We start from the raw sequence: 144,179 nt of genomic DNA, 5'->3' as shown, positions 1-144,179 counted from the left end.
CAGCCCATACACCAAAAGTCTAACCACTAACTTGAATGGGAATGTAATCACCTATTATATCTTTTCAAGGGATATAATATATCTTTTCAGGGGAGGTGATATTTGGCCCTGAGACCGAACAACATCAGCACAAACTAGGCAATTGCTATACTTCTATCAGGGCCAACACTTTGTGCAGTACCCTAGACAGCAGGTACTTTGGATCGATAGAGTTGTTTGGTAGACAAAGTTTTGCAGCATGTTAGATCCTTGTGGCAAGGGGGGAAAGCACAAATATCAATGTAATACCTTTGATGGCTTCTTATTTACATGGTGGGGTTACCTGTCATTTTTAAACACTTGACCATGAGTTATCTCAATTTCTCAAATACTGCAGTTCCTTTCACCTCCCTCTGTACCCACTTTCATTATCATCTATTTCTTCTATATTCAGTCTTTCCTTCTTCCTTTACTATATTAACTTTACTATATTAACTTACCTACTGTAATAGCCTATTGTCTTTCATCCTTCCATGTACTTTAGGTTGGCAATGCTATGTGGCTTTGTTCTATAGTTATTTTAATAACTTTAATTTTAAAAGCTTGACATCAATGGACTTGGAAGAGTGTAACTCTTCTTAGAATGGGTGTATTAATATTATCTCTATATCATTCTCATTATAGGAGGTCACACACCAATTCATGTTCACCCAATACGGTTTCTGAGGCTGCCTTTTAATCATTTGGCATTCATAGTGATGGCAAGAGCAGTTCCCATTCCCAAATAGGGATGAAACAATATTTTTCAAGATTGACTACAGGATATTGAACAACCACATGCAAAATTAAAAGGCAACTTAAATAGCTTTATTGGTTCATCCCTAGATTATCAACCCCTCCTCACTGTTGTCGTTCGTTCGTTCGTTCGTTCGTTCATTCATTCATTATTATTGGATTTCTATGACTGCCTCTCTCGACACACCATCTCATCTTTAAACCACCCATGGCGCCACGGGCGCCACGGACTATATAATTCGGTAAGGGGGGTAGAGGTGGGATTAGTCCGTGATGAGGAAGGGTCTGGATTGGACCCTTCCTCACGACAGACAATCAGAGGGACCAATCGGCAGGCGTAAAGCGCTTCACGCCTGCCGATTGGCCCCTCCGATTCCCAGCTCCAGGAACTGTGAGCCGCGCGCAGCACGGCTCGCAGTTCCTCCCGGCCTGACGCGGCGAGAGGCGCTTCGCGCCTCTCGCCGCGTCAGGGCGCCGACCCAGGGAGCCCGCGCGACTGCCGGGGGTTCCCTGCCTGGCGCGCTGACACGGTGAGAGGCGCGAAGCGCCTCTCGCTGCGTCAGCCCGCCGCCAGCGAAACGAGCTCGCCGCCGCCGACCAGCCCGCCGCCGACCAGCCCACCGCCGCCTCCGACCAGCCCGCCGCCGCCGCCGACTGAGGTAGGACCTAGCGCCCGCTGCATTCCCCTGCAGCGGGCTTGATTACTAGTAGAATCATAGAATCATAGAATCATAGAGTTGGAAGGGGCCATGCAGGCCATCTATTCCAACCCCCTGCTCAATGCAGGATTAGCCCAAAGCATCCTAAAGCATCCAAGAAAAATGCGTATCCAATCTTTGCTTGAAGACTGCCAGTGAGGGGGCACTCACCACCTCCTTAGGCAGCCTATTCCACTGCTGAACTACTCTGACTGTGAATTTTTTCCCCCTGATATCTAGCCTATATCATTGTATTTTTAGTTTACACCCATTACTGCGTGTCCTCTCCTCTGTAGCCAACGGAAACAGCATCCTGCCCTCCTCCAAGTGACAACAATTCAAATACTTAAAGAGGGCTACCATGTCCCCTCTCAACCCCCTTTTCTCCAGGCTGAACATTCCCAAGTCCCTCAACCTATCTTCATAGGGCTTGGTCCCTTGGCCCCAGATCATCTTTGTCGCTCTCCTCTGTACCATTTCACTGTCCTCTGTACCGTTTCAATTTTATCTACGTCCTTCTTGAAGTGAGGCTTCCAGAACTGCATGTCCTTCTTGAATTGAGGCTTCCAGAACTGTGTCTCCAGAGAGACACAGTACTCCAGGTGTATCTCTGCACAGTTTACAACAAACATCATATACCATCATAATAAAACCACTGAACATTAAAACCATTAAAATATATTGAGTCACTGTGGCTGCCAGGTTTGGCTAAACAGTATTCCAGGATGTGAGAGAATAATGGAGGAGGGCCCCATAAAATAGGGATTATATCATATCATAGGGATTATCATTTCCCCCCCCCCCATTTTGAAAGTGTTTGAGTTATTTTCTGGTACGTGATTTAGTATTGCATTTTATTGTGTTCTTATATTTGTTGTTTGGTGTTATGTTGTTATTGATTTGTGTTTATATTTTGATGTCTTAATTGTGGACCATCTTGAATTGGGAAATGTCAGACTATAGATTTTTAAGTAAACAAAATTCCAAAAGGTTATTGAATTACATATCTCTTACTTAAAAGTTTGGAAAGATGCAGGATGATAATAGAGAATTAGACAAATTAACCATAACTATCCACATATTCCAAAGGTTTAATCATATAATCAGCTAATTAATAATTGAAGCATTAAGCACCATGTTTAGGAGATAATTTAACTATGAACCACTAATCAAAATACAATTTCTAAAAGATACTTTGATATAGAAAATATTAATGCATAGGATCACCATAAATTGGAAGTGATGACAGCACTTCACACACACACACATACACACAGAGATACATTAAGCTATATAAGAACTACTGTATTTGCCGGCGTATAAGACGACTGCGCGTATAAGACGACTCCCCAACATATCCACTCAAAATACAGTACTATGGGCCACTATGGGCAGCTATGTCTATCCCAACTGAAGTGCACCCGGCATATAGGACGATCCCTCCCACTTGGAGGCATGTTTTTCAGGGGGGGAAAGTAGTCTTATACGCTAGCAAATACTGTATTCATTTTATACAGTACCTGACAATAAGCATGTGGTGCCATAACTATGTTCCTCATCATTTCCTATGAAGAAAGGCTGAAGAGTCTGGGATTTCTGAGTTTAGAAAAGAGACAACTAATTCAAATTAGGCTTTATTTTGATACAAAATTAGCTTCAAAGAGTCAGCAATATATATATATATATATATATATATATATATATATATATATATATATATATATATATATATATATATATATATATATATATATATATATATATATATATATATATATATATATATATATATATATATATATATTAAAAGAGAACCCATGCAGTGTGACAAGCAAAAAAACAATGAACACTGATTAAGAGGGGGAACTGTGAAGATAATACCCTCCTATGACAAACGGGCAATCTTATTGAGACTCACTCAGCTGCTTGCTTATCCCATACACCCTTAGACAGAATTTGGTAACTTTATTAGTTATCTCCTGGGAAGAGTCTGCAAGGAAGAGAGAGACATAGAGTTGTTTATCTTCTCAATAAAGCTGACAGAATTGGAGGAATATGCTGGTATTGGAAGTTGTTATTGAATGGGCAATGTTCAATAGATTCTATTTTCCCTGTAAGTTATGGACAATGTATTTGAGGAAGTGGGACATGATGGTATCTGCCTGCTAGGAGGGCTGAATGTCAAATATGAAAGCATGACAAAGTAAAAATTCACCAATATTTGGAGATCTTAATGGAGCTAGGATAATCCACTGGTTGAAAATATTTCACATGTTGCAGAATAACTGGCTATTTTTATATCCATGCCCTGATTGTAGGTCATAATTCCAGAACCTCTGTTCATTGAAGAGCCAGCTTGGTGTAGTAGTTAAGAGCAGTGGCTTCTAATTCGGTGAGTTAAGTTTGATTCCCCATTCACCCACTTGCAGCCAGCTGGGTGACCTTCGGCTCGTCACAGCACTAATAGAGCTGTTCTGACCAAGCAGGAATATCAGGGCTCTCTCAGTCTTACCTACCTCACAGGGTGTCTGTTGTGGAGAGAGGAAAAGAAGGCAATTGTAAGCCACTTTACGACTCCTGGTAGAGAAAAGTGGCATATAAAACCCAACTCTTCTTCTTCTGCTGCTGCTTTTTGATACCCAAGATGCAGTAAAACTTGCAGGGAGATGTTGTGATGCTGGAGTTTTCCATCAATTGTTCTTTGTCAGGTTGAGAGGTGGCTATTAGCAAGGATCAATATTATTAGACCCACTGGATTGAAAATGCATTTTAGTCAGTAGGTGGATGCAAGTAGCCACATATATGTCTCCAGGGAGATCAATCCACTCTCAAATATTAGATGGACTTTTGGAATATATCACAGGTTGCCAAAGATCATTCGGCAAAACTTGGATTCTACTGCTTCCAATAAGTGCCTTTCTTTATAAATACAGAGCTCCAAACTGTATAAGAAATGGATAACATACTTTCTTTGGAAAACCTTGATTACTGCAGGGATAAAGGAGGCCTCTTTTGTGAAGCAGAATTTCAGACTGGCAGAAAATGTTCTGTGGGCAGTCTTGGGAGCATGCATTGCCTGAGCTTTCCAATGTCCAGCTGACTCAAAGACTATGCTTAAGGGACACTCCTAAAATGACAGATAATGGTAGTGTGGTGGTCACAGCAAGTATTCTGATCAAGCCATTAATCATTAAAAATCTATTGCTTATTGTGTAAATCTTGTGGGATGTATTCTTGATGCTAGTCATGCTAGAACAGTAGGCAACTCTGTGTATTTTGTATTATATTCCTTGATAGAAAATGTAATCCTTAGAGGACCAGCTGGATTCCCAGCTATCATTAATTCCCCCTGATCCATCCTGGAGATGTAGTTCTCCTTGTGACATAAAAACTGTTTGGTGTGGAAAGCATTATTTTACAAACCAAGGCTAATGACTTCAGGTGGGAGTAAAATCTGCCATGACAGATGCACTCAAACAAATTTCCTGTTCTCAGGAATTACTGTTCTTGCCAGAGACAAGGGAATACACAAAATATGATTAACTGTGTGAGGTGCTCCTATCCTGGTGGCCTGCAAATGATTCCCATTAGTGAGCTAAAGAAATGCCTTCCACCTTTGTTGTTAAAAACAAGATTTAGAGACTTTTCCAGGAAAATAGAGAGAGAAACACCTTAATGAAAACTCCAGAGAGAAGAGTACAGATAAGAAGACCTACTAACAAGAAGGAAAACAAGTGAAGCAATGAAAGCTCATCTATATATTCTCTCTTGTGCTATATTAAATAACTAGAATAAATAACTTCCAGATTATTGTGTTCTTCTACCCTCACTCTCAGTTTTCATTAAGCTGATGTACATGTCAGAAATACAAAGCCAGAGGTACAAATTAGGAGCAACTCTATTGCAAGACAGATATCCAAAATGACTTCAAGTGTTGGCAGTAGAATACTTGACTAGTAATGCAAAGAAATGTCTTGGGGAAAGACATGTAATGGTCTTTTGGGAATTAACTGTATTGACTGCAGAGTTCTTCATTAATCTTGCAGTTGTATAGCCACTATCATGGGTAGCGAGTGCCATCAGAGCTACAAACTCCAGGATATTGACTATGGGGATCATATATTTTGAATAAACATTTTTATATGTATCATATTTGTCCCTCTCGGTTTTTGGATCGAAATGACTGATACACATCCATTTTGCATAAAATACGTGATTTTACTTCCTTACAAAAGACCTCCGTAATTCAAACCAGGAACTGTGTTCAAGCCTCTAACATAGCTATTTCTGTCTATATATATACTCAATTTACAAATGGTGGGTTTGTATTACTGCAATTAATGTCAATGTACAAAATGTTCCTTCCAGATTAGCCTGGTCCCTATACTGATGTGGCATGGGAACTATATGTACCCATCATCCAATTTTGCACCTATTATCCGATTTCTCAAAAAAAGATACAGACAGACAGATGCACTGGCCACATGTTTAGCAGTGTTGAAATAGCTGGTCACTTTGAGGTCAAGAGGGAATTTTGAAAGTCTTTTCAGATTGTTGTGAAAAGGATCCTTTGTTTTATATGGCTATATTTTGGGGTGGTTTAAGTTTTGAACTGTTCTAGTCCTGAAATCTGTAGGCCCTAACTGAGGACATCTGTTTTTTGGAAGGGGTCCCAAATCATCTTCTCATAGCTGACCAGTCAAAAAGGCTGAACAGAAAGACCCATTGGGATTATAACCACTGGAACTCTAGTGCTGGTTAACTGTGGTGGAGGTTTAGCACCTTTCAGCATGCCATGAGGTATTCAGGCCAGGAGATGTTAGGTGCTGTGGGAATGCTGAGCTGGGATTAAAGATTTATAAAAATAAATCTCTAATAAATATTTATTTATTTATTTATATTTGTCACATTTTTAGGCCACCACTCCTTGCTGCTTCTGGCCAGCCAGGATGGGTATGAACTGGCATTTGGGCTGATTCGTGGTTAAAGAAGTTATGTTCCCTTTCACAGAAGACACCCTTTGAGATAAGTGGCACCACCCTGGCTAATTGGAAGGAGAGTGAAATGAATGAGAAAAGTGTGGAAAAGTGGGAGATAAATTAAGGAAAAGAGACAGAAAGTTTGTTTTTTCTTGCTGCCATATATTAACTACTGCTTTGCAAGACCTGGATAAGCTGGATGCAAAGAAAAGAGACTCCTAGATTATTGCTAAACTATTGGAGAAAATGATAATTGCTGTTGCAGACATCCATGCTCTGTCCTATCTTGTTCCAATGACGGATTGGTTATGGGTTTAGCATGACTTGTTTGGCAACTTTGCGTCAGTCTTGCAGAAAGGAGAATCTAGCCAAGGGAATGACTTTTACTGTTTAGGGTTGTGCGCAGCAGCATCCGAATCGGCCATTCCAGGCCGATGCAACCAGCATCGCACCGTAGAGAAGGGGAGGCGCAGGTGCTGGTGTGCAATTCAGCACACACACACAGGCATGGAACTCCGCGCCTGTGTGTGCCACGTTGCCTATTGGCATCCACACCTCCCTTTCCCCCTGCAGCACGGCTCTGGCTGCATCGGCCTGAAATAGCCGATTTGGACGCCGCCACACACAACCCTAATTTAGATGTCCCTGTGCCTCTAGTGGTTGCAGCCAGAACTGTGTTAAAATAAATAGATTGGTAGCAGCACGGGCCCTCTAGGTGACTTGGTTCTCCCCAAATATTGTCCCACCCCAGTTCTTTCCTCTTGGTGGGGGGCTCCTGACTCAAGTTTTGAAAGAGTAATGAGGGCCTGGAAACAATACAAATGAAAACTGTTTATTGAGAGAATAATACAAAGGTGTGGGATACAGAATGAAAAAGAAGAAGAAGAAGAAGAAGAAGAAGAAGAAGAAGAAGAAGAAGAAGAAGAAGAAGAAGAGTTGGTTCTTATATGCCGCCTTTCCCTACCCGAAGGAGGCTCAAAGCGACTTACAGTCGCCTTCCCATTCCTCTCCCCACAACAGACACCCTTTGGGGTGGGTGAGGCTGAGAGAGCACTGATAACACTGCCCGGTCAGAACAGTTTTATCAGTGCCATGGCGAGCCCAAGGTCACCCAGCTGGTTGCTTGTGGGGGAGCGCAGAATTGAACCTGGCTTACCAGATTAGAAGTCCGCACTCCTAACCACTACACAAACTTAACATACTGAATCAGCTCAAGTAATATCAAATATTAAATAATATTCAGTAGAAAACTACTAGAAACTTACATAAAAGCTCAGTCTCTCCAAGTCACTGAAACATTATGCAATACAACTCCACTTGAGAAGACAAGGTGCTAAGACATATAACATGTTAAAATATAGGGATACTCAAATATCTGTCAGTTCAGCTTTCACCCTCTTTACCGATCATGAACAAGGATCTTACAAAAGAACTTTTAGTTTATTTAAATATTGTGTCTCCATTTCTATACGTCTTATATTTTACTGACTGATCACCATAGATTACAGTGAACAAATCAACAGATATGAAAGCCTATTTTTCCTCCTTAATGGGGCTACAGGAAGCCAACTATGTAAAAATTTTCTACAGAAATTGGTTCCAGAGAAATATGTTTATTTTATATTTGAACCCACTGTTACAAAAGTACAAAAATGTTCAGGAAACATCTGTTCCAAGAAAGGCCTGTAATCATTAAAACTATATTTACCGTAAGATAATTAGTAGAAGTAAAATTAGCATTAGCTTACTCAAAGGAACAATTTAAAATGTGGGTAATAAAAATTGTATATTATGAATGCATTTTGTAATCTACAATTTGTGAATGCCAAAACCATAGTTTGTTATCGTACAGTAAAATCCAAAAGTTAGAATCAACATTTCTGATATATACTTTGATCATAATATTGTGAATAAATTGATTCATCCAAAGAACAGTTAAGTCTGAGGTCGGGTCACTTTTATCTTTTTGTAATCTTTCCATTGAACAATATTAAATTGTTGAAACTGAGTGTACAATTTTATAATTTGGAATTTTTCAGTTCAGGTCTATTGGACCCCCTAAAATTTCATTATTTTTGAAAAATTCTGGATCCCAGTACTGGTATGGTATTCGGATCTGGGATTTTTCAGAAGTCCCCTCTTAGTGAGGGAGGCTCAATAGATCTGAGAAGAAAAATACTGGGGGTGTGGGAACCCAACACCAGCCCAATGCTGGGGATGGCTTGGCTTCTCTTGCTTCTGGAGAACTCAGCTCTAGGATCTATGTGCCTTGGTGGCAATGTCTTTGAGATATGCAGATCTTGGGTCTGGCTCCTTATGCAGCATACTTTAAATTGGGCTGCAGGATAAGCAGCTCACAGATTTACGTTCTGCGGGAAGATTGCCCCCAAGGCACACAGATGCTGGCTAGGATGGCTTTTCCTGCAGCTCAGTTTACACCACTCTGCAGAAGGAACCCAGATCTGGGATCTGCAATTCTTGAAGAGACTGTTCTGCAAGGGTCCCATAAACACATTGTTAATAGATTTTAGCACTGTAATCTGAATGAAATAGATAACTAAAACAAGTTATAAGTTTGTGACTATAGGGGTTCCTTCCTAAGGCATTTGTATATTTAGCTTGATTCTGCTTGATTCACGTGCTGCTGCTCAAATATGAATCATCTGAGATTTTCATGTTGCATTTCACTTTACTATATACATGTGAATAACACCATGTCCAGATTACCTGGGTTTATGTTTATGTGCTTTAGAGTTTGATTGCTCTGAGGAAAAAAATGTGTCGGTTGCTCATGTATTTTGTCCTCAGGCTTATGCACTTGAGTACAATAAGCATTCTGAGAAATATGTCACCATAACAGCTAGTAAGAATGAGAGCAACAATTTCATAACAACCATTTGTTTCATTGATATGAGAAATCTCAGTAGGATGTACCATCTCCTTATTGAGATTACATATTGTCATATACTTATTATTACAAATACACATGAAAGCAAATACTTCATCAGACATTTTTGTTTCTATTACCTCACGTATTGTGACAAAATAGTAAATTACACACCCTTGTCTTGTTATTTCTCTGTATTATTTTCATATAACTATAGAAATTCAGTAAACTGTGGTGAAATAAAATAGATTTTAACTAACTGACAATTCCTGAGATTCTGCAGAAATGCTCCATGTGGTTAGCCATGTTCAGTGCAAATTGGATTAGGTTGATCGCAGATACCAATAAACCCTACTTGCCACCAGAACACTGAGAAGGGAGGACTGGGGAGAAAAAAATTCCCAAGACCAAAGTTAACTGGAGAGCTCCTGAAACTGTTGTCCAGCCAATTTATTTTCCATTTATTTTAATGCAGTTCTAGTTGCTGCCACTAGGGGTGCATGATAGTCTGTGTACAGCAAGCAGTGCTCTGAATATTGGCTAGAGTTACCTTTCTGCAAGACTGAAACAATTGTGTCTGACCAATCTTTTTTTTTTTTTTAGCATAGCAATTAAGCCAGCAGTGGAGCAAGATAAGCTAACATGGCTGATGGCTGCTACAGTAATTGCCAGGTTGCAGCCTGCTGACAAGGGTCTTCATGAGTCTATCCTTTCCCTCTTCCTTTCCTTGTACCCAGTTCCTTAGTTTTTCCTATCCATATCTTGCAAAAATGGTAATAAATGTATTGCAACATGGGGGGGGGGTAACCCCTTTCCCTCTCTTTACTTATCTCCCTCTTTTTCACTTATCTCTCAATTCATTCATTTCTCTCTTCCTCCACCTAATTTTTATTATTATTTATTAGATTTCTTTCTCACCGCTCTCATAAAATGTCTCGCACATGCTATAAAATAAAACCCCACATCAAGTAAAACATTAACATTAATACAGATAACATGTTCTGGCAATGAAAAAATTGAGAACTCATCCTGTAGCCCCCCTCCCCGCCCCAGTCCCCCTTACTCTCTCAATTCCTCAGGGCATAGATTTCCAGAGGTGCCAACTATTGCTCTAATCAGAGGAGAGGCCCTTCGATCTTCCACACCCCTAGCCTCAACCAAATACTTGGTGGAAGAGCACAGTTTTACAGGCCCTACAGAACTGTGAAAGCTCCTGTAGGGCACTCAGCTCTTCCAGGAACTCATTCCACCAAGTCCAGGCCAGGACCGAAAAGGTTCTGCCCCCTCCTTTTATTTTATTATTATTAATTATATATTATTATTATTATATTAGATTTTTTTAAGCCCACCATTCCCTAGATACTCACGTTGGGTTACAATATAAAATCCCCTTAAGACTTATAAAACCCCATCCAGACCCATAACAATGCTGACAGGACATTAAACAAACAGCCTGAAACAAGATTGGCAGTGAAACTCCCTCGTCGTCTCATCGTCCTTTCATCCTTATCCTGCATTATAACATAGGATGTACTTAATAGTAGTGTGGTAGTAAATCTTTGTTAATATTATGAACAGAACATCAGGAGTTAAAATTTCTTCATGAGCTTACAAAGTAACACAAGCATGCTTTCCCATTCTGTTCCCTTTACATATATGACAATGGAATATTAATCTTTTTAAGTGGATATATACGTAGACCAGGTTAGAACTCCCAGTCCAGGTACCGGGTTGTTATCCTTAATTGCATTGACAGGAGATCTTATAGCCCATGTGCATATGTGTGTGGGTGTGTGTGTATGTATGTGAGACACAGGCTACTGCGTCATATGACAAATGAGGTAAACTTCTTAATGTCATTAAAATCAATCTCAGTGGTCCCAGTACCATATTACATGAACAAGTTTGTTCCTGCTCTCGTGCTAGATAAAGTTACAAGAGTAAACTGAAATAAGTTTTACTTACTAATGAATTACTGTGACCTGGTTTTGTGAACTACAGCCTACTTCATCTGATGCAAGTGTATCCTATACTGGTTGACATAATTAAGGGTGTATTAAAAATTACAAAATTAGGTACATGGCTATAGAGAATTATGTTGAGAGGCACAGGCTGTAGGAATAGCATAGCTGCGGAGGGAAATTTTGTCAGGCTCAGCTTGTTCGGAAAGATTTAGGAAAACTTCTACTGCTTCTACAGTAGAAGAACTGTACAACTACAATGGCTTCTATAGATACCTGCCCCTTTGCTTGCTATACCGATCAGTAGTTTGAATTCTGAATGATCAGTGCTTCCACCTGCCAAAAAAAGTGACAACACTATTTGGTGAAGAAATGGCTCTCATTCTTTTTTGGGACTTGGGAGGAGGGGGTATAAGAAAATTAGATGCATAATAAATGTCATATAACAGTCTTTCTCCCACTGGGTATCCAAAGCTCTATTGTCCCCCTGTCCTCACAACAATCCTGTGAGGCAGCTCTGGTTGAGAATGTGTCATCCAACAACCTTTTATGGCCAAGTGGAGATCTGAGTACTAGAGAAACATGATAGGTTGCTTAAAAGGACTGTTATTACATGTTGGCTTTCAAGAAGATAATCTGGTCCAGGATGTTCTGTTTCCCTTCTTTTTTGGCACAGCAACTTCCATCATCATTCTGGGGTTTGTGGCCAGTTAGCAAATTTTCTGATGAATTTATTCCAGCCACAAACAGAGACCCTTAGCTTCCATTACAAATAGCATTGGTGTGGTGGCAATTTAACTGATCTATGCTAGGATAGATGCATAGTCCTATGCCTTTTAATTTGGCCCTAAAACCCCCAAAATCATCCTGCAGCTGGTGGCCAATTTTGAATCTTCTAACTTTTGTGCTGCCCTATCTGGCTGTACCCAGAGGCAGCTAGGAGAAACATGCCCTTGGCTGGGAAGCCAAGCCTGAATCACCAACTGTTTAAAAGAGTCCAGGTCTTAACACATGCAAAGGCAACCAATGTCCAGGGGAAAGCCAAAAAAAAGAGAGTCAAAGGAGCCACCAGGGGTCAAGATACCAGTAAAGCCAAGTCAGGAATCAAAGCCAGTCTATCAGAGTCATATCCAGGAGATGCAAGCAGGCATCAAAAACCTGGAAATAAACTAGCAGAGCTTCACTGTAGCGAGGGTGGGTCAGGAACAGGTGATCTGACTGATGGGAGAGTTTTTGCATAGATTGCATCCATGCTGAGGAGCTGTTTCTGCCTAGCCTAAGTGCAGCCTAGCTAAGGGGTTAATTGGCTGCACCTGGGGAATCAATCTTCACCTCTCAAAGCAGCCCCAGCTGGGCCCCATCTAGTTTGACAGTGAGTCTGAAGCTAGGCATTTCTTCTACGTTCTGTGAAGTCTCCCTTCCTTCACTGCCTTCTGGTGGTCAGGGCTGTCCTGTGGTGCCGGCAGAGCTGGGGTTGAGTCTGGCGGAGGCACCAGTCCGTTCCTGTGGCTAGATTCTGGCTGCTCCTCTGGGTCAGAGCCTAGATAATGCTCATCCTCCTGAGCCTGTTCTAAGATCTTTAAAGGCAGTAAGGCTGGCTGCATTCCTTGATGGGCTGCACCTGAGACTTGGAGGCTAGGGGTGGGGGCAGATCCAGAGGCCACAATGAGAGTGTGACAACTTTATTCTCTGGTAAGTTATACCACCCTTGCCATAAATGGAATGATGGACAGATGATCCTTGACTGGTTACAGATCCATTAGAGGCTGTCCTGAACTCCCACCCTTACCATTCCCAAGCAGGAATGGGAGCCAGTGACCCATCTGGATGGTTGCTGAGTGCAACCCACAGAGCCCTGATGCAGCACCAGCTCCCACTATGGCCCCTTTATGTCTCTGTCCCCATGGTGGGGCTGGCTTGAGCCCACAATCACCTGACGGACCTGGGCTCCAACAGAAGCTCCAGAGGATCAAAAATGCTGAGCACCAGCTGTGCCTTGTTGAGAGGCAGCAAGTGAGGAGTGTGGGAGGAAGAGCTCACTCCCATATAAGAGGCAGCTGGGAAGGCCAGGTGCGGAAAACCAATGGGGAGTAGGAGGCAAAGATGTCCACATGGGCTAACGACAATGAGGGAAAGGGAGTAAAGGAAGAAGAGGAGCTGAAAGGAGGTAATAAAAGTGGGCATGGGCAGACGGGTGGGATGATGAGTGGAAAGGAGATAGAGGAGGATGGAGAGATAGCAAGACTAGTCAGAGCAATACAGAGTGAAATGAGAGACACAGGAGTGGAGAGAGAACTAGGTGAGCGGGACCAACAGAGAAGCGGAGGTAAGAAGAAAGGTACAAGTATTGATCCCAGGCTTGCACTAACCTGATGACCACCCAAAGCATTCCCCCAAAGCAATGTGAAGAGAAGGAGAGCTCTGATGATGACATCCCCTCCCCCCATACATTGACAGCTGACAAGGGAACCTGCCCCATTTCCATCTGGAAATATATTAATATATTAATGGTAACATCAAGCAAAGTGATTTGTTTCATTATGATACTTGGTTTAATCAGCATCATATTGCGGACCAGGTTGAATCTTTGTCCAGGGGCCCATGGCAGCTCTCAAAGCCCTGCTTAGCACCTTCCTATTTCCTTTGCATCTATTCACAACTTTTTTCTTGCCACTGACAACACCACTAAGACAAATTACTCTCTAATTTGTAATTGTGCCAACCCCTCCACTCACTAATAGTATTAACTCATCACCCATGGGGGGAAAAAAACCCTCCCCAGGTAAATGGTATATTCATTTACTTCTTATTCACCGTAAAGAAAAACATCACATTAGCTGAACACATTACATGCAATTTTAACTAATCTAGCCATTCAAAGGTCCCTGCCTTCTATTAGTATGCAAAATAATCTGACTTTTTTTTAGCTTGTCTGATTTCAAGCATTTACTTTTGTGGCTTTTTAGCTTCCTTTCCATATGAATAGATATTTATCTTCATAGATGTAGTTTTATTGCCAGCAGAAAATTAAAAACTGATTTTTATTTCAAAAGGCCATATTTGTACCTCCAGTTTCGGGAAGTATACGTGCTCAGTTTTATTCAAATGTAGAATGTCATGCTTAAGGCCAATGGCCGTGATCCAAAAATTGGCTTTCCTATTTGAAAACATGCTTCTGTATGCAGAGTGTTTGTTTTATTGTGCAAACTATTCTTATAGGTAGACTGAAGAAAATTGAACATACTCAAAGATCCACTTTGGCATGCAGAAGCCCTATATGTACCATTTTATTTAATTATGGCTTGCAAAAGGCACTGCTTAGCTCCACAAGTAAGCAATTTTTATCTTGTTTTCAGCTCATATGAATAGAATATGAGGTATTTGGTTATACCTGCTTCCATGGTGTCATAGAACTGGATGATAGGTGCAAATGAAAAAAGACACAATGAGAAGGACAAGAACCATAATTGAAGGCTCTGGGTCCTATCCAGAGTTTGGGTAGTATCTAAATATTCATCCAACCAAGATAGCTGAAGAAAATAGTTGCAATTAGTGACTACTCAGCATCTTCTATTGAGAATTTGTAACTTATATAACAACCCTCAAAGATAAGCTTTGGCCAGCATTTGCCCTGTTCAGATACCATACCAATGTAAAGCTGAAGGGTGAATGCATCATTTATATAGGAATTGATGCATAGATTGAGAAGTTCAGACACCAAAATTGATATGTATCTTTATCACAGTGACATTGAGAGCCAGCTGGTGTAGCAGTTAAGACGGGTGGCTGGAGAACCAGGTTTGATTCCCCACTCTCCCACATGTAGCCAGAGAAGTGACCTTGGGCCAATCACAGTTGTCAGAGCTCTCTCAGCCTTACCTACCTCACAGGATGTCTGGTGTGGGGAGAGGAAGGGTAGGTGATTCTAAGTTTCTTTCAGACTCTTTAGGTAGTAAACTGAGTGGTACAAAAAAAAACAGTTTCTTCTTCATAAATAACGTATATTTTTACAATGGCTGGTACCTACTAAAATGACAGAACATTTGTAAATGCCTATATGCTTTTAATATTTCCTAGGCCGTTATTGAATACATGTGGAAATACTGCTGTATTGCCCCACTACCCAACTAAAAACATGAAATCAGTTTCATTAACATCAGATGATCTACAATATTTCTATTTTCTATTTCTATTTCTATTAATTATGCTAATATTTCCTGGGGTAGGCTTTACTAGGATGCCTAGCTGTTAGCTCCTTTTGTTTTGGCAAATCCCCCCTGGCCAGTGGTTTCCATCAGCTTTGTTTATCCTCATCTGCCTCTATTGTGCTGAGAAGTGCCTAGCACCATCCCCTTCCTTGTTAAGCTACTCAACACCAAAGGTGGTCCTTCCCAAGCCCCATCCCTCCATAAAGTCACATGTTCCAGATACATCTTCCATCATGCCTAATGACTCAGGGTGCTCACTGCGCATCTATTGTGAACAACCTACCCCTAACAAGTCAAATTAAAGGTAAAGGTAAAGGTATCCCCTGTGCAAGCACCGAGTCATGTCTGACCCTTGGGGTGACGCCCTCTAGCGTTTTCTTGGCAGACTCAATACGGGGTGGTTTGCCAGTGCCTTCCCCAATCATTACCGTTTACCCCCCAGCAAGCTGGGTACTCATTTTACCGACCTCGGAAGGATGGAAGGCTGAGTCAACCTTGAGCCGGCTGCTGGGATTGAACTCCCAACCTCATGGGCAAAGCTTTCAGGCGGCTGCCTTACCACTCTGTGCCACAAGAGGCTCTTAACGAGTCAAATTAGTTATGGTTTAAATAGTCTATAACCAGTCCTACTTTATTTACCTTTCCCCCCTCCTCTCCTGAACATTGTGAGGCAAGTGAAAAAATACTCTCCCCAACAACTAATCAGAGACCCATTATGCATGGCAGCAGCCATACCAGGCTGCTGCCGGGCATTGCGTTGGGGCAGCATGCCCTGGTACTTCCCATGTATGCACAGTGGAGGGAATCCCCTGGCGTATGCAGACTGCCGAGGCATAGCACACGCACAAAATGCCAGGGATGGAAAGCCCAATATGCTGCCCAGAGGCGGCAGCAGTGTGTGTGGGGGTGAGGGGCATGGGACCTGCACTGCACAATGGCAGGGAGTGGCATGCCATTCTCCCACCAGGTGGGGGCAGGAGTGGGGGGACACAGGAAACACAGAAGATTCCATGTTCCCTTTCCATGGGCCTTCTGGGTTATGGGATGGTGGCAGAATTGTGCACAATTGGGGCTGCCCTGCTGCTGCCACCCCAGATTACCTGCCCCGTGCATAATCGGTCAGAGGGAAACCTCTCAAATTCCTTCTTGGCACCAGATGGCAACCAGATATTCTGGCAGTATTCTAGGAAGGGCAAGTGCTTTGGCAGCAGGTGACAAGAACCTGGAAGGATGGGTCCATTATATAGTCCATTTAATATACTGTCCCATTGGATAGTTACTGTTCAGCTGGCCAGTGACCAGCTTGTATTTTATTTGAAGAAGGATTGGGGCAAACAATTCCCCAGCTGTGCAGTCATTCTAAAATTAATTGTGTTGTGTAGATGACAAGCCATCCAATCTTTTTCACTAATTAAAAATAGTCAGGAATATGTTGCCTTGTTTATGTAAAAAGCAGCATTTTATGTTTAGAAAAAAAATGCTTTCCACAAGCTGCAGACAGTAGTGTAAATCCAACATGGCACAATTGCAGCAAATTTCTTCCAATGTCTGTTGGCACAAGAAATTAAACCCAAGCATGGGATTTGAACTTGGAGCCCTGACATACAGAAATGGGACAAAAACAACAGCTGGGCCTAAATGCTTTTACTCTGGGGCTTGTATAACGAAATCTTTATACAAAGAAATACTATAATAAATGAGTGACATTTGCTACCACAACATGCAACATCAGGCCAGAGTATGACACCCTACTGGTATTTTAGCTGTTCTCAATCTGATTTCAATTAGCCCTGGCTACAGTTTATTTTTTGAGAGGAAAAAAATAAATCTTTATTAAGAGAATGTTCACATAAGTCCTTCTTTGAAGAGTTAATATAGAAACACTATGAAAATAATTTGCCTTTTACTTTGGCTTGAGGTCAGAGCAGCTAGGGGAAAACGTATTAGCTTTAAATATTGGAACAAACATGAACATATTGCTTATCTACCTATAGAGCTCATAATTAAAGTTCATGATTAATTTTTGCCAATTCATGTTTCACAAACTCAACTCAGGTCAACCAGCATGAACATTTCACAAACTTTCAGTATGTGGATGTTTGTAGTGGTTCGTGAATAGATATAATTCCATAAAGACTGTCTCTGCTCAATCTAAATGTTTACCAAAATTTGAGGCAAGAGGGGATAGAATCTGAAGGGCATGTAGACAAGCATCCAGGGGAAGTCCCCTGTGACTTTGATATCTCTATAGACTCCTGAACCTGTTCCTGTTATTTCCCCAGAAAACATTTTCCTGGCAGCACATTTGGGAGGCTGTAACTTGGACCCTGTAAATCTAATCCTCAACAAGTGCACGTAAAGGATACTTAGCCAGAGGTCCCTTGCAAGTTAAGTGGTCTATCATTGTGGGTAAGAAATTATTTTAGCAGGCTGTCAGCCCCAGTGCTTGTGTCATGGAAGTGTCACTATCCAGCATGGGTTGTAGGTACTTAACAGTAACATGGACCCTAGTATCAAGGCCTGCAACAAACCAAGATGTCAGCTTTGTTCTCATGAAGAAGGAGGAGGAGGAGGAGGAGGAGGAGGACTTCTAGTGATAACCCTGCTTTATGGAAATGCATTATTATTTTTATGACACATTCTTCATGTAGGTAATAAGTATTTATAAGCAGTAATCCTAACATTGAAGAAGAGAAGAAGAAGAGTTGGTTCTTATATGCCGATTTTCTCTTCCTGAAGGAGGCTCAAAGCAGCTTACAGTCGCCTTCCCTTTCCTCTCCCCACCACAGACTCACTGTGAGGTGGGTGAGGCTGAGAGAGCCCTGATATCACTGCTCGGTCAGAACACTTTTATCAGTGCCCTGTTGAGCCTAAGGTCACCCAGCTGGCTGCATGTGGGGGAGCGCAGAATCAAACCTGGTTCACCAGATTAGAAATCCGCACTCCTAACCACTACAACAAACTGTCTCTCTCAGCCTAGCAACAGAATCAGTGGACCCAGGAACATCTCAAGTTCATACTGCTGCTCATCCTGTAATGTGATTTATGACATCACATGTGAGCGATGCCCTTCCAACCTCTACATTGGACTAATAGGCCAGTACCTTCAACAAAAAATTAGCAGATATAAGACTGACACAACATTCAAAAACCAGTAGGGGAACTTTTTAACCATCTAGTACATTCAATTGCTGACCTAAGAGTAGCAGTTCTCTTCCAAAGAAATTTCAAAGGGAGATTAGAAAGACACTGCTGAATTACAACTCATAATGAGGCTCAAGACAATGCATCAGCTGGACTTAACTGAGACCTAGATTTCTTGTCCTATTACCAGTCACCAGTAATAAGACAAGGAATCTAGGTCTCAATTAAGTCCAGCTGATGCATTGTCTTGAGTATCATTTACCCTTCAATGAAGAGCACCTAATCACACCTGCTATTGGCATTTGCCCACTAACATCATTTGGCATCTAAAACCACTCCATTTCCCCACATTAGGATAAATGGACTCACATTATATTTATATCTGAAGAAATGAGCATAAAGCTCATATCCTGCTGCAAATGTTATTTATCTTTAAGGTGCTACTGGACTCCTGCTCTTTTCTACTCCTTCCTGGGTAGATAACAACCTTCCTGGCAGCCTTAGAAACCCAGTTGGTTCTCCACCTCTTTTTTTGGCCATCCTCAGGTCCACCTGACCACTGCTTTAAGGACCTGCACAATTGCTGGACCCACACACACTGATTAGGCCCCTATGATCTTCTCTTCCACCTACATCTTAGCCCTAACAGGACTCCCTTGCCTTTGACCACTGCCACAAACTTACCCATCCTCTCCTTTCAATAGTCTGGCCATATTCTATCACCCAAATAGTCTCCAGTTTGAGTGTCCACTTTCTTGATCCAATGGCCTTGGCATTCTTCCATTATCTTCTAGAACAAATAATGCTTTGAAACCTATTCCATATGTCCCGAGTCTATGTTTTGAATGTGCAGTTGTTTAGACTGCAGTACTATGCACGTTTACCTATGAGTACTGTTAAATACTGTGAGGCTTACTTTACAGGCTTGTGCTGCAAATGTACCAGAATATGGAGTAGTTCCAGCATGGATTTTCCATATTCCTCAGCTTCTCCATGTGAACACCTGGCTAAACATCCGTGAGATATATTAGTAGATCTCATTCTTTTTGTACCAGGATGATTTATCTAAAGTACTTTCCTAAGGAATAATGTGGAGGCAGCAAATAGTGGATGGTGCTTATAATGCAGGAATGTTTTCCTGTGCAGGCTGTTAGAAGTACTCCCAACTCAGCTGCAATTTGATTGCTATTAATGAGCAACAACCAAAAATAATTGAGGGGAAAGGCTTATATATATGTTCCCTTTGTACTGAACCCTTGCATGGCAAATGCCAGCAGACCAAATATCAGCATTTTTGGAGGAAACCTCGGCCCTTGACTTATTTCAGTCGGGTTTTTGGCCTGGCCATGGGATGGAAACAGCGCTAGCCGCCCTGATGGATTACCTCCGTCGCCAGCTAGATGGTGGTGGGTCAGTGCTGCTTATACTATTAGATCTGTCAGCAATGTTTGACACTGTAGATCATGAGCTCCTAGCTCACCGCCTTGCTGATGCCAGGATACAGGGGACAGCTCTCAAATGGCTGATTGCCTTCCTCCAGGGTCACAGACAGAGGGATGAAATAGGAGAGAGAGTATCCAACCATCATTAGCTCACATGTGGAGTCCCACAGGGAGCAGTCCTCTCTCCTATTCTATTTAACATCTTTATGTGCCCTCTTGCTCAGCTGGTACGAAGGTTTGGGCTGGGTTGCCACCAATATGCAGAAGACAGCCAGCTCTTCCTCCTGATGGATGACCGCCCTGATTCCCCCCTCCCCCGAAATCTTAGCCAGATGCCTGGAAGAAGTGAAAAAGTGGTTCAAGCAGAGTCGTCTAAAGCTCAACCCTTCAAAGATGGAGGTCCTGTGGCTGTGTAAGAAGGGACCAAGCGAGGAAGTGTGCCTACCCAACCTGGATGGAGTGCATCTAACAGTAGCGCACTCTGCCAGAAACCTGGGGGTGATCCTCGATGCCTCCCTCTCCATGGAGGTGCAGGTCACAAGAGTAGCACAGCTGGCCTTCTACCACTTACGCCAAGCCAAACTACTAGCGCCCTACTTGGCACCAGAACACCTAGCCACGGTGATCCACACAACAGTCACCTATAGACTGGACTTCTGCAACTTGTTTTATGCAGGTCTACCCTTATCCTTGACCCATAAACTGCAATTGGTGCAGAATGCAGCAGCCAGGATTCTCATCAACACACCGTGGAGATCTCATATCCGGCCTATACTTCAACAACTCAACTGGCTCCCAGTTAAAATCCAGATCAGGCTTAAGGTTTTGGTTCTTACCTTCAAGGCCATATGTGGTCTGGGCCCAGTGTACCTGAAAGACCATCTCTCTGCCTATACCCCAAAAAGAGTATTACGTTCTGCCACTGCCAACTGGCTGGTAATCCTTTCTGAGCATGGTCTAGCATGACAAGTGATGCTGGTTGATTAATGCACCTGACTGCACAGGTATAAAAGTAAGAAGTCCATATAAAAACTTCTGATTTGAAGTGATGGATGGCCCAGGTTGACCCTGGCCCAATAGTATTTACTTCACCTACTGCTATGCTGAATGCTTCCAACTGTGCAGATACAAAACTACTTAAAATGCTGCTCAGTTGAAGAAAATCATCAATGTAATCATACAGAGCATTCAACTTGAGAGAGAACAGTCATTGCAAGCTGTTTTATTTTTATTTTTAGACATATTTTTACCAAGTTCACAGCATGGCTACCACCAATAGTAATAGACGAAAGCTCACTGTTCTATTCTGCTTTCTAATATACAGTTAACAGATGTAACAATTGTCTTCTGTGACTGCAAATGAAGCTAGAATGGATAACCCTTATTTTCTGCATTATTCCCTCCCCCTTCATGTAAAAGGTAAAGGTAAAGATGTCCCCTGTGCAAGCACCGAGTCATGTCTGACCCTTGGGGTGATGCCCTCTAGCGTTTTCATGGCAGAATCAATACGGGGTGGTTTGCCAGTGCCTTCCCCAGTCATTACCGTTTCCCCCCCCCCAGCAAGCTGGGTACTCATTTTACCGACCTCGGAAGGAAGGAAGGCTGAGTCAACCCTGAGCTGGCTGCTGGGATCAAACTCCCAACCTCATGGGCAGAGCTTTCAGACTGCATGACTGCTGCCTTACCACTCTGCGCCACAAGAGGCTCATTCCCCCTTCATGCAGTCCATTACAAAAAGATAGTTTGGTGGCAATGAAATGGAAAAACATGATGGGTTGTGGAAATCCCAGGAAGGGTACATGGATTTGTCAGTAGATCAAAGAAGAATTATGAGAGGGCCATAGAAGAACAACAGAAGTTCAGCTTCCAGGATAGTTATGTGGCTCAACTCTTGTCCCTGCTCTACCCCTTCCTTTTATCTCCATGACCCCAAGGCTCATAATTTTAATTTCCTCCTATTTTTAAATTTTATTCTTGTTTGAGGGTGGAGAATTATTGAGATAACAGTGGATAGTGGATAACAGATAGCAGTTATCTGCTGGGAATTTAATTCAATGCAATTTGTACACAGAAGAGTTGTATAAATAAATAATTCGACACAATAGCCTCCATACATTTATTAACCAAATCTATGTATTTCCTTTCAAATACTTTTCTTCTTAAAAAGATTAACAGTACCTCTGAATTATATGTAGGGGTTGTTTTTTCTTTTTTCAAATATTGGGTAGTTTTATTTGGGTACAGTTTCATCAGTTGGCTAAATTGTATATGCAAGGAAATTCAGAGGAGGGAAATAAATTTGAGTCTAAAATTCTGGTTGCACATTATAAACAGTACATGAAGAGTAGCTCAAGCACCCTTGTCTTAATTAGTCCTGATTTAATTAATTGATGTGTTATTTATTTAAAACATTTCTATCCCATCTTTCAGTGGCTTATAATAATAGAAATAAGTACATCAATTAAAACCACAGAATATGAATGCAGACATACCACACTGATGAAACACTAAACAGCAATATTTATCTTGCTTTACATATATGTAAGGTCTCTTATTCTATATAGAAGTAATAATTCTCTGAGTGGTCTCTTACCGATGTTCAGCTTAGCTCATGTAAAAACATTACAGAAAAATCTCAGCATTCTGTCGCATCAGGATTGCTTTCCTGCATTATTTAACCCACATTCAGGTTAATAATTAAGAACAAGAAGAATGCAAGTGAACTGGAGGAACTGGTTTCCATATAAGTAATGCATTTTGTACAAAACTTTGAAATAAAAAATGGAGCAATACATTCATTTTACTTTTTACACATTAAAACGTGTTAATTTGGAAACCCAGATATCGGGGATAATTCATATGGGAACTTTGCTGTAGGTGGTGCATTGGAATATATTGCTCCAGCATTTCTCTTGAGGGCTACCACCAAAGGACCCTTCTACACTTTTAAAGGCTCACTTTGTTCTCATCTTCCTCATTACTTCTAAAAACTAGGGAGGTAGAGTTCAACTATCTGTGCTATTTTTAAGGTGGGTGGAGGCAATGTCAAAGAAGATTTTTTCCTCCAACAGCTGCAGAGGAAGCTGCAGTAGTGAGGTGGTTGCACTGGCTACTGTTGCTGCTGCCTCAGTCCACAAAACATTTTGAATTGCCACATGCAGACCACTTTGGATAGAAATGCAAAGATCTATGATTTCTGTCATCATTACTTTGTTTTTGTTATAGTGAATAGCATCCTTAAGGACAGAACACTTTAAGCTTGAAAAAATTGTTTTTTTTTTAAAGATCAGTTAATGGCAATGCACATATGTGGAGGGAAACATGTAGTTACTACAGTTGGAAGAAGTGGTTTCTTATTCTGTGTAGTTGCGTTTCCTAGTTGTGGTTGGCTCAGACTTCTTTATACATAACAGTAGCTTGGATCTTGGATCTAGTCTTTGGTCTGATTCCATCTTTATTTTATCAATTTATGGACATTTAAAATGACTATAAATCAGTATTCAATTCAACAGGCTACCTTGTTATATGCCAGTGTTACATTGTCCACCCTGCACAGTTGCTATGGAGAGAGAGAGAGGCCAAGATGCAAAATTACAAAATTACATTGGGCAGAAAAACAGCTCAAGATAGCCCTGCTGTGACATATTTGACATTGTCCAAGTAGAACAGAATGTAGATAAGTGCTAGTGAATTATTTGTGCTAGTTTCTGCAGTATTTCAAAATACTATACACAAATGGGAAATATTTCAAATGGATGGGATATGTTGTAAAGAACATGCACCAACCTATATGTAGGCAGGTCACATTCAGGTCAAGCAAAGCCATGGAGGGAAGCATGAAAATAGAAATTCTATGTGAACATCTTCCTACAGTTTCTGTAAATTATACATTTACTGCATTAACCATGGCCATAACAGTATCGTTACAAAATGTTCGTACATTGTAAAAATAGACAAACAAAATCAGGACAAATAGTGCAATAATATCCTTAGCTAAATAGATTCATAGCTCCAAGACTTCCCAATATCAATAACAATCAGATAAAGAGAGTTAGATAAAATGTATAACAAAAACAGAGTCCAATCGCACCTTTAAGACAACAAAGATTTATTCAAGGTGTGAGCTTTCGAGAGCATGCACTTGAATCAAATATTGTTGGTCTTAAAGGTACTGTTGGACTCTATTTCTGTGCTACTTCAGACCAACACGGCTAACCACTTAGATAAAATGCATGTTCTCTTCCAACTTACAGCACGCCTATGAATTAATGTCCTTCAAATTGTCCTACCATCTATTCTCAGGTCTTGCAAATTAAGCACTGTGGTTTCTTTGATGGAGTCAGTCCATCTCATGTTGTGTCTTCCTTCTTTTTCTGCTGCCTTCAGCTTTTCCTAGCAGTATTGTCATTTCCAGTGACTCTTTTCTCCACTGGAGGTAGGCTCTTTAGGGTAAGGCTTTAGAGTTTGCTAAATGGAGTAGCAGGATATCATATGGGGATATCTGATGTGGTAGTGTCCCTGGCTTTCTTGTAATGTGTAACTCTCTTCTATACCATCTGGGGATATAAATATACCTTATAAGTTAAAATATTTCATGGTTCTATTAAAGTATTAAAAATCCTCTAGGTGAATTAAAATAAAGAGAATAAAATTACTGTACTTACTATATGAGGTATGTAAATCTGGGTACCTTTTAGTGGCTTGTCAAACTGTAATTTTGTATTTCCAATGTAAAACTAAAAAGAAAGCGAGAATAACAATGATTCATAATAGGAAGGGGGAGCTGTTTTTCAAAAACAGAGAAAAATCAGAATGCTAAGAATATAATGTACCTGACTAATAGCCATAAGCAGCTGAGAAAAACAATTATCTTTAGCCTCCAGAAAGCATTATAGCAATTACTCTTTACCAGGTGCATAGGAAGCTCAAACTTTATGAAATAAAATGTTGGCAGGTCTGACAAAGAGAGCTCAGAAACCACTGTAGCAATTCCAAAAAAGGAAAACTTCTAAGACAAGATCCCAAGAAATAAACAATGACAAATGTATTTGGTTCATTTTTATTGAAAAGTTTGAAAGTGACATAGCAAAAACTGTTGTTAACAGCTAAATATGCTCTTAGGATGCAGTCTTCAACCAGTTTCCTTTAAAATGCATGAAATGTCAAACAGGTGCATCATGGGCAATTTTTGCAGACTCCAAAGGCCATTTCCCAACCCAGTCAAGAGCCAGAAAGCAAGAAGTTGCCTGCAGCTGGTAAAACTTGCGGTAACAACTGTGCATTGTGGTTCTGGATACCAGCACATCAGACTATCTCCTTTAATTTACATATATTGCCATAAAATTATGCATGTGTCTCACATATTATTTTTTGCAAAAACCCTTGCTGTTTTTCTGCATTCTTTATTAGTTGTGTTATTTCTAGAGTGTAACTGCAGGAGAAAACTATATTCTTTAGGAAAGACATTTATTTGCTATTGAAGAATTTTATCCATGGGATACAACTCAAGACCTAATTTAAAAGAAATGCAGCAGAAAGAATACATGGTTGGGCGGGGGGAGGAAATCCCAGCCTATAGTGTGCTCTGGATTTTTGAACGAGAAAGAATTAACTTATGGCCTGATTTAACATGTGTCTGGCTTGCTGGCAGAGACCCTCTTGGAAGGACTGGAACTGTCGAATGGGTGTCTGTTTTATAGCTGAAGCTGTAGGAAAATTTAAAAACTGTGCTAAAGGCCACCCAGTAATGTGCTGCTGGATTGTCTCTCAAATATCAGTATTTCTCAAATCAAAGTTCCTTTCTGTTGCTGGGACCAATACAATATTTTCAGGAAGACTGGTCAGCCAACACAGAAGGAGCAGTAATTCACAGTGCCAAGCACATCCAAGCACAAATTGATGAGCATCATATAGTCACACTGCTTTTGTGCCAGAACCTTCTAATAGTCTTGATGAGTTAACAGATGGAGAAGATGTGATCCAACAATGACCTATCAGGAAAGAATCCCATTGATACTTTTTTTTTTGTTTTAATTTCAGACCCATTTGGGATTTGTTTAATAAGATCTTTCCAAATTATTTAACTATGTTGGCCAGAAGAAAGATATGGAATAAATACATTGTACTGTATCATACACAATTAAATATAAGTGTAATATAACATCTTTCTTTTTCCAGGAGTGTACTATTTAAATGATGGTGTGCCATATAAAGCAACCTCCCCATATACTCCTTTTTATACCCTGCTTTCAAGGTGATCTGGATGGTATACAAGCTTTTCTCTCCCATGTTTCATCATCACAACAACCCTATGAAGTCAGTTAGAGTCCAGCGGTCCCCAACCTTTTTCAGGCTGGGGACTGGGGGGGGGGGGGGAGAGGGAGGCCTGGGGACTGGGAGGGGGGGAGAGGGAGGCGCAGGTGCTGGCGTGCAGAACAGAATGTAGGTAAGTGCTAGTAAATTATTTGTGCTAGTTTCTGCAGTATTTCAAAATACTATATACAAATGGGAAATATTTCAAATGGATAGGATATGTTATAAAGAACCTATATGCACCAACCTATATGTAGGCAGGTCACATTCAGGTCAAGCAAAGCTATGGAGGGAAGCATGAAAACCTGCAGCCGTGCCTCCCTCCCCCCACAGCACAGTGCAGTGTTCACTGCGCCCGGAGCAAGCTGCGGGGGGAGACACGGACTCCGGCCCACCGGCACCTGCAAACACCCGCCAGCCCGCTGGTGCCTACAAACATCCGCTGGCCTGCCAGCACCTGCACTTCCCCCTATGGGGGGGGGTAGGGAGGTATGCCTGCTGGCATGCCCGCACCTCCCTACACCCCCCATACAGCCCAGTACGGAGGCCTCCATGGCCCGGTAGTTGTGGAACACCAAGTTAGACCAAATGTAAAAACCACATTTCTTAAAAAGGCCTCTGAATACTAGCATGCATTGACAGTTTTCATGTGCAGCAGCTTGTGTATCTCTCTAGCCATCTTTAACCCAATGGATTACAGAAGTGCTAAGTCCCATTTCAGGCAAAATCCACTCAAAGGTGCATTAATCATACAAGAACCAGATTGTTTGTGTAGTTTATTCAATGAGTATTCCCCCTTTTATAACTTCATATATAGAATTTTTTTAGCTTTGTTTTAAAAGATATATAATGTACAAATCAAGCACTATCCTTTGCGATAGTAGAAAATGTATTGGTACTTAAAGGAGGCATTTCATCTAAATCCTGATTCTGAATGCATTGCATTGAGTTGAGTCCTATTGATCTACACATAACGTGTTTAGGATTGGAATGCCTTTCTTCTTTCAAAATCTGTTAATCCATATCAAGACCACAGAAAATAAGTGATAAAAAGTGACTCTTAATGCCATGAAACAGTGGATGATCAACATAATTAGTCATTGCTTACCACTGATATGGTATTTGTGTTCAAGCTTTGACTTTTTCTATAAAAAAAGAAAATTAAATACAAGCCTGTTCATTTAAATGATAATAGGAGAAAGGTTGACAGCGAGAAGACAGCAAGTTCAGACACAGTGCTAACGTATTAAACATAACAAAGCAAAATGAGTGGCTAAAAATGTAAACCACAGTATACCAGTATTGACCCTTTTAATCACAAAGTTACATATGATGGATTGCTATCTGTGGCTACAACCCCAGAGCTGGCTTCATGCCAGCTGGTGCCTGCCATCAGCGAGGGAAGCAGGAAACTTGAAAATGCTGCCAGGGGGACTTCTTGCATACAATGGTAAGCTATACATAGATAAATAAATAAATATATGGCTGACAGGCACACACATTCAACCTTGCTCTTATTATCATTTAAATGAACAGTCGTCTACTTAATTTCTTTCTTTCTTTCTTTTTTTTACTGCTGAAGCCGGAATACCATTTCAGGATGATGAGGTGACTAATTAGGTTGATCATCCACTGCTTCATGGCATTACAAGTCACCTTTCATCATCTGTTTCTTGTGGTCTTGACATACATCAACAGATTTTGAAGGACTAGAACTCTAATTTTAAACACATTACGTGTAAATCAATAGGACTTAGCTCCATGCAATGTGTTTAGAATTAGGATGTAAATGAAATACCTCCTATCTATGCCAATGAATCTAGAACTAAACAGCCCACATCATTTTCAGAGTCAGACTCTATTCAGATACAAAAAGCCAATGAGGCGCTCACAATGTGTGTGTGGGGGGGGGGGGGCAAGAATCATGGTGTGCTTTCCAGAATTCCTGAACCGAAAAACATACCCTAAAATTGCTGTTGTGGATTGTTACCGTGATTGTCTAGAGCAGTTACACAAATACAAGATTATTATACTCTTCAACAAAATTGGAAAAATATGTGCAGTTATTCATGTTTGGATGTTTACAATTATCAATATCAGGTTTACAATTATCAATATCAAAGAATCTTTGATTCTCTGAATTTCCCATGCAGTGACATTTCTCCCTTCCAGTTGGATCCAAGAGGATGCATATTGCCCAGCCTCAGGAAGGTGGCTCTCAGCACAAATCTCACCTGGATCATGAAGCATGGTTTCCAGCTGGTGCAAGCCAGGTACAAGGCCAAGCAGAACTGCAAGTCTGGCTGGCTCCTTCTCCTTCCCTTCTCTTTTGTTATTTTCCTCTAAGTTCCCAACATTGCAAGTAGGATGTCTGGGGCAGTTTGAGAAAATGCCCATAGAATTGGACTTCATTTGCTTGAAATATGGTGGGATTCTATACAGCACTGCATTTTTTTGTGTTGTTTGCACATTTGCAGTTCTGGCAAAATAACTTTTTCAAGTTACATGGTGTCAAGTCACCCAATGGTTACAGCTAGGCTTCATCTTTCCTCAAAGGCCAAAACAGCCCAGAAAGGGTCCTGTCCTATTTCCAATTTTTATTGTCATAAACAAAGGCTCAATAGCTAGCAACACTATTGTGATTGCATAGCCATCCCCACAAAAGCTGCTGAGAGGGCATTTTTCCCCCAGCAAACATGGGGCTTTTTTTAAAGATTTGTAGTAAAGTTCATGAGTCCAGCCTCTGGACTGAAGTATCCACAGATCTCACCATGGTGTGAATTAGATGTATTGATATGATGAATGGGAAGCATGAATTGCTCACACTTGCACATATCCAATCACTCTTACTATGGAATAATCCCCATTGGGTTTAAGAGCACTTTGGAGAACACAGATTTTGGATTATATACAAAGCTGTTCTAAAAGGTAAATGCATTTTGGATTACTCCGAGCATAAAATCAGATCAGGAACTTCAGGTTTCAAACAAGTTCCAGCAAAGAAGATAGACAAATAGTACTGACAAATATTACACAATAAACCTACAGGTCTGAAGTTTTCTTCACAGTATGAGACAGCATTTTGCTGTCCAATATGTATTAGTTCTAGAGCCTCTTGTGGCGCAGATTGGTAAGTGGCAGAAATGCTGTCTGAAGCTGTCTGTCCATGAGGTTGGGAGTTTGATCCCAGCAGCCAGCTAAAGATTGACTCAACCTTCCATCCTTCCAAGGTCAGTAAATGAGTACCCAGCTTGCTGGGGGGGGGGGGGAATGGTAATGACTGGGGAAGGCACTGGCAAGGCCACCCTGTATTGAGTCTGACATGAAAATGCTGGAGGGCATCACCCCAAGGGTCAGACATGACTCGGTGCTTCACAGGGGATAACTTTACCTTTTTGTATTAGTTCTAAAATAATGTTAAGGAGAGATTGTATACAATTAATATTGATATAATAAACAGATGGAAGAATGTGAAAGCCAGGTGTCATCTAATGGTTAGATGATTGTATTAGGATCTGGGACACCCTTGAAATCCCCACTCAGACCTAAAGATGTGATCTTGGGCCAATCGCTCTCTGTTTAAGAAGTTAAAATAACAAATTAACTGGAACTTAATCTACAGATAAGGATTAGATAATGATAGCAATTATTAGGAATGGATGTCTATATATTACATTTTCAAACAGATTTGGTGCTCATTTTGGTATTCATGCTGCAAAATGTAAATGTACTTTGCCTTGTAAGTCACTGGGTCAATGGAAAATCCAACACTGTATGTAATAGATACAGCTTTTCAAGATTTACATGGAATAAGAAGTAATTGCAACTCCTTCAGGCTGAACCAGTTCTCTTGACTCCTAATTTTTGTACAACTTAAATCTGTCTTAGTAAAATATTGAACATTAGCTTTTAAAGTAAAGCACAGATCTTGGAATTTGTTTTTTGAAGTATAGAAATGAGTAACAAATATTGTGTTCTACTGGGTGCTTTTGTTCTGGTCTTGCTTTAATAATCCACAACACTTGTATTGCCTGCTATTATGTGAGCTTGTTAAAAAAGAACATCCAAAGAAATATATGGTTAGTTTAAATAAATATGTGAAACCCGCCCCCCCTGCCAATTTGGTATAGTGGTTAGGAATGCGGACTTCTAATCTGGCGAGCCGAGTTTGATTCTGCACTCCCCCACAATGCAGCCAGCTGGGTGACCTTGAGCTTGCCACAGCACTGATAAAGCTGTTCTGACCGAGCAGTAATATCAGGGCTCTTTCAGCCTCATCCACCTCACAGGGTGTCTGTTGTGGGAAGAGGAAAGGGAGGGTGATTGTAAGCCGCTTTGAGACTCCTTCTGGTAGAGAAAACTGGCATATAAGAACCAAATCTTCTTCTTCACCAAGCCAGAGCCAGGGCTGAAAAGATCCTAGCTCTGGCTGAGACTAGGTGAACTTCTCTAGGGCCAGGGATCATAAGCATGTTGTTATTTGCTGAGTGTAATGAGTGCAATGCCTTCCAGGGATCATATTGGAAGAGATGTTCCCTTATCTCCATGACAATGATTTACTCACCAGAAGAGTAGAAAATGAAAACCTCATTGCCCTCCTATATTAAATCATTCAAGTATCTTGCAATTTTCCATTATGCATAATTTTTATTAGAAACTGAATATGATCTAACATATATTGTTAAAGACTTCCCCTCCTACTCAATGAGGCTTATGCACACACCTAGTGCAAGTCATGTTGAAACAAATAGACATTGTGCTGTGGTCTGCCAGAAAAAGTCCAACTCTTATGTGTATTCAAATGCATTTTCTTTACAAATGGTTTTGTGAAAGGGATTGTGGGAAAAGGCTTGGAAATTTAAGAAAATCATTTCTACCAAGCTAAATGAAAAATTGTTGATCCCACCGGGCTTTAGAAAGATGAAGGTCAAAGTTCTTCTTGGACGTGCTTTACTGCTTGATTTCCAAACCTTAATCTCCACATGAGGGGCTGTAACACTCACTTTCTCACTGGGGAAACTACAGAACAAAGACATGTTTCATTTAAGGTCACACAGAGAACCAGTTTAAAGATGATGAAGCATGGCCAAATTCATGCCAAGTATAACAGGGTGCCACTTCAGTATAGTAAATCGAGCTGCACTCATTTGCACCAGATCCAAATTTGGCTTGCAGAGTACTGAACCCAATTCGGTGTTTCTTACAATATTTATACAGATGGTAGAAAGAAACCCATTCATTTTGTTCCCCTCTTGGAGCAAAAAAATGTTATTCCCTCTAAGGAGTTGAACACACAAATGTTTTCAGCCTGCATATCAGACAGGAGAAATGGCACTGAAGTTACACATTTATTACACGATCCCTTTCAGCAGGTTGATACCCTCAGAGCATTGGGTTAATTTGCATATTTCCTTTGGCTGCTTTTCATTATGCACCTTCTTTCCACATCCTAATTGTGACAAATTGTGTCAGTAGAATTAGTGCCTGTCATGATTCTCTAGGAGTTATACATACAGACGTGTTTCCTACTATTCTACTTAGCAAAATGTGAAGATTTTCACCATCCTAAAGAGTCTTCCTCCAACTTTAGTAATTCTGATTATGGAGGCTTCATACTTTGCTGTAGTAGAACTCAGGCCTCAATTTGTACATTTAATGACTTATTCTAATTGATAATGCTAAATACAGATCACTGCCTGCTAGCAACAACAGAATTACAATATTTAGGAGATAAAAGACAAGTCCATAACCAGGGGGGGATCAGGGAGAAATTATTGGTTCCTAGGAACCCATAGGGGTGTTTTATTATAATATAATGTTTGGTTGGAGTGGTATTGAGAAGAATCATTGTCTAGGGACTCATGATGACTGTTGGAAGCCTTGGACAGAAACCTCTGCCACTTTAATAGATGTAATTTGTTTCAGAACACTGATTTTTCAGTGATACGTTCTAAAATCAAATGTTGATTCATATCGGTTCATTTGGCAGGCACTTTATGAGTTGCAACCTATACCTTCAAACTTTTTAGAAACCATTCAGTGAGAATTTGAACAGCCAAGAGTTTTTTAGAGGAGAGCTCTAGAAAGCTGATTGTGTATTAACAAACTTAACAAACTCATTTAGGTCATGGCACTTGGACTGCTTCCACAAAGGTATTTTCCCCAAATGGAACACAGCTTATCCTTTGTTGTGGAGAGTACCAACATGGTGCCATGCTTCTTCTGAGTACAACTTGTGGTCTTTCCAAGACTTTGATCTGACTTAAAGGTGGCATCTGTAGGCAGATGTTCCACTCTCAGTCAATACAATGAGATGGACAGAAGCTGTGCTCTGTATTTCTTCTCCTATTTCTCCATTTAACAAGGTTTTAAACATTTTAACAGCTGAGACTGGGGAAACTGGAAAGGGGGTATGAGGAGAATAGGGAGGATTTGGGGCACATCACTACTTTTGTGACATGGTAGAGAAAATGTTTTATGTTTATTCCTGCTTCTGCATCAGGGCTCCTTTGCTTGCACCCACATGGAAGCAGCTCTACATACATACATCTGCATGATTTAATGTTCAGCATCAGTGAACGGGGCTGGTGAAGTGCAGGGATACAAATTACCTTTATAAGTAGCTACTGGGAAGGCACAAAGTTGTTTGATGTGGTGTCTAATTCAAATGTTCAGCTAAACAAAAGGGTGGTCTAATTAGCAGAAGCAATAGTAGATTTTATTTAAAAATGGCCAAAGGCTGTTACAATCTTAGTTTCAAAAGTAATAGGTAAAAAGCAAGCGTTAACAGGAAACAATGATAAATGAAAACTAATTAAAAGGAATGGAGTTAAAATTCCAAAGCCCTCTAAGTGCATGGGAACTTTAATATCAAGCATAACTTTAGAATTGGTTTCCTTAGAAGTCAGTGCAAACAGAGATACCACGTGAGTGACTCACTGGTCATTAGCTGATAAAAGAGTAATTATTTTCACCAAACTGAACATGGATTTAGGTGAGCCAAATTGAGTATGAGAAACTTGGACCTGGGTTCTAGTTAGAAGGAACAAATGAAACCTAAGGGGGCAGACCATCCCATTCTGGGCTCCACGTTACAGAATGGTAGAAAGTGCTGTCAAGTCACAGCTGAATTACAGCGATACCATGAATTCTTTTTTAAAGGCAAGAAACATTTTGAGGTGGTTTGCTGTTGCCCACCTTCATGTTACAACCTTGATATTTCCTGAAGATCTCTCATCTAAATACTTGCCAAAGCCAACCCTGCTTGACTTCCAAGATCTGATGAGATTAGGCTAACCTGGACTATACAGGTCAGAATCCACAATTATGCAGATGCTGGGAAATATATATTTGCCTATATCGAAGTATCAACAGAGCTGTTGACTTTGTTTGAAAGTAGACATAAAAGCAACTCTATATTTATTATAGGGGACACTGGATGGACTAGAACCAGGGGTAGTCAAACTGCGGCCCTCCAGATATCCATGGACTACAATTCCCATGAGCCCCTGCCAGCACATGCATGCTGGGTTCAATTCTGCACTCCTGGACTAGACACTCTGATGTGATTCCTCTTAATTGATCTAAATTATGGTGAGAATAAGTAGTTGGATATGATTTTGTCTATCTAACATAAAGTCAAAAATGGAATATACAGTCTTGAAGTTTATCAGCATCTATGGGGACAATCTGGGTTGGACCAATATTGAATAACAATGAAGGATTCTATTATAACCAGCAACCCCAAAGGTAAAGCATTGCCTGGAGAACTGGCTTGATGGAGAATTCAGTTTTCTCCAGTAGTTGATATATTACTGAAACAATACAGAATGGGATCAGTCAAAAAGCACCTTTTATACCGTAGGATTTGAGACTACCCAAATTGTTTCTATGACTAAGAATTTTGTTACCACCCAGTGAGCATTCCAAGGCACTGACATGGGAGGTGGAAGAGAGTGAGTTTTTTTCTGTCACCAGAGTAGGTTGGGATTTGGTTTTATGGTTTTTATGTTTTGATATATTTGGCTTTTATTCTGAGAGCAGCAGGTAAGAAATCTAAGAAACAAACAAACAATGATGATGATGATGATGGTTAATAATAAATACTTTGGTCCTGACAGACTTTCAAAAGCATTATTAACATAGATTTAAAAGAAACAGGGCTACAGCATACCAATGTTTCACCCAATGAAAAGTGGGATATCCTCAGTTAGGGAACTTTCTAATTAATTATTTGACTCACATATCAACAATTTAAAGAGCCTCTTGTGGCGCAGAGTGGTAAGGCAGCCGTCTGAAAGCTTTGCCCATGAGGCTGGGAGTTCGATCCCAGCAGCCGGCTCAAGGTTGACTCAGCCTTCCATCCTTCCGAGGTCGGTAAAATGAGTACCCAGCTTGCTGGGGGGTAAACGGTCATGACTGGGGAAGGCACTGGCAAACCACCCCATATTGAGTCTGCCAAGAAAACGCTGGAGGGCGTCACCCCAAGGGTCAGACATGACTCGGTGCTTGCACAGGGGATACCTTTACCTTTATCAACAATTTATTTAGTCACACTAGCTTCGACTGCCTATGACATTCATGTTCTAAGCCTCCTTTTTAATTTATAAGTGAATAACATGTTAGATGGCACAAAAGGCTCATACAATTGTTTATGAACAACTTTGTTATTTTTATGAGGTTGACTTGCATCCTTAATAAAAACCAACCTCTCCCTTGAATTCCGTTTCCAACTATATTTTAGTTCCTTTCTGCCTCTCTCTGATAAGATACAAAAAACATTTTTTAAAAAATATTGCCTTAATTTTTGCAACCCAAATGAAGTAGCAAATGAATGTCTGCTTTTTAACAATGTGATTTTATGGGCAACTATGAATTACATTTGTAAGACTAAAAGAGAGCTGAAGATTAGCTGGTTCCTTAATCTTTTACTAGTCTGTTTTATTAGCCTGTTTCTCTCGGTGACTAGATGTCAGAAAGAAGCTGCCTAGCTACTTGCTTACCTTGTTGACTTGTCTCTGTTTTATCATGCAATTTTTTTCTATTTATATATATTTATTATTTTCAAATGTGCCATGATAGCAACATAATTTAGTTTTAAAATGCAACATCAAAGAATAATGAAAGAAATTTTAGAGCACTGGCAACATGAAAGTAAACAGCATAGTAGACTGGGAAAGAAGGTGAAGGGAAAAGGTGGGGCAATTCATTCCCTTTGTAATAATAAGGAACATTTTCCTTACCATTGAGACCGAGTTTGGTATAGTGGTTAGGATTGCGGAATTCTAATCTGGCATGCTAGGTTCGATTCTGCACTCCCCCACAATGCAGCCAGCTGGGTGACCTTGAGCTTGCCATAGCACTGATAAAACTCTTTTGACTGAGCAGTGATATCAGGGCTCTCTCAGCCTCACCCACCTCACAGGGTGCCTGTTGTGGGGAGAGGAAAGGAAAGGCGACAGCCGCTTTGAGCCTCCTTTGGGTAGAGAAAAGTGGCATATAAGAACCAACTCTTCCTCTTCTCTTCTTCATTGTTAGGATTACTGCTTATAAATAGTCATTACCTACATGAAGAATGCGTCATAAAAATAATAAAGCCAGATCACGGGAGTGATGGTACCGCTTTACACTGGTTCGGCCTCACTTGGAATACTGTATTCAGTTTTGGGCACCCCAGTTGAAGAGAGATGTTGACAAACTGGAAAGTGTTCTGAGGATGGCAACAAAGATGGTGAGGGGTTTGGAGACCAACCCCTCACTTGGGGGAGCTTGGTCTGTTTAGCCTGGAGAGGAGACGACTGAGAGGGGATCTGATAACTTTAAATATTTAAAAGGGTGCCATATGGAGGATGGAGTAGAATTGTTCCCTCTTGCCACAGAGGGACAGACCAGAATGAATGGGGTGAAATTAATTCAAAAGAAATTCCAACTAAACATCTGGAAGAAGTTCCTGACAGAGCGGTTTGTCAGTGGAACAGGCTTCCTTGGGAGGTGGTGGTTCTCCATCTTTGGAAATCTTTAAACAGAGGCTAGATAGCCATCTGACGGAGGGGCTGATTCTGTGAAGGCAAAGGGGTGGCAGGTTACAGTAGATGAGCGATAGGGATGTGAGTGTCCCGCATAGTGCAGGGGGTTGGACTAGATGACCCATGAGATACCTTCCAACTCTATTATATGATTCTATGCATGTTGCAGAGGGAAAATTTAAAATGCCCCAAATCAAACTGGAAATCAAATTCAGTGTAGACGGGATTTATTTGGACTGGAGGTGGATAAAAAGCCCCATGCAGACACTGCCTAGGTTCTCTCCAAGCTCTCTTCTTCTGAAATTCTGACCACACTAGAATTGTCCTCAGGCAGGTATTATTCACCTCTTTTAAGTCCCAAACAATCTTCCAGTTTAAAGCAATTCTGCTTTCTTAGAAATTGTTGGAGAGAGGGAGGAGCACAGCTCCATTTGCAGATTTCCCTTTTATCATTCTCACCGCAGCCCATTATTGCATAGAACTACCCTTAAGAATGGTGATGATGATCTCCTTCCATCCTTGGCTACAAGAAATGCCCTTACATTAGCAGAAAGTGATTGTGGATCTAACCCAAGCAGGCTTTAGTTAAGCAAACGAGTTCTCTTTCTGCCAGTAAGAAGTAGACAACTTGGTTTTTACTCAAAGGAATCTCAAAGCAACTCACAATCACCTTCTCTTTATCTCCCCACAGGAGATATCCTGTGAGGGAAGTGGGGATAAGAAAGCTGTAACAGAACTGCTGTGAAAAAGGTTCTAACAGATCTGTGACTAGCCCAAGGGCACCCAGGAGCAGGAAATCAAATTTGGCTCTCCAGATTAGAGGCCACTGCTGCTAAGTACTATATCATGCTGGATCTGGTAACCCAGTCCAATGTTATAATAATAGTTCATGTTGTGCATTTTGATATTTCTGTACCATAATGGTGGTAGAACTAAAGAGGCGACTCACAGGATATTTTAAATGGGTAATAATCAGATTGCCAAAAAGTGTAAAAATCCCTTCTTTTGTGATAAATTCTCTGAGTGCATTAATACTTTGAATGAGCATGTGAATCATAAAAGGCTATCTGCAATGCAAAATTAGATGCTGTCAATTAACTAGTACAAAATGTTTGTTAGCACCTGAATAATTGACTTTTTAATTTCTTCTGAGGTTGAATTGCTTTTGATTGTTATGCTTAATTTTCTGTGGTTGATGTCACTCTGTAATTATCAACTGGAGCATTTTGCATTTGTTTTACTATGAAATGATTCAATATGATTCTTAATTAATGATTATTGTTACCAAAGAAAGTTTGAAATGGGAATCAGCAAAGAATTACAAAGAAGGACAAAGTACAAAGAAGATCAGATAAACTGACAGTGCTCTATTAAAATGTGAGCTGTACTTGACATAAAAAGTAAGAAGCTTGTGTACATATTTTTAAACTAAAACTTGCTTATAACATTTTTTGACCCTTGTATTAGTAGTATCCCATGATCTGACTTCCAGTTGATTTTTTTTTTTGCTATGTTAATAGGGGCATGCATTGGGCTAAACTGAACAAAAAAAAATACCTTACCAGTTTTTCTCCAGCTTTTGTTCAAGGATATTGACCTATGTTGACCTATATATTGACCTAGGGCTGTGGGAGCTTAGAGCCCTGCATTGCCTCAGCTGAGACAGACTCCTCTTTCAGCTTGGTTTGATCCAACCTGCAAGAGGAGAAACCAGCCCAGGATCTGTCAGGCTGGCACAGAGATCTCAGCTCCCACAGCATCTGCTAATTCTCTCCAATCTCTCTGCAGTGGGGAAAGACTTTCACCCCACCACATGCAGATTTGGGAGACAGCTATTCTTCTTGGGTTATTGGACCCCCCCCCCTCCCATCTGGGATTTCTGAAAAATCCTAGTTCGGAATACCATACTGGTCCAGTAGGCCTGACCTGGGGGTGGGAGGCTTTTTTTTTTTTTTTTTTGCATACCTCTAGTTGGAATGATCCGATAATGTTTCATCAAGTTGGAACTAATGGTTAGCAAATGGTTTCCTGATACAAAGAGAATACTTAAAGATGAATGATTAGAGTGGGTGACACATATCCATTTTAGTGAAGGGAAGGGACCAGTGATATATCAGAATTTTCAGGGGTAAGTATGCTACCCAGATATTTCTTAGTCAAGAATACTTAGATATAAGAAATATTTCTCCTTTTTTTGCTTTAAGAAAATGAATACTGAGAGTTGTAAGCAAACAGCCCTTCCTTCTGCATCCCTGAATTCGAGGATCAGCCCCATTTCCTGGCTAATTGACAGAGTGGGAAACCTTTCCCCGCTCTCCCATTAGTTCTTTATTAGAGATTAGTTGTCCACAGTGGATGGGGCAGCAACCTTTTCCACCAGATAAGACCACACTAAGTCGCAACTTGATGGGAAGAACATTGCTGATATGTAAGTTCGTTGCAATGGATGCCTAATAAAATTTGATTTAAAACCAGTCTTGCTGGTGTTTGGACACTCTCAGTGATGACAGATTACCTGGCTGGCTCTCTGGGACAGAATGGGAAGATAGAGAAAAAGAGGAATAGGTGTGTGTTGGCTGAAAATCTTGGGTACAGGATCTATTTGCCAGCTCAGGCAATAAAGCAAAAGACAAGGCTGGAGGTTAGAAGCAGTGGCCACCAGCAAACACTTCCTCAGAACTGATTGCTATAATCAAGGTTCTGGAAAGCATCCTGGTGGGGAGTCCCTACAATAAGGAAACCAGTGCTCTACTAATTCTTTCTATCCACTAATTATCTCCTTCTGATATCTCCTAATTCTCTATCTCATTCTCCTTTCTCCTCATGAAGAAAGTTTCCCAGGGCACTTTCACACATGCTAAATAATGCAATTTCAAGCCACTTCAGCAACTATTTGCAAGGAGAACTTGCCATTTCAGACAGCAAAAGACAGTTGCAAAGTGCATTGGAAGTGATTTGAAAGTGCATTATTTAGCATGTGTGAAAGTGGCCATAGTCTTTGATCCCATCTAGTGTCACAGAAAAAGACTGTCTCTCACTTCCCAGGGGAGATGAAAATACTCCTGCATTGAGATTGTGCGCTCTCATGACATTTGCTACATTGGACTAACATGGCTACCCTCTGGATAGATCTGATTAAAGCCATTTGGAAGATTGAGTTTGAGGGCTATTCCATATAGTGGTCATAATCTAAAGGCATACCCACTGAAACTCCATATTAGCATTATTAAGATAAAAAATCTCTTAATTCCTATTTCTCCCTGAAATTCAACTATCAGTTCTTTTTCCTCTTTTAGAAATATGAAGTCCATCTCTAATCAATTTTGTTTTGATCAAGAAATTTGAAGACAGGAGGGCAGCAAGAGAAGTCTGTAGTTGCTCAGAGGCAGACAATGTCTTTTCAAACCTTCACATTTTCTCACTAGAGCATAGCATTGTGGTGTGAAACATAAAGCAATATAAAGGACTGCAATTAAAAAGGATCCAATGATTTATCTTTAGAGATATGATAGAGAAATCCCTCTTTCAAGAGAGAAAAAATATTACAGAGGAAGCAATGTGTGTGTATTTGTTTGTGTGTATAAATAAATGAATAAATAAATAAAAAAGAATGAATGAATGAACGAACAAACCTGAACTTTGGAAAAAGGAATTCCACTCCTAATCAAAATACTATTACATGCGCTCTCCATATGTTTGCAGTTTCAGAAGCTGTCTCCACAGGGCCTCTAAAGTGGTTCAAAAATTTGTTTGAGAAGTTGGCATAAGAGTAGTTTAAGTAGGAGTCCAGTAGAAACTTGTCTTTATAATTTTTGTAATACTCTCTCTTAATACATTGTCTATAGTGAATTATTTTTTATTAAAAAGCTATTAATACAGAAAAAAACATTTTATTGCTATGGGTATGTCTCAGTTCGTAATAATGGTGAATTAGAACTGGAATACACTGAATGACAAAAAAGTTGTATCCTGTTATTTTGCATCAGATTAAACTAATACATATAAATGAGTACCAATTTAAAGGATGTCTGAAGAAATGCATTCATGAAAGATAGAAGAATCCCAGATTAATGTCTCATGAAGCTAAGGGAATCCATATTAAAACTGATACATGTAGAGATTTAAAAAATATCTATGAGCTCTAAAGTCGTAAGCTTCATGGATCAAGAGCTGTATCTTTATTTTTAAAACTGTAGCTCAGTTTATTGTCACACAACAAATAATAAAGGAAACTATAATCTTTCATGGTGATATAGTTGTACATCTCAGATCATGAAAGAATCAAATCAACCTAATGAAAATGGCTGGAACACAACATGTAGAATTAAAAAAGTACTCCCCTCCTAAATCTACGATGGAGAGGAAAGCTCTCATTTTCCCCTCCTCACATGCTTCTAGGCTTTATCTTTTGTGCAGGGAAGGGACAAACAACATGCAATCTCTGCATAGCCCTCAAACTTTAAAGCCCTATATAGATTAGGACTCATAGACTTTAAGATCCATGTTTTCCCATATGAATCTATCTTCTCACTACATTCATCCTCAGAGGTCCTGATACAGTTGCCCCCCCCCCCCATCTGAGGCCAGACAGGTCTTGACCTAAGAAAGAACCCTCTCTGTTATGGTACCAAAACACTGGAACTTTCTTCCCAGGGAGATTTTTCTGTCTCCTTCTACTGGTGCACCTTTGTTTGTGTATTTCATTTGGCATACCCCCAGTAACATTTTTTATCCCTTCCTCTGTGTTATTTATGTGTTTTTGATTGATGAATACTTAATTTTTATGTGTTTTGAATTGAATTTTATATTTTAATTGCATTTTAATGATTTAAATGTTATATTGCTTGTTATGTTTGCTGCCTTGTGGATCCTGACTGGGTAGAATGATAATTTAAAAAAAAAACATTGCAAATACATAAATAACGCCCTGGAAACCAGTCTGTCTTACTGCTACTTTTAAAAGTCAGTAAGACACAGAAAGCTGCAGTCTAGTCTATAAGACATCATATGACCTTGAAGTGACTGAATGAGGAGCCCCTTCACTTGCCCCCTATAGATTATGGGGGGTATACCACATTTTTCTTTTTTCCTATATATATCACATTTTGAAAAAAATGAAGTATGTGGTATGTGAAATGGTCTTAACTATTTCTCTATCTCCTTCTTTCTAGTAATCCTTTGCCAAAATGTGATGTCTATGTTTTATATTGTAAAATACCGGCTCAGTTTTTATTTTAAAAAATAGTGGTTCTGTTATATGCACTGTATTTTAATTTTTTTTTAAATGTACCGCACAGGGAGGTATTGTTCTAAAACTGCTTTTTGCCTGGCACTGATTTTTAAATAGTCATAATTTACATATATCTACACCAATCAAAATGTTGGTAGATTACATTTGGATAATGACTTGAAATGGGCAAACTGCCCTCATCTCGATTAGTAAAGGTTCTCCAATTAAGGATGTCAATCATGAGGAAAGGATGTTTATTTTGTAATGTTCATAGTACATCTAAGCATTAAAACCAATGCAAATTTGTATTCTAGACCAGGTAATTATGGTGACTTCACTAATAAGTACCATAATTTTACTTGGAAATCTGGCAGGTCTTGCTCTGTTAAATGAATGCAATGAATCCCCATAGAGATCCACTTTTATGTACTGACTTCAGAGCAATTTATATTTTTGTATTAAAGTATTACCATATTGCCTTGTTCCTTGTCCCTTACAGAGAATGCATAACTGCATCAGAAAAAACAATTAAGCAAAACTGTGTATTGCATAGCTTAGAATCATGTTGCTGGCATTAAACAACTGATCCTTCCTTTTTGAGCCTGCAGAATGTCTACAAATACTTTGCAGAAGTAAACCAAGCAGAGAGAGAGAGAAAGACAGACAGACATCACTTTAATGGCTGACAACATGCATAGATGCTAACAATGCCACTGATTAGAGCATATAGAAATATGCACATACTTCTGTTGGATTTGTATTTATGGTAGTATTTTTTACAGACTTTTTACTTGAAGCATTTATAAATACAATTATCAACATAAAAACCAAATCAGATAATCAAAAGCCATTATGAAACACCCATAGAATAGACCTCAGACCAAACGGAGGCCAAAGGACGGATAAAAGATACTAACCTGTAATTAAAAGCATGGGTAAAAAGGCTTGGCATCTAAAGACAGTCAGGTAGTGACCAGGTAATCCTCAAACAAGGGGTTATTCCAAAAGCAAGGTGTCTTTTACTCATACACCTGCTTACTCTGTGAAGGCAGGGACACAGAGAACTGAACTCAGGACGCAAGTCTTCCAGGCAGGCTGGATGGAATAGGAGGAAGTGACCCTTCAGATTCACTGGTCCCAAGATGATTTAAAGATGTGTAAAATGAACACATTTAGTGGTCAGCTCCAATTTGCATGGATGCCTTACAGCTTTAACAGTTTTAAGTTAAGCAGTGGCCCACTCTTAGCATAATGCATCCCTAAGTAAACTTTAAAACAGATGCATAATTCAGCTCAATGCCATTAGTAACAACTGTGACTCTCTTCCCACACTCCCTTTGGGCTACATATAAAAGGTAACTTATATAAATGTTGCTAGTTGTGGCTCCTGTTATAAAGTAGCTGCTATTCAGGAAATGGGAGAAATTTAATGGCTCTGTATATTCAGTTCCGCCCCATATTATCCAATGCTCACTATCTGCCTCGAGGCATACTGTGAATCCCCAGAGTGTCCTACTGGTTCCTGTAATTGTCATCTTATTACAAGGTCTCAGTTCCCCTGCCTACGAGAGAGAAAACTCTCGTTTTCTTCTACAGCACACAAGCAATTGTACCTTATGTTGCACTATAAAGTCAGATATTTGGTTTTTTTAATTCTCAAGCTTTGAGTGTACTGTGCATTTCTGTGTTAAAATTAAGGTAGTATCTGCATCTTCATTAAAATGTCTTTGTTGTCTTATTCGCCTCAAGAGATACAACATGTTTTGTTTGAGCAGATCCTGCAGGCCAATATCTATAGATCAATTATATCATATTAATTATTATAACACTTAGAGTGACTTAGCTGTAAACTAAATGCTTTAATTTTGTTGCATAAAGAACAGTCAAATAAACCATAATATTTAAAGCAAAATTGTATGAGGCTAAAAATGTCATTATTAATTCAAATTACTGAGCCCAAATCTGTGCAACTGTATTATCAGAAATGTTATGATCCATGATTTGAAGGGGAGATTCAAACAAATGTTTAACTCTCAGTTTTGGGACAAAAAGTTGTAACCTTAGCTGCTGCAGGCCAAAGCTTCCTATTTCTGGACATATAGTGGCCCGTTTGCTATCACTGCTCTCAGCACAGGTTGAAACCTTCCTCTAAATGAATCATAGAGTTGGAAGGGGCCATACAGGCCATCTAGTCCAACCCCCTGCTCAACGCAGGATCAGCCCTAAGCATCCTAAAGCATCCAAGAAAAGTGTGTATCCAACCTTTGCTTGAAGACTGCCAGTGAAGTAGCTCTTCTTCCAATGAAAGAACAAGGATCTTTAATCTAGAACAGCCTTTTTACTCTTGAGAAACCCCTAAAACATTCTTCAGGCTTCAAGAAAACCCAAAGTGATGTCCACACCTTTCTGCCATGCTCCCAGAAGTAGCATATGATCAGAAGTGACATTACCCAGACACTCCCGATGACATCACAAGGCCACTCCCATAGCACTGCACCTTCTGTCTTGAAGGTCTCTCCTCATTTTCCTCTGATGGCATTCCTGAAACTCTGGTGATGAGGATGTCTGAAGTGACGAACATCTGGTTCTCTTGCTGCCAGCCCAGGGCTGAGAGTCTAAGGGGCCAGTGTGTTGTTTCCTGGCTGGGGATGTCTGGTTCCTCAGAGACTGCCTTCTTTTGCAGTTACTTCTGCTGCTGGCTGTGGGTTGCAGTCAGGACTGCTGTCTGTCTCTTCTTCAGAGGAGTCTTCTGTGTGGCTTTGCTTTGCTGGGCGTGGTTGATCCCAGATAGTTGATCTTGGTAGGCAAGAATGAGTGGTGAGTACCCTGAGTCACTGGGCATGAAGGAGGATGTGTCCTGAACAAACAGTCACTGGCTTTACAGCAGGGCTGATTCTGCATTTACTTTGTTTTTTCCGTTGTGGATCCTGATGAATTCAGATTGATTTGAACTTGGGTCTTCCTCTATTCCCCCCCTCCCCCAATTGAACAGAAAGTGTACTGCACTTGATTATAGAAGCTCAGAGTGGGAATGGGGAATCAGGCAGAGCAGGAGTCTCTTTCTTTTCTTGAACAAGGGTGGGGGGGGGAGGGAGAAGTTAGGAGACAGCTGAGGAGGCGGGAATAAATCCAAGAGGCAAATGTCTGCTGAAAGAAGTTAGAGCTTCTGGAGCACAGTCAATTTAAGGTAAGCCTTGCAACCGGGAACTGAACTGACACCCTGGCTAATCAGGGAGGACTGCTTTGCTACGAGGCATGGAGAAGGAGATTAATTCACAAAAGGCAAAAATCTGCACACTTACTGATGGTGTGCATGTCTGGATATCGCGGGGGAAATGATCAATCATGTATGTTGCTGAAGGAAAATTTAGTGCCCAAAATCAAAATGGAAATCAAATTCAGTGTAGATGGGAGGGATTTATTTGAGCTGGCAGTGGATAAAAAGCCCCGTGCAGATTACACCCAGGATGGGGTTTGGGAAGGAGCACCTTTGGTGCTGAAAAACATCTTTCTGATCCTGGTAGCAGTTTAAAGGCATATCAGAGTAGGGTCTTTGGGTTTGGTGCCTCTCAGCATGATAGGTAAAGGCAAGGATAAACAAAACTGGCAGAAGATACTGGCCAAGTTTAAAGATGGGGTAGATTTTCTAAAAAAAGGCAGCCATAGTAAGGCTAACACAGCCCATCTATTTTAAATATTAGCATATTCGCATATTTAAATTAGATTTGTGTAGATCGGCTGGTTTTAATAAACTTTTAAAAATGATGCTATAGTCCCAGGCTCCTTCAAGGATTGCTGCCTTGTCATGGCGGAAGGGCTTGCATAGCTCAGTGGAAGCTATGAGCTATGCTGTTCAGGGCCACCCAAGATGGACAGGTCATAGTTGAGAGCTCTGACAAAAGGTGACCCACCAGAGAAGGAAATGGCAAAGCACTCCAGTATCTTTGCCATGAAAACTCCTTTAGTGTTGGACTTCAGTAGGCAAGGGGAGCTGCTCTCCTGTCTGGGAATGGTGCAAGTCCTCAGGGCACCTCTGGACTCGTGGGTTGTTGGTGCAGTCTTCTGACTACAAGGTCAGACTCCCTCTCCCATGCTGTGCCAACCCTTCCATGGGGAAGTAATAAAGCTGTGGTCTTGTTTATCCCAACATTGGTGTTGCGTCTTATTCCAGCATATAATGCCCTCCTGCAAGTCAACAGGAAGCTGCAAACTTCTCCAGCAGGTGTTTGAGTTCCTTGATGCAATTTGAACATATTCCTGATTGGCTTACAACTTGATCATGACTATTGAACCAGTTAAGTTCAGCTGTCAAATAGCCTCAATGAGAAATTTGTGGCAACCAGCCCTAGTTTCCAGTTGAACCATACATTGCCCATGGAGAATGAAAGCACTCTGATATACATACTGGTGAAAGGGGGCATTGAGAAAAACCAAGAAGGGCCACAGTATACGTGCAAAGGAAAGTATACTGCATTTAGTGGAGAATGTCCTACCTATCATTTGCCAGACCAAATAGCTATGTTTAATATTGCAATTCTATGTTACTGTTACAACTTTCTGTAATAATCAATCCATGATGTTCATTGAAAGTTCAGCTCTTTGAAATGCACTTACAAAAATGTTGAACAATGACATATTGATGATACTTTAGTAAAATTGGTCAATTAGGTATTGTCTCCATAATGGCTGGAAAGATTTTTCTGAAATGACCCCAAATACTTTAGGCCATTTTAATGAAAAAGAAAAGCAGTTCTGGTGTCTGCTTGAATCTTTGCCAACAGTAATAGCTTAAATATTTTACCCTGTTACCCATGGCAAAGGACATATTCAACATTTGCAAATCATTCATATATGTATTATAGTGGTTTGGATGTTGAAGGCCATTTTAATTAAGAGAGCACCTAATAAAGTCATTGTTCCCACCAAAGGGAAAGGGATGAAGATAAGTTTAGGAATGCTCACTCATTAGTCATTCAGCAAAACCCCTTTAATGCATGCTAAATCTTAAAATATATTCTATCAGATCATTGTTGAGATATTTGCGTCTGAGGCACTAAAGAACACAAACATTTGAGGAAATATCATATTTAACAGTGACTCCAGTTGGAGGAATTATACCAGAAAAGCATCTGTTGTTTACAAAGTTACAGAAAACGCTAATGTTGTATTTATGCACAGATGAATAAAATGCAGTTTCCTATTGCCTCTCTGCTACCACCTGTCAGCAATGAAATTATTTTAATGGGTAGGATTTCCTTTGCCATTTGTGCCTATGGAGAAAACCCAAGATTAAGAAGACTTGAACAATGGCTCAGTCCCTGTTATTCTCGTATTTCTGAAGTGTAGCAGTGATTCTTTTTACCCTTCTTCCTTCAAACTACTAATTCTTTCACATATATTCCTCAACCTTTTTTTAAAGTTATCTTTAAAGCCCACAGAGACTGTAATTGCTTTGGATTATTAAAATGTTTTTTCCCCTATAACAAATATCTGTGGTGAAACAGACCAATAAAAACATTATTTTGGGAAGAAACACTGTGGTCTAGTCCTACCAGCCCTCACAATTTTTTTAAAATGTTTTTTATTGAGATTGAAGTGTATTTGCCTTCACAGATGTATTGGCATCTAATTGTAGATGCATGATGAGCAGAGAACATTATTGAATAAGAGTTATTCCAAGACAATGCTTGCATATGTTGAAGGAGCACTTATGAGAGCTGGAGAAAGGAGATACGGACTCTATATAAAAGTTCTGATCTTTGTGTGTTAGTGTTAAAAATACAAATACCTGCAATAGAAATGGGACTAAGATGACTCTCTCTTTTCCTTAGCAAATATCGGGCATGATACCAATGATATTACAGACACTTGATCTGATTTCAGTGATCGCATGCAAAATTCCCAGTAAAATTCACTTAGATACAAAGGGGCCTGGCCCAGTGAAGCACCTTGTTCAAGCAGATTGGTAGTGCTACCTGCAGGAGAGGATACATCTTCCTCAAATTCTTTTCCCATTGTAATCCCCACTGTATTGCCATTGTCAAAAGCCTTCTGACCCTCACTCGGTCTTTTTTGTGTATTTGGACTGCACTTAAAAGGGTGAAGCAGTAGCCAGCCATTCCAGAGAGCCAGCATAGTAGTACTTAAGAGCAGTGGACACTAATCTGGAAAACTACGGTTGATTCCTCACTCCCCTAAATGAAACTTGATGGGTGACCAGTCAATTTCTCTATGAACTCTGTGACCATTTCTACACAGAGGGGCAAAATGCAAATGGCTACCTGCTTGCAAATTCAAAATAGTAAATCTCATATTTGCAGCCCTCATCACGGGAGACACCTCTTGCATTTTCCCTCTGCCCCATTGCAACTTTTTGCCTCCTGACAAGGCTTCAAGGGGAAACAAGCCAAATTTCTCCCTCTGCTTCTTGGCCAGCTTGGTGTAGTGGTTAAGATTGTAGACTTCTAATCTGGCAAGGTGGGTTTAATTCTGTGCTCCCCACATGCAACCGGCCAGCTCACGACAGCACTGAGCTCACCACAGCACTGATAAAGCTGTTCTGACCGAGCAGTAATATCAGGGCTCTCTTAGACCGATTATGCATGGGGCTGAAAATCCAGGATGGCAGCAGCAGGGCAGCCCTTATTATGCACTCTGCTGCTGCCATCCCAGCCCTGGTCCAATGCAGTGCCCTAGAAGATCCGCGTTCCCTGGGATGCCGCATGTCATGCTCCCGCTGCCACCTCCCATCTCCGAGGAGTTGCCACAGCAATCAGGGCTTGCTGCTGAGCCAACTGTTATAGATCACCCAGCTCTGTCAGAAGAGAGAGGGGGCTCTGAATGTGCAGCAGGGGAAAACAGCACAAGTTAGCCAGGCTCTTCTGAAGAGGCATCTTTGGAGCAGCCGCAAATGCACTCCAACCCAGACAGTTCATTTGAAAGATGCAGAGGGCACAGAAGAGTGGTGTTTGCTGAATGCTGAAGGAGCCAAAGTCTGCAGGCATGTTGTCAGAGCAGATGGGGCCCAGCTGGGATAGCTCCTGGGGAGGATGAGTGAGTCCTCCCCCAGGTGCAGCCAATTAGCTGGGCTGCTTTTAGGCAAGACAACAGCAGCTCCTCAGCGTGGATGCAATCGGCCCGGCGCTTTCCTCAACCTACGGTGTCCCTGAAGGGACACTGCACGCCCCTGTTGGCTTGCAGCCCAATGAGTCCCCTCACCCCTACCTTGGTGGGAGAATGCATGCTACTCCCCACCATTGTTCAGTGGGGGCCTCATTCTTCCTACTTCCTCCCACTCACCTCCTTGCTATTGCTGCCTCCAGGCAGGGGGTTGGGCTTTTCCAGCCCCGGGCTTTCCTCCCCCATGAGTACATGGGAAGGGCCAGGACATCCTGCCCGAGCACAATGCCCGGCTTCAGGTCTTAGCCTCACCCACCTCACAGAGTGTCTGTTGTGGGGAGAGGAAAGGGATGGTGACTATAAGCTACTTTGAGACTCTTCAGGTAGAGAAAAGCAGCATATAAGAACCAACTTTCTTTTTCTTGTTGTTAATCACAGCAAACCACCAATCACAGCACAGAAGCTTTCTCCCCCCCGCCCCGATTTTTTAAAGGCATTTTTGCATTGCTATGCAGTAATGCCACAAAACAGATACATTTTAAAATAAAAATCAACATTGCTGCATTGCTATGGAGAAATGCCAGAACTATGGATTTGGATTTGGGTTTTTCCCACCTTATTGGATTTGGGTTTTTTGGACTTTATTTCTGCCTGGGTGGATTTCTGCGATGCTGCACATGGGCCCTGGAACCCAAAAAGACATTTTGTGTTAAGGGTTGGATTAAAAACAAGGTGCTCAGACCCCTGTATGATTGGCAGAAGACTCATGGATCACCCACCAGCCCTCTTTTCCAGCTCATTTCCCACCCCCAAAAAACAGAAACGGGGCTTTTTTTTTTTGCCTACCAGAGTTGTGAGAAGGCTGCACATGATAACTGAAGGCCAAAAATACATTTTGCGTTAATGGTTGGATTAAAAACAAGGTGCTCAGACTCCTGTATGATTGGGAGAAGGCTGCCCGATCACCACCACCCCCTTCACAGCTCATTCTCCACCTCTAGAAAACAGAAAAGGGATCCCAAAAAGATGGATGCTTTAATGGATGCTTTAAAGAAGATTTTGAGTTTCATCTTCAGGATCTGGCCTTCTAAAGAGCAGTCAGGGCTGATCTCCTCTCAGACTGACCGGTCTTCTCCAATTTTGGTGATTCTTGAAATTGCAGGTTAAAAATAACTCACCTTTGGTGCTCTCCAGCAGCCGCCATGGCTGCCCCCCCCCCTGGCATGGCACTGCGCAGCTGCTGCCGGCAGCGCCCCCCAGTGGGCAGCGGGAAGTCAGGGGCACTAGTGGGAAAGCAAGTGGAGCAGGGGCTCAGGCGGCAAGGTCCCTCGGCAAAAGACTACCCCCCCCCCGGGCCTCAGTAAAATCGTCAAGCATTGACCGGTCCCCGGTTATAAAAAGGTTGGGGACCAGTGCTCTGTAGAACAATATTAAACTGTATTTAGGCAAATTCAGTTTTGTTTTCCAGTATTATTATGGGATAAATAAAATGAGACAAACCCCTCGACACTTGTCCCTGGCAGCAAAGTAGGATACCAATGTGATTAGTTCTGATGATCACCTACTTGTGGGAAGTACAAACTATCTTATACCTCCACACATGAGTTTCAGAAGACAAGGACCCCATTTGAAAGTCATTACTGTAAGAAGGTATCCTTACACCAAAGCAGTAATGTTGTTGTTGTTAGGTGCGAAGTTGTGTCCGACCCATTGCGACCGCATGGACAATGATCCTCCAGGCCTTCCTCTCCTCTACCATTCCCCAGAGTCCATTTAAGTTTGCACCTACTGCTTCAGTGACTCCATCCAGCCACCTCATTCTCTGTCGTCCCCTTCTTCTTTTGCCCTCGATCGCTCCCAGCATTAGGCTCTTCTCCATGGAGTCCTTCTTTCTCATGAGGAGGCCAAAGTATTTGAGTTTCATCTTCAGGATCTGGCCTTCTAAAGAGCAGTCAGGGCTGATCTCCTCTAGGACTGACCGGTCTTCTCCAGCACCAGAGCAGTAATACAGAACAATAAATTTTTAAAAGACAGCATATATTTATTTTCTGCATTTGTGTGTATACATGTGCAAAAATTTGCACTCCTTAATTTTAGGGAAAATACTGGATAGTTTTCTCTTGATTTTAATTTCTTGTAGACGACAGTTGATAGCTCAGTCATAATGGTTGCCCAGTCGCACATTTTACTGCGGATTGCATACATTTTGTGGCCTTCTATAATAAGCATTGCTCAAGAGATTAGTTCCATCCTCTTGAAACAGAATCTGTAGCTAAATGAAGCCTACTCTGCTCTATTTGTTTTTACAAAGCTCTCTAGCTGCAGGCCACCATCAGGCATTCTGAAACTGGAGAAAGCCTGTGTATCCAATAAAAGCAATTAACACATTCATTTATAGAAAGAAATCAGGATTAGGGACTGGACCAAAACCAAAGCCTCCAGCTTCCCATGAAAGTTCTACTTTTGATCTAGATGATCCTTCTCAACTGCTTGTTCCAGTAAAGATCATAATTACAGTGTATGCAAACAGCAAATCTCCTTTAAGAGACACGTTATGCACCAGCTACTGGAGAATGGCAGAAATCACAAAGTGTTACATGTTCCTTTTAATATATAGGGATTCTTAGCTGAAGACTGACAGACCTTATTATGTACCATCAAGAGGGTAAATTAAGGAAATGAGGGGTTGATCCTTGTCAAACTTTGCAGGACTCTACAAAGGAAAAGCATTGACAAGTTCAGCCTACTGTTCCCCCCAAATTCAAAACACCTTTCCCAACAATTCTCTTACAGCAATGAGAACAAAAGCCAAAGTATTCCTATGATTTGGTTAAGTCATTGGATTTAATGTCACATTTTTTTCTTTTTAAAATGGAGGAAATACTGAAATTTTCTAAAATGATGTAAGAATAGAAGACAGAAGAGCTGTGCTTTGTATCCTGCTTTTCACTACCCAAGGAAGTCTCAAAGCAGCTTACAGTCACCTTCCATTCCCTTCCCAACACCCTGTGAGGTAGGTGAGACTGAGAGAGCTCTTAAAGAACTGACAGGCCCAAGGTCATCCAGTTGCATGAGGAGGAGCAGGAAATCAAACTTGGTTCTCCAGATTAGCAACCACCAGTCTTAACCACTACACTCCTGATGGACTTTGCAATCTCTGATCCACAAGGTTGTGGTGAATATAAAATGGAGAACAGAGAGTGCTAGAAGACATTTTGGGTACTCATTGGGAAGAAAGACAGGATATAAATTAAGATAGATATCAACATTGTTTAAGAAATGTTCAGTTCTAAGCCACCATTGAACAAAAACTGACTTTGCCCACTCTCTTCTTCTAAGAAAGGAAGATCCCTGTGCAGAAGGTTGGACTCTAGTGGTCCCTGAGAGGCACATAACAGCAAGAATTTTAAAATGTTGCCTATTCCTTGCTCAGCACTCATTCCCATTCAGGTCTGCCAGTTGCCCATCCCCTCTATGTTAAGAATGTGGGATTAGCTGAGTGGCCTTTTGCAAGTTGACTTGGGAAGAAGTCATCTGCTTCATGTTTGACTGGTTAAACCCTAGATATCCTGGAATGGTTTGGATTTAAAGGTGATGCATGATTGGCAAGCATCCTGATGAATCTCATGACAAGGATGGATCGCTTTTCAAAAAAAATTCTCTTGCTAATATGTTGGTGGGGTAAAACCCTACTCTTTACTAGCAGGGTGGATGGTAGTGAGGCTGTTTCCCTTGGCATACCATTGGGTGTGAAAGCTAGAAGAAACCAAGAAGAAGTGAAAGTTTGCTCTGGTGATTTGATCCAAGATGGGCTGACCTGATCCAAGATAGGATACCCTGCTCCAAGGTTTTGGGGAATAAGTTAATAAAGAACAGACCAGCCATTAATTAACAAATGCAGTTCAATTCAGTTTCTGGTGTGTAATCTCTTTTTTGCAGGGCAAACAACAGAAAGGAAGAAAAATGGAAGGAAAGAAAGAAAGACACGGCTTAGCCATTATTAAATAGTTTTCTAGACCTTTAATTCTGATGAAACAAGTTTAAACCCAGCTATAACTCTTCCATGAAATAATGGTATAGATTGTGCTGATAGAATCATGATCTGTCCAATGTGCCAGCAAGAAGAAATGTTAACCTGCTAGAGGAAGAAATAACCCAGAGCCCTCTAATTTTGTCCTTGAGACATCATTCTTTTTAAAGGTGCCATTTCTTCTAGTGCTTTCTCCCTTGGCATGATCCACAACTAGGAGTGATTTCTTATGAATGAGGTATATGTTGAAAAATGTAACAGTGTCATGATACCTGTTCTTTATAAGCAATGCAAACAATTTTAAGAGAAGGGAATTTTGAATGGAGAAGTACTAGAGAGGACGTCCTCCTCCGGCCCACATGACACCATTCCACAAACCTGGATCCTATGATGATTAACTGAGGAAAGGGGGTTATGCCACCTCTTGTGTTTTTGTGGTATTAGGGGTTATGACTGTTTTATTGGGGGGTGGGTTTCTTGGTTTTATGTAACCCGCCATGAGTGCACAGAGATATAAATTGAAATAATAAACAAACAAATAACAATTGATTTTAATTTTCTTACTCAGTCATTGAGATTCTCCATTGTTTTACCTTATGAGGAATTCTTAGTAAAATGGCTGGTATTATTGTTCTGCTTCAAGTTCCACCTTTCCAAAGCCGCAACACACTTTATAGAAAGGCACTTAGAGCAGTGCTGTGAGTATAAGAGCATACGTGGCCCTTTCACTTTGCATTCTGAGGTACTGAAGGATCAGTTTCAGATGAACTGTTCTTGAAGAGTCTCTAAGAAACAAGATCTGCTTGTTAATGAATTAATATACAGGTGACAAGATTTTTGTTTTACTTCCATCACTTAACCAAAATATCACAATCCTTTTTGAGACTACGTGCCAATTAATCTAAAGAATGCATATTTCAAAGAAACCAGATTTTATTCACAAAAATTATCAGTATTCATTAAAAACCACATTGTAAATGCTGATATGCTAGTGGTTTAAATTCTACCAAAATCAGCTTCACAGTATGACATATGCTAATTCTTATGTTAACAGTAAATGCATATGCAGCTGAATGTGTCAAACACCACATATATCCAGGTACTGGGCCCCAGTTTCATTGATCCACCCTTACAAACAGATGGATACACATGCACATAAAATGTACATGCAGTCACTGTTAAATGTTATTTATTTTATGTGGCTTTTAGACTGCCCCTTTTCAAAGTGGTCTCATGGCAGCATACATCAGTGTACGAAAACAGATCGGGCTACGTCTATTTGGGTTACTGCCACCACTTGAAGTTTTTATTCCTTTATACCAAAGGTACCCTCAATTAAATGCTGGAAGGTATTAATATAGCATGGTAGTTAATACAGTTAAGCTAAACATAAGAATTGATGCAAGACTCTGATGTATTAAGATTTAAATAACACAACAAAATTTCAACAGAATATAAGGGAAAATGTAATATCCTGTGACCACCTTTTAAAATAAAGTAACATTGAATTTCCTTTCTATTTGTATCTACCACATGTACTTTCCTGGGTGGATCAAATATCTACACCTCTCTATGACTGATTTTCTTCAGCCCTGTCCTTACCTGGTGATTCTGATTAGTGCTAATGGATTTTCAGTTACTGACAGAATTTTTATATTTCTACCAATATCTACCAATCATAGGCAAACCAAGCAGTGGCCAATCATCTTTCAGTTCTAATCTCCTTCTTCTAAATTCTCCCAGGCTGATTCCGCATGGGCAGAAAAGGCCGAGAGGGTGGTCATATGGAAGTGTGGCAAATCCCTGCTTCCATATGACCTAGCCACTAGGCAAGCCCCTTCCTGGGCTTGCCACAGATAGTCCCTCAGTTGCCCAAGGCTAAGGGAACATGGGAGAATCTGCATTCCCTTAGCCACTGCAGGGACCAACAGAGACTGTCTCTGCAACAGGCCTATATGGAAAGGGAAGAGCCAGGACTTCCAGGCCCAACTCTTCCCTGCCCTATGGTAGCCCAGAGCAGGCAAAATATGCCCCAATCAGCTTTGTGGTATTTTGCCGTGCTGCAAGGTGGCCCCGGGCAGTTTTATTTTGCAAGAAGGTAGGATTGAGTGGAACACAATCCCATCATCCTGTAAAATAAAAAATAACCCCTACCCCCTCGTGTGGTGGATCTATTCCACCACTGATTTGTTTCCCAAGGAGACACATTTCAGGATCAGAGCAGATCCAAAGCGAAAATGTGTGTCCCATGGAAACATAAAAAACTGTGAAGCTTCATGTTCTGCAGCACCACACTGCCAGTATCCCGGTGCAGTGCGGAATAGGCCATAATGGAATTTTTCCTTATTTGTTCATCAACTAAAGCTCCTTTGTGATCCTGTGGGCGGTTTTGGAATTGTGATAAAGGGCCATACACACAATCACAACTGCTACAGAAGGTGGAGCCAGCCATAAAATGTCAGGGATTGAAGTTCTGTACAGCTCTAATAGCAATTAAAAAAACAAACAAAACAAATTCAGGCAGAAACTCTGTTTAACAGTTTATCTTTTAATCTGAAGCTCTGAAAAGATGTTGGTGGGCACCACCACTTCAAAAGGCCTGTGAGGGAGAATTATTTGCCCCTTTTTCCATCATTGTACTCCCCATTCAAATAATATTTTCTGAATCCAGGAATGGACTATGAAGAAATTATGGCCCTGGAAAGGGCCTAGACTGTGCAGGAAGGAGGAAGGATGAATCAGCCTGACACATGCACCCTTGACCCAGGACCATAATGCTTGGCTTAGCAAAATACCATCTTTCCCCACATGGGATGAGGGCCTGCTCCTCTAAAGAACAGAGAAAAGGAGAACCAGCCTGCTATTCTATTGCACATGGTTTGAATGGGATCACTCCTAGGATCATAGAATCATAGAGTTGGAAGGGGCCATACAGGCCATCCAGTCCAACCCCCTGCTCAACGCAGGATCAGCCCTAAGCATCCAAGAAAAGTGTGTATTCAACCTTTGCTTGAAGACTGCCAGTGAGGGGGAGCTCACCACCTCCTTAGGCAGCCTATTCCACTGCTGAACTACTATGACTGTGAAAATTTTTTCCTGATATCTAGCCTATATCGTTGTACTTGTAGTTTAAACCCATTACTGAGTGTCCTTTCCTCTGTAGCCAATGGAAACAACATCCTGCCCTCCTCCAAATGACAACCTTTCAAATACTTAAAGAGGGCTATCATGTCCCCTCTCACCCTCTTTTTCTCCAGGCTGAACATTCCCAAGTCCCTCAACCTATCTTCATAGGGCTTGGTCCCTTGGCCCCAGATCATCTTCGTCGCTCTCCTCTGTACCCTTTCAATTTTATTTACGTCCTTCTTGAAGTGAGTCCTCCAGAACTGCACACAGTACTCCAAGTGTGATCTGACCAGTGCCGTATACAATGGGACTATGACATCTTGTGATTTTGATGTGATGCCCCTGTTGATACAGCCCAAAATGGCATTTGCCTTTTTTACCGCTGCATCACAGTGCCTGCTCATGTTTAGTTTACAATCCACAAGTATCCCAAGGTCTCGTTCACACACAGTGTTACCTAGAAACATATCCCCCATCCAGTAGGCATGCTTTTCATTTTTCTGACCCAGATGCAGAACTTTACATCTTTATTAAATTGCATCTTGTTCTCATTTGCCCATTTTTCCATTGTGTTCAGATCTCGTTGAACTCTGCCTCTATCTTCTGGAGTATTTGCCAGTCCTCCCAATGTGGTGTTATCTGCAAAATTGATGAGTAGTCTTTCCTCATCTAGATAATTAATTAATTTCCTCATCTAGATAATTAATAAATATGTTAAAAAGTACCGGGCCGAGCCCCAGGCCCTGAGGCATGCCGCTACTCACCTCTCTCCAGTCTGATGAAACACCATTGACAACAACTCTTTGAGTGTGGTTCTCTAACCAATTCCCTATCCATATAACTATCTGAAAATCCAGATTGCAGTCCTTCAACTTATTCATCAGAACATAATGGGGAACCTTATCAAAAGCTTTACTAAAATCCAAGTAAACGACATCAACCGAATTTCCACGATCCAGCAAACCTGTTACTTGGTCAAAAAAGGAACCAGGTTGGTCTGACAGGACCTGTTGGAGACAAATCCATTTGGATCACCAAATTGTCCTCCAGATGTTTGCATATTGCTCCCTTTAATATCTGCTTCATTATCTTCCCCACAACAGAGGTCAGACTCACTGGTCTGTAGTTTCCCGGATCATCCTTCCTCCCTTTTTTGAAGATCGGAATAACGTTTGCTCTCTTCCAGTCCTCCGGGACATCTTCAGTCCTTAGAGATGTCCCGAAGATGATGGACAAGGGCTGTGCAAGTTCTCTGGAAAGTTCTTTGAACACTCTCGGGTGCATTTCATCCGTCCCAGGGGATTTGAACTCATCCAGTGCAGCTAAATGCCTCTCGACAACCTCTCTATCCATGTTAACCTGCCACCCAGACACTATGCTTTGGCTACTGCCATCTCTAGATGTGCCTAAACCCTTTGACCTGTGGGGAAAAAAACAGATGTAAAATAGGCACTAATCCTTTCTGCTTTCTCTGCATCTTTCGTTAGAGTTTGTCCATCCGCACCCAACAGTGGGCCTATTGCCTCCTTTACTTTACGTTTGCTCCTCACATAACTGAAAAATCTTTTCTTGTTTCAATGGGCTTCCCTGGCCAATCTTAGCTCACTCTCAGCTTTGGCCTTTCTGATGATTGATCTACAGTGCCTAGTAACCTGTGGATACTCTTCTTTAGAGCTCTGTCCTTCCCTCCATTTCCTGAACATTTTCCTTTTCTTTCTTAGTTCCTCTTGAAGTTCTCTGTTCATTCAGATAGGCTTCTTAGAGCTCCTGCAGTGTTTTCGTCTTTCTGGGATAATGTATCAGAAGCAGCTAGCAAGCCAGCCAAGCTTGGTTGGGTATCTTTATCCCTGAGAAGGATGAAGATGGGAAGCACCATCCATCCATCATGCCACCACAGGAAGCTTGCCTGACCTCCTTTTCCATGGACTGCACATAGTTGGTTCTGCCAGCTCATCTGCCTTACACAGGATGGGGGTCGCTGGCTGATGAAGGATGCTGCTTTATGCCTTAGGTAAGTTTGAAGGCTGTCCTTTTTGCTTGGGGCTAGGTAGGGTTGAAGACTCCAGGAGGTATTCTGCACAAAGCCAAATAAAATAGTTTAAAAAACAACCAGTTTAGACCACTTTATTATATTACAATCGTTCTTCTGCATTTATTTATTTATTTGTTTGTTAGTTAGTTTATTTATTATATTTATATACCGCCCTCCCCGAGGGCTCAGGGCGGTTTACATAAAACATGGAGGATACAATTAACACATGGTAACAGGTAACAATAATAGCAGAATATTATAACAATAATAATTTAACATGATAATAACAATGATACATACAATAGAAATTGTAAGAGCCTCAGCTCAACTCTTACTGGACTCTGTGGGCAACCGATTAATGTTGGTCGTAGAGGGGGGGGAGCTTAAGGGCCAACTGGAAGCGGTGGTTTGTTCAACCTCAACCAAATGCCTGGCAGAGGAGCTCCCTTTTGCAGGCTTGTGGAACTGTTTAGGTTCTGTCAGGGCCCTGATCTCCTCTGGTAGCTCGTTCCACCAGGTGGGGGCCAGAATGGAGAAAGCTCTGGCCCTGGTTGAGGTCAAGCAGGCTTCCTTGGGGCCAGGGACCACCAGGAGGTTGGATGTAGTAGAGCGCAGGGCTCTCTGAGGAGTGTAGGTAGAGTGGCGGTCCCTCAGGTATACTGGGCCCAGACCGCGTATGGCCTTAAAGGTGATAACCAACACCTTAAGCCTGATCCGGAATTCAACCGGGAGCCAGTGCAGCTGCTGAAGGATGGGCCGGATGTGGGACCTCCGAGGTGTTGCTGTGAGGACCCTGGCAGCCGTGTTCTGGACTAGTTGCAGTTTCCGGATCAAGGATAAGGGTAGGCCAGTGTAGAGTGAGTTACAGACGTCCAGCCTAGAGGTGACCATTGCGTGGATCACTGTGGCTAATAGCTTGGCTTGGCGAAGGTGGTAAAATGCCAGCTGAGCTACTGTCATGATCTGAGCCTCAATTGAGAGGGAGGCATCAAGTATCACTCCCAAATTCCTGGAGGAGTGGGCCACTTTTAGCTGTACTCCATCCAGACTGGGTAGGCGTGCTTCCTCGCTTGGACCTTTCCTGCCCAGCCACAGGACTTCCGTCTTTGAAGGGTTGAGCTTCAGACGACTCTGCTTGAGGCATCCCGTCACTGCTTCCAGGCATCTGGCTAATGTTTCTGGGGGAGAGCCAGGGCAGCCATCCATCCGGAGGAAGGGCTGGGTGTCATCGGCATATTGGTGACAACCCAGCCCAAACCTCTGCACCAGCTGGGCAAGAGGGCACATAAAGGTATCCCCTGTGCAAGCACCGAGTCATGTCTGACCCTTGGGGTGACGCCCTCTAGCGTTTTCATGGCAGACTCAATACGGGGTGGTTTGCCAGTGCCTTCCCCAGTCATTACCGTTTACCCCCCAGCAAGCTGGGTACTCATTTTACCGACCTCGGAAGGATGGAAGGCTGAGTCAACCTTGAGCCGGCTGCTGGGATCGAACTCCCAGCCTCAATGGGCAAAGCTTTCAGACGGCTGCCTTACCACTCTGCGCCACAAGAGGCTCATAGAGGGCACATAAAGATGTTAAATAGGATTGGAGAGAGGATTGCCCCTTGGGGGACTCTGCAAGAAAGTTGGTGGTGGCTTGATGAGCTCTCTCCTAATGCGACCCTCTGTCTGCGATTCCGGAGAAAGGAGATCAGCCACTGAAGGGCAGTCCCTCTGATCCCAGCTTCGGCAAGAAGAAGAAGAAGAAGAAGAAGAAGAAGAAGAGTTGGTTCTTATATGCCGCTTTTCCCTACCCGAAGGAGGCTCAAAGCGGCTTATGGTCGCCTTCCCATTCCTCTCCCCACAACAGACACCCTGTGGGGTAGGTGAGGCTGAGAGAGCCCTGATATTCCTGCACGGTCAGAACAGTTTTTTCAGTGCTGTGGCGAGCCCAAGGTCACCCAGCTGGTTGCATGTGGGGGAGCGCAGAATCGAACCTGGCATGCCAGATTAGAAGTCCACACTCCTAACCATTACACCAAACTGGCTCTCAAGGCGGTGAGCTAAAAGCTCATGATCTACTGTGTCGAACGCTGCTGAGAGATCTAGTAAAATAAGCAGCATCGATCCGCCCCGATCCAGCTGGCAGCGGAGGTCATCCATCAGGACAACTAGCACTGTCTCTACCCCATGGCCAGTCCGGAAACCAGACTGGGATGGGTCTAGGACCGAAGCTTCTTCCAAGTATGTGGACAGTTGGTCCATTGAATATAGTCTGTTGAAAAACTACGTTGCAATGCTCTCTGCATTAAACAATTCATAGCCCTGGCCCCTGTAGTTTTGCCAACTCTGCTTTGTTCTCTAATGCAGTCACTAATCTGCATGGCTAATAGACCATGTCAGGCAGACAGGAGAAAAATGAATCTGTGAAAAGCCTCTTTCAGAAACAACGCTTAAAAGACACTTAAAGCACCGAAGAGGCAATTCACCATCCAGAGCAAAATCAGTTTTGTGGAGTAAATTCACTCTTCTGTGAAGAAGAGTGGACTGTGGACTGGCCATGGGGTAGAGATCAGAGATCAGAAAAACAACGATGTATTTAGTGAGTTTTCATCAGCTTATCCATCATGCAGAAGAGGTCCAGGCCATCAGCACAGCAGGACTTTCCCCAGTTATCATAGTTATCAATTGATCCCAGGCTGCATCTGCAATGTATAGAGGTGTGAAGGGATAGGAAATCAAATCTTTTTTTTAGTTACAATTACCCTTAGGGGGATTATGACCATAATCTTTAAACTGGTAATTGGTATTGCTTCTATTTCCAGCCCCCTGATAGATAGCTCTGCATGGCCCTGATAGCTCTGAGCCTCCGGGGAGGGCAGTATATAAATATAATAAACAAACAAACAAACAAACAAATAAATAAATGGTGGGAATGTTTTGTAGCTCTTAATAGTTCAAATTTAGTCTGGTGTTGTCAGCAGCACTGTCAGGTTTTTTGAATCAGATTCTAAGACTGTAATCTTTAGTCATCTTATTCCAGAAAAGTTCTATTGTCTTCAGTGTGTAAATGCTTAAGCATTAAATTACTAAGAAGCTGACTGGGGGCTCAAGAGAGTGGGAGGGAAGGTGACAGTATATAAGATTTGAGGTAAGGAAAGTATGAACAAGGACATCAAACAAGTTAAAACTTTATAAATTGACTATAGTGGTAATCATTGTGAATAATGATAAATAGAATCATAGAATCATAGAATTGTAGAGTTAGAAGGGGGCATACAAGCCATCTAGTCCAACCCCCTGCTCAACCCCCTGCTCAAATAGAAAATGTATTTCAAAGGTTCAAAACAGAACTCTACTTTCATTATTTGTTTAGAGATAGACTTACAGTAACATTCATGAAAGTTTTTAGGGCCCATGTTCTATGTTACCTGACTGTATTCTTCTGAAGGAAAATTGAATTATCCCTGTTATGAAAAAAAAGTTCATGTTATGAAAATTGTATCTTTGAAGAAAAAAAATCCAGGCTAGCTTTAATTTCAAGTGGTTACAAAAAAAGTCCAACAGCTTAAAACAAACTTTTCTCTGTTCTTGAAAAACTGGATATTTTTATTATCATTCTTCTCAGTGCACAAGTTACTAATTAAAAAAAAATTCCCAGCAAAGACAGCAGAAAAAGAAAAAAGCTTTTACTAGAGATTTGAAACATGGAATAATGTTAGCCCTATTTAATTGTGTTTGACTATTCAGATCTTAGTTTAGAACCATGTATGGATTATATAATGAAATTACATTAAAGTTGCAGCACATAATTAATCACTCAACTTGCCCAGCATAATGTTTGACAACTGGCCAGGATTTTAGGAGGGGTTAAAGCAGGAAATGGGGGCTAGAAATTCCACCTTTCAATGCTGTAACAATCCAAATAGATTGAGCATTAGCACATTTCTGAACTGTTTCAAAAGAAAACATGGAGGATTGGGTAGCACTCAATTCTCCATTTCATGTTGTTTTTGGAGCTTGATTAGATCTGATCTAAATTCAAAGTGGACATATACCGCCAAACCAAATATATTTCTCTTTGACATTTCACCATTGCATTACAACTACAGCACATAAAATGTTATTTTGCACCATGTTATATGATGCAAAATAATTGGCAAGCAACAGTGTAATCTTAAGCAGAGTTGTACCCTTCAATGTCCATTCAAGTCATTGTGTGTAGAACAAATGTAGAGTCCAAAAGCACCTTAGAAGCCAACTAAATTTTCCAGGGTATAAGCTCTTGTGAGTCCAAGCTGACTTTGACAGTTCTGACAAAGTGAGCTTTGACTCATGAAAGTTTATACTCTGGAAAATTTTATTCATTTCTAAGGTGCTACTGGACTCAAATTTTGTTTTGCTATTACAGTCTAACATGCCTACCCAACAGACATTGGGTTTAAAAGAATGTAACACTGCCTAGAATGGCAACATAAATATAGAAAGAGTGCTAATAATGAAGTTAAAAACAAAGAGAAATCCTGGCAGCATTTATGGTGCTACTAGGAAATATCTTTTTCTTATATTAAAAAAGCTGTTAGAGGAGAAGCGACAAAATATAATGGTTCATAGTTGAAACGTAAGCCAGCAGTCCATTCCACTACAACAATACTGCTCAAATTCTGTACAAGATTACGGGGCACATCCTAGGTCTACCTGCTACTATTATTGTGCTATGAACAGAAATCCACACGTCTTTCTTCTTGCCTTGTTAAAATACAGTCAAGCTTCGGCTACTGTTATTAGCTATAGAAGCCTCATTGTTTGGCAGACACAAAAGTTGAGGTTTGCAGTCTCCTGCATTTGAAATATCCCATAGGCCTTTGCATAAGATGGTTCTATGTTGCCAAGAATGAAATGCTGTCTGTGCACTCCAATATTATGTAGTTCCTGTAGCATCTAATAGACGGTTAGCATTTAACATTAAACTGCAAATTAAATGTGCAAGCAACAGACCCATGACTGTCCATTATACAGAAAACAGGCAGTCTTATTTTTAGAGTATCAGTGTCACACTGCTAATGGGAGCTGGTAATGAGAGCACTTGCTGCTTGCCTCCCATAGTCTCACCTCCCCAAGTACTTTTTTCAAGTTAAGTTGAGGACAGCTCAACTAAGGGTGTAGAGATATACCAAAGGAAGGCAATCCATTGTTAAGTGAAATTTCCAACGTGTACATTTCTGAAATTTGATTGAAAATCAGAACTTCCGTTTGTAGTTTGTAGTTTGTAGTTGAGGAAGACCTGTGCTGAACTTAAGAGGCCTACCAACATCACATCAGCTCTGTCTTATTTGTTTCTATTTTTATAGACACTCAAACATCTGACTGGCTGGATTATGAGAACTAGATATGTTGTTTAATTCTCCTCCATCCTTAAAGAATGCGAAATTCTTGATCACAGACAATATCCTGTGGGAATTAATATCACATTTTAATTAAATGCATATATCATGTTCTTTGCCTACCTGAACAGCATAGAAGAGTAGGTTCTTATATGCCACTTTTCTCTACCCAAAGGAGTCTCAAAGCGGTTTACAATCTCCCTCCCTTTCTTCTTCCCACAAGAGACACCCTGTGAGGTGGGTGAGGCTGAGAGAGCCCTGATACTACTGCTTGGTCAGAACAACTCTATCAGTGCTGTGGCAAGCCCAAGGTTACCCAGCTGGCTGCATGTGGGGCATAAATACACAACACATGTATACCTGAAGGGATAAATTATTTAAATTATCTTAGGTACATAAAATCGTGACCATACACTCTGACAAACTGCTTAAAGTTCCAAACCCGCCTGTTGGTGGAATATCCTCCACTCAGGGCCAATTGCTGCTCTTCCTCAGGAATCTGCACCCCCTCCTTCCCTTCAGACCTGCTGTGAAAGGAGCCTGTAGCAGCCCCTGATGGAGATGAGGGATGCATTTCGAAGATCAACACAGGAAAGTCTGTGGGCATGGCAGTGCATTCCTTTTTGAGGGGGAAAGCTATCCCCTTCTGCTTAATGGTTGACTGACAGGGAGACCACAGAAAAGCCCCATCTCACTTAAAATACTGCTGTGGCTGGCCTCGCTACTGGAGGGAAGACACAGCCAAGTCATGCTTGTCTCTTCTCCACCACTCTCTGAACATTTGAAGCCTACCGTGCAGGAGGAACCCTCTGATGCAGCTGCAAGGGAAGAAAGCAACAAAAGATTAGAGAGGAAACTTTAAACTTTGGTTGAAGGAGGGACTGAGAAGGAAGTGGGGAGGTGAAGGGTATAAAGGAAGCCATGGAAGAATAGATGGCTTTAAAAGAAGATTAGATAGCTTCATGGAGGATAAATCTAACAATGGCTACTAGTCATAGTGGCTGAGGGAAGCCTCCACCTTGACCCATTATGCACGGGGTTTTTAGCGCACATTCGGGGTGGAATGGCGGCGACTAAAATCACGGATAACGCACGGAGCCGGCTGCAACCGGCTGCAGCTTCGGTGCATGCCGCCGAAAAAGCCGCGTCAGTGAAACGCGGAAGAAAGCGCAGCTTCCGGGTGAGCGGGGCGCAACCAGAAGCGGCGCCCGGATCGGCGCGTGCATAATCGGTTACTCTGGGTTTTGCCGCCGTCGCGCCCCGCCCCGTGCATAACCGGTATGCGTCGCGTCTTCCCCCTCCGCGTTTTCCACGTGACCCGAAATCGCCGTTTCGGCGGCCGTGCATAATGGGCCCTTCAGAGGCACTAAACTCTGAATCACAGAGCTAGGAGGCACCAGCAGAGGAAGATTTCATCCTCTGCTTCACCCCTGGTCTACAGCCCTGGTGAAGTAAGAATTCTTTTGAAATAGATTAAAATATGTTTTAATCCAATTAAAGGCAAAACTTGCAATGTTTGGAAGCTGGCAAATGCCTCAGAGCTTAGCTCAGCTCCATCTTTTTATCAGAGACTGTCTATATAAGGAGGCTGTTTATAAACAACAAAGGGATTTGAACTGGGCAGCTACTGCAAACATATACTAAGATGGCTGCTACACAAAGTAAATGTGATGTCTCTCATTTCTGGGGGACTTCTTTCCTGATTTTAGTCACTATTATTACTGTTATTGTATTTCTGTTCTCTTCGGAGCCTTCCCAGCTAATCTGTAATGTGGTAAATAAAACGTTTCTCTATGGATCTCAGATGCTTTGCAATGAATCCTCTTACTCTGTTACTAAAGACTTGCTGCTGGCAGCTTATATCAACTCTGCCACCTGATAAAAGCATGGCTGATTTCTTCTGTTCCACTTCTCTTAGAGACAATGGCTGCTTTGGAAGGTGGACTACATGGCATTATATTCTACCAAAGTCCTTTACTTCCCAAATCTGTCTTTCAGGCTCCATCCTGAAATAGGTATTTCTGAACTCCTAGCCAGATATCATCTGTTCATTGCTCCCCGAATGCTTTCTTGTAAATTTAGTTGGTATGCTATGATCCATCTAAAGTTAAGTGTCATCCACAGAATGTCAGGGTGACTCCTATATTGGATATCAATCTGAAAAGCAAATTGATGCATTAGATTGGTTTTAGGGAAACATTATATGTGCTGGTTGACACCAGGATTCTGGCAAACTGTGGCTGTAGCTGAGATGTGTCATTGTAGCTGCAATGAATACAAGCTGTTTAATTTTTGTTGCTCAAAAGTCTGTCATAACCCAGGAAAGAACTGGAAAGGTTTCATTGTGATCAGCTGGACTGTGCAATTGAAACCATTGTTAAACTCATTCTGATCAATTCATTAAAAGCCTGAATGATGTTTGAAAGCTAGTTGGATTTCTTTCACCATTTCTAATTCACTCTAATAGATATAGAGCAAAAAGTACAATAGAGGGAGAAAATCCATCTTCCTGCAACTTGACTTTCTGAGAAAGTCACATCGTGCAATGATAGGGCTGAGCAATGATAACTTTAAAAATAGTTAATGATTTCTTGGGTATTTTGGGGGGGCTAAAATCAGCCCAAGTTCAGATACCCTTAGAAAGGGTTCTTTCTTTTGAGAAAGATACTGACTGTGATGTTATAATTCATACTCTTCCCACCATTCCAAAAATAATATATTGCCTTGTAAAGTGTCTTATTATTATTATTATTAACATTATTAAAAGTGTATGGGCTTGTAGAGGAATGAGTCCTGGTTTGCCTTAAAAAAAGAACTATGACACTATTTTCCTTACCTTGTCCAAACTGGCCCCAGACTAAATAAAAGCAGTTAGAGTCACTGAGAGAAATGAGCCTTTAGTGATAACCATCTAATTAGTTCTATTGATTTCAGTTGGATATAAGGAGCAATCTTAAGCAGATCTACTAGGATGTATCTACCATTTTATTCAATGGGACTCCTAGGAAAGTGTTTTTAGCATGGAAGTCCGTTACAATTCATGAATACATTTAGCTTGATTCAGTCGACTAATTTTATCACCATAAAAATGTGTCATAAAATTTAGGGGTCACAACCCCATGATGCACATTCAAGGAACCACAAAGAACAGATATAGGCAGTTCTCGAGAAAAATCCTTGAGCTGTTTTATTATGATTCTAGGACTTTCAGCCATGACATGAATATATTGCTAAAGACAAGGCATAATGGCAAAGTCAGGATACTTATAATCTTAACCCCATGCCCTTTTCATTTGGTATTTGCATGCCAAAATGCATTCCCATGGAAAAGCGGGAAGCAAAGTGAAAGTATTTTTTTTATCAAGGAAGCAAAGTGAAAGTATTTCTGCAGTTTGACGCTTGGATGTTACAGAGCAACAAGGTCCTTCCCCTTATTTCAGACACTGTACAGACCTAGGAATAATATAACAAACCATAAACAATACTGCCAGGTGAGCAGAGAATCCAAGGAGCAAGTGGGGGGGGGGGGGGGAGAAGGCCACAGGACCTATGCAGAGATACAAGAGGAGAAGCTCCCTGATTGATTATATGGAGCCGGGGATGATATTAGGTCAATTAGTGGTTTCACTGAATTTTCTTATTTGTAGATACATGGTATAACTTCCTATAAAATTTTGGAGTTTGCAATATATGTAATATATTCTTCAATTTCTGTGTTGGATTGCAACGAAAGTTGCAGGTGCAACTTCAAGGGGTGAGGTATAAGGCAGTAAGGTTGACCTCACAAGCATGTAAATAAGAAAAAACATAGAATCATATGGTTGAAAGGAACCTCCAGGGCCATGTAGTCCAACCCCATGCACAATGTAGGAACTCACAACTGGCCAGGAAGGGGGGGGGAGATGGTTTCGCTGCCGGGAAGGAGCTGGCCGTGCCGGCCCAGCTCCTTCCCTGGCTGCAAAGCCTCCAAGCTGGGCAGGGAGGTGGGAGAGCCTGGGCAGAGGGGGGGGGGCTGCTTTGCAGCCGTGGAAGGAACTGAAAAATCCTCTGCTACAAACCTGAATATTTTAAAACATATATTTCACTGCATAACTTTCTAAACAGTAAAGAAGATATTTAGCCAAAGGACTTTATGTCATTTTGGTTCTTTAGTTTTATTTCAATTATCTGAAATTTCTATTACTGAGATGTTGGGTGGTTTGTGTGTGTGTTTTGTTTTATTTTTTGCTGAGGTTCCTCTAAACAGCTCCAATCATCTTTTCTTTCCTGAATTTGTACAATAAATTAACATAGACAGGCAAAGAAGATTTCCCATATTATGTGATGTGCTATGAAATGTCATTGAGCAATGGGCTGTGCACATCTGACCTTTCTTCTGGACAGCATGCATTATAAACATAATATTATGTGAATGAAGATAGATGCTGATGTGCTGGAGTCAACTTTAGAAAAATTGTGTCATACGGACATAAAAAAGTATTTGTGAAGGTACTGTTGTACCAAATTCAGAAGATGAAGCCAACTACAGACCATCCTTTTTTCTTTATTGCATGTACTATTTCATATGCCCAGATTTTTTAAAGATGATAACAACATCCTATGGAAAGCTGATCTTTTGCTGATAAGAATAGTTTTACATCTTTCAGGTCAAGCCTCTGTCTCAGGTCCCTTTAGTCATATAGGGAATCAAAAAAGCCAAATTGACTGTGGCTAAAAGTTCTGCATTATTTTTATCCATCATCAGCTTGGCTTTTTTGTTTCCTTCTTTAACATTTGGCTGATGGGTCTATCTTGGACTGGTTGGTCTGACCCAGCAGTGGGTCCTTACAATGGTGTATTTCGGATATGGCACACAAGGCACAAATCCTGGGTGCCATACTCGATGGGGGAGCAACAAGGCCATGTCAAGCCTCCATGGGCATTGGGAGCCCCAACTGGCCTGTGCTCCTGATACATCTCAGTGGGTAGAGGATAGTCCAGTAGCATACGTAGAGCCAAAGCTGGGCATGGTGGGTACTTGTGATGGTGCAGCATTAAACAGCTGCCTGGCACAACCTTCCATGGCCTTCCCTCAGGATTGATGAACATTGGCATCCAAGTTCCCTGTCCTGTCACTTGGCCCCCATCCCTTCTGGATTCTGTTCTGATTTTTCACTGCTGCCTTTCTTCCATGTGGATGGAACTGGCTGGCTGCTGCCGCCCCTGGGTCCCTTGTGTGCAAAGAGCAAGCTCTCTGATGAGCATCATCGAGATAGCAGGGAGATCTAGGTGGGACTAGGAGATGAACTGCTGTGCAATGATTTCTGTCCAGGTTCCCCCACCCCCAGTTGCCTGACCTTTTGTATTCACCTTGCCTTGGCAAAGCTGCTGGCATGAGCATCTCCATCAAGAGATAGACCAACTATTTGCAAAGGGAAGACAGAGGGAACTGAAGCCCTCCTGTCATGGGGCTGCTTGAAAACTTGCAAAGTGTGAGGTGGTGACCCAGCCTGGAGCACCGAGTGCTGGTGGGCTATTCCCCAGTCATTGAGCATGCATGTTTGTGTGTGCTGGGCAGAGAAAGTGGACATAGGAAGAGATGAGTAAGCAGAAGGAGTCCCCAACCTATTGTCATTACAAGCAAATCTGTAATTGGGGTGATTGGAGTGTGTGCATGGATATTGTGATGTTGACACCCACCATCTCCAAAATGTGCTATATTTTAACAAACTGATTGCTGATATGTTCTTGTATTTGGACAGATGGGCAATCTTAAACTTTTATTTATGAGGTAAAGAAAATTCACTAAAAATAAACATACTTCAGATTACATTATAGTTAAGATTTTTATATGAAATTTCTTTTCCTATTTCTCATAGATATATTTCAGAAATGTGCAAGAGGTTAATAACTTCTCAGGCTTCTTTAATGATGGAGAATTTGGTCTTCCTGATTTTAATTTATGTAGATTCCATAATAAAAAACCTATAATAAAATAACAATAAATAATCTAGAGACGAAGGTTGCATGGATCACCTTGGCTAGGTCCAATGTGGAGAGGTAGGGCATATGTTTATTTATTATATTTATATACTGCCCTAACCAAAGGCTCAGTTGTCATACCTGATGTAGATGGAAGAATGCCAGGCAGGCAATGTTCATGATGTGGGCCTCCATTGAGAGGGAGGCATCCAGAATCATACCCAGACAGAAGACATCAGTGTAAGTTGAGCTCTGTCAAGAGTTGGGTGATGTGCCAACTTTCTCTTCATATGCTCACCCAGCAAGAGGACCTCTGTCTTGGCTACATTCAACTTCAGCCAACTTCTCTTGACCCAGCCCACCATGGCCTCCAAGTATCTGGCCAGACCGGTGGTGTAAGTGGATGGCCATCTATTAACAGAAATATGGGTGGATAGCTGTCCATTAACATACAATTAATATACAACATTAGAGATTTAAATCACCTTAAGTTCTTACAATTTAAAAACTTAGATGTAATTTGTCCAAGTTACCTCCTTCACAAGGGTGTGTGTGTGATATTGCCCTCTGATGGGATTTCATTGAATGGATTTTCTGTACGGAGTCCAACAGAGTGTTGATGATATTTCAGGGACTCAATCACAGACCTAATGGATCAGCTCTGTTTTATAAGCCCTGTGGGACTATTTAAGGTTTCACAGGATTCTGATCTCTCTGAGCAGCCCTAGTCCTGGTCAAGACCAGTTTAATTCCTTTAGTGCCGAGAATCCTAAGCAGATTTTGATTGCTAAATTTCAGTGTTCTCTGGGGAACATAGTGGGAGAGGCAGCGACACAGATATAATGGTCCCAGGCCAGTTCAGGTGTTAAAAGTAAGAAGCAAGACCTTGAACCTGATCCAGTCTTCAATCTGGAGCCAGTGCAGCTCGGAGAGTACAGGTCATATGTACACTCTTCACTGGGTCCCAGTAAGGACCCATGCTACTGCATTCTAGACTAGTTCAAGTTTCCAAAAAACTTCAAGGTCAGTCATGCATAGAATGAGTTGCAGTAATCTAGCCTAGAGGTGACTGTTGCATGGATCACAGCAGCTAGGAAGGTTGTCGATAGGTAAGGTGCTAATTGTTGTGCCTGGTTAAGATGCAGAATGCCTGGCAGGTGACATCCTGGGTTTCCATAGATAAAGAGGTGTGCAGGGTCACATCCAGACTCTTACAGTCATTGTTAGTTGGACTCCATCAAGGATTCAGAATTACATTAACTCACCTGAGGCATGTTGGCTAAGCCAGAGATCCTTCCTCTATAGATGCATGGCCATCCATTAAAAGATATAGCTGGGTGTCGTCAGTTTTTTGATGACATCCCATCCCCAGACTGTGGACCAGCTGGGTGAGGGTATGCATAAACAACATTGGGGTGACCAGACACAATACCCAAATAAATCCAGACAAAAATTCCACTCCCCAACAGGCTACAAGCACCCACTCACAAAGCAACTTCAGTGAATGCTCTGCAGTAATTTAGCAGATTAGAAAAGGCAGAAACAAACAAACACCCAGCAGCTGCCTCTTGGGTTCTTTCTCCCAACCCAGCTGACTCCATTCTCTTTACACCTGAAAGATTTATAAAACTGCTGACAGGTGCTTCCAAATTATGCTGGAGATGTAATAAAGAAATAGGTACTTTGGTTCATACTTTCTGGGCTCGCCCACTAGCTCAAGATTTCAGGCTTATTGAGAGAGATTAATAACATTCTAAACTGTAACTTAATTTGCTCACCCAAGGAAACATGCTAAATATTTTACCAGCAACTTTCTCAAGAGAAAAGAAATATGTGCCCAACAATGTGCTGGTTGCAGCTAGACAACTGTTGGCACATGTTTGAAAGTGACCATGTTTGTCTGACATAGATGAATGGGTTTGCAAGATATGGCATGTGGTACTGATACACAAGATTACAGCATAAATATTGCGAGAGTAAAATTAACTCTCAGGAAAGGCTTGCTGAGATGCAGCTTCCATTTATTCAATATTGGAAAAGATCTAAATCTACACAGCAGGTTAAAGAAGAAATTCAAAGATATATTTAACCAGGTATTCTAACACATGTAAATAAAGTGTTTAAAAAGTTTAATATGGAGCAGCTTTGACAGCAGACTTAGACTGTGGAATGTTGAGTTTTGAGTTATGCTTGTTTGCATGTTTCTTTTGACTTATAAAATAGCAATTTTGTTCTTTGTTTTAGTTGAATGATGAATTCTGGATTGTGCTTATGTATCTTTTTCAGATTTATAAAAATATATTTGGGATGCCAATAAATTGCAAGCATGAATTTCTAAAAAGATTCTAAAAAATGAATACGCCCGAGTACTTTTAGATGATTTACCTGTCTCCTGGAAATGAAGTGATAGTCAGCAATAATGGACCTTCCATTCTCCTACTACTGTTAAAAGACTGTTAAATGACACTGGAAAGATAAATGCCCACCTCCAGTAATTCTCTGAATTGAGGACCTTGCAATTTCATAATCATTTGAATGTATGGCATATAGATTGCAATTGCACATGGACATATTTTTACATATCTGAAAAAAAAACTTTTATAGATTGTTATCTGTAGACTTGCCAGCATTGTTGTTATATTGTGCTGCTTTTTATTTTTTTCTCTTTGGAGTAATTAAAATATTATAAAAAGTTTAATTACTTGTATAGTGTACACATTTTCCAATTAATTAAGTGTAAAGTCTGGATAAGTTGTGCTAGGGAAATAGCTCTGTAACAGGGACAATAATTTGTCAATAATAATACATGATTTCCCAAAAATCCCAGATCTTAATACTTTGCTAGTTTTGGGATCCAGAATTTTCCAAAAGTCCTGAAAATGTTTGGAGCCCAACAGAACTGAACTAAAAAAATTAACAAATTGCATACCCCTACATTAGAGTCTGCTGCTCTTAACCAGTACGCCAGGCTGATTCTCTCTGCATTGTGTACTACACTGAATGTAGGACAAGACTGGGAATAATATGTACAAGTAGCATTTTTTTAGAATAAATAAAATGGAATGTTTTAGTGTTCTTAAGGAATTACCACAGAGGCTAAAAAAAAGTTTTTCCACCCCAAACAGATATATCCTGCTTTACAAAGTCTTTGTTTTTTTTACAAAGTATTATAACCAAAAAGGACTATAAGAAACATTAACATCCTCAAGTAATTTATTCTGAAACAGTCACCCCACCTCAAGGATGAGTAATTTGGGGTTTACCACTGGAAATGGAGAAATCTTTTTATATTCCATTAAAAACCCAAAGGAAATTGAAAATTCTTTGTAAGTACAATTTGGGGGCCCTTGTGGTTCTGATAATGATCCTCATATTGTAAATCTACAAGTTAGATTTCCACTATGAATGTGGTATATAATTTGCATCCTAATGAAAACAATTCACTACTAAGACTGGCTGTTGATTTGACTTCTCATTTGAGTTCTCATGCTCCTTGTGTCAAACAAGTGCTAAAGATCAGAAACTGCAGAGCTTTCATATAAACTGGCATTACTTCTAATACAATATTTTTAATGAGCATGCCATTCGTTGAAGGTTACCAGCTGAGTGATGAGACATTGAGTGACATAGATAAATATGTACATCCTAAGTGCAAAACACAATAACACCTTTGGTATAAAAAGTAGAATTATTTGACTGGCTCCATAAAAACCTCACTGTTGGTAGCAGCTGAGAAAGAAATGGATTGGCACTTCTAAATTTTTAAAAATATGTTAGTTATTTTATATACAATTTCATTTAAGTTCCATTTGTTTCAATGAAATTTACAAAAACTTTCTCTCTCTTATTGTGTGTGTGTGTATGTGGCGTTTCTCTCCTGTATGAGAGTTTCTCTGTTGTGTCTTTATAAAGAGATAATAGCTAGTTTATACCATACCAGAGTGATTTGCTAGACTGATGTAAAAATCAGCACTAGAAACATCAGCAAGAATGACAGCAGCTAGTTAGATTGCTATTAAAGCGCAGCGGGTAACTCGTTTTTAATTGTTGAAGAAGCTCAAATCACCTCTTTTTTCTAAGACTGTGATAGCCACGTTGATATTCCTGAACACAGCATTCCTATTACTTTGTGTGTGTGTGTGTGGGGGGGGAAACAACACAAAATACAACCAAGGATTATGTTTTAATAGGAGTTGATGCCAATTTGGTTGGCTTTTTTATTTTTTATGCGGCACTGTATTGGGCTAGCCAGTAATGCTGAAAACAAAAATAACCTCTGATAATTGCTCCCTGTTAGGGTAAAAGAAAGAAAAAAGAAATGATATAAACGTAAAATAACGGTACAGGAGTTGCTGAGGGCCTAACTACACGTCACTGAGTCCTTGTATCATGTCCGGGTTCACTGTGAGGACTCTTGAATCAGACATGTGCTGTCAGTTCCCTGCTACCAAACTCAGTGTATGAGTTTAGACTAGGACTGTAAAGTATGGGGAAAAGTGCTTAAGTCTCCTTCATGGAATTTTCCCATCTCAGAATGGCTCTGGGGAGTACTATTTGCCTACATGACAAATAAAGGTCTATTTTTTAATGACATGCCCAGTTTTCTACCAAGAAATTCCCAAACTCCTGTTTCAAACATTTAGCTGATCTTCTAAAACGTTTTCTTAGCAAGGCCAACCTGTTGCTCAACCATCTCCCCGAAGATGTACTTATATAAAATTGTAAACTATTTACATAGTATGTGGAATGATATTTTATAGCCCAGCCTCATCAGAACTTGGAAGCTAAGCATGGTTGATAATTGAATGGGAAATTAAGGAAGACTTTGCAGAGGAAAGCAATGGCGGTGCTTCTCACTGGCCTTGAAAGCTCTTTGCTGGGGTCACTTTATGTCAGTTCTGACTTAATGGCAATAGTCACAAACTAATTATATATTTTTAAAACATAGAGCACATGTACAAGTTAATGTTGGCATGGAAGCACTTTGGGGACTAAACAAGGATCTAACATACATATGCATGGTGGCTTAGATCCAGATAACTGTAAATGGAATGGAGTTTGTGGAATTACTGTTGCCAGTTCTTCCTCATATGTACCCTGCAACCGCCAAAAATCACTCTTAAGTGGACCTTGGAAAAGGGAGAGGGTGGCACAATGGCAGAATTCACCTTCCTTCTTCACATGATCTTGGTATATTCTAAGGTGACCAGAATTTAGGGACCGTAAGGCGGGATGCCTTTTGAACTTGTCCATTAGGTTTTCATGGCAAAGATACTGGAGTGGTTTGCCATTTCCTTCTCCAGTAGATCACCTTTTGTCAGAGCTCTCAGCTATGACCTGTCCATCTTGGGTGGCCCTGCACAGCATAGCTCATAGCTTCACTGAGCTACGCAAGCCCCCTTGCCACGGCAAGGCAGCGATCCTTGAAGGGGACTCCGGGGAATGGTAGAGGAGAGGAAGGCCTGGAGGATCATTGTCCATGGGGTCGCGATGGGTCAGACATGACTTCGCACCTAACAACAACAACAAAGGCGGGATGCACCGCTGCCACCACTGGCAGCGGTGGTGGCAGCAGCGGCCTCCCTCCCTCAAACTGGGCTCACTTCGCCTCCCGTGCGCCCGTCTTGTGCGCCTGCACGGCGTTGGCGCAGGTCAGGTAGGGGTTGAGGGTGGGCCACTGCCTGGGGCGCCTACACAGGCTAGCCATAGGGCCAGCCATGGTAGAGCGCTGCTGCCAGCCATCCTGCTGGCCAGGGGGCAGGGAGGGAGGGAAGAAGGTAGGGAGGGGTTCTCTGGCTGGTGTTACCTGGGTTGAAGACCAGGAAAGCATTACTGTCCCGTGGGAGTTGGGATGGATGGACAACTTAGTATATTCTCTATGAAGCTCATTTTATTCTATCTAAGAAGCCCATTTAATTCCTCGACTGCCTCTGTGCCAGCCCTACTTGCATGCTTGCTTGATATTTTGGCTCTGTTTTTGGTTCTCTGGATTCAAGTCAATGCCTTTATGCAAATAGCAAAAAAGATGAAAAAGCTTCAAGAAAAGTCTCCAAACCTTTAGAAAGGTTTGACGCAGAATCTAATGGTTCAGGCATAAATCACTGAGTGTAAAAATGTATCCAAAGGAAGAGAAAGAAAGCCTCACACTTACTAGTAGGTGTGAATGTGGAATTTTAAATCTAATGCATAATGTAACAAGTTTTATGGAAACGTTATACTTCAAGGAATAGCAAAAAGCACTTTTAGTGTCAAGTATGACAATACCTATATAAGTAGAATTAATAATACACTATTAACTATTATACACTAATAAACTATTTCAAATCCATTAGAGTGATTCTATCATACATACAATGGATTAGATGAAAAGTTTGGGTTCTACTACCAGAAGGTGCTTCCAAAAACTGAACAGAATGTTCTTGTATCCCACTGTACTCCTGAAAATGATGCTCTATCCCCCTGGTATCAGTATGTCCTCAGGTGGGGCAGTTGCTGGGGCCCAGAGTTTCTGGCAAGGCCTACTGTTACCAGCACCTCACTAGCTAGCATTCTGCCACACCTGACCTCTGCTGCATGCACTGCCCATTGCCACTTGAGAAAAGACAGCAGGAAGCTGTGGGCATGGGCAGTAGGATGGCTTCTGAGTAGACAAAAGAAGAAGGCACAAGCATGTGAAAGGCATACTGGTGTATAATAAAGATGGAAGACATGCATATCTAATAGTGGGTAAAGGAGGGAAAGGGTACCCTGGGAACTCTTGGCACTCACCCCCCAACCAGCCTGGAACTGGCCCTGCCCAGCAGTGTTTTGGAGACATTGGTGTGTTACAATGAGGTGTATAGAGGTGCTTTCTGTGAACGGAAAACACAATTTCAGATGGAATACCCAGAGAGGCTTCATCCCTAACTGATTCTAATAAATCTGTATTTTTGGAAATCTAAGTTGTCACTGATAGCTTCCATGCTGTTCTCAATTTGTCTCCTTCCTTATTGGGAAAATAGTCTCCAGCCACTTACCAGTGAGGGGATCAAGCACATTACATCCAAGCTCATTGTTTCACAGTCCTCATTAATAGGACTCAACCAGTGTTACTCCCTTTGCCTTAGACTCTGTTGTAGTAGGAAACCTCCTCAGATGAAGGAGAAACAGTAACTCTTTTTCTTAATCATTTCACCTAGACAAGCATGGCTGGAGGTCAATGATTTTCTACACCACCTTTATGTTCAATCAGTTTCTTTTATTTCAAGGATAATGTGGTATATCATTTGTGGCTTGTGAAGGAATGAGAGAAGAGGTTCTCAAGGAAATAGATTATTTAGCCACAGAATTGCTACTGACAAGAAGGGCTATTATAAGCTTCACATTTTAGTATCTATACAGGCAAATGCTTCTTTGGAGGGAAGGGACATAACTCCAAAGCAGCAAAAGACAGTGGTTTTTAAAATGCTCAGCTGGATTCCTTGAAAAAGTACTTTTTTGGCTACTGTGGGAGTGATTCGGGGTTGACATGAACAAAGCAGTAAGGGAATCCTTATGCACCAGCTGGAAAGGAGCAAAATAATGAGCAACTGGAGATTTGTCTGATTAAACTTTTCTAGAAGTTGAAGCTACGTGTCTCCTGTCTGGTTTGGAATTATGATGCTGGACAATGTGTTTCTCCCTGAATACAAAATCTTGTCCCCTGCCCAGCAGTGTTATTTGCTCCTGTAGTCAAAATTAAAATCATCCTCATTATATTTGGTCTCCTAGGGCAAAGAGCATCCCAGGGGCAAAGATTTACATCAAGCATGGAAGCAAGTTATTAAAGTTTTCCTCAGTGCAATTGTCCCCAGTTCTCTCTCTCTCACACACACACACACACACAATCTCCAGTATGTCAACTGGAGATGAAACTTTCATGCCCCTTTGTAATCTGTCCAAGGAGTCCATATGACAGGCAGGGCAGGGCAGGGCCTTCTCAATGGCAGCACTAAGATTCTCCGGCTTGTTCCCTTATGAAGAGTTGCAATAACTACCCTGTTCCACAGGGCATTTGTTCAGGGCTGGTTTAACTCAATCTGTTATGATTTTATGTTGGTTATTTATGCTAAATGTTTATTAAGATTATTGCTTTTAATGTCACTTTAGTGGTTGGTTGGTGTGCTGCTGTTTGTGCTTTACAGTTTTATTATATTTTATTATTGTTATAGCAGATGATACCACTCTAATGGCAGAAAGTGAAGAGGAACTAAAGAGCCTGTTGATGCGGGTGAAGGAGGAGAGTGCAAAAGTTGGCTTGAAACTCAACATCAAGAAAACAAAGATCATGGCATCCGGCCCTCTCAATTCCTGGCAAATAGATGGGGAAGAAATGGAGATAGTGACAGATTTTATTTTCCTGGGCTCCAAGATCACTGCAGATGGGGACTGCAGCAAAGAAATTAAAAGACGCTTGCTCCTGGGGAGGAAAGCTATGGCAAATCTAGACAGCATCCTAAAAAGCAGAGACATCACCCTGCCAACAAAAGTGCGTTTAGTCAAGGCTATGGTATTCCCAGTTGCAATGTATGGCTGTGAAAGTTGGACCATAAGGAAGGCCGAGCGTCAAAGAATTGAGGCTTTTGAACTCTGGTGCTGGAGAAGACTCTTGCGAGTCCCTTGGACTGCAAGGCGAACAAACCAGTCAGTCCTAGAGGAGATCAGCCCTGCCTGCTCCTTAGAAGGCCAGATCCTGAAGATGAAACTCAAATACTTTGGCCACCTCATGAGAAGGAAGGACTCCCTGGAGAAGAGCCTAATGCTGGGAGCGATCGAGGGCAAAAGAAGAAGGGGACGACAGAGAATGAGGTGGCTGGATGGAGTCACTGAAGCAGTAGGTGCAAACTTAAATGGACTCCGGGGAATGGTAGAGGACAGGAAGGCCTGGAGGATCATTGTCCATGGGGTCGCGATGGGTCGGACACGACTTCGCACATAACAACAACAACAACATTGTTATAGCATTGCTTTGGGTTGTTGTAGTCAAGCTGCCTTGACAGTTCTTCTAAAGGCAAGAGTCCTTGGAGGAAGGAGACCTATAAATCTAATAAATTATGATTACTAACAATAATAGTAATAGATATGAAAAGGGAAGTTTATTAATTTACTGTTTGTTATGATCAAGCGATCATTTTAAAACAATTTAAAAATTAATATACAGAGATTAACATTCATAGCCAGCTTCTGTGGGTGTGTGGAGATAACCCCACATAAGGCAGTTATGACCCATTAGTCCCTGCATCTGTCTCCCTCCTTTCCTCCTTCAGTTGAGAGATGTGAGTTCCTTTTTCAGGGCCACTTTGGCCTCTCAGTGGACCCCTGCAACTGCACTGTAAAAATGCTTCAAAATGTTCACTCTGGTATCTTGGGACACGTGAGTTTATGCAGACTTTTAGAAATGACACAGAATTTCACAGTCTACATTACAGATTGGTTTCCAAGATTACCATATGTGTGTGTATTGCTAAGAAAGGATAGAAAGCAGAAAGGAGCCATTTATAATTGTTTTTAAAAGTTGGTTCTAAAAGTTGCTTTAAAAGGTTGGCTAGCAAACCTTGAACATGAAGAAGTGGGGGAAATGTTAAAAATACTAGGCATGACAAATGTGCCTGGCAAATTTTCTATAAGTGATGGTAGCTGTGAAATTCTGTAATCTTTTAACAGTAGCTCAAGTTTCACTAGAAATTAATGACTGCATGTTTGGAAATCCTGTGCGCACCTTTTGCCAACTGGTTTATGTAAACAGCTGTGATCAGGAAGTCTTTGTATAAATCTGAGCTCTGATCTGGCACAATACTGACTTTTCACTGCTATAGACTAACTTTTCAAAAAGTCTCGCCCGCTGTTTGAGTTCCATCAGCCTGAGGTAATGCCATATAGTGAGCCTAATTACACATTATATCAAGATGCTTGCAACATAATCCCCCAGTATCTGTTTTAAAGGCAATACAACTGAGCAATTTTGCAATTTGGAGCTGGGAAATATTGGTGGAAAAATCTTCACTCCCCTTCCTCCAGTCATGCAATCCAGTCACTCCTCCCAAATGCTTTCCCCCATTTCAGTATTTACCCTAGGGCTGCCATACCCACTTGTGTTAATGTATTGAAATTGCATTTGGCTAGAGTCACCAGATTATGACATGGAGATGGTATGAGTCCTTTTCAGAGTTCCACAGACAGAAGTGAGGAACATGGCCCTGCCCATTCTTCCCTGTTGAACTGTGGACTAAGTCTGATACTGACAAGCTCAAATTACTGATCATCCATGAAGCTTTCTGGAAGATTCCATGTAAGATTCCATTAGGCTAACATAGTTTCTAGGGCTGTAGAAATAATCCCACTGAATTCCATGCAAAGAGGATCGGATGGAAATGTAGCTGGATGCCAATGCATATGATTGCCCATCTATCTTCTAGATGCTGGGGGAAACAACCAAAGCAAGAAGACTAGAGACTGACCAAAGAGGCTAAGAGCAGCAACAAATTCCTTGTTGTAGATTAGCTTTAGTTTTCTTTAAAAATGATTTAGTGGCAGTTTCAAAATAATGTCTGATGTGAATAAAGTGCATATAAATCTGGGGGGGGGGGATTGTTGTGGAATTATGTAATGACTTTGATGGGTGGTAAAATTGGGGCAGACAAAAGGAAGTTTTCACTATTATTTAACAATCCAATTACCCAGTGGTCTTGGACAGAGTGAATTTTGCAAATGCTACTCTCTATTGCAGCCCACACATAAAAGCCACAACTGCCAGAAACTTAACCATAGCCAAAGGAATATCAGGATCAGCAGGGAAGACATAGAAAGGAGAAATACCAGAAACTATCACCAGCTGTATCCACAGATCTCTCAAAGGAGTGACCGATATCCAGCCAAAGAAAACATAAGATAAAGTTTCAGTTGCCCCAGATTCACATGTACATAATCTATCTGAGTAGGGTACTCCTCAGAATTTATCTGCCAAAACAGCAGAAGGGAAAGCATTCAGCCTAGTAAAAAGAAAGCCCTTTGATACTGGTGAACAGACAGTTGATGCAAATAAGCTGGAAGAATAAGAGGAGGCATGAAACCAAAATAGAGCATAGAGTATTTTTCTATGAGTCCAGGCAAAAGCTGATTTACAGGGCTTTTCTGCATTCTTCTGATTTTCCTTGCTTGTGTGTTCCAATTACTTGGAGGGGGACGGGCTCTGTTTTGGTTGTGATTTGCTCTCTCTAGTATAGTGTTTTATGTCCAGTTTATCTTCTTGCAGGTCTAATCTGGAGGGTTATATGCCAGCAATAAAGTGATATAATATCAAAGTGATCACTAGAGGGAGCAAAAGACATGCAAAACACAGGGAAAAAAGAAGACAATCCAAAGCAACAAGAACATACAAGAAAGGAAAATGGGAATGCAGAAAAGCCTGCAGTCTAATGCCCACTGTGCTTTGTCTAGGGATCAGGGTTGTGCGCGGTGGCATCCAAATCGGCTGCTCCCGGCCACCGCAGCCAGTGCCTCACCACGGGGGGGGGGGGGGAGGGTGCGGCAGCCTGGAGCATCCGATTTGGACACCGCCATGCACAACCCTACTAGGGATAGAAGTTTTTAAAGAGACTCCTCCCCCCACCTTAGAGCTGATTTTGACAGCCAGTTGTCTGTCAGAATTGGCTATATCATGTGGTCCTGCTTCATTAAAACCCTTCTCCCTCCCTTGTCAGTTTAAAGGGACCTGACATGCCTGTGCTCCCTTTCAATACTACCCCTTTACCTTCACAGGCTGGTGGGGGGGTATTATTGAAAGGTAGTGCAGGCTGCTTAGAGTCCATTGTATATATATATATTTTTCACAATGAGCTTTAGTGCTATTTAGTTTGTAAATTCATCACAACAAAAAGTAATGATTGCTACTAACATGGATGGACTTAGAGGATTAGACAGATTTATGGATAGCTTTCTCAATGCCTATTGATCATGAAATTTAGATGGCATCTTAACATGCCTGCGAATAGCTGTGGAACAAAGATTGAGTGGGGGTCTTCATGCTTTGCTTGCCAGTTTCTGAGAGATCACAGTTTCATGTGAGGTGCAAGACTAGACAAACCTCCTGTCTTCTCCAGCAATTCCCTTAAAGCAGCTGCATTCTTTCCTGGTGTCTTTGTGCTTTGGCAGAACAATCCAGCACTAACTTGGCTTCATACCATTTCCACACTAGTGATATCCTTCGCTTTTGACTTAAAGTTCATTTTCACACCTAATTTTGCCTTTCCAACCACAGACCCAAGTTGCAAGCTCACTTACCCAGCAGTTAAGAATTCCCCAGTTATAAAGGTAAAGGTATCCCCTGTGCAAGCACGAGGTCATGTCTGACCCTTGGGGTGACGCCCTCTAGCGTTTTCATGGCAGACTCAATACGGGATGGTTTGCTAGTGCCTTCCCCAGTCATTACCGTTTACTCCCCAGCAAGCTGGGTACTCATTTTACCGACCTCGGAAGGATGGAAGGCTGAGTCTACCTTGAGCCGGCTGCTGGGATTGAACTCCCAGCCTCATGGGCAGAGCTTTCAGACTGCATGTCTGATGCCTTACCACCCTGCGCCACTAGAGACTCATAGTGGATTCTAATTTGGGACTGTCCAACAAAGAAATCCTTGCATTCAAGTCCCTACCCCCGGCTTCAATTTTGCTTCATTTGTGCATGCTCCCTTCCTTGTTGCCATCCACCCTCCCCCTCCCTCCCTCCCCCTGTCTGGAAAATCTGACTTCTTATTTTTAAAAGGGTGATTGAGTTACAACACTGTCTCTAACCATAAAAAGAATGACAATCAGTCTTGCTTTTTAACACTGCAGCAGCATTGTAAAGCAATAAGCTTTTAAAAAAATTTTTTAAATTACATCCAGCATACTTGGAGATGAAGGTGGAAGGTGATCAGTATGTCTGATGGTGGCATTAAGGAGTGCAATGAAAAGTGGTGGCATTACAGCCACCACGAAAAGTTTAAAGTAACCATTGTGCAACAAAAAAAAGTTTTTTTGAAACAGGGAAGGGAGCAAAGCATGACTGGAGGCTTCTTCTTTCCAAATCTGATAGAGAAAATACTTGGTGAATTTCAGCCTGGGATAAGAGGGGAGAAAAGCCCAAATACAAAAAAGTCTTATGTCCACTCGCAATATTCAATGGAAATTGAAAATGAGGGTAAAACAAGGTATATCTCAAATGCAGAAACTGTCTCAGAATTCTGCTTTTCACCACCTCCTGCCCATAATCTTCAGCACTAATAATTGTCAGGAATTCATCAGCCAGAAAGGGAATCTGAATCCCTGGTCTGGTGACAGTAAAATGCATGTTATTATTGAGTAAACCGGCAGTTTACTCAATGAATGCAAAATATGTTGATATCTTGTCTTGATAAAGACATTACTCTTTTTATCCCCAACTCCCTATTTCCTCAAATCTTAAGTTAGTATTTTTCCTAATTGTATCCTCATAATATCCTTGTAAGGTAGATTAGTTTGAGATGATGTGGCTGGCTCATAACCATCCAACAGGCTTTATGGGAGAGCTTCTCAGAAGAATAGTAGTGTCCAAATCATGGTTTTATCTGTGTTGATTAGCTGTGTCTTGGCTACTGAATGTAACTGAGAAAGCCAGGGAAATTATCTTTCTAAAACTCTAAGTCAAGCTTTCAAAATGTATTTATGGCAAAATGGATAGAAAACAATACACTTTACAATGCAAGATCCAATGTAGAAGAAATATTTTGGGATCTTTATTACTTGGTGTGGTTTTCCTAAATGTTTACAGTGGCTTATTTTTAAAAATTTAGTACATTGACTAAAAAGCTAAGGATTATTCTCAAGTGACAAATAATATTTTAAACTATGAAAAGAAGAAGAGTTGTTTTTTTATACCCTGCTTTTTACTACCTGAAGGACTGACTTACAAACACCTTTCCTTTACCCAGAACAGACAACCTGTGAGGTAGGTGAGGCTGAGAACTGTGAGGGAGAGAACTGTGACTGACCCAAGGTCACCCAGCTGGCTGCATGTGGAGGAGTGGGAGATTCAACCTGGCTCTCCAGATTAGAGGCAGCCCCTCTTAACTACCCCACACTGGCTCTTTGAAGTGATTTTTCTTGCCCGTGAAATTGAACGATATAGTCTCCTTTGTATTTGTAGTATGAAGATTAATAAGACACCATGGTAGGGCTTTTTTGACTGACCAGAGCAAAGACTGAGAAAATCTGTTTCCCCACCCCTGTTTGCAAAAATGCTTTATCATTTTTGGCTGGTAGAGCTCATTTTCTCTTTCTTTGATTATGTCACATTAAATTGGGTTATGGGAACACAGAGGGATCGCCAGCATCTTTAGACTATACACTGCGCTGCTTCTTTCTAACATGATTGATTTGTGAAATTTTAAATGCCACTTCCCATGAGATTGATAATGGTTATCTGTCATGTTGAAAATAGGACAGACATTCATAGGAATTGCTTCAGATACTGTTGATGTCATGTTGATGCCACTGATATATATATATATATATAATTTAAATCCCTCTTTGGTCAGATTGTAGGAAGTAACACTGGAGCAGCTTTCTGAATCCATGAGTGGAGTTAAAAATACCTCCTTCTTACGGGCACCTCCTTTTAGATATGTTGCTTTTAACACACTCGCCCTCTGTGCTGTCACAACCTTACCAGAAATAGTACATTTAGAAAGAGCATTTCCAGCACTGCAACATTATTCCTGGAACAACCGTCTTCTGGGAACAGTGTTACAGCCAAAGCCTTAAATAACTTTTAAAAAGTCACCATACACATAATAAAGCAAAGGAGTGCTGATCCCAAATAACAGCTATTCTGTTCATTGCTCGTCTGTACACCAAATCATATTAGTGTCAGTCCCACCGAATCAGCAGTCGTGTCCTGGAAAGGCATTTGTTCTTGCCGGCATCCGTTAGGTGAGACTTGAAAGCATCAGTTTTGATGGCCAGATAGAATGCCAGTAGGCATTAATGCCTGGATTTGCTCTTGAGGTGATATTATCTTTTCACAAACACTGGTGATAATGATATAAGATATAATCAGTTGTAGTACTTTTGAAGGTGTTTGCAAGCTCTTGGGTAGCACTGAACTATTGATTGGACATAAAACAATACCTTGAGCAATAGAGAGAGCAAAGGTAAACAAAAATACTGCAGAATCAGTACATGGCAAAAGGAGCACCAGTACAAATGTGCACATGCTATGCAATCTTAAACCATGTTTTGCTTACCTTGAGAAATGCAATCCTAAACCAGGGGACATTGCTGGTACTTTGCCAGCACCGATGTTGGCACTGGGATAACTAGGTGGTTCCCCTAAGCTTTCTCAATAAAGATAAGAGCTAGCTAATAAGCGCCACAGTCAAAGAGCTAAAACATTGCAACAGCACTGAAGGCCACAACAATGTGGCTAACACCCATAAATTATGTGTAGCATGATCACAGTACTCCTGTTTCAGATGTCTACAGAAGCAGCCAAGCAACACCTGGTATAATTCTGTATCTATCCTCACAGAAAACCCAGCAAGAGAAAGAACAAAGACAACCTCATGTGTGGAGGCCTATTGTATGCTCAGTGGAAACCCTGTATCTATTTCATTCCTAGAACTTCTGCAGCTGAGGGAAGGGGTTCAATTTCCTTCTAGAAACATATTCAGCTTTGACAGATGGACACATGGGGAAGGATGCATGGCTACACTACATCACATCTCACTTGGCAAAGGAACCACCCCCATTCAGAAAGTAAAATGAGCTTGCACTTTCAGGCGGGGAGGGGCCAGAAAGAATGCACAAAAAGTCTTCCAGATGGTTTGAAGACCTGACTTTTCCAGATGCTTTATGTGTGAAAAATGTGGCATAATTTTATCTCACTGGAATGTTGCATCTTATTGATTTGTATCTTATTGATTATTATGGCATGTAATAGATTTTATGGTATTTGTATTACCCCTCATTGTATTTTATTGATTCCATCTTGTTTCAACTGAATTGTATTAGATCTTCTCTAATTTATTGCATTCTATTGTTTTATCTCAAAGGGAAAACATAAACAACTATTTATTTATCAATATAAACATACTATACAAATGAAAGTGTGGTTTGAGGATGGTGTTTTTTTGTTTTTGTTTTGCTTTTGTCTTTGTGTGTGTTGTTTTTCAAGGTGAAATAGATCAAAACACTAGGATAGCACCAAGGAAAAATATAACAGATCATTTGCAGACGATATCCCTGCAGGGCTGATTGGAGTCTTTCTGATTCTACTTCCTCTTATCCCTCTTCTTCTTCTTCCTCCTCCTTTGTAGGTAGTCTAGCTATATCTGTACAATAAAGGGTAAAATCATATTTCCAAAGTCAAGGCATCTTGCTATGCACAGCCACTCTGATTATAATACTTCTCTGAACTTTCCATCAAAATTATCAAAAAAGTAGTCAAAAATATCTCAGCAGATTCTGCTGTTTATAGTATGTTGAGCCTGAACACATGTCTATTCAGCACCTTTTGGAATTAGGACATTACTTCATCTAGCCAGACTGCAAATCCAAAAACAGAGACATCCTCTTTGTAAATCAAGTAGGTTGCAAGCATCCATTTAGGACTACCAAAATGTTAATATTTGTGTTTTACCTGTACCTTTCAAAAATGAGATATGTCTGTAAATGGATTACTCTATGAGCAGATGAAAGGAGTGCTTCATTTGTCTGATTCTCTGCCTGCCAAAATGCCAAGTGGTAACCAGATGTTAGAACAGACTTAGCACATTATCAGAATCCCTCATTCAGTGACACGGTGATATGAACATTTGCTTTACGTGGTAAGAGTCAGAAAGAGATCTGGGTCTTATTGAACTATGGCTGCTAAGCCAACACAGAGAATTCTGTTGGCATTGGAACCAGGAATGAACAAATGCAGATCTTTAATACAGAGAAATAGAAGTGCTTCCTGACATTGTCATTGGAAAATTTTCCCACCAGGAGCTTAATAAGTGTACAGGCAGCAGTTTGTGATCATTTATTAGGGGAAGATCCTGCCACAAACCATGATGAGCAAGAGCACTCTTCTGTTTGAAACAATGGTTAAAATAAACCAAGAAAGGACTCAAACTGTGAGTATGCATCTTTCCCAGCTACTGGGAAACTGGGAACTACTGCTACTGGGAACTACTGCTTAATTTAAATTGACTTGTAGGACGGCACCTTGGGCTTAAGGAAGATGCAAACACATTTCCATTGGCTTAAGGCTGTGCAGGAGTATTGGTGCAGCATGGGAGAGGAAGCCTGACTTGCAGTCAGGCAACCACAAGAGCCCATTCCTCAGCGGTACCCTGGGGATCATCTGGTTCCCCCACCAGGAATATGGGTAACCTTGTCACTGGATTCCCACCACAGGGAAGTGTTCCACTCCAGGATACTTGGAATTGTAAATCATGGGGTGCCAAGGAGAAGCACCCCACCTCCCTTAGTCCAACCTTGGGCTACCTGGCACTATAAGCTTCATGCCTCCCCTGCTGGGTCAGCCCTGCTTGCAGACATGCTACTGCTTAAGAAGGCCTCTAACCTGGAGAGTCTGATGCACAACCCCCCCCCCCCAAAAAAAAAAGCTCCAGCTGTGATGAAATGCAGTTAAAAATATATGACAGTGGCCAATTCAAAACCATAAACAGTATTAGCCAACATAACAGGGTGGGTGGGTGGGAGGGAAGCTATCCCAGTGGCAGCTTGGCCGAAAGAGGCTGGCTTCCTTGCACGTAGCTCCTTTTAAAGAGCTCCGGGCCCGCACCTCAACACAGCATCCTGGGAAAGGCACAGTGTTGCCTCACCTGCCATGTGTACTGCTGGGCTTGTCCTCCAGAGTGTCCTCCTTTCCCACCCAGCCCATCTACTATGTCAAGGGGCAGCCAGAGGTAAAGTCTCAGCCTCATTTGTGAACAAATGATTGCAATTAAACTTGCCTTACTTGCAATGCACATTTCTTCTCAGTTGAAGTATCCCAGATGATCATTGCAACCATTTGTCAATGCTGTTGTCTTCCCCATAACAACCTATGGATGCGAAAACTGGACCCTGAAGAAGGAAGACAGGAGCAGAATAGGTGCTTTCGAATTATGGTGTTGGAGACGAATGCTGCGAATACCATGGACAGCCAAAGTTAACAACAAGCGAAACAAGTATGCCATTAGAAGGGAATGGCATAGAAGGGAATGCGGCTAAAGCTCACTTACTTTGGACACATCAGACGATAAAACTCGCTAAAAAATCATTAATGCTCGGTATTGTCAGCAGCAAAAGGAAACATGGTCGCCAAAGGATCTGCTGGCTTGACATGATCAAAACTGATACAGAGATGACCATGAACCAACTAAAAAAATCAGTCAGAGACAGGGACGCATGGTGAAGACTTTCCTATAGAATCGTTGAGGGTTGGACACAACTGAATGGATGACATCATCCTCATTTTAAAAAACAAACCCAGGATATTGCTAACTATGACAAAGTAAGCATCTCTTCCCCTTGGTGAAACTTTCTTGTAAATATGCCTACATAGTTCATTTTATGTTTTAACATAATCTAGAAAAGGTTCAATTTTTACCTTTAACTTAGGAATTGGTTATATAACCCATGTCTGCTGAGGCATTCTCAAGAAAGTGTATCAGTGGGGTAATAGCTAAACAAAGTGACAAAGGGCTTCTCTCCCTATACACTTGATAAAATACATGTACACGTGAAACTGCAATACACCAAGTCAGACTACTGGTCTATCAGGGTTAGTATTGTCTCAACAGACTGGCAACATCTCTCCCACATCTCAGGCAGAGGTCTTTCACATGACCTGTTTCCTGATCATTTTAATTGGAGATGCCAGGGATGGAACTTTCATGCAAAGCAAATGTGCTGCTATTGAGCCCCAAAGCCTCTCAAAAGAGTGAGTAAACACATCTATCTTCATGATTCCTCCAACCCAACTCCCACTGACAGACATAGCTGTGATTAGGAATGAAGCTATATTTATCAATGGTATTGTTTGCGATGAATTATGATATTTGCTCAGCTCTGCTTCAGGAGGAAATTATAATCTTTCTAATGCTGAAATGTAAATGTATAGCATTCCAGCAAACTCATAAAATAATTATTCACAGTCACATTTATAATTAACAGTGATGGAAAGTCTATCCCTTCCATTAATACTGTTAAGTATAAGATTTAAGGCAAGTAATTAAGAAATGACAGAAACCCAGAGAAATATCGGTGACCAGCAGAAAGGAGAACAGCTCTGGTTTTCCATGCGCCAGCAACAGGAAACAATCAGAAAGGTCTAGAGAGTAATTACTGTAGATTTAGCTGCTGTAGGACAATGGTCCTGCACAAATCTTTCAAAACAAATTGCAAATAGACTGCTAGAAGCAGTTTACCTGAGGAGAAAAAGGGAGAGAGGGGAAAATACACACTAGAAGAAATGTATGAATGAGGTGTGAATGATTGAAAGTAAACTACTTCTGGGTACTTCTGTGCAGTGCTGGAACTAGTTTAAAATGATGTTACTTCAAGCACAGCTTGTAGCTAACATGCAGGTGGGCACCTTAGAAAAGTAGTTAGATAATATTTAAGATGGAAAAATCTATAACAGAGAAAGAGGATAAATTCTAAATGGGATCCAATTATCTCCTAGTGGACAGGGAAAAAGACTGCAGACAGCTAAACAATTCTAAGATACAAAACAAAAAGGAGCTGAAAAAGAAGCCATTTTCCAAATTTTGCTCAAAACTTGTAGAGACATTATTTTTGTTCCTTCAGTACACTGACAGGAAGGTTCACATCCCAATTGTTGTGCAGCTGATTCTGAACGGCTGAAGGTAACTTTGTTCTGAACATTTTTTCTTCACTTCCTGCTTAGGTTTCCTAATTTTCTAGGTTAGTATTTAGAGGGAGTAGATGCTGAGAGGCCAGCCCTGGGAGAACTGGATGAGAGAGAAATCTCAGCAGCTCAGGCCCAACCACTACTCAAGTCCCCTGCTGCTATTAGGCAGGCCCATTGTTTCTCTGATCATGGATAGGAGGCTGGGAAGATCACTGCTAAAACAGCCCTGCTGCTCTTGGCTAGCTGGCTTTATCACCATTGCAACCCTCCCTCTGTCTGAGAACTTCAAGAGCAATTAAAACTTAAGAGTAGGCCCGTGGGTGGACTGATGACAAAGTGGACAGCAAGGAACAGTGAAGCAGACCCCTGTCACTTTGGAGAAAATGCAGAACTAAGTTGAAAGTTGTACAAGTGCTAATGCATCAAAATATACCTGCTTCTCAGTTGTCTCCCAAGCCAGTATATATCTTTCCATACAATAAAATGTGTACTATACTGGCAGACAACTCACTTCTAAAAACAGGAGGCAATTGGTTCAGAGCCCTGGAGGAGGCAAGACTTTAGGAAGTTATTGTTTCTGAGCCCAGGAGGTATTCTGCATGGAGCCAAATAAAACAGTTTAAAAAACAACCAGTTTAGACCGCTTTATTATATTACAATCGTTGTTCCGCAATGAATATAGTCTGTTGAAAAACTACATTGCAATACTCTCTGCATGAAACAATTCATTGTCCTGACCCCTGTAGTTTTGCCAACTCCGTGTTGTTCTCTAATGCAGTCACTAATCTGCATAACTAAGGAGCTTCTCTGCATGACTAATAGTGTATCTCAGGCAGGCAGGCGACAAATAAATCGGTGAAAATCATCTTTCAGAAACAACGCTTAAAAGACGCTTAAAGTACCGAAGAGGCAGTTTACCATGCAGAGCAAAATCAGTTTTGCAGAGTAAATTCACTCTTCTGTGCAGGGATCAGAAAAACAACAATGCATTTAGTGAGTTTTCATCTGCTTATCCATCATGCAGAAGAGGCCCTGGAGGGCTGGTGGGATTTTGGGGGGTGATTGCCACAAGACTGCTAATGGCTGTTTCTTCTGGCAGTTTCTAGGCAGCTTCTTGGTTGCTGCATCTTCTTCTTGGGCACCTGGTATATAGATAAAATAGTACCTACCTTATTAGCTGTGGGACTGGATGGGGAGGGGGGTTGAGGGAAGGGTTGGCCCTCATGAAGAATGGCATTGAAGGGCTGATGGGGCTAGAGTAGGGTAACCAGGTCCCCCCCCCCAGTTTACCTGGAAAAGAAGAGGCTGTAGGGTTGTCAGTTTCAAGCTGAGAAATTCCTGGAGGTTTTTGGATGAAGCCTAGGGAGGACAGGGAGGTCAGTGGGGCATAATGCCATAGAGTTCATTCTCCAATGCATCCATTTTCTTCAGGGGAGGTGATGAGCTGTAATTCCAGGGGATCCCCAGGTCTCACCTGGAGGCTGGCATCCCTGAGTTAGAACAAAGCAGAAAAGTGTTTAGTTGCAGTTTTGCTGTACATCAAAAGGCTTCTGAGGCGACTCAGCTATCTTCTGGAGGTATTATGCACTGGGGAAAACCTTGCAAATATTCTGCAAAAAAAAAAAAAAAACATTCTTTTTCCTAGTTTCTGAATGTTGCACTGTTTTCCCCATGGAGGCCCCACCACTGTATTTTTGATTCTGCATGGCACTCACCCCTCATAGCAGTGAGCACATCTTTTCTGCATCTTTTCCTCGCAGTATTGTAAACTTGCTTTGCTATGATTTTTCCTTGATGACAGTTCCAGAGATGTGTGCATAAACGTGACCATGTTTTCTCTCTCCTCCCCTGTGCTATCATACACCAATGGGTGAACAGAAAGCCCTTTTCTGTTTGTAGTCTCTCTTCTACCAATGAGTGATGGATGTGTCCCTTGTTTGGCACGGCCTCTCCTACCTCTGCTATTAAAATATTACACCAGCAGAAAGTCATTCTGTCATTCTCTCAGAAGCATTTCAATCCACTCTGAAAGAGGAACAGTATACCTCAGAGGGGGAAAGGTGGTAGTGTTTCCAGAGATACAGGTTGGCATTCAAAAGGCTATGTGCCCACCACAGGAATTTCTTGTTGAAGTCTATATGTCCCTGAACTATAATTCCCATGAGGCCATGCAAGCAGCATGTGTCAGAGTGGTAGCTAGGTGATATTGCAGCTGACCATAGTCTACCAATGAGTCTCCAGTACAATAGAGGAAGTATCCTTTCCATTTGAGGATTTGTCATCATACTTTTTTTAAATGCATAATTGTTTACCATGTTCTGCTATGGTGTGCATACACATACAGAGTATCAGCACACGTGCATAAATGGGACCGTTATTAAAAGAAGCTATTTAAAAGGGTCAGCAAACTGACTTTGATGAAAAATGGCAAGTGCATAATACCCGCTGGAGTAGACCCAGGTGCTCAGTCTCACCTCATCTAAATCTTCATCCTCTTTGACTGGTGACAAGGAATCAGAGCTGTGGTCCATACCAATAAGGAATATCAATACAATCAGGAGTCATTGTACTGCAACCGTAGCCTGTATTCCTCACATTTTGTGCCATTGTTGGTAAATGGTTGCCCATCTCTGTGCTAGTTTTAATGCCTGTGCCTCTCATAAATGATGAGGCTTCAACTTTCAAGTCCTTTTACAACATGTACTGCACCTTCTCGATGTTTTCTTTTCCTCAAAAAATAATTGGCATTTATAATAAAGGTGACAACATGTGCCATTGACTAGAGCTGTTTCTGGTGCACCAGCTTCTGTTTAATCAAATTTCCATTTATGTGAAGACAATGTGTGATGGTCTTGTTCCATTTAAATTATGATTAATATGGCTGAAACGAAACTTGTAATTAATGTTACATGTTGTTGTTCAATAAAAAAGACTGCTGATCAGCTTAGTTTGAGGGCTGAGACATGCTACCATCAATTTTACCCCCCCCCCTTTCCGGAGGTGTTAACGTTGTGTGTTTGTTGGTGACTGGCTTTGAGTAACAAGCAGCTTTGAGTAGACTTTGGAGAATATATTGTTACAAATACAGCAGGAATGGACCTTTTAAATGGGTCACTCCCCACACTGCTTCAACTTTTTTGCTCTCATGAAGTTAATCGGAATAAATTGTGCCATATAAAGGCTGTTGCTATGCAGAGAGTCTCTAATTAATGCGATTAAATCTGTTTTATAACTTTCCATTTCCAGCACAGAGCCTATGATTAATGTGCGATACATATGGTTTACAATAGCAACGAACAGGAAAAGTTCTTCGAGCAGGTAATCTGTTTTTTATTAGCATTATGCCCACAGTAAAAAATGCTTTCCTCAGATGCTGCGGTTCTCTATAATATGTGAACTGTCATGATTAGCTATTTTCTGGGCTATGGAAACTCTGACATTCTTGTGCTTGTGAGCACCTGTGCATAGTTTAATGCAAATAATAGTGCCAACAGTGGAGGCTAAATTCTATGTACCAATGTGGTTATTAGGCATGTACAGTACATACATATCAAAGGCCTCTTTCATTTATTATGATTCAGAGTTCAGGGAGGTGTTGTATTCTCTCAGCATAATTTAAGTAATCGTTATGATATTCCTTTTTGTTTGCAAATCAGGACTAGGTTACTCACTCAGGTTCCTGATCTTTGGTGCACACAGCAGACACAGGTGTATTCAAAACAACATTAATTTATTAGCAAGATAATACAGGGATGGGAGCAACCAGCTTCATGACAAGGGAGCTCATGCATCCTAGAATTCAAACTTAAAAACAGAACTAATAAGCAGGGACCCTCCCCCTAGAGACTAAACCAGCAGACACAAATATCAGTGTTCAACTGTATACAATAAAAACACTTCAGCTATAGCCCTTCTTAATTAACCTTTACCTACCTTTGTCATACTGTCTTCTTATTTTGTAGAATGTAATAATGTTTATACCTTATCTTATTAAACATATATACAATTATTTTTTGCAAATTAAATAACTGCTTCAGACAGCGGGAGGGGGGGATAGATTTGCCATGTTGCAGGAGCAAGTCAGTTAGTGTGGCACACAACCAACTTCAGCCAGCAAACAAAAATAATGGGTTTCTCCTGAATTTGATCTTTTAGAATTATGCTTCCTTCCTTAAGTAGGAAGAGGGGTGGTTTTAACCTGTTTCCCATTAAGGGCTCAAAAGCTGGTGCAGAGAAGGCCCAGCTGGGGGACATAACCTTAAAGGAGTAATTGAGGTGCTCCGAGAGTGTCTGGAGCTCACTCAATGTGTATTCACTGTGTGAGAGTGTAAGGGTGATGAGGGCCTGGTAGGCAGAAAGTGCTGCTGAGTCCAATAGGGTCTCCAAATATACTAACTCTGTGAAGGGGCTCTTGCCTTTGCCCTGGGCCAGTAAAACACCCAGCTTGTCTGCCAGGTGGTTGATGCAGTCTGGATTATCTGCTGGACCAGCAATCAGAAAGTCACCTAGCTAGTGCATTTTGGGGAACTGTATGGTTATTGACTGCTTAAGAAAGATGCTCAAGGGTTCAAAGGGCATGCAGGCTACAGAGCTGATGGCATGGTCAAAAAAGGCATACTGCATGGACCAGAACAGCTTTCCTGCTGGACAGCCTTCTTAAAAACCATTCCAAGAGGCAAAACACTAAGGTTTGGGATTGGAAAGGAGTTGATCTGAGCCAGCTTGGCTGAAAGACAGAACACAGGAGAGCGATGTTGGTAAGATGACTGGAGAGGGTTGCCTTTCTTAAACCACCAAATTACCAGGAAGCATTAACTCAGGTTGCTTTGTGAGAGGACAGGGTGGGATGAGTGGGTGTTTGTAGCTTTCTAGAAAGTGGTGTTTTTATCTGAATTTCTTTGGGTCTCTGTCTGGTTTGCTGGGGCTGATTTTGGGCCCCAACTTCTTCTGTTGCTGATGGGAGGCAGGGGCTATGGGCCTCTGAACTGTAAGGCTCCTCCTAAGCAGAGATGTGAGCCAAAGGGCAAGAGTCAAAGGGCTTTGGCCTGTGGTTCTTAGCCTATGGATCAGGCTTGGAGCCCTGCATCATTCTAGGTATCTTTGAACCACTAACCAGTTGCCTTCTACCAATCATACAGAGGTCTGGGAATTTTTAAGCCAACCATTAACACAAATGTCTTTTTATGTTCCAGGAACCATGTTCAGCATCTCAGAAATCCACCCAGACAGAAATTAAGTCCCAACAAACAGGAATACCCCCAAAAAAGGAAAAGGGAGATACTTTATTGTTCTGACATTTCTCCATAACAACCTGACAGTGTTGATTTTTATTAAAATTTCCTCTGTGTTGTGGCATTACTGCATGGCAATGCAGAAGTACCTTTAAAAAAACGTGGGGGTAGGGGGGAGAAAGTTTCAGTTCATGAAAGAACTGCTGTGCTGTGATTGGTGGATTGCTGTGATTGACAAACCAAGGAGCGGAAGGAGAAGTTTGGCTTGTTTTCACTTGCAGTCTTGTCAGGAGGTAAAAAGCTGTAAGGGGCAGACAGAAAACACTGGGGGGTCTCCCCGTGAGGAGGGCTGCAAATGTCAGATTTACCATGCCGCATTTGCAAGCAGGAAACCACTTACATTTTACCCCTTCATGCAGGTCTCACTTTCAATCCAGTTCCTCTTCCTGTCGGTGGCCACCAAATGGCCCCAGGGTATATCTGTGTATGTCTTCATTCTAGAGGGCATGGGCAAAAAAGGCTGCAAGTTTAATCAGAAAAGTCTGAATGCCAGATAAAGTGTGCATCTGGCCTAACCCTATGGTGATATGGTAAACTAAACATGAGCAGGCAGTGTGATGCAGCGGTAAAAAAGGCAAATGCCATTTTGGACTGTATCAATAGGGGATCACATCAAAATCACAAGATGTCACAGTCCCATTGTATATGGCACTGGTCAGACCACACCTGGAGTATTGTGTGCAGTTCTGGAGGCCTCACTTCAAGAAGGACGTAGATAAAATTGAAAGGGTACAGAGGAGAGCGACGAAGATGATCTGGGGCCAAGGGACCAAGCCCTATGAAGATAGGTTGAGGGACTTGGGAATGTTCAGCCTGGAGAAAAGGAGGTAGAGAGGGGACATGATAGCCCTCTTTAAGTATTTGAAAGGTTGTCATTTGGAGGAGGGCAGGATGCTGTTCCCACTGGCTGCAGAGGAAAGGACACACAGCAATGGGTTTAAACTAAAAGTACAATGATATAGGCTAGATATCAGGAAAAAAAATTCACAGTCAGAGTAGTTCAGCAGTGGAATAGGCTGCCTAAGGAGGTGGTGAGCTCCCCCTCACTGGCAGTCTTCAAGCAAAGGTTGGATACACACTTTTCTTGGATGCTTTAGGATGCTTAGGGCTGATTCTGTGTTGAGCAGGGGGTTGGACTAGATGGCCTGTATTGCCCTTTCCAACTCTATGATCCTATGATATATGAATGAGGCACTCACTGTGTGACCTTAGCTGTTCTGCTCTATCACCATTTATGCAGCTGGTACACCTCAATTTTCTTCCAGAAAGTTTCTTACTTCTGTGACCTCTTGAGTGGGGGGAGGGGGGCTTTCAATCAATGATTGGAGCAGCAAACCCAAACAAACTAGTGTTACCTTTATGCTGTGCCCTTTACTAACCAAAGTAATTGCCAGATCTCAGAATGAGACCTGACCATGCTTACAGTTTCCTTTATAATACCCATTTCCCTGTTCTCTGTGTGGTAGTTACTAATATGCCACAGGATCCTTGAAACACAGCCTCACCTTACATGTGACAAGGGCAACGTGCTCCATTGCCATGGTTTTGTTCTTTATCTAAAAATGCACAGTAAAATTATATTGTCAAGAGCACCATTTGTTCATGCAAGGATGAAATTCATAGTTAACCTTCAATTATACATTTAAAAAAAGAAAAGAAAAGATATTTGCGTAATGGCATGTTTAAGAATGTAGGCTATATATCCAAATTGAATTAGATGACAATTGCTGTGTTGGTGCACTTGAAATTATTCCATGGCATTGTTGTCTTGACAGAGCTATTTGCATATTAAAAAAAATTAAGTGGCAGCTTCGGCACTCTGTGATCTGTTACCGCTAGTTATTATTTAAAGTATTGTTATTAATAATCGTTTCTAGTTTCAACTTTCACATTTATGGCTTTTTTTTTGTCCTCATTATTTGAGGAGTTACAGAAACAGCTCACATTTGCAAGCAGAATGTGGCTCACTCATGTTTCATTTTGCCCTGCTGTTTGGGGGTGGCTGAGTCAATGGAGTGGCCAATGAGAAGCTCCTGGTGCCTGGCTGGATCCAAGGCTTGCTAGTCTTCTTGGCTCTAAGTATGCCATTCCCTGGTGCACAAAACCACAGCCTTTACAGAGCAGCAGCTCATTTTGGTGGACTGGTTTCATATTATGGAGGAAACAGCTGCTGTGATGCTTTCTGTATGTCAAAATGGACACATGCAACATCATTCTCAAGCCAAGCTGCATTTTCTTGGCATGCCTCTAATAACATGTGAAGGAATCATAAGGTTGCAATTCTGTTTGTATGGCCAGAGTACAATCTCATATCAGCATGCCAACCACTGAGATATATGCCATGTCAGGGAATGTCAGGTAATACCATGTCAGGGAATACCGCTAACTACTTTTCCTTGAGGAGCCTTCCAATTCTATGATTCTATGATTCTATGATTCTTTCTCATTCTTTTTCCATGAAAAATGTTTTATGTGAATTTTGCATGGCAAGAATTAGGGAGCCCCCATGCATCAATGAAACTAAGAATCACCCTGATCCATAGTCTGTAGGATGACTGTGGTCAATGACATGCATTTGCGATCTAACAACATAAATAGAACTTCTAAATCACCAGATGCCACCTTGAGGAAGTTGATTTGCATAGTCAGCTGTCAGTCTTTAAATGGTGAGTAATCAAGCAATGAGAATTCAAGTGATGTGTGAATCATGCCTATGTAACCATAGCTATAACTTTAAAGATTCTGCCTTTCAATTCTGTACCTTGTCAACAGACCATAGTTCACTGATTCCCTGTCAACACTGATGGGAGGTGATTATATGTTGAATTATGCTGCCACAGTGTTTTGCTCTCAATCCCAGTTAAGGAGTACATGGACACAAACTCCAAAATTGGTTAAATTAAAGGTAAATTCATTTTAAAAACTGAAATGCAACTAATAAACTCACTTAATTCCCTGCCCACTATTTAGGGCTGGTTTCCTAGGAGGCTACCTTATGAATCTGTCATAATTTGAACAATCTTAGCATATCTCCATGATTAGAATAATCAAATAGCTGCTCTTTACTTATCCTTGCCAGCACACCAGTTTGTACCATGAAATATTGCCCATAGGTAACTTTTTTCTACACAGGTCATCAGGAAATTATGCCCAACAGCAACAGAATTTCCTTTCCAGACTTATTGGTGTGTAGTGGCAACCCCATAGTGTTTTGAAGGCAAAAGAGGAACAGATGTGGTTTGCTATTGGCTGCCTAGGACAAGAAATTTTGGATTTACTTAGTGGTCTTGCAGCCAAATTGTAACCAAGACCAGCCCTGCTGAGATTCAGAAAACAGACAGTATCAGGCTAGCCTAGACCATTCAGGACAGACCAGGACAGGACACAGTGTCAGTTAGCTAAAAGTATTTGATTTGGTTATCCACATACTTAGATACTTCAAAGGAGCTAATGAATGTGAACAGCAGATTTGCATTAATCATGGCCACCTTAGTTAGTGCCATGTATGATGGAATTCCTCATCACTGGACTGGCACACAGTGCTCAACTACCCGTTGCATCCACCTCCATCTAGGCTTAAGCAAAGCCAGACACCATGTCCTCCTGTAAGCTAGGAAACAGGCCTGGTCAGACTTTCCCTTTTCTATGAACTTCAGCATGACAGAAGCCACTGGGTGAAGCCTGAACAGCTGCAGTAACCATGACTCAAATCTGGCTCTCTTCTATTGTATTGCTGCTAGAGCCTATTTACTTGAGGGATTCCTTACCCAAGTTCTTTATCTCATTCCTATAACTCATCCTACTAACTCTGCCAGGAAGGAATCTTCCCCCATTCAGATAACTAGCCTGGAGGTCCCTGGAATTTTCCTATTGTGCCGTGATGGTTTCTTTACTTTGGAGCCATTATTGCCCATCCCATCCCAACCCATCCCAATCCATCTCCCTTTTGTTTCAAACTTGAGTCAGTCCATTTTGTGTGTGTACAGTTTCCCAGCACACACAATCCTCCAATAGGGTATAAAAATGCCTGCCCTGGCAAGCCAAATTACCTTTCTGGAACCTCAGATCCAATCCAGACTACCCATAACCTCACTGGTCATCATGTCACCTTGTCTCTGTTCTTCTGCCTTGCCAAGATTGGTAAATATCTCTTCCATGTCATGGCCTCTATTCGTTTCAATGCTTAATTTCACCCCCTGTTAGCTTGTTAGCGTGCCTGTTCTATGTTGGTCTGACGTCTATTATTTTTGGCTTTATGTTGTAATAAAGCCTACTTATTATTTTACTAGCTTCAAAGCCCATTCCTAAGAATGGGCCTTGAAAGGGCCCCTTCCCCTGGCCCCCAGCCAGGCAGCTTAAGGTGGTCTTGGGTGGCAGCTCGCAGCCAGATCAAGTGGGGCAGGTGGGGGCTGGGCAGCTCGTTAGCAGGGCCGGGACAGAGCTCCTTAGCAGTCAGCTAGTCAGCTCCTTGGCAGTTTTAATGAGCAGTCAGCAGGCCGGAAGGCCTTTGTCAGCAGGCCCAGCCTAGTAGGCCAAGAGGCCCTTGTTAGCAAGCCCTCCACCATGATCCTTTGCTCAGGGCCTCTCCCTTTACCTGCTGCTGGCTCCAGGCACTGAGGCATCTGAGAGCAAAGAGGCTAGAGTCCAGGGATGGAGGGTGGGAGCTGCAGGGGGCAAGAAAAATCAGGGCAAAGCTGGCTGCGCCCTGATTGGCCCTATTCCAACTTGGACAGCCAGATACGTCCCACCCTATAGGCTGTTTCATAAATATATAGAGGAACAACAATGGGTAAGGATGTACTATCTGTTGCCTGCCTCAAGTTGTTAAGGGGACTATTACCTTATAAATGTAGGCAATTTTGAACCCATATCTAAGTTACCCAACCTTTCGCTTGCCATTCCCCACAAATGCGGGTCTTCTGACACACATTTCAGGTAACATTGTCCACAACTGCAAGACCTTTTTTATCAGTTAATCTATTACTACTTACACTTTGAAGCAAAGGAGAAAAGAATGTGAGACAAGCCTCAGGCATTCTTGCTTCGCCCTGAAGAGACCAGTTAGCTAACTGTACACTGTATTGTAAAGGGAAGTGAGGTCAGGGCCGCTTTGCTAGCAAAAGGCTGGCAATCCTTGGACAGAGAAGCTTTAAATACCACTCTGTGTGTGTATCCAGTTGGCTTGGATACACAGGGCATTGCTCATTGTCCTGCCAAAAGAGGGGCAAGATTAAATAATAGTCATCAGCCTATGGCAGGAGCTGACTTTCCTCTTAAAGGAGGCAAAGTCTTTGCTCTGTGCTGTTTGAAAGTACAGAACTTCCTATACCAAGCACTATGATCAAATGAAATCTGTTCTAAATTTCACAAAGCGGTTTTATTCTTTTCCTGACTCAGATTCTTTAAAACTGTCAAGGGTTTTTTATGTTTTATAAATAACATTAAGCTCTAATAAGAAAAACTATGTCTTTTAAAAATGTAGCACTGCTACAGATGTGCAGAATAAACTATTTTTGACTGCACGCTATCCACAGATTATTTAAAACATATGCCTATGCAGACTCTGTTGTTTACTTTGGAGTGGACACGTCTTCTTGCAGACAGCTGCAGAATTTTAGAGTTGATGCAGGCAGTTTGTGATATTTCAAATGCACTAGGTCAATTATTCAGACATCAAATGCAGATCTGTACAGTGATGCACAAAAACTAGGATCCTTGTAAAATTCTTTAGTTGCCAGAGTTGGCAAAGTGTTACCTTGTAAATAGCACCGTACACAGTAAACTAAACCAATTTAAATTAATGCTCTCCAATCTGATATGTAGATTGGAGCCTGAAATAATATATGAAAAGAAAGTGTTTACAAAAACTTACTTTCAAGTTAAGAGATCTCACATCTATATACTTCTTTCCCATTTAGAAATGAATAGTTGAGGTTTTTTTTTAAGGTGAATGATGAAGAGAGTATACTGAAATCTCAAGCCATCAAAATGGAGTTGCAATTCCTTTAGCTTTTTGCACAACAGAAAGAAAATATGTACTAAATACTGTGAATTAAAAGATACATTGTATTAATTGCATAATCTTACTTTTGTTTCTTTTCAGTTCCCTATATTCCCAAAGCTGCTGGCTTTGCCAATATTTCAAATTTGTTTCTACAGCTTTCTGTTTTAAAGAATATGGTTTTTAAGATAATGAAATAAGGAAAAAAGTTTTGGAGAGCATCGCTAACCTAAGTTAGTGTTCCCATCTCACCCATAAGAATATGCTGACAGAGTCAATTGATTGCAGCATTATGATTAAAGACACTAGAGGAAATATTAATCTACATTTTATGACTGCGAGTCTGCATGGTCTCTGTGGAAGGATTCTATTTCTGCACAATGATTGAGAGCCAGACAACACATTATATAGGAGATCTCTCATTGGATCACTCAGTGTTTTCTTTGTTGCAAAAAACAAGCTGCCAGTGCTCAAATTGAATTGGGGCCACAGCTAGTTGTGAGGAACTTTACATTTTCCCCTGTGAGCATACAGTTTGAAACAAGGAGTATTTTGTGTGATTTTGTCTCTACAGTTGGAAGCATTCAATATTGCAACAAGCTTGCGAGCTGCTGTTGAGAGTATGCTTGCAATTTAGCTAGGATTATTTATATATCAGGGTCACTGTGGGCAGGTTGAGTATAATTTAAAATGAACTATGTTTTGAGTGTATGTGATGTTTTCATGCATGACATTCATCATACAGGCACATTCTCAGAAGTGATTGTATCAAAATATAGTTCCCAAGAAGATCCAGTTTAAAGGACTCTGTTAATACGGACTTGCTTGGCTTTGTAAGGCAGGGAGGTAATATGTGTTAGTTTGGAATTACTAAATTACTAAAAGTCATACAATCCATTCCCCCTCTCCAGCAGATTTAACTATGAGGTGAACCTCTGATAAGTTTTTTTTGAAGGGGTGCTCATGTCAATAGGAGACAGTTACTTCTGAAGAAAACCAGTACAAGAATTTGCATTAAATATTCTGCAATATAATTTAGAACAAACTGAGCACCGCTTGCAATCTGAGAACAAATTTTGGATAAAGAAACATTGAAATGTCACTGATAGAACCTGAACAGATAGAAAGTTAACAGTAACAAATGTTTGTACATGATATTCAGCTGAAGCAGCAAGGAAAAGGTTGGGCACCACTTGCAAAATGCTATGCAACATTTCATATATAAAGACCAAGTGGGCATTATGGGTAATTTGTATCCACATATTAGACTGGGGCATAGGAGCCTGTTCCTTGCATTTCTGTTATTAACTCCAAAAACTGCCCTAGAGGAGGAGCACCAAAATTATAGTAAATTGGCTTTTAGCTGTGAGGCATTAGCGAGCTTTTTCGCTGATAAATTCGTGTCTCTCCACTGGGACCTTCCTGCCATGATTGATACATATGTAGAACTGGAGGCCCATTGGCTGCCTTTGGAAGTAACATTTGATGGGTTCATATGGCTCTCATTAACCAAAGTGGATAAGTTGCTGGGGTCAGTAAGGGTGACCACTTGCTTACTTGATCCCAATCCGTCTTGGCTAATCAGAGAGGGTGGCCAGTGGATAGGAGGCCCACTCAGGGACATTATCAATATCTCCCTGTCTACCAGGGAGTTCCCTGAGGTGCTGAATGAATCAGTGGTTCATCACTTGCTAAAGAAACCATCGCTGGATCTATGGAGAAGTGTTTTCGCACCTGTATCAACTTCCATTTGGAGTGCCACAGGGGATAGTCCTCTCCCCCAACATTTTTAACATCTTTATGCACCCTCTGGCCCAGCTAACCCAGAGTTTTGGGTTGGCTTGTCATCAGTATGTAGATGACACTCAGCTCTATCACCCCCAGAACCATTTGCCAGATGTTTGGAAGCTGTAGCTGGGCAACTCAAGCAAAGTTGCCTGAAACTCAATCCCTCCAAAATGGAGGTCCTGTGGCTGGAAATGAAGGGGATGGGCTGGAAAGCATGTTTGCCCAACCTGGTTGGGGTGCAACTAAACATTGTGCCCCTGTGCCAGGATGGGGGTGATCCTTGATGAGAGTAGATCAAAAAAAGCATTCAACTTCTCTGCCATTTCTCCTTAGTAATTCAAGGAGTCTTTACTGCCTCGCTGTCTGTTTTCCTACTACTATTGTATTGGGGGGGGGGAATATTATGTGTTTCTTTTTTTTAGTATGTTCCTCTTAGTCCATTTTTGCCTATCTTATCACTGATCTGCATTTTATTTGCCTGTACTCCATTTCCCTCACTCAGACCAGCCTTCTAACCTTTTAACATGGTTTATTACTTATGCATTTTTCTGGTTTAATGATGATGATTATGATGATAATGATAATGTCATCTGTTCAGTCGTGATCAACTGCCCTTGAGGGGCACCAAAATACTAGACAATTGGCACTCGGCTGCGAGGCATTTGCGAGCCATTTTGCGGATAAAGTCTTGTCACTCCGTCGCGACCTTCCCGCCACAATTAATACAGTAAATGAACTGGAGACCTGTTGGCTGCCTTTGGTAGTGAGGTTTGATGGCTTCAGGCGGCTCTCTCTTCCCAAAGTGGACAAGTTGCTGAGCTCAGTCAGGGTGACCACTTGCCCCTTTGATCCCTGCCCTTCCTGGCTCTTCAAGGGAGGCGGCCAGGGGATAGGAGGCCAACTCAGAGACATCATCAACTCCTCCCTAAGTTTGGGGGAGTTTCCTGAGCGGCTAAAAGGGGCAGTGGTTCGCCCACTCCTAAAAAAAATCAACGCTGGACTCACAGGACCCTGCCAACTACTGCCCGGTATCACATCTCGCGTTCCTGGTCAAGGTAGTGGAAAGGGCTGTGGCTGACCAGCTCTCGGCATTCTTGGAGGAAACTTCGGCACTCAATCCATATCAGTCGGGCTTCCGTCCTGGCCATGGTGTGGAGACGGTGTTGGTCACCCTTTTGGGTGATCTCCATCGCCAGCTGGACAGAGGTGGGTCAGCTGTGTTGGCCCTTTTGGACCTATCGGTGGCCTTTGACATCATGGATCACGGCCTTCTGATCCATCACCTCGCCGGCACGGGGATACAGAGCACAGCCTTGCGCTGGATACGCTCCTTTCTCCAGAACCGGACCCAGAGGGTTGCGGTGGGGGAAGAGTTCTTGCATCCCTACAGACTCCCTTGTGGGGTACTGCAGGGTGCAGTCCTCTCCCCCACGTTATTTAACATCTTTATGCGCTCTCTGGCCCAACTGGTACAGAGCTTTGGGCTGGGTTGCCACCAGTACGCTGATGGCACCCAGCTCTATCTCCTCATGGACGGCCGCCCGGACTCCCCCACGGAACCATTCGCCAGATGTTTGGAAGCAGTGACTGAATGGTTCAAGCAGAGTCGCTTGAAACTCAACCCCTCCAAGACGGAGGTCCTGTGGCTGGGAGGCAGAGGGCAGGACCAGGCAGCGCATTTACCCACCGTGGCAGGAGCGCAACTTACCATCGTGCCCCAGGCCAAGAATCTGGGGGTGACCATCAATACCTCCCTGACTATGGAGGCTCAGGTCAAGAGAGTAGCGGGTCAGGCATTTTTCTATCTTCGCCAGGCCCGACTACTAGTGCCCTACCTGTCCCCTGACCACTTGGCTACAGTGATCCATGTGACAGTCACCTTCAGAATAGATTTCTGTAACTCGCTCTACGCCGGCCTACCCTTGTCTCTGATCTGGAAACTCCAGCTAGTGCAAAATGCAGCTGCTCGGGTCCTCACTGGTACACCTTGGAGGGCCCATATCCAGCCTGTGCTGAGGCAGCTGCATTGGTTGCCAATTGCTGCCCAGATCAGGTTCAAGGTTCTGGTTTTGACCTTTAAGGCTATATGCGGGTTGGGACCCACATACCTGAGGGACCACCTATCACCCTATGCCCCCTGCACCCCTATTCCACCCCTCCCCACAAGCAGGCTTGAGGTGGCTCACAACAGTGAAATATAAAACAATCATTAAAAGATTAAAACACAGCAGGATTTATCTGTTTATCCACTACCCTTCTGTCTCATATCAGGGGGAGAGGGGAGAAGCCGAGACACTTGTAACTTGTCATAAATTGAAATATTAATATGATGATTATGATGATGATAATAACAACAATAATCTTTTCCCTCTTAATAAAACAATAAGGGGTGTTGGGGTGGGCTCAGTCCGTGATGAGGAAGGGCAACAATTGGTCCCATGGCCCTGGACTGCTGCCAAGGGGATGAGAACAGAGGCTTGGACAGGCTGCGCCAGCCCTTTTCGCCCCAAGGCTGTCCTAACTGTCAAGTCCAACTGCAAATTGCCTCAGAACCCTGACAGAGCTGGCAGGAGGCTGCAGAGTGTGCTTCCTCCCTTCAGGCCTGCTGCAAAGGAGCCTCTGACAAGCCCTGACTGAGGGGAGGGAGGCCTTTCCAAGAGCAACACGGGAGCCTGAGGGCATTCCTTTAGAGGGGGGGGGACTATCCCCTTCTGCCAAACAGTTGGCTGACAGGGAGGTCACAGAAAAGCCCCTTCTCACTTAAAATACTGCTCTGGCCGGGGGTTAGACACAGCCGAGCCATGTGTCTTTCTTCTTTGCAACTCTCTGCAGGTTTGAGGCCACTGCACAGCGTTATTTTGCAGATGAAACTGTTTTTTTTTTGGTCTCCTGTTTCATCTGCACAACAACCCTGTGCAGTAGGCCTCAAGTCTTTTAATTCAACAACAACAACCTGTGTGGGAGGCCTTAAATATTTCCTCTACCACAACCCTCTCCAAAGTAGCCCTTTCTGCCTGGGGAGCTGATCTTTATACTCTGCAGGTGAGCTGTAATTCCAGGAGCTCTCCAGGCTCCACCTGGAGGTTAGCTACCCCTGGGTTGGAAATATTCCTGGAGGTTTGGAGGTGGGACTTCAAAATCGTACAATGCCTCAGAGTCCAGCCTTCAAAGGGGCCATTTTTGCCTGCAGTTGGGAGGGAGTGGTGCAGGTGTGTCCCTCCTGGTCTATGGGTTATGGCCAGCCCTTACCAGCAACTGTTTGTATTCTGGGGCACAGACAGGCAGACCAGCATCAGTCCTGTGAGTCTGGAAAGTGCAGGAAGATCTAAATAAATACTTACAGCCTGAAACTGTAAATAGGGAGAGGAAGGGAAGATGCTTGGAAAATGCTTTGAGACACCTGAGACCTGTTGGGTCACTGCGGCCCATTCCCAGTTCTCTCAGATCTCTTACAACCCCACATACCTCACAGGTTGACTATTGTGGAGAGATGAATGGAAAAGGTGTTTGTAAACCGCTTTGAGACTCCTTTGGGTAGTAATCAATAGGGTACAAAAATCCGTTCTTCTAAGGAGTAACTATGAAAGAAGCATGTGGGCAGATAACAGTTTACCAACAGTGAAAACATGGGAGACAGAAGGAACAGGGTGGACATCTGTGTACTGTGATTACCCCATGTGTATTAGGGCAAAGGGGCATTTTGGTGTCTGTGGCCTAATTCACACAAGAAGGGAAATTATACAGAACTGGGGGAAATTGGTTGCCATGTAATCTTCCCCTAAGAAGAGTCTCCAGTCTGATTTCCCCTTCACATATCTGAGGACATGGCTCTGGAAAGCTCATCTGTAACCACTATGCCAAAATTCCATGCCATGACTTCCTTGAACTGACATTCTGGAGAAAGGATTTTTCTCCCTCCAGAGCAAGACTACTCATTTAGAATAAGAAAATCATAGGATACCACATTAAAGAAGACTCTTGCAATGTTATAGTAAGACTTTGCATGCTGAATTCAGGAAACAAATATACTACCAGAAGGGAGACTAAGATGACTGTTTTCCTTCGGAGGAAAACTAAACTACTGGGCACATCTTAGTGAAATGAATATTTCAGCCTTAAAATATCTTGGTAAATTCCCAGCTCTCAGCCTGCTGAATTCAGGAACTGATATTCTGGTTTTTGGTTGTTTGTAGGAAATGAAAGGCAGTGAGCTCTGAAAAAATATTTGAGGTAAAAAATAGAAAAGTAACAAGTCAAGGACTAGTTATTCCTCTTTACTCAGAAGCTTCCCAATCAAATCTGCAAGAAACAGACATTAGGCAGTGACCCTAGGGGAGGGGGGGTCTTGTTATACTTTTAAAAATAAAACACTCCAGATTTCATTGTATCTTAACTATACGTTAGCAAGTGTATTCTTGACTATGTCATTTATTTTTACAAAGCACATAAATGACACATTTTAAATCTTGTAAATGCAGAGACTACAACATACAGATACTGCTTTGCTTTCTGATTAAAATATTTTTATTCTCAGAATGGAATTTTATTCAGATTCTCTAGTCATAAAATATGCCAATAAAAAAGAATGCTTCACTGACAAGATCACTTCATTTTCAAACTCAGTTTTCATACCCTACTTGTGGTATATATTATTCACACATAAAAACTATGTTAAAATTTTGCTAGTAGTCTAGGTTCATCTTGGAACAACTATGGAATACTAAATTTATATTAACATATATCTTTTTCTATAATATATGTACCTATGATAGTCCTGGGAGGGCCACATTCAAAGATGAAACTAACTTCTGTGTTATCTGATACCCCTCAAAGAGGAGAGGCAAGTTGAATCCTCCCCCTTCCATTGATGAGGCAAATTCACAAAGACTGTTTACACACTAAAGGTTGGTTGTGGCAGGTTGCCCCTGCACCCACATAGGGGAGTATTTGGCCTGGTACACCTCATCTGTCCCTGATTTGTACTCCTGAATGGGAGCTGGAGCAGTGAAGTTCTCAGTGCGTAAATGGTCAAAGAGAAAAATATTTAAGTTCTTGTTACTTATTGCCAAGTAAATATCCAAGGAAGACAAGCTAGTGGTTTTGTATCCATGCTTGTAAGCAAGCTCTTACTAGTAATATCAACACTGAGTTGACTTCCCTCCTGCATTGCAATCCTACCTTGGGTTTTAGTTTTACAGCCATGGCCAGAATTTTTAGAAAGACTTTAGAATTGGTGTAGTGGTTAAAAGAGGCAGCCTCAAATCTGGAGAGTTGGGTTTGATTCCCCACTCCTCCTCATACATCCAATTGTGTGACTCTGGGCTAGTTACAATCTTGTTAGAGCTGTTCTCACAGAGTATCCCTATCAGAGCTCTCTTAGCTCCACCATCTGTGGTAGGGAGAGTAAAGGAAGGTGATTGTATTTTATTTATTCACCATAACAGTAAATAATTATTTTTCTGGCTTAATAAATATTAATTGAGGTACCAAACAAGGATGCACACTTTCCTCAATGTGTTTTATTTTAGCTTTGGAGCACTTAGCTAACAAATGAAGTTCTAATTAGAAGAGTTAAATGTTGAGAAAAAGAACATCCATTAACAATGTACATGGACGATGTGTTGTTTTCTCTCATACATTTGACAGAAGCTATGTAACCTTTAAAGAAAGGACTATTAAAAATATATTCAAATTTCTGGCCTTAGGTAAATTTTACAAAATCTAACATGCTATGCTGTAATATTCCCCCTAAAGTTGTATTAAAAGTCTTTCACACTTTCAATATGGCATTAGCACATACATTTTAGATATCTTGAAATATCTATTTTTTAAAAAAATAAAATAAAAATATCATTGGAATTAGAATTTATCATATGGTCAATGACCAGCAAATCATAATAATTCAACAATCAAAAGTTTAATTAATGTATAAAATATAGCAAATAAAATCACAATTTAGTATAATAAAACCATAGAATAAACATTAGATTACATGATTTGTTAAAAAAATCAGATAAATTTATTTTTAACTTTAAAACCTGAGTATGGCAAAAAAAAATTATGGGTGGGGCATTACAAATATTTATCTTTATTATGTTGCATATCAGTGGAGACATTTAATCCCTTATTAATCCCTTGCCGATATGCTGCCCTAGCTGGCCACGCCCAGTGGCAGCTGTACTGGAGGAGCCTGGGCTGAAAAGCTTAGCCAGAGCAAAGTCAGAGTCCAATCTCCATCAATAGGAATTAAACAAGCACAGTGCAGGGCAAGGCAAAAAATAGTCGAAATAGAGCCAAGGTCAAAGTCCAGATATCAGGTATTCAAACAAAGCCAGTCCACTTTACCAAATGTGTCATCAAAACTGATGCCGGAAGTCAGAGGAGCCAAGGGTAGCCAGAGATAGCCAGTCCAATTTACCAGAAGCATAGTCAAACCAATGCCAGGGGTCAAAGGAGCCAAAGGGAGCCAGAAGATTGCAGGAGTTAATACCAGTCCAGAGGGTAGCTGCATAAATTGCATCCAAGCTGAAGGCTGCTGCTTCTTCTCCTAAATGTAGCCCAGCTAATTAGCTGCACCTGGGGGGGGGGATGACTCACTCATTCCTGCCCAGGAGTGATTCCAGCTGGGCCCCATCTGTGTTGATAGCTTTCCTGAAGCCTCTGACTTCTTCAGCGTGCTGCCAACCCTACCCTTCTGCTCTATCTGTGTCGCTCGGGGGAATCATCTGATTCAGTGCCAGAATCCCTCAGCACCCAAGATGTTTCTTGTGCAGTGCCTGGCCGACTCGTGCTGCCTTTCCCGGCTGCACTCTCGGAGATCCCTGTCTCTTCTGTCAGAGCTGACTCAGCTGCTGGCTCTGGTTGCGGGGGCATGACAGGAGGAGGCAGTGGGGGCATGACAGCCAGGCTGCAGTGAACCTTGCCACCCACCCCGGCTCCAGGGCTTTCCAGCGGGCTGGCAAACAAACCCACTGCCTCTTTGAGGCGGCAGGCGCACTTACCGGGCCGCAGGGAAGCTTGCCTCCCGGATCCAGGGCTTTCCTGTGGACCAGCAAGCATGCCCGTCACGCGGGGAACCTTGCCACCCCCAGCTTTTGTGCGGGTCTTGGAGCTCCGAGGCCCATACGGAAGGCTCGCCCGCCCGGCCGCCTACCTGCTGTGTCCACACACAGGGGTGTAATGGGGGCAGGGCGTGTGGATGGGTCGGGAGGCTCTGCATGCCTCCTGACTCATCAGTCCATGACCAAGGGGCCAATATTATTGTACAGTTATTCATATATTATAGACTGTTTCATGTATTGTTCTTATGTTCCATTTATCATAGAATCATAGAATCATAGAATCATAGAATCATAGAATCATAGAATCATAGAATCATAGAATCATAGAATCATAGAGTTGGAAGGGGCCATATATCGTTGTACTTGAAGTTTAAACCCATTACTGCGTGTCCTCTCCTCTGCAGCCAACAGAAACAGCATCCTGCCCTCCTCCAAGTAACAACCTTTCAAATACTTAAAGAGGGCTATCATGTCCCCTCTAAACCTCCTTTTCTCCAGGCTGAACATTCCCAAGTCCCTCAACCTATCTTCATAGGGCTTGGTCCTATGAATACCTGAGTGCTCCAATACCTGAGCCTCAAGGGAGGGTGGTATATAAAAAAAAAGATAAATAAATAAATAAATAAATAAATACATACATACATACATACATAAATATGTTTTTAACAATTTGTTTTATAATTTTAATGGAATTTCTAGATTTCAGCTTATTTAAATATGTTCTTTAATTGGATGAAGATCATTATCTGAAAATTTGACTAAGCTATTAAGTTATATATTTTAAATAACCAATGGACTGGGCACCTGGCTTTGCAGTGCCCATGAAGAAATCATGGGATATAAACATATGATGCATTTTCATACATTAATGGTTAGCATATTCACTAATTTCTAGCTTTTTAACAGACAAAAAATAATCCAAAGATCTCAGAATGCATCTGGATACAGACAATAGAAAGCTAGAGAAACCGTTATTTTGTTATCACAGAGATTCTTTTTGAAGCCACTGTAAAATATTTAAAAGTTTTGTTTTATAATAGTAGGAGTGGGAGTTTCTTTGAAAAGATTATCAGTTATGAGATTATCAGAAATGGCACATACTATGGGACATAAGAGCTGTCTGGGAAAGTATTTTCCCATTTTATTTAAGAAAAAGGTGCCCGAAAGCTATGTTCAGTTCTTGGCATACACATCCTATTAACTCTTGTCCCTAGAGATACAATATATTAATTGCACGTTCTGCTTCTGGGAATTATTAAATAGGTGCACTGTGTTTATTAACATTTTTGAGTTTTTAGTGTACAGTTGATTCCAGTCTTATCCTTTTTGGATTTGTGCACCTTTTGGATGTAAAATGGGCAAAGGATCTAATAAATCACAGAGAAGAAGAAGAAGAAGAAGAAGAGTTGGTTCTTATATGCCGCTTTTCCCTACCCGAAGGAGGCTCAAAGCGGCTTACAGTCGCCTTCCCATTCCTCTCCCCACAACAGACACCCTGTGGGGTGGGTGAGGCTGAGAGAGCACTGATATCACTGCCCGGTCAGAACAGTTTTATCAGTGCCGTGGCGAGCCCAAGGTCACCCAGCTGGTTGCATGTGGGGGAGCGCAGAATCGAACCTGGCATGCCAGATTACAAGTCCGCACTCCTAACCACTACACCAAACTGGCTCTACTACACCACTACACCAAACTGGATATTTTACCTGGGAAATATCATATACTGCACTTTAACCTTTTAATCAAAATAGCATTCATCTGGAAAGGTATTTGTATTATGAATAGTTTTCACAGGGTTTGATATTAATTTTGAGTGAGTTCATAAGTCAACACTTCTCAGAGGCTGATTCCTCATGGGCGGAAAGGCCAGGAGGGGCTCATATGGCTGCAGGGTTCCCCACTGAAATGTGTCCTCTGTGGGGACACAGAAAGGTGCAGAGCATACAACTTTGCAGCACCACATTAACTGCACCCCAGAATGACCCCGTCAGAGGAATCAGCCAGAATGTGGATTTCAAATACTGATTTCATGTGATTGACCACACACAAAATTCTCCCTCCCCCCAGGAGAGACAGTGAGAGAGATAGAGAAGGAGAGTAATGGAGGGAAGAAGATCAGAGTGAGGAGGTGGAGAATAACAGCAGAGAGTAGAGGAGTGGTGAGAGGAGAATGTTGGGGAAGGGAGATAGTCAACTGAAGGGGGCAGTAGAGTCAACAGAGGGTGCTTCACCCCTAGCAGAAGGTAGGGTTTAAATAAATGCTAGCCATTTAAACTTTATATATATATATATATATATATATATATATATATATATATATATATATATATATATATATATATATATATATATATATATATGTATATGTATATATATATATGTATATATATATATATGTATATATATATATATGTATATATATATATATATGTATATATATATATATATGTATATATATATATATGTATATATATATATATGTATATGTATATATATATATATATATATATATATATATATATATATATATATATATATATATATATATATATATATATATATTGCTTGCCTAAGGCTACTCTCTGTCTAGTTCCTCTGTCCCTTAGGTAATTTCCCCTATTTAAATATGAAATATTACTTCTTCATCATAGTGTCTGAAGAAGTGAATTCTGATTTGCAAAAACTCATGTCAAAATATATGTTGTTAATCTTAAGGGGTACCTGAACTTCAGGTTTTACTTTAATTCTAGGCCTTTTCCAATTTACAAGGTTTGTTTTCATTTTCTGAGATATTTTTATACTTTTCCATTAATGGTCAAATTTAAATTCTTTATTTTTTAAAAATAGATGTAGTGGAACTTGTAAAATGATTTCACTCCATTTTGTATTTGACAGTGAAAAATCGATGCTGAGAAGCAGAACCCGAATGACTCATTAAGTCTACACAAAATATTTAACTTATAACTAGGATCATTGAATTCTTCTGTAATGCCAAGCATTGTGGCTTCATATATTTCATTTGAGTTGTTCATCTTTGGCTTCTTAACAGTGTGTAGGGTTTGAAACAGTTTATTTGGATTATAAATTTTATTCTTCAAAAAATACCCCATAATATCACTGGCTGTGCTGAGAACTTTCCCTCTATTTTGTCTGGTAAGCTTAAATGACCTATAAAATATTGTGTCTGCTGTAGCCAGGATACCTACTGAACACTAGGAACCAAAGAACTTCTGTAAATAAATGTGAAGAAACATTTCTAGTGCATGTAATTCCATTATTATTAGCCTGAGCTAGCACTAACCACATATATGCTCTCTTGTGCAAGGTATAAAATGTCATTTTATATTACTTTTGGCTTATTCTTCAAGAGGAATATTCAATAAGACAGGCATCCAGTGACCAAGCTGACCTTTTGAATTTTCAAAAAATACAAGTGCTTTGATAGTTTTTATTTGACAGACCTGGAAGACAAGTTAAACTTTGTGTTAACAGCTACAAGGAGAAATAGAATAAGTGTGATGGCTTATAATTATAACCTTTACAAAAGTAAATAATTTTCTACAAGGAAGACAGCTTAGGAAATCAGATACAGAGCAAATGACATACACGAACAACCCCCAAGTGCATGAAAAAGGTCTTCAGAGTGACAGTAAAAATCTTACGCATAGAACTACAGCACTAAGAAATACCAACTCTACATCTAGTTGAAAGAAAAATAAGATAGAGGTATTCCTTGACAGTTGTATTTCCTACAGATTTGTCAGAATTTTCATTTGATGCGATACACAGTATATATGTGCAAACGAAAATATAAACCTTGAATAAAACTTTGTTGGCCTTAAAGGTGCAACTGGCCTCAGACTTTGTTCTGCTGCTTCAGACTTATTGATAGATAAGGTTCTGAGAAGTCATAGCTAAGCATGCATACTCCCCCCCCGCCCCCCCCCCAAAAAAATTGGACTGTTTCAGGTTCAGAGGAACCTGATTCAGACTATTCAAGACCCGAAACAACTGATTCGGATACAGCTTCAATGGAGTAGATTTGGATGTCTCTCAAGCAATTTGGTCATTAAAGTCAATGGCGCTATTGACTTGAATAAGAATTTTCAGGTTTCTGTAATCTCTGCAACCACTCGCTCCAGGGCACAACTGGCAACCAGTGCAGTTGCCTCAGCACAGGCTGGATATCGGCCCTCCAAGATATTCCTGTGTGGACCCTAGCAGTCGCATTCTACGCCAACTGCAATTTTCCAGTCAGGGACAAGGGCAGTCAAGTAGAGCAAGTTGCAAGTTGCAGAAGTCTATTCTGGAGGTGAGAAAGGGTGAGAATACTGATAAAGGCTGTTCTATAAACACATACAAATACAAATCCTGCTAGATCAGTTACTCTAATCTAGATGCCATCTTATTTCTGACAAAAGCCAACAAACAGGAAATGGAAGCCGAGGCCTTCTTTGATGTTGATTCCGTGTATTCACAGACTTAATTCTAAATGTGGAGATTTCCTTTATGGCTGGTAGTTATATTAGGGGTATGTATAATAAAATTGCCAAGCCCTGGATATACACAAAAATTGCTGGTTTGGGTCAGTACAGTGATTTCCTGGAATGGTAATACAACTCCAAGCAGCACATGCAAATATTTTTCTTTGATTCCACTGATCTCATAGACAATGACATGTCTTCCTTGAATTTTACCCCTTTTTACAATTTGTTTGAAACTTTTCTCTTATATGTAACCATGAAGTATGCTATATGTGCCTGGCCATATACACTGTTGTATCCATTATCAGTAGCAAGGAACTCCTACAGGGATGTTGTTCGGGGGAACTATGAATGTGAAGAAGTGGTGATTGTCATAAAAGGTTTGATTTATCCAGGATTGATATTAGTTTGACATGCCTGTATTTTCCTGCTCCCTCAATTCTATTACCAAAGGTTTGATAGTTCATGAAATCCTCTGATAGGAAAATCAATTTTAGTAAATATTTGTGTTCAGAGATCAACAATTACACATTTCAGTTACCACACGTTTCTCAGATTTTTGCTGTACATAATTTGTAATTTTGGAATTTCTAAATATTCATTATATTATCCCTGTTTCACACTAGTATATGTTCAGGGCCATTCTGCACCGGGATCCATGTTGCAAATTGGTTGTGGAACGAAAAATCGCTATTGTAAATAGTGGAATTCGTCATTATGCATACCTGCCTTTGTAGTGGAATCCAGTTGCATTTCTATCATTTCCCACAGGTTTCTGGTCTCGGCAAAAATCGCTAGCCAGGAAGCGATATTGCCGAGCTGTGTCCCGCCCCTGGCTGTCAAGCAGCCAATGGGCGGCCGTTATCATGCTCCCAAACAGCCCCTTTCCCTTTAAGGAAGGTTAAAAAAAAAACACGTTGCAACGAATCTGCATTGATTCGTTGCAACGGAGAGACCCATCCAGCTAGCAGGTGGTGTTTGAGCTGCCGTTTCATCGTTGCCACGCTCCCCCCGAGTGAAACCCCCCCCACAGGCGCGATTTTCGGCCGAAAACAGTGTGAAAAATAAAGGGAAAATAAACCAGCAAACGGGCCTCTGTGTTGCTTGTGCTTGGTGACTTTAAACAGAGGGACTGCAGCTGAGGAAGCCTCACTGGGTAAACGAAGGCCTGCCGGTGCGTTGATCTCTGCTCGCTCGGAGAAAAAAAAATGGCGATCGCTTCGCCCGAAGATCAGAGGAGAGAGCCAGGGGGCGGGACTTTGCAGAAACCGCAACAATGGTAATGCACAGAACTTTTCCGCTAGTGTTGCAGATTGGTTGCAGGAGTGTAGCACTTTCCGGAGGGTGAATCCACTTTTTGGGATTTCCCTGAAAGCGCTACAACAAAGCGCTTTTTGCGGATCGGTTTCAGAAGTGTTGCAGATTGTGAACAACGTTGTGCATAATGGCAAAACTGTAGCGATTTCAATTTGTAACCATTGTGCTATTGTGGACGAGTGCGGAACGGCCCTCAGTGTTTTCTTTCCCTGGAATTCAGTGACATTATCTGCCATTTCTCTACTGTCCTTCAGTTCATGATGTGATTCTCCTGAGGGCTCCTAAGATTAAGGGCTCTTCTCAGTCATCACAAACCTGAGAAGTAGCATCACAAATATATGCCACAGTCAAGAAAGCAGGTTCAGCTCACAAAAGTAATTTTAATAAGGCCATGTTAAGTGAAATATTTAAATTCATTGCTGGTATCCTATGCATAAGGTTTGCTTTCTGTTTGTCCTCATAACTATTCTGTTTGATTTGGAGGGACAACAAAAAATTCCACATGAACCACATTTGTTCTCAAATTGCACTCATGCATGTGAGTACACATATAAAGAAAGGGATATCTTCTCTTGATTTTTTTTAAATGTGATTTTTGTTTTGCTGCAACAAACAAAAAGAGAAAAACAAGTATCTAGAACAAAAGTAGGCTTTCATCTCTTCACATATGCAGAGAAAGAAGCACTCTTCAAAATAATGTGTTTTCTAAAAATATTTACATTCCAGTGAGACAAGTAGTGTCAGTTCTATCCCTGATCCTATTCAATATATGTATGTGCCTTCTAGGCCAGCTTGTCTGGCAGTATGGGCTGGGTTGTCACCTTCGATGCCTCCCTTACTACAGAGGTGCAGGTCACCAAAGTGGCATGCCAGGTTTTCTTCCATCTGCAACAAAGCTACTAGCACCCTATCTGGCCCCGGAACACCTAGCCACAGTGATCCATGTGACCATCATCTCTAGGTTAAATTATTGTAACTTGTTCTACATGGGTCTTCTTTATCCCTGACCTGGAAGCCACAGCATCAGGGACCCCCCTGGAGAACACATATGCAACCAGTTCTCCAACAGCTGCACTGGTTACTGATTGAATTCCAGGTCAGGTTTAAGGTGCTGGTTCTAACCTTTTATACAGTCTGGGACTGGCATACCTGCAGGACTGTCTTTCTAAGTATGTTTCCCAGAGAGTTCATTCAGCAAATACCAATTTGCTGATGATCCTTGCCCCCAGAGAGGCGTGCTTGGCTTTGACCTGAGCCAGGGCCTTTCAGTCCTGGCTCAAGCCTGATAGAATGAGTTGACAACTGAAGTGCAAGCCCTCACAGAGATTCCTAAGTTCCGGAGGGCTGGCAAGATGGCACTCATTCACCAGGCATTTGGTTAAGGACAAGGACCACCATCACCATCAAGTTGGTCCCCAGCCAACCTCCCCCCCCCACACACACACACCATCTTCCGTTTTGTGCCTGGTTGACCAATTGCAACCATCTTATTTCCAGGCACATAGGGAGAGCTGGAGTGATGTGTACAGATTTTTTTAATGTTCTTTAAAACCTGAATTTACTGTATTTGTTTTAATTTAGTGTGGAAGCTGCTCCAGGGAATAATTTTATATTCTACCAATTGGTAATGGTTTAGGAACTTCAGTTACTATCTCTTCATGAAGAGTCTAAAATAGTCTTTTCTAGTGTCTCTAATTTCAATTGTAAACAGACATTTTCTTGTTAAATTATAGTTATAACTCATTTTCTAAGTAAGCCATTCAGGATTTTACATCACAGATGTCTCTAGAAAGGTTACAAATGCCTCTTGAGACTGAGCACAGTTTATCAATCAGGAATTCTTTCAGTATTTGAGATAATCTTGTGTAAGAGCCTGCTGTGATATTTGAGTCCCCTGCCCTCCTTCCATTCCATGATCTGGGTGATCTGGATTTAGGCCTTCTTAGGATTTAGGCTTATCAATTTGCTACTGGAATCAATATTTTATCAATATTTAAAATCTCTAAGAACAATTAAAATTTCTGTAATAGCAATTAATCCAGAGATGGGGAAATGCTTATAATTTTCTGTGAGATATGTGAGGATTCAGAAACTAGTCAGTTCTTTATCTCACAAGTATCTGGTATATAACTCTGGTCTTTGGAATTTGAGAGTCATTGATATAATCTTAGTCACCATTAAAACTTTCATGTGCCATACAGAAAGCTATTTTATAATGACCAAATTATTTGTCCATAATATCTTATTTGACAGGTAGCTTTGTAAAGTCGTAAGCAGAGTTCTTCCTCTAACATTTATCTAAAGAAGTATTCATGCAGAATCATATGAGTTGAAACACCAAGAGCACGGCAGTATATATACTGTTATTGCCTGCCATAAGCAAAGTCCCTGCCTGATCTAATTCTATGATCAATCTAGATAGTGACAGTCTAGAATTCTACCCATAAAAAGACGTGAGTGGGTAGACCTGTTCTACAGAGGCCAGGTCTACTCCCATAGGAGAAAACAGCTGGTAGACCTAGGAGACCCCTCCCTTCCTAGCCCACCAGCACTGTAACAGGTTGCTGGGCTGCTCCCAAGTTTGGGGCTGCTGCTTCTCTCTTGGACTGTTGGACTGGGTGATGCCCCCTCTTCCTCCTCATCTGCTCCCTGCCCTCCCTCAAGGTCTCCCACTATAGCAGAACAAGGAGACATGGGAAGGTATTTTTATTTATTTATTTAGTGGATTCCTAAAACACCCCTCCCTATGTAGGCTCAGAGCAGTGTACAACGTGTTAAGATTCTCTATAAATTCTAATAAAATCATAAAACTATGACCCTGAGTGCCCTGTTTTTTTTAACCTCTTGGCCTTGTTCTTGTATCTGTACTATAAATGCTGATATACTCTGAGGAGCTATATTCTGGACAGGAGGAAGACATATGGATTTTATTTTTTTGCTTTGGCCTCAATTGTATAATTGGCAGAATGGCACCATTTTACAGGCCTCATGGAACTGATAGCTCTGTCAGGGCCTGAATCTCCACTGGCAGCAAGCAGGCTGGGGCCAGGGCCAACAAGGACCTGATCAAAGCTAGACACACTTATTTTGGTCGAGGGACTGACAGCTTATTGGCACTTGATCTAAGCACTCTTCTGGGGGCATATTGGAAGAGGCGGTCCCTCAGATACAGAGGGCCCAGATAGTGGATGACCTTGAAGGTCAAAACCAAGACTTTCTACTACCTGTTAGAAGACATGGGTGAATAGACCTTTTCTTCAGAGGCCAGGTCTGCCCCTGTAGGAGAAAACAGCTAGTAGACCTCCAGCAAAGGGACTGTGGGTGTAACAACTAATTTACAAGGTAGTCAAGTGTAGGCTTGCTCACAGCTTTAATGCTACTAGCTGTTTTGGCTTGCAAAGTAAAGTTTCGTCCACAACACCACTTAGAGGGAACATTAGTTGAGGCTCAAACACTGTTACATTCACTTTTTGCCACCCTTTATTCAAATCCTATAAGTACAGACAAATTTATTAAATTATATTTGCATAGATGTGCTTCTTTCCTTTAGACAAGAGGTCTATAGGGTTAAAGAAAACAGTTAATTTATGGTATGTGCATAGCACTGAGAAAATAATGTATAAGTAATAACAGTCCTTTTCCTGCAATTGGGATCCTTTAGTTACAGACTGAATATTCTCAGCCAGCTCTAAAGCTCTTCTGCATAGTTCCATTCAGTCAGGCATCATTATTTCACAAACTCAAATCCCACACAGCCAACTGCTGTCCTTAACTTTTGTTTTCTAACAGGGAATCCTAATGTGCCAACATCTTTCATTGGTTGTGTCATGTCTGTGGGCATTTGGCCACTAATGCAAATGAGGGCTTCTGCTAGCCAAGGAACTAACCAATCAAAGGAACCTCTTCAGGGTCAACCAGATCACTTTGCTTAGAGCCAGTCTGATTGGTCTGCTTAGGGCCAATCAGAGGCAGCAGTGGGCTGCCTGAAAGATATAAAAGTGCATGAGTTTACTTGTTTTTTCTCTGTTCAGTATTTGGAGTTTGTTGCTGGAGTTGCTAAATAAAAAGGGCTGTTCTGAAGAACTGGAGTCTGTGTTCACTGAACCCACAGACTTAATAGGTTGTTTTAGGGAGAAATGGAACCTAGCCTGTCTGTCATAGCAGGCTTCTTCAGGACAAAAAAGGGATGCAATTTAAATGAAAAAAACTGTCTTGTATGAGCAATTCTAATATCACATACCTTCTTTCTGAAATGTCAGATCCCTTTATTATTACTGATATGAGTTTTATAGCATCCTTCTCATCTATCAGTATCTTCCCACCTTAATATATGAGAATGTATGCAGTGAGAATGTGCTCCTCATTCATCCTGCTTTAATGGTGCCACAAGGACCTCACTCTGCTTCTTACCTGCTGTCTCTTTCTCCTTGTTGTAAGGTGAGTCTTGACCAAACGTCCCTACCAATTACCCATGCTCCCCTTCTAAATTCGAATTGTTTGGGGTGGCATTTAAAGTGCATGGCACCAAACAACATATTAATATGTACTCCACACCCTTTAAATGCCCTCCCAAGTCCTTGCAGGGAGTGTATATGTATACATATGTCACACCTTAGCTGGTAATCCATGGAAAGGGGAGCAGGCCAGCAAACCTGAGACTACCTTCTCCATGTGTTGACAATGCACAGAGTGGTCGTGTCCAGAAGGCTCTTATGTTCTGCTAATAGGTACACATTACATTTGTGCACACCAGGAAGTAATTCCCATACCAATATGCAGCTGTAGGTTTGTAGTGTACACTAGCAATAGTTAGCCTGATAATTTAACAGATATAGGGAATCAGACAGTTTTTGTCACATATTTGCCTGTCTTTTTTCATTTAATTAAGCTGTTTGTTTAATTGATAGAGTACCATTAAGAATTAAACATTGTATTCACTGCATTTTGCAGTAAACTCAGTGAAACACAATATCTTTGGAGATATTTTTCAAAGTGGGTATTTGACTGAAGTCTTGTAATGACACTTAATTGGGTTTTTTTGCCATTTTCAGTCAATTGGAGTCATTATTAATGTGGAGCATAAATGGAGTTGAATTTGAAGAGGCAGTCATTTAAACTCTGTTCTCATAATGTCAACAGAGCATAGAGCGATCTTTGTAACTCCTGTGGCTGCTAATCATCTGGATCTGATTAATTGCAAAGACTGATAAAAATCTCTATTTGCAGGACAGATAATGGCCTTGTATCATTGCTTGCCTTTGAAAAAGGAAAATAACCAACCCACAAAACAATGGAAATAAGGTCTGCTGAATCGTCCTGATTCATTTCTGTAAGTACAACATTCAAACAAACCATATCAGAAAAAGGTAGGTTGGAGAATGCAATGATCCACAGTAAGAATTTTGTTAAGAAAATGTACATGGAATTAAAATATTTTCACTTGTAAAACTCCATTAAAAATCTCATTGCAGGCTTGATTAGGTACTAATTGTACCTGATCTCATTTCTAAATCATATCTAAATCTTTAACATTCTGTCCTACTTTCTGTCATAGTCATCCTTTTATGCTCTTCCATAATATTTAATCTACTCTGGGTAAGTAGAAGAATGAGATGTAGAATCACGTTACAGCTGGTCATTTGACAACTGACGAATAACCAGAAATCCCAAATTGGCCTTAGAAGTTGACATTTGCTAAGATGGTGAAAGAAGATAAGCAAGTTTCTCAAACCCTTCTGGAAAACTAGTATGTTAGCTTCCGCCATATTTGTTTTTCCCCTAAATTTAATAATTTAAATTTAAGATTTAAAATATATTTTTTTTAATTTTAAATTTAGCTATTTTCCTGATCTGGCATGATGACATGTCAAACATTTCCTCTTGCAGAAAATATGTCATTTTCTGACACTTTCCCAACTTATCCCTCATGCTGTTGCTGCGGAATCCCTGACCCCCAGAAGTAGCATTTCAGATTACATTCTGAACTACATGGTGGTGGGGGGGGGGGTAGGAAGATGAAAAATCACACTCTGCTGACAAAGATCTATTAGGGAAGAGAGTCAGCAGACACAAACCTAAATTAGTGTCTTCCTCAATGAGAACATCTACTAATTCTTTTAACTGAAAAAAATCCTGTCACTTAGTTTACCAGACAAAACACCTTATTCATTGCCCCCGGCAGTTGTCAAAACAGGTACAAGGGGGAGAAAGTCACTCTTCAAGATTTGCAGGGATTATTGAATGTCAATATTTTTACTATTTCAGTTTGGTATATTAAATATATTAAAGATTTGCAGTGATTCAGTTCATATTCTGGTTAGTTAACCTGAGTGCACAGAGTAAAAAAAAATGAATTAACACTCAGTGTAATCTAAGCTTAGTCGGCCTAGTAGCTGAAATTTTTGGTGAAACAAATTGTACTATTGTTAAATGGAAAAAAGTAGTCATTAGTCACTTGTTAAGTAACCAGCTCTAGTATGATGCTACCTTTTATCATCCTGTCTATGCAGTATACAAGTACCACATAACATGCAACAGCAAATATTCAAATACTTTTTTTCCCCAAAAAGACATGCTGTCTTCAGAGGAGTGCATTTTCTACACCGCTGTATCTTCCAGCTACCATCTTTGGCTTTCTTTCAGATGCAGCCTGCAACAGTTCTAAACCAGTCATGTAAATAAAGCCAAACAAATCTGGTTTTGATATAAGTCTTGGAAAGATAGTCATTAAGCTTGTCTCTGGTCCATATATGTGGGAAGGGTTGGAATGGAAAATCCCATCCACCCATATGTCACAGTGAGCAGTTAATTGTAACCACGTTCTATGTGTCTTCAGAAGCAGATGCTTTTATAAGTCTCAGTTAATTAGCAGGCTCATTAGTAATCAATATGACACATATGGCTGAGGACTTGTGAGGCTGAAGCAAGCCTTGGGATACAGTGAGGATTGCAATGGAAGATTCTACTACTTCTCACACAGCAAAAGAGATGAAATTTCTCCACTTTTAAGTGCCAGCCAGCCAGAATCATTGATAGGAATGCTGCCACTTGATGGTTTTATTGGAGCAAGAAACAGAAAGATGCCTAAAACTATAATATTTCTATTTTACTCTTTGAAGAGATTTCACATGTTAAATATTTTCAAAACATGACTCAGTATACAGGATTTTTAATCTGAAAAGAGCAAAGTGAAATTAATAAGGAAGGTAATGTTTTAAATGTCTTTAGGTTGACTTTATCCTTCCCCCAGCCAGATGGAGAAAGAAATCCAGAGTTGTTATTTTTTTTAAAAAGATAATGCGTCTTCTTTGCCACTGGATAATAAATCAAAAGTTTAATAGGGAGGGGGGAGTTCTTTTTCCTTAGCACATGCAAGCAAGATCTTTTCCTCTTAGTGAAAACTGCCAAAAGGTAAAGAACAACTGTAAAATACACAGCCTGATCTAGAGCTGCTTGAATACAGATGTGCACTAATAGATTCCAAATGGAAGAGAACCACAATTCTACTCTGATTAATAGGAAATGCATAGAATATAAGGAATCCTCACTATGTCTTTCTACTGACCAAATGAACTAAACCAAACGTTCATATTAGATCTTGCCCATTGATTCCATTTTATAAAACTTTTGTAACTCTGCAAATATCTGGAAAATGTACATGGATCTTTTTGACATGCTTAAAAAAAGTTTACCCCTTTGTTTCTTTATACAATCCTCAAAATGGCTTTTGGAGAGACAATAACATGAAACCAGTTTTCATAATTCAAAATGCTGGCATTTAGCCCCTTTGAACTGTGTGAGTTGTAATGCATTGTCTATTGTTCTAAATGTATTGACTGCACCTCTTGTTTTCTCTTGCCTCTAGTTGCGCCTCCTCTCTGCTTGTAAAGAAATGCTTCCTGAAGGTCTTTCTGCTCTTAAAAGGGCTACAGTCAGTGCATTTTCCAAATTCTGCAGCCAACTGTATTTGAAGATAACTAGAAATTTGCAGTCAGATATTGCCAACCCTAAATGTCATCCAGTTCATTTGGCAGTGTATCAGGTGGGCTATAGCTGGGGGAACTTTTGCCCACATTGTGTATCTTTGCTGTAGTTCGTGTGTAGGGGTATTTTGGAGATTAACCAGGGTCCAAACTGCCATTTTGCCCTTTCCAAAGGCTTGTACATACTCTGGTGAATTTAGGATTGTTTTCTTATGCTTTATCTGTTTTTGAAACTCTCATCAGTTTCACAAACAATTAATCATGTGGCATATGGAACGGTTTGTGGAAAATCAGTCAAAATCCCCTGAGCTCATGGAAATGGTTACATAGTTCTTTGAATCCTAGACAGGTATTTTTTTTCCAACCCTCAGGTATGCTGAATCAGTACCCATGACACCAGTTAGCCATTGAGGAATGTGCCAAATGCTGGGCTAGTTGCTGCTTCTCCAAATGGCAAACTGAAAGCTAGCAGCATGAACACAGATGGCATTGTCCCCAAGACTAACAGTTGTAGAAAATTTTCCTATCTCAATTTTTTTGTAAGCTACTTTTCTGGTTTAATTCAACTATATTTCTGCTTCAGCAAAGGGGAGGCCATTCCTATCTGATTGCATGTAGGCTTAGAATTAAAATCCCAACCAAATATAATAATCCCTTAGCTGAGAGTACCATTTTAAACCTTGTATTAAAGGAAATGTTCTCTTTTGTCCTTTTGTGTTTTAGATAGAATAGGTTTCTTCTGAAAGAGATGTGTTTCTTTTTATTTAATCAGTAATCTATGGCAACAGAAAAAAAACCTAAATTTACACTATCATGAATATGTTCCAATAGCAAGAATGCTAGTCTGTAGGAGTCTGGCTCCATCTCAACTCGGCCCCCAAGGAACAGGTTGCAAGCCAATGGGTCCTAATTCAACCTCACTTGGGGAAACCATAGAGAAAGACACTGACAGCCCACGAAATGCACTGCCGTCTATTAGCCACCATGGATGCCTGAAGATTATGGCTGTGGAGTTCAAGTCATATCCTCTTCTGCTGTGACAACCTGTGATGTCCTATACTGGCTGGGATGACTTCTCCTGCAACACCATTTAAGCAGCACTGCAGAAGAAGCCAGACCCATTATCTGCATGTTTCAGCAAGTTTGATCACTAAGGCATACAGATTGTGGCTAGGATGGCTTCTCTTGCATTACAATTTAAACTGGACTTCATTAGGAATCAGTCCTTGGATCTGAGAGCCATGGGGAGATCCTGGCTGGGACAGGTTTTCCTGCACTGGGTTTAAACTGCTGCACAAGGAATCAGGCTCAGGATTTGCTTGCCTCAGGAAGATCGCTCTTTAAGACATACAGATCCTGGCTGGAACAGCTTCTCTTGCAGCCTGCTTAAAACCAGGCTGCATGAGAAGCCAGCCCCAAGCTGAGCTGGTGGGAACTGTCTGCTTGAACTGGTAAAACAGTGAAATGCTTACAAGAATTGACTTTCACAGCTTCAGAATTTTGACACAAAAGACTCTGATGTTGCTCCTTGACCAAACTGAATCTGCAAGCCTTTATTTTCTTGCCTGTTTTAGCATCTTAATATTGCATGTTAATGATAGTTTTGCAATATTTTGCTGTATAAATTGTGGAAAAAATTCACAAAAATTGCCATGGAAAAAAAAAACCGATCTGGAAACCCAGGAGTGAAAAAAGATGAGAAGGCTCACAATTACATATGAAGAACACAAACAGAAGAACAAAAGGCACAATTCATATAGCTGTTCTCATAATGTCCAAGTCCAGTCCCTGCCCACACATGAAGATGTACCCAGAGTGAAGACTCTATTCTGCCTCTTGTATCCCATGTTTGTTTACTCTGGGTTGAGGGCCAAAGATTCATCTAGGTATGCCAAGAGTTGGTCTCCAGCAGCCCTTTCAACCATAAGACTGATTAAAACCTTAGAAGCTGTTTATCCTTTTGCTGAATTATACAGTAGAACATTGCCAATGACCTGCATTATGCTACTGACAGTTCAAAACATCTCGATAGCTTCAGTGAATGAAGCACCAAACTTTGAATTGTATAGTCCCTGCATTTATGCTTGGGACAAGAAATATCCAATCCCATAAAAATAACTGACTTCAAGAAGCTGTTGGGAGGGAAATTAATATTGTATAATGACAACATTAGGAACTCACTTAAACAAAATAAAGACAAAAAAGGGACAAAGTGATTTATTAGGAAAGATTCTTGAAAACAGTATCTGGTAATGAGAACCAGTAGGAGTTTGGGCTATCAAACACAAGGTGGGAGTTCTTATAAAATTACAAGTGATCTGCAAACTACAGAGATCAGTTCCTCTGAAGGAAATGGCAGCTCCGTTGGCTGAGTTCTATAGTTCCAGATCCTCTGTAAACTACCACCCCCCTCCCAAACTTTACCTTCTCAGGTATCACCCCTAAAATTTCCAGGAATTTGACAAGTTGTAATTGGCAACTCTAACTGCAGCCCACAGATTCCTGGACTTATCAGGCTCAGTTGATTTTTGCACAACAGTGCAGTTAAAATGATTTATTTCAATAACCTCTACTCCTGGCATGGCTGGGAGGGAATAGTCAGGTAGGAGGTCCATCAGGTACACTGGGCCCAGACTGCAAACGGCCTTAAAATTGACCAGTTGTAATTTCTGGATCAGGGGCAGGCCCATGTTACAAAAGTCTAGCCTGGAGGTGACTCTCATAGGATCACTGTGGCTAGGTAGGACCGGGTAGGGTGCTAGTAGCTTGGCCTGGCAAAGGTGGAATAATGCCAGCTTCACTACCTTAGTGACCTTTCAATACAGGCATCAAAGATCATACCCAATTTCCTAGCAGATTATGCAGCAATCAACTGCACACTGTCTAGGCAGGGCAAATACATTTCCTCACCAGGTCCTTTCCTACCCAGCTTGGAGGGGTTGAGTTTCATGTGACTCTGCTCAAACCAGACCATCACAACTTCCAAACAACTGACAAATATTTTTGGTTGAGAGTCGGGACAGCCATCCATCAGGAGACAAAGCTGGGTGTCACCAGCACTGGACTGAACTCCTGGACCAGCTGGGCAAGAGGGGAAATAAAGATGTTAAATAAGATGGGGTGTATAAAGATGTTAAATAAGGTGGGGAAGAGGACTGCACCCTGGGGTACTCCTCAAGGGAGCTGGCAGCATCACAATTGGTTCTTCCCCATATCAACCCTATATCCATGACTATGAAAAAAGGAGATCAGCCTTTGCAAGGCTGTCCTCCGTATTCCAGCATGGGTGAGGTGGCAAGCAAGGAGCTCATGCTTTACCATGTCAAACGCTACGTGAGGTCTAACAACATCACCTGTGCCTACCTTCCCCAGTCCAGCTGTCACTGGAGATTGTTCATTGGAGTGACCAGAGCCATCTCCACCCCATGTCCAGGATGGAAACCAGAATGAAATGGGTTGAGGGCCAAAGATTCATCTAGGTATGCCAAGAGTTGGTCTCCAGCAGCCCTTTCAACCATAAGACTCTTTGTATATTGTAGGTTAACTTCACATACCTCTGTCCTTGTCACAAAACAAGTTTTAATGAATACAATACTGAAGGAAGTTTACAAGAGCACATTCTGTGTCTAATCTACTTGTGTTCACTAGCGTATGTCAGCAGAATGTATGTGTCTATGGATTGTACACATAAAGTCTGTATGGGTGGTCAAGAACCTGCAAGTAATGTCATTGACAATAAGAAGAACATGAGCTTTTAATTTTTAGGCTCCACATTTTCCACTTGCATTCAGTCAAGCTATAATTGCCATATGGAACAGGCTCACTGTTTTTTAGACAGATATAAATGTTCATTTAGGAGCACCAATGTTTTCCAACAAAAGAATCCTATTTTGAACTCTGAACTTTAATCTGAGCTGCATCTCATAAGAACCGTGTTAAATAGCTACAACTTTAATCATGTGTATGGGTGACCTGCAGACTTCCATCCTATTTATGCACAACAAATAGTTAACAGCTTGTGAGAATGTTGTCCTCAAACTCCATTAGCGATGTGTTGTGGCTGCTGCCCATATGTGTTTAAAGCAGAGGCTCCTAATTTTTTGCTCTTAAAATTCCTCTCTTAGGAAACATTTTGGCCACCTAGTATGCAAGTTCAAACAGCCCCAGCTGGGATGTTTCAATCTGTAGGGTGTAAGGAAAAATTCCTTTTTCAAAATGAGTTATTATCTAAAGACTAATTTACCACAGGAATTTTATTTTGCTTGCTTATATCCTGCAATGACACATTTTTCACAAAATCAATACTTGGCATAGATATTTTACAACTGTTTGGAAGCTGAACATCTTAATCTGATAATGTTACAGACCAATAGAAGCTTCAGCTTGGTTTAATATTCATTTTATGACTATGACTAGGAAAGACAATGCAGATCATGAAAACTTTCTAGCTAGCTTTATTTGCAGCATTATTATTTTACTTGGCAAAGTATTTTTGAATGCATTGATTCCAGAAATGGAACCACAACACCCATGTTATACTCAATGGCCAGCCCTTGTTACAGTGGGGTAATCTATGAAAGCAGAAGGATGAAGAGCCGGACATAAGGCACTGGGATTAAACTAGAGGGACATGGCATGTTGGAAATATAACTAATACAAGAAATTTGTGGGAATGCCTATCCCATCCCCCAAGCTTTGCTTTCTCTCCTCTCCAGCCTTCTCTCATTATTTCTCCCTTCTGCCACTCCTTTCCTTACTCTCTTCTTCTCTCTTTCTGCCTCCCTAGTCCATTACTCCTTTTCTCTCTTTTCCTCCCATCCCATCATTCTCCTGGCTTCCCCCCCCCTCCCACAGCTTCCTCTCCCTCCCTCAGCAGCAGTGGTGGTGGCAGCTCTCCAGGAATAACAGATCTCCCAACTACAGAGATTAGTTCCCGTCAGAGCTGCCAGCTGATGGTTGGGAAATTCCTGGAGATCATAGAATCATAGAATCATAGAATCATAGAGTTGGAAGGGTCCATACAGGCCATCTAGTCCAACCCCCTGCTCAACGCAGGATCAGCCCTAAGCATCCTAAAGCATCCAAGAAAAGTGTGTATCCAACCTTTGCTTGAAGACTGCCAGTGAGGGGGAGCTCACCACCTCCTTAGGCAGCCTATTCCTGCTGCCTACTCTGCTGAACTACTCTGTGAAAATTTTTTTCCTGATATCTAGCCTATATCATTGTACTTGTAGTTTAAACCCATTACTACATGTCCTCTCCTCTGCAGCCAACGGAAACAGCATCCTGCCCTCCTCCAAGTGACAACCTTTCAAATACTTAAAGAGGGCTATCATGTGGAGTTAGAGCCTTGGGAGGATGATGTTTGGGAGGGAAGCAAACTCAGCAGAGAGCCAGTTTGTTGTAGTGGTTAGGAGTGCAGACTTCTATTCTGGCATGCCGGGTTCGATTCTACATGCAACCAGCTGGGTGACCTTGGGCTCGCCATGGCACTGATAAAACTGTTCTGACCGAGCAGTGATATCAGGCCTCTCTCAGCCTCACCCACCTCACAGGGTGTCTGTTCTGGGGAAAGGAAAGGTGAATGTAAGCTGCTTTGAGCCTCCTTCGGGTAGAGAAAAGCAGCATATAAGAACCAATACTGCTTATTCTTCATAATGTCACAGGCTCTGCCCTCCGAAGGGGCTATTTTCTCAAGGGGAACTTGTCTCTGTCATCTGGGGTTTAGTTGTAATTCCAGGTGATCCCCAGCCCTCACCTGGAAGTTGTCCCAACAGAAATTCCATCTGACCAATAAAAGGACAGAAGAAAATGGTAAGATCCAGATAGTCTACTGTACATTAAAGCATCAAACCCTAAATAATAATTTCTGTCTTTTTTATTTCAATATATTTCAATAAAGAAGATGGAGAGAAATTATTATTTAGGATTTGATGCTTTATTGTACAGAGGACTATCCAGATCTTACCATTTTCTTCTCATCTGGAGGTTAACAAATTGGAGAAAATGGAAGGTAGAACCTGTCTCTATCTAAGATCTCTCCCTTCCTCAAACCCCATCATCTCCAGTCTCTATCCCTCAAATCTCGAGGTATTTCCCAACCTAAAATTGGCAGCCCTACCTCCTTCCCACTCAACAACCAACCTTTCTTTATCTGGTCCTCTGTCTTCAGCTCTATCTTTCTTCAAGTATTCCCACAAAGAAGCCTAAAGTGTCCATCTCTCCTGGAATCCCCACAACCAGGCCCAGAATTTCTCTCTCTGAGCATCCATCTTTATCCATGCATCCACACAAAACATATCACCTGAAAGTGTGGCTGGGTGTGGGTAAGGTCAACTATGGCCATGCTGTCATGTATGTGGTCACAAATATGTCATCATCTGCCCATTCCATAAAACTGAGAAGCATTTGCCACATGACTAATCACCCTCATATTGAGAGAGATTCTTGGTCAGGAGAACACTGTGAAGACTACATGGTCTTCTCCTTGCCTTGAAATGCTGCACTGTTATCTCCTCTCAGCTAAAGTACTCACCAACCATGAACCCCATCATAAGTTCTTTCACCAAATTTCCCACTAAGCCTATTTCTCCCCAGGCATCCCCAAACACATGTCCCCAATTTTAGTCTTTCTCCCAGTTTCCCCAAACATAAGTCTACCACTTTTACCTGTATCCAAGTGTCCTTAAAATAAGTCCAAAGTTTCTCTTTTCTCCAAGTGCCCCTAAAAATGAATTCAAAGTTTCTGTCTTTCACCAAATGTCTATATTTTCATTCTGTCCCCAAGAATCCCTACAAATAAGCCTACATTTTTCTTTCTCCAAGCATCTCTACAGATGAGTCCACAATTTCTGTCCTTCTCCATGTGTCTCCTCAAATAAGTCTACAATTTCTCTTTCTCCAAGTATCCCTGCAAATGAATCTACATTTTTTATCTTTCTCCTAGCATTCCTACTAGTCTACAGTCTCTTTCCAAGTGTCCCAATGAAGAAGGCTACTAAGCCCTTCTCTCTCCCAGTATACCCAGCCTGCCACATTCATCCTTTCCCCAATATACTCACCCACTACTTTATTGACCTCATCACTTTCTCCCAGCTCACCTACCCAAATGTCTACTGCACCCGTCTATCTCCCAGCACACCTACCCTGAAGTCTATGAAGACCATCTCTCTCCCAGCACACCTACACAGAAGCCTGCAAAGCCCAACTATCCTCCAGTATATCCATCCAGAATCATCTAAAGGTGTGACATGGAGAGGTGTATGAGTAACTCCCTCTCAAGATATGATGTGGGGAGGTAGGTGGGTGACCACCACTCAGGGGCAAATGAGAGAGGGATGACTCACACCCAGAAACCATGTACATGATGAGTTGATGCACTTGGGGGACTCCATAGTGAATTTCACATATCTAGCAGACCAAGAGACAGCCTACTGCATAATGAACCCAATGAACCAAACTGGGCTTTGGACCCAATGGGGTTTGTGGAAGTTCAGAGTTCAAGGTTCGTGATGGAACCTGGCCTGCGTACTCCAACAAACCTTCATTTTCCCTTTACTCCAGATGAACTGCTGTTGGCTGGATTAGGGAAAACATACAGGTTTTCTCCCAACACATATTTCTCCCAACAGACCAACAGCAACAAAGGACTGCTAAGGCTAAGAAAATGTCAGGAGGAAAGGACTGAACCTCTCCTCCCCTTGCCCAACAGACTTAATTTGAATCAAGTATCTTGGTTTCTGTTTCCCAATTAAAAATTCTTGGTCGATCTGGTGGAGCTCTTGTCTTATTTGGCCATCTAACACCTTCTAGTACATGAACAATTTGTGTGACCTTATAAGGCTACTCTCATGTTCTTCTGGACACTGCAATAAAAAAGCACATTTGCCCATGAAAAGCTTTCAATCTGAGTTGTCTCCTCGAGAATGCAAAATAAAAAGTCTTCTCTAAATGCAGGACCTTGATAAGTGAATCTCGTAGTCTGTTACAGTGTTTATCTAGTAATTTTGATGGAAGCTTATTCAGACAGTGTCAAGGTTATCATACTCATGGCCTGAAAATGTTTCAAAATATTTCCAACATGTCAAAATGCATCTGTAGCTTTAGGACATGGCATTTCTTGTCTTTAGTATCTTGAAGATCATTATGTTGTATCTGACAGGATCATGCTCTTTGTAATTTACACCAGTGACCTGTTCACTGGGTGAAAAACAGTTTCCATCTATTCAGCACTTTCTCCCGAGATTCCTTCATTGCTTTATTATAGGCTTCATTGTACTAGTCCCCAAAGAAAATTGGACTGATTTTAGCAGATTTTTCTCATGCCAGTGAATGACAGCATATAGACCTTCTACACACTGAGGATTTGGATGCTCTTTAGGCTTTCATACTACAGCGTGTACTGCAGTTAGTTTTGGGCCATTCTGTACAATGGTAATTAATTAAACAATCTGCAACATCATCATCATCATCATCATCATTATTATTATTATTATTATTATTATTATTATTATTATTATTACTACTACTACTACTTTCATCACCATAATTATGAACAACAACTGTATGTGTATTGCCTTTTCTTAAGGAAAAGAGATAAAATACAGTTCTATGACTCAAGAATCAATGCTATAGTTATTAACAACAGGTAACATTAGTTTATTAACATCTATTAATCTCTATAGCTGTATACCGAGTACAATTTTGCACAAAGCAAGTTATATCTCTAACTAGTAATTCATCTGAAACATATAGTTCTGTTTTACTAGCATTCCTGTTTGCTGAATTGAAATATAGTATCCATCAACTTGAGATTCCCTCAGTCTTTATGTGACTAATGTAAGAAGAGCCATGCTGTATGAGATCAAGATTCTGTTAGTCCATCTTAATTCTGCTTGCCAGGTGCTTCTAGAACATAATGAGTTTCTAAACTCATAAGAAATAATTAAGTTCATTAAATAGTACATTTATTTTTCACCCTTAAAACCATGTGTGACAGAACCCAGAAGTAAGGGTGAAAGGAAACCTAGAAAAAGAGAAGGAAAAATAAAGAAAAGAATAATAAATACAGGGATTGTTTGTTTCCATGCAGATCCCAGCTCATAAAGAGTTAATGCCAGGCAAAGTCAGTGTATTGGACTGACTGCCTAAGAAGGGATGGGGTGAGAGTAGGGGAAGAAAAGAGAAGGCTAGTCAGATTGAAGAGTCTGAAAGGAGATTCAAGCAACTCAGTCAAGTGAGAGATACTCAGGACAGCCTGAGGGAAAAATCTGAATTCAGTGGAGAACAGTTGTGTTCTAAGTACAGCCCTGGAAAAAAAAATAAGGGGGAGGCTGAAAAAGAAATTCTGGAAGAAAAAATCCAAACTCTGATGCCTAGTCTGCTGGAGAAAAAACTCTTAACCCTAAGGTAGTTGAAGAGCTGGATTCAGGGGAGCTCTGGAAGCAAGTGTGATATTAGTCGGCTAAGAAGGAGAAGTATGTCAGTGAAAAGACCATTTTGTTAAAGAAGACAAAGTTGTGTGTCTTAGTTCCCTGACCCCTTCCATCTTCACAACATGGTTTAATCCTGTTTTTCATAGTAGGTTCCCTGCAAAGTCCACACCCAGCAGAACAGTTTCTCTCGGTTGCTTTCTGTCTCAGCAACTATCATTCAGAGGAACAGTAGGCTGGATCTAACGCTTCTTTTTTTAGTCTTGCCCAGTTCTCCTTACTACAGCCCCAACCTATGTGGCAATCATTCGTGCAGAGCCAATGAGACCCAGCATAGGTTTTTTGGTGGTCAGAGGGGACCATTTACTCCCTTTTTAACCAGCAGAAAATCTGATTGGATCCAACCTACTGACTTTGAACATTTAGGTGTCAAGACCATTTAGTACTATAGATGTATCTCTGTTCCTTGAATTTATCTAACGTTCTTTCTCTTAGGATTTTTTTTTCTTTTTGCATTTCCATTACCAAGAACATCTTTGAGTTTAGAGTGAAAGGTGTTGAACCATTGATGCTGATTCACTCTGGCTTCATCTTGATTAGCAAAATTGCTTAAATAGGTACTTGTTGAGAAGTAATGAATGAACTAATGAGGTGACCTACCTAGGAAACAATCTTGACATTATTCTATGTATTTAGACTATTTCTATACTGCTTCTTCAGCTTCCTGCTTGAGGCAGCATAGAAATATCCTAAATTAAGAAAATTAAAACATCACAATAGAAAAAGAAGCCATTACTAAAAAGCTATTAAAAACAAGCCATTGCACCTAACAGCATAAAAGAACTGTACATAAAACAGAAGCAAACCATGAAAAAACTGATAAGAGAAACCCCCTAATTAAAAGCCTGAATTAAAAGATGTGCTTTGGCCTGGCTGGCTCCTAAAAGAAAAGACACTAAGTAAGCTTCAAATGGGATAGTGTTTCAGAGACAGACAGAAAGTGCTTTATCTCTAGTCACCTGCTGCCTCACTTCCAAAGGCAGAGCACAGAGACCAGGACTTAAGAGGAAGACTTTAACTGGTGAACTGGATAATAAGGGAAGACATGCTCTTTTAGGTTCTTCAGACTAAAGCCATTTGTGGCTTTAAAGGTAAGGACCAGGAATTTGAATTGTCCCAGGAAACTGATGAGTAACCAGTGTGGATCTTTCTCCACAATAGCTGTAACCAACTCATGACAATAGCCTGACTGCTGCATTTTGGACCATTTGACATTTATGGACTGTTTTCAAAGGCAGCCCATGTAGATCACATTACTTAATCTGACATTACATTGTCACATCATGGATCACTGTGGCCAAATCATGCTTTCTGAGGAATGGTTGTTGCTGGTGATTCACTCAGAGTTGATAAGCCTTCGGGGAGCCTTCGGGGAGGGCGGTATATAAATCTAAATAAATAAAATAAATAAATAAAAGACATGTCATAGAAGCTACATGAATGGCTAGTCGTAGGCCAGGCTCTAATAGGATCCCAAGCTATGAATCTACTCTTCCAGGGAGTGCAATCCATTCCAAGAAAAGCTGATTTTACAGATCCAAAGCAGCTTCTCCATTGACCGACAGAACCTAAGGGAGTATCTCTCTGAATATGACTGCCAAAGAACATTCACTGGTTCTAACTGGCTAGTGATCCAAGAGAGGTCTGCCTGGTATCAACTAGGGTCAGGGTCTTCTTTGTCCTGCACCTTTCCTGTGGAATACTGTGCACAGTTCTGGTCACTGTATATCTCAAAGGACATTGCATTGCTGGAAAAAATACAGAGGAGGGCAACTAAAATGCTTCAGGGGATTGGAGCATCTTCTTTATGAGGGAAGGCTGATGGTCTTTTCAGTTATAGAAAAGAGATAACTGGGGATCATGATAAAGCTTTATAAAATTATGCATGTGTGGAGTGAATTGACAAGGAGAAATTCTCTCTCTCTCTCTCTCTCTCTCTCTCTCTCTCTCTCTCTCTCTCTCTCTCAAAATACAAGAACTCAGGGGGTGTGGCTGATACAGTGTGTTCAGGAGTACAAAAGTTGTACTTTGCACAGAGAGTGATTATAATATGGAATTCACTGCCAGAAGATGTACTGATGGCCATAGAAATAAACACCTTTAAAAAGGGATTCAATAGATTAATGGAGAAGTCTTTTAGTAGCTTCTAGCCATGGTAGCTGAGGGGAACCTTCACATTCAGAGTCATTAAGCCTCTGTATCTCAGAGCCAGGAGATAACATCAGGGGAAGGCCTCTGCCTCTTTACCCTGTTTGTAGTTTTCTGATTTTCCTTTCTTTCTCCAGATGTTTTCCCCATCATCTTCTAGCATCTCTTATTCCATTTCCTTATTCTTAAAACCTTTTGCTTTCTGACCTTCTTCTAGGTTTTGTGTAGTTTCATCTCTAAGATCTGGCTAGTACCACTAGGTTTTAATGTAACTCTTGGCTTACTGAGTACATTTTCTGTAATAAATATGTACATGAATTACACATCAGCCCTCAGGGAAAGGGATTCTAGCAGAGTAGCTAACTATAGTTTACTTCCACTCTGCTAGAAAAATGCTCACCATCCATAATACTCTGTGAACATAAGCAATTTCATAAACTCCTTTTGGCATTTAAGTAAATTTAAGTCCTCAGATTGAGTTAAACTTGAAAGGCAGCAACTGTCACAAAATCTCTTACTGAATCTCTAGCTCAAGTATGGTTTTAACTTTTGACATCCACATTCAAGTTCAGTGATTGTTCCCCTAGAATCACTCTGGTTCTTATGGAAAGATGTTAAAAACAATAGAAGCATGATTGGGTCAGAAGGACACTCACAAGAATTTTATGATGGGAAGAAGCCATTTATTAATCTAAAGTTACCTCTGCTTTCTGGGGCTCCTAGAATATTGAGTGTGATTTTTTCACTATGACCCATTATGCACGGGGGTTTTAGCGCACATTCGGGGTGGAATGGCGGCGACTAAAAACACCGATAATGCACAGAGCCGGCTGCAACCGGCCGCAGCTTTGGTGCATGCCACCGAAAAAGCCGCGTCAGTGAAACGCGGAAGAAAGCGCAGCTTCCGGGTGACCGGGGCGCAACCAGAAGCGGCGCCCGGATCGGCGCGTGCATAATCGGTTACTCTGGGTTTTGCCGCCGTCGCGCCCCGCCCCGTGTATAACTGGTATGCGTCGCGTCTTCCCCCTCCGTGTTTTCCATGTGACCCGAAATCGACGTTTCGGCGGCCGTGCATAATGGGCCACAGAAAATGTTTGTCCTTGAGGGGAAGGGTCTATAATCAACCATCTAAGGTATCAATGTCAGGCCTTTACCCCAATAACTTCATCCCTATTGTATCCCTCCTCTCCTATATGAGAGTCATCAGATAAGCTGCAAGTTCAGCTGGGAAATATAAAAAAAGACTCGGAAGGACTTCAGACATGTAAATTCTTAACTTGATAAGAGCAACATCAAGTGATGGCTTCTGCAGTGGTTTCCAGTGGATACAGTTCATAAATTCAGCATCATCAAATCTCTGCAGGAATCAAATCAAAGTTTCTAGAATTAAATAAAGAGAAGTAAAATTTTGTCCGTACTCATATTTTGAACTTATCTAGTAGCTCACTGATTACTAGAACCCAATTGTAGTACCTATAATTTCTGACAATGAAGATCCTTATTTGTGTTAAGCACATATATCCTGTCATCTATTATACCATATCTAATAAATATTCCAGACTTTAACAAATTCATACCATGTCTCACAAACAAATTATTTCTATTTGCAATTTTATAAGCACATCACATTTATCAGTGTGTGAAGGTTGAACCTAAATCTTGGATTGTTTTAAATTGTTTACCTTTCCACCTGAGCTGTTAGCAAGATTGCACGCTATGCCATAAATTAGCCACAGTTTCCAAGCTGCTGATTCATTTGCACGGGTGAAAGGTGAGCGCTCAATGATTTCCACCACGGTTAACATAAACATTGACCTGATCAACTGCAGTGCTCTCTCTGGGCTATAACATAGTCACAGATTTATCATTCCTGCCTTAGCTTTGCTCCAGGCGCCTGATTAAAAAGCCTGGACCAGTGTTTACTTTTATCTTTGTGCTTTGATTTTCACTTTGGAGCACTTTAACAGGACGGCACTCCTGCCCACTCCTGCTGCTTACATGCTTTCTGGCATTTATTGTCTGAGTTTTCTTCTCAGTGTGACATCAACATTTAACTGCATAATATACCTTCTGTATGCAAGGATAATCCACATCTTCATCATCACACCACTTCTTGGGGCTTGGTTCCTTCACCACTGTGGATATAATGGAGAAGAAAGCAATCACAAAGGCCCCTGGGATCTTTAAGTTGCCTCAAAAGACTAATAAAATTCACCATATGTTTCTTCTATCTGCTGTGAACCACGCTTCACATTTTAAATCCATGCAAGAAGCTGAAGGCTTAGTGTGATGATGTCAGTGAGATGAATAGTTTACTGGAGTTGTTGCAATTCATCATGGCTTCCTCTTGGCTTGCTTACAGCCACATGGGGCTTAACACTAGCATTTGAATGTTTATTGAAGAGAGAAGAATCACAATTAGGAAATATCAAATACATCCCCTGTACTGATAAGAGACTATTTCTGGCTGCCAAGGGAAAGGAAGGTCTATCCATCTTAAAATCCACCGTATTTCAAAACCTCAGCATCCAAGCTGGACAAAAGGAAGTAACTTAGGGTCAGACTATATGTGACATCAGTGTACTGTGAGTCTCAACATGTTTTTTGGTCTAAAAAGCATCTGGTGGGGGTAGAAGAGGCCATTACAGTGCTAAGAAAGGAGTGTTAAATTATTTTCCTATGCCATTAAATGCTCCCTTTTTAGCTTTAGTAGGGGAAAAGACAGGCTTCTGGGGTTAACAGGAGCTTTGGGGGAATATATTGGCTATAGAAAATAGAAAGAGGGGACTAAAGTAAAGTAAATTCCTCCTTCTCTTGGTCCATAGTCTTGATTTGGATCAAAACCCAAAACTTCTTTGTAGGATCAAATTACCTTCTTTGAGATCTAGTCATAGGCCCAGAGCCCATGAGCAGTTTGGCCATCAGTTTATGAAAACCCAAACACATTCTGGCTTTTATATCTACCGCTGCATCTACAATTGCAACTGAATGACCGTTTACTCACTGGGAACTTCACTGCCCCAGCTCCCATGCAGGAGCACAAATTGGGGGCGGATGAAGTGCACCAGTCCAAACGCTCCCCCGTGTGGGTGCAGGAAGAGGTGGGGTAACCTGCCACGACTAAAACTCCAGCCTGCAGCCCAGTATGAAACCTCCAGTGCATAAATGGTCAATGGGAAGAATAATGTGTAGCCATGATCTGTCTCAAAATGCTTTTGTGTGAAACACATTTTTAGTGTTTCTTTACCATTCCTGTATTTAAAATTCCCTGAACAAGAAGAATTATCACAGCAGAGTGATAGAAAGCCTAGCTTTTCCTCCATGATAGGCTATTTTTTTAAATACTATTTTATGTAGTCTGAAACTAGCTTGCCAAATATCCCATGTCTACAGAAAGTCTGTTCCCAGCCTGATGTTCCACTATTTCTCAGCTAGGTGGTAGGGGAGAAAACTGAGAGGCTGGGAGGGACTGAACAGCAGCATCTCAATTCAAATTCATGGTAGTGTTAAGGGAAAGTACCTCCCACTGATATGCCCTGACTTGTGGGGTTTCACAGGGAGTGGTTGTCTATCCAATGCACCCCCTTACCCAGCTAATCCAAAGTTTCAGGCTTGGGTGTCATCAATATGCTGATGAACACCCAGCTGTATCTGCTGATGGATGACCATCCATCTCTACCTCCAAATATTCTGGCCAGTTGCTTGGAGGCTGTGGTTGGCTCAAGTGCCTGGGTGTGATCTTGGACTCAACCCCCAGATGGAGTCCCATACCACAAATGCTTCCCACAAAGGCTTTCTACCATCTTTATCAAGTGTGGCAGCTAGTGTGACACCCAATATGGCCACTGTCATCCATCCAACTGTCACCTCCAGATTAGACAGTTGCACATCACTCTATGCAGGACTACCCTTGTACCTGATCTGGAAACTTCAACTGGCCCAGAATGTGGGTGTCTGAATCCTCAATGGAACCATTTGGAAGGCACATATTTGACTAGTGCGTTCTCAGATGCACTTGCTCCAGATTGAGGGCTGAATCAGATTATAGATTCTGGTTCTTACTTTTAAGGCCCTAAATGGTCTGGGATCAGCACATTAAATCTGCTCAAGATCCCCAGCCCCAGAGGTATTAAATTGACCTCAACAAGAGCTGAAAACACCCTGGTACTGTCCTAGTGGAACACTCTCCCAAGTGAGATCAACAGGGCTTAAAATAGTTCCATAGCACCTGCAAAACAGTCTTTCCACCAGGCTTATGGCTGGACTCACAAAATGTATTGAGGCCTCTTTTGAAGTTATTTCAATGTTCTGAAAAGGTGCTAAATTCAAATAGACAAGCAAGGGGAATAAATTCCTTTGATAATCCACAGTTGTTTTGGTCAGATGCAAAATAATTGCTATGATAGCTTCTACAGAAAATGTGATTCCTCCTCGTTATTTCTTCATCTACCCTGTGAGGGGAAAGTATTGCTAGAGTGTTACAAAAAACAAAAAAGGATATGTCAAATGGGTTACAGTTCAAATTACAAACACGAGTTTGCTATTGGAATATGTAACATCCTAATACGATAAATTCTATGAAGAAATAATTAAACAGGTCTGGGACTGAAAGGAGGAATTAAACATAATATAGATTGATTTTGACGCATATGTTGTGCAAGATGCTGTAATTCTGAGAATTAAATATTTATATATACTTTGGAAATAGTAAAGTATCTCTTTTCTAATGTAAAGAAAGGTACAGTAAACTATGGGTCAATTCACATTGTATCCCAGCATGTAGAATCTACTTGTCTTGGGGCACAGTGTTGGCATTTGAGACCTATGTGTTTACTGTAGCAGATGAGAAAACCTTGCTCATATGACCAGATCACTAAACATTCTTTATATGTAGGACAGATATTGAAAAGGCTCCCGCTGGTGTGTTTACAAAGCTTCTTTCCCTTATTCCTTACTAGATTATTACTGTCAGTGTGGACAGTAATCATACAGTAGCAGAGGCATGTAGCCTGCTAGTGGAGGGAAGCAGTTAATAACAGCAACAAGACAACAACAACAAAGTTAACCACTGTGGCTAGATGCTTTATAAATGTGGATGTTTTCATCTCAGAGTGATGGTAAGTGAGGAATAGGGTTAAGAATGGGAGTGGATATACTTTCCTGGGATTGAGGCATTCAGGCCTGAAAAACAAAGCTATTAATATAATAGGATATACTGATGTCATTTCTGAAATAAATTAGATTTTTTAAAAAGTAATAATGAATCATGAGATTTTATGTAAGGAGAAAGATCATGCAACTGTGTCTCCATGTTACAAATCTGCCCCAAGTCCAAAGGAATTACGTTAACATGTTTAAAAGGCCTTGTCATACATAGAAACCGGCTGTACTGATAGAACACTAACTGAAATCACAATTCATTGTTTTTTAAATATATACCATGGTAGTCTAGTGACCCAACAGAAGTATTATGTATGTTCCCTTGAGTTTAAAACTTGTAGATTTATGTACTCACCCTGCAGCAGAGACCCAGACATAGTGGAGATGAAAAGAGCTGCTTTTCTTCACTGCAAAAGAATGTGCTAAAGCTTCATATCCTTGGCATAATTAATGTCAACTTTAGAAGCTATCACATCACTAGCACAGGGTGTTACAGGGTGTTACAATAGTTCAGCTAAATGACAAGGGCCTGAATTGCCAGCCAAATTATTATCACACCAAGATAATAAGGGCTGGACTCTGGAGATGCCACTTAAGTGACAGAATGTAGTACTTACCACAGATGTTATGCGTTATTTAATGGATGGGAACAGGCTGAACATTACACTAAAATTCCACTAGGCTTGAGAATAACTGAGATAATTACTATTATGTGGTCAGTGTCCCAAACACAAAAGACCTCATATCTAAAGTATTCAGTTGAATAATATATTGTCAGATTCAAGTGTACAGCACAAAAATAAATCTCTGATGCTTTGTAGAGCTGAATATCACTATATTAAAAACACTAGATGATTTTCAAACTGAGATCTTCTACAGTCTGAACAAATACGTTTCTTGCTTTCCTGGGGGGGGGCATTTGCTGATAACACAAATGAATAAATGTCTCATTGGCAAGTTATTTTTTATCCTGTAGAGTAAACTGCTTTTTATGCATCAAATATGTTTTTTTAAATGCATCAAACATGTTTCAAGTATCTTGTCAGCTCTTTTGTCCATCCTGAGGATTTTCTCATGTATGAAATGGCCACGTATGAAGATGCCTACTTGCCAGTCAAGTAGCTCACAAAATACTTGCCACGCAATAAAGGTGGTAGGAACTAAAAATCAGATACTCACCAAGTTAAATGTCCATATGGAGCAGCTGTTTCAATCATGGCAGCAAGTGGCAAAAGCTGCAACACAAAATAAAATAATAAATAATCTCCTTCATCTGCCTTCAAATTGGATGGCTGTTTCACCACTCAGCCAGTCTAGCCTCAAGCTTCATTTGAAGCTGGACTGGGGCAAATCTATCCATGGCTTTAATTACCATGAATGCCTCTTTTCAATGAATATATTTACTGACACTTAGACAATTAACAGAGTCATCTTAAGCATAGTAGCATGGCAGGTTGTTGAACTCAATAGGAGTAAATTCACACTGCAAAATTATGCACATACTATGTTAAGTTATACTAGTAAACTGTTGAGCATATACATACTAAATAACAGGCTACACATTCATTGACACTTAAAGATGCTGCTGCAGAAAAGAGATATTCATGCAGAAATATCTCTGCAGAAATATCTCTACAGAAATATGCTGCAGAAAAGAGATATTCAAAAAAGAGATACACAGCTGGGGAATAGAGCATGAGGCTCCCTAGTTGACTTAAGGAGTAGCTGGGAATGGTGTGGATCTCCAAGGCACCTCTGGACTCTGCTGACTGCTAGGTCAGGCTCCCTCTCCCATGCTGTGCCAATGCTCTCGTGGGGAGGTAATAAAGGATTATTATTTATTCCAAACATTGGTGTGTCACGTCTTATTCCAGGACAAAATGCCCTCCTTCGAGTCAATAACAATGGTTTTTAAAGGCTAATTGAGTGTGCATATTCCTTCCTTCCTAGCTAAGATTAATGCTAATTTTAGAGCAGTCTGATCATCTGGCATTAAGACATATGTCTCTAATTTCCATACACATTGCATAAAATTGCAAGAAGATTATTCTTATTCCTGACTGAAATCCAGGTTAATCTGACAGGATTAATCATGCTGCAATAAAATGACTCTTCAAATGCATGTTTAGGAGTTAAAAAGTTTAAATATTAGTATGTTATTTATGTTACAGTTTTATGTTTACCAAGAGGACAGATTGTGGGTGCTGTTTTGATTGATAGTACAGAGGACCAGAAAAAGCATGCATTCTATTAGTAGACTTTTTGTTTCTTAGCGTGCCTCCTTCTGAACCACAAAGGTTGGCAAAGGCCCACGTGGGCTCACTTCTTTTTCTTTTCTGTTTGCCTACCTTCCCTTTACCAGGGTTGAGAATGAGCTTTGCCATCTGTCTTAGTTACACTTGGGAGGCTTGCAGTGACAAAGTTTGAAAACCCTTGGCTAATATCCAATCACAGAAAATAAAGATTCATTCCATTCTTCCAGAACAAGTTTAAGAAGTGATGGCCACAGTAGAACAAGCTCATGGCATACAAAATAAAATGAAGCAGAACTATATTATATTTGATCTACAGTGTATTTTGTAGAAACATGAATTGGAAGTTATTATAGTGGCATGACATTTTCATTATAAGCCCCTATTTTCAGTGCTTCATAATTCAGCACCAGGCAATTGCTCCAGGGTAAAACAACACAGGAGTTTTTGGGATGGCAAAAAAGAATATCTAGGTATGCATGTTTTTATGTGTGAAAAATAGAAGGAAAGAGTATAGGAGAAACCCACGACTGCTGACTGTATTTGATTGAATTTATTCTTGTGTGGTCCCTAGTACCAACATCCTATTTACAGAGAAAAAAATCCCAAGATGATTTAAAGGCAAAAATAATTATGCAGAAGATATTGCTTCTTCTACTGCTATTACTTGCTAAATGTATGGTCAAGATGAGGGCACCATGAGAAGGTTTTCATTGATTTTGCTGGGACAAAATCTCATTTTAAAGCACATTTAGGGAGGAAACACAGTTGTTTGAGAAAAGAGTTTGAATAACAAGTAGCAGTGAAGGAAGAGATTGCTGATCTTACAGGTCACAAAAATGCATAAGGTGACAACGGGATTCCTTATGTCAGAGGCACTACCCAAGTAGGCCCTCCCTCCCGTTTTTGCATTATTTTAATTACAAATAAATTGCAATTTATGAAAATTCATGTTCATTCTAACCCGACAGTGTGAAGACTCAGGAAGATATTTAGATTTCCGCTGCATAATTTTCAAGTTGAAGATATATAGCAAATGATATCAGCTTCATTAGTTGTCTCATTTTTCTCAAGACACAAGGAAGGACTTTTCTAACTTATGCTGATCCCATTATCCATATTTATGCCACATCCACATAGGGTTTTCCTAATTTCTACTAGGCAATTATTGAATATTAACATCAATCCATATAGCGGTTGGCAGGGGAATCACAAGATTTATGGAGGAGGTCCAGCCAACATGGAAAAAAGGAACCCTGCATAAACCCATAAAACACTTGATATTTTCTATAGCATGGGCTGTATTTTAGTTTAGTGTTTATACTTCAAGGACTCAATAGCTTGAAGCTATACAGTAGTCTAGTAAAAACAGAAGGGGGAGAAAACCAGCCATGAGAAGCTATATTGTATATGTGGTTTGTGAATAGTATTGTCCAACTATCAGTCAAAGGTTGATGCATACATGCACACTCTAAGAGTTATGATAACCTTGGTCAGGAAGAAGAAGAAGAAGAAGAAGAAGAAGAAGAAGAAGAAGAGTTGCTTCTTATATGCTGCTTTTCTCTACCCGAAGGAGTCTCAAAGCAGCTTACATTTGCCTTCCCTTTCCTGTCCCTACAACAGACACCCTGTGAGGTAGGTGAGGCTTTGAGAGCCCTGATATTATTGCTTAGTCAGAACAGCTTTACCAGTGCTGTGGTGAGCATAGAATCAAACCGAGCTCACTGGATTAGAAGTCCGCACTCCTAACCACTATACCAAGCTGGCTCTATTGAACCTATATTCCTTGAATGTGTGTGCTTAATAGCATAAAATAGCTATCACATAACCTAATCTTTTGCCAGGAAGGCCTTCTGATTTATTTATTTAGACTTATTTTTCTCAAGACACAAGGAAGGACTTTTCTAACTTACGCTGATCCCATTATCCATATTTATCCATATTTATGCAACATCCACATAGGGACTTAGACTTAGACTTAGACTTAGACTTAGAGCTGGCTTGTTTACAGAAAGAAT

General features: G+C 41.1%; 1 long non-coding RNA gene across 2 annotated transcripts; it reads right to left on the bottom strand.

Moving 5' to 3' along the window:
* Positions 1-85,333: 85,333 nt before the first annotated feature.
* Positions 85,334-141,387, bottom strand: LOC143841785 (uncharacterized). Of its 2 annotated transcripts, XR_013232827.1 has the most exons (7): positions 141,282-141,387; positions 141,089-141,144; positions 140,265-140,316; positions 136,817-136,884; positions 90,480-90,679; positions 87,291-87,397; positions 85,334-85,653 (listed from the first exon to the last, which is right to left on the bottom strand). It is a non-coding gene; the product is annotated as an uncharacterized LOC143841785 (long non-coding RNA). The 2 variants fall into 2 exon arrangements; XR_013232826.1 differs by having other exon boundaries at positions 141,089-141,381.
* Positions 141,388-144,179: the final 2,792 nt, after the last annotated feature.

Source organism: Paroedura picta, chromosome 7 (genome assembly GCF_049243985.1).
Source record: "Paroedura picta isolate Pp20150507F chromosome 7, Ppicta_v3.0, whole genome shotgun sequence".
Taxonomy (NCBI): domain Eukaryota; kingdom Metazoa; phylum Chordata; class Lepidosauria; order Squamata; family Gekkonidae; genus Paroedura; species Paroedura picta.
This window is presented reverse-complemented; position numbering and strand designations above follow the sequence as displayed.